The 143,830-nt window shown below is 43.8% G+C and overlaps 4 protein-coding genes and 1 non-coding gene across 9 annotated transcripts in view; 3 read left to right on the top strand and 2 right to left on the bottom strand.

Annotated features, from left to right (window-relative positions):
• TMEM217B (transmembrane protein 217B) overlaps positions 1–351 on the bottom strand; it is a 1,233-nt gene extending 882 nt beyond the window's left edge. Inside the window, exon 1 of the mRNA XM_027127111.1 lies at positions 1–351. This exon is cut by the window's left edge and continues 882 nt beyond it. Coding sequence (XP_026982912.1) covers positions 1–351 — 351 coding nt within the window.
• A 10,071-nt stretch (positions 352–10,422) lies between these two features.
• TMEM217 (transmembrane protein 217) lies at positions 10,423–12,476 on the bottom strand. The gene has a single exon (XM_027127110.1). It carries the CDS (start codon positions 11,124–11,126, stop codon positions 10,524–10,526), a length of 603 nt encoding a protein of 200 aa, XP_026982911.1. The 5' UTR covers positions 11,127–12,476; the 3' UTR covers positions 10,423–10,523.
• Positions 12,477–28,803: 16,327 nt separating this feature from the next.
• On the top strand, positions 28,804–94,230 carry TBC1D22B (TBC1 domain family member 22B). The gene is made up of 13 exons (XM_027127113.1): positions 28,804–29,218; positions 41,516–41,572; positions 49,658–49,965; positions 52,205–52,384; positions 52,920–52,990; positions 54,396–54,524; positions 55,780–55,845; positions 59,828–59,942; positions 78,198–78,304; positions 78,769–78,844; positions 81,141–81,268; positions 81,534–81,629; positions 92,230–94,230. The coding sequence occupies exons 1-13, from the start codon at positions 29,163–29,165 to the stop codon at positions 92,356–92,358; spliced, it is 1,518 nt and encodes a 505-aa protein (XP_026982914.1). The 5' UTR covers positions 28,804–29,162; the 3' UTR covers positions 92,359–94,230.
• LOC113631217 (5S ribosomal RNA) lies at positions 64,483–64,601 on the top strand. Its single transcript, XR_003437225.1, has one exon. It is a non-coding gene; the product is annotated as a 5S ribosomal RNA (ribosomal RNA).
• Positions 94,231–109,448: 15,218 nt separating the features above from the next.
• Positions 109,449–143,830, top strand: part of RNF8 (ring finger protein 8) — a 70,158-nt gene continuing 35,776 nt past the window's right edge. For 3 of the 5 annotated variants that reach the window (XR_003437171.1, XR_003437170.1, XM_027127123.1), the window contains exons 1-6: positions 109,465–109,696; positions 115,283–115,411; positions 128,005–128,745; positions 131,908–131,970; positions 136,791–136,880; positions 138,939–139,046. Coding sequence is in view for 3 of the 5 variants with exons in the window: in XM_027127123.1 (XP_026982924.1) it covers positions 109,586–109,696; positions 115,283–115,411; positions 128,005–128,745; positions 131,908–131,970; positions 136,791–136,880; positions 138,939–139,046 (1,242 nt within the window). In the remaining 2 variants the exon portion in view is untranslated. Of the gene's footprint in view, positions 109,697–115,282; positions 115,412–128,004; positions 128,746–131,907; positions 131,971–136,790; positions 136,881–138,938; positions 139,047–141,263; positions 141,469–143,830 lie in introns of all 5 variants that reach the window. The other 2 variants (XM_027127120.1, XM_027127122.1) reach the window with 2 other exon arrangements.

The raw sequence follows: 143,830 nt of genomic DNA on the forward strand, positions 1-143,830 counted from the left end.
CTCCTTGAACTGCTCTTTGATGATCCCGTTGGTGAGCAGGACCACGGAGAAGCTGAGGAGCTCATAGGTGATGATCCACATGGTGTAACACAGCAGCCCCACGTAGTTGCTGATGTGGATGCAATAGAGGAACAAGGAGCTGACCATGAGGGTGATGGTGGATAGGCAGATGTTGATGTGCTTCTTGTAGGTCGTGACCCAAGAGACTAGCTCAGACTTTGTCTCCTTGTAGATGCTGAAGTTGTCCTCGTAGCCGATGTATGCAACCTCGTTCACTTCAAAGATGAGGAACTGGATGGTGTTGAGGATACAGAAGATGCCCATCATGAAGGAGAACTTCTTGTCATTCATTTTATACTTGTTTTACCGGAGCATCGGCTGCAGAAAAAAAAAAAATTGTGGAGATACCTGACAAGAGGGCAGTGGCTAGCCCAGGACAAATCCTCAAGCCACTAGATGTAAATGGAAGAGCTAAGAGTAATAAGGGTATATAGACAGACAATGGGCTGGAAGTCAAGGGACACGGGCTCTGACGCTGCTCTGGCCTCACTAGCTACAGGTGAGCACATCACTGGGAAGTGAGGGCATCACTGGCTTGGAATAATCTTCAGGTAGCTCTGCTCTTCCAGCAGCAGCCATGCTTTAAGGTGGCACAAAGGGTACTCCTGTTGGTGTCAGGCTTGTGGGAATTAGGAAGTTCCTGTATCTGGAATAATGGTAGAGTCAGTTCTGGGCTCCTACTGGGATATTCGTTTCTCCGAAGAAACACATTTTCTCAGAAAACTAGCATGGCTTCTCAAGGACCTAGAATCATCCCTGACCTTCCCCTTGGCCCCCTTTTCTTCCCTTCCAAGCCCTTAAAAATGTAATTTCCCTGAGTTACTCCCTGGGTCTGACCCAGAATTGTCCCAAGTCACAGGATTCAGCCAGCAGTGAATGGAATGGGAGAAGGTTTACGGATCCAAGGCTGACTATCTCGTTTGCCCAGGATGAAGGTGCCACAACGATAAGCCAGGTCATTCAGGCGAAAATCTAGCAGGCCGACCCCCAGCTGCAACCTAGGTTAGACCTGAACTCTAGCGGCTAGCTCCAGCCAGGGTGGAGCTGCCTAGCTCCCGCGTAGACCTGTTGAAGGTATTTATGGCGGAGGGCCCAAGGCTGTGGTAGGGCAGGCCCTGGAGCAATCGTCCCTCCCAGATCCTATCGCCTTCTTACTGGCTCCCAGTTGGGAGAACTCCAGAGCAAAGCTGCCTCCTCTTCATTCCCCACACTGGCCAGCTACCACTGTGAGGGCAGAGAGAGGGGCAAGAGTCACACACGAGGGGAACGCGTGCAGGCCTCTGGCTGATGTGTTTCCGATGAGGGACAATCAGTTGGAAGCTCGGCATGGTTTCCTTCTAAGGTCGCTGGACAGGGCTCCTCTTCAGTCCTGTCAGAGCACAGACAGGCTGCCATCCACCTCCCTCCAGCCTTCTCCTCGCTCACTCTATCAATCCCAAATATTCTTTTTTTTTTTGTCAGTAGCAATTGTTTTATTGCTATGATAAAATATACATAACATAAATCTTACCATTTTAACCCTTTTTCAGTGTCCCATTCAGCGGCGTTAAGTACATTCATACTGTTGTGCGAGCATCACCACCCCCACCTCAACTTTTTCATATTCTCCAAGAAAGAACTCTGTACTCATCAGACACTAATTCTTCCTCCCTCATCTCCCGTCAGCCCCTGTTAATTCTACTTTCTGTCTGTATAAATCTGACTACCTCTAAGTACCCCATATAAATTGAATCATACAGTATTTGTCTTTTTGTGTCTGGCTTACTTCACAGCATAATATTTTCTTTTCTTTTTTTAGGTTTAAAAAAATTTTTATTGGAGTATAGTTGACTTACAATGTTGTGTTAGTTTCTGCTGTACAGAAAAGTACATCATTTAGACATATATCCACTCTTTTTTAGATTCTGTTCCCATATAGATCATTACAGAGTATTGAGTAGAGTTCCCTGTGCTATACAGTAGGTCCTTATTAGTTATCTATTTTATGTATAGTAGCATGTATATGTCAATCCCAATCTCCCAGTTTATCCTTTCCCCCACCAGCACAGTATTTTCAAGGTTCAGCCCAAATAGTTTTACACCTTATTCCCCACCAACCTCCCAACTGTGTGTGACTCCACAGTTCAGTCCTTGAGACACAGACCTCTCACTGCACCCCAGGCCCTGAAGGGTCCCATGTGGGGTGGGAGAGGCAGTGTGCTGGCCGGTGGATAGCTGTGCTGATTCTTCCCTGTCCGCATCAACTAAACCTCATCCCTACTCACAGAGCAGCTTCCAGAGCATTTAAGAAAAATCTTTCTTGCTCCTGTGGGGGCCATGCGTCAGAAAGGGGGCAAACGTGGATGCAAGCAGAGAAGTTGAGAGGCTGTTGAAAGAAATGGGGTGAAGAGGGATGTGGGGTTGTGTGTTTGGGGCCTGGGGCTATGCGAGAAGGAGTCTGGAATGAGCACCTGGGTGGAGGGTGGCCCATGCACTGAGCTGGAGAGCATGGAGGAAGGAATTATTTTTCCTTATTATGGGGATGGGGACGATGATGAGGACATTTTGGGAAATGGTGGGTTTGAATTCCCCTGGGACATCCAAATAGACATGTCGACCATGAAGTCACCTCCATCAACCTGGAACTCAGAGGGAGTCTGAGCATTTGTTTTTGAAATATAACTTGGCTGGATATAGGATTTTTGATTAACAGTGGTTCAGGGGGAGCACTTTGAATATGCTATTCTCCCACTACCCTCTGGCTTCCATTGTTTCTGCTGAGAAATCAGCTGTTAATCTTATTGGGATTCCCTTACTAAGTGACGAGTGACTTATTTCCCATGCTGTTTTCAAGGTTTTCTTCTTGATGTTGACTTGAGCATTTTTACTGTGCAGTGTCTGCTTGTGGATCTCTTTGATTTATCCTAATTGAAATTCATTGAGTTTCCTGGATGTGTATGTTTATCTTTTTCAATAAACTTGGGAAGTTTTCAGCCATTTGTTTTCTTAAAATATTTTTTCAGTTCCTTTCTCTCTCTCCTCTTCTTCCAATACTCCCATTATGCATATGTTGGTTGGTATGCTTAATAATGTCCCACATTTCTGTGAGGCTCTGTTTATTTTTCTTCACCTCTTTTTCTCTCTGTTCAGAAAAACAGATTGCATAATCTCTACCACTTATCTTCACTAATTATTCCCTCTGCCACTTCACACCTACTGCTGAGCTTCTCTAGTGAGTTTTTCATTTCAGTTATTGTACTTTTAAACTCCAGAATTTCCATTTGGTTCTTTTTTTATAACTTCTATCTCTTTATTGATATTCTCTATTTGATGTGAAATTGCCATTGTATTTTCCTTTACTTTTTAAAATTATGGTGGGACTTCCCTGGTGGCTCAGTGGTTAAGAATCTGCCTGCCAATACAGGGGACACAGGTTCGATCCCTGGTCCAGGAAGATCCCACATGCCGTGGAGCAACTCAGCCCGTGTGCCACAACTACTGAGCCTGTGCTCTAGAGCCCATAAGCCACAACTACTGAGCTTGTGTGCCACAACTACTGAAGCCCACGCACCCTAGAGCCCACACACCACAACTACTGAGACCACGAGCCACAACTACTGAAGCCCAAGCTCTCTAGGGCCCATGTGCCACAACTACTGAGCCTGCATGCTGCAACTACTGAAGCCCACATGCCTAGAGCCCGTGCTCTGCAACAAGAGAAGCCACCACAATGAGAAGCCCATGCACCACAATGAAGAGTAGCCCCCACTCACTGCAACTAGAGAAAGCCCACATGCAGCAATGAAGACCCAATGCAGCCAAAAATAAATTAAAAATTAATTTGTATTCTGTACCCTGGTGCCAAATAGTAATACAGAGACAGAATTTCAGAGGAAAGAGAAAGAGTAGCTTTATTTCTTTGCCAGGCAAAGAGGGAACACAGTAGGCTAGGCCTCAAAAACTGTGCCCCTTCCCTGGGGAATAGGGAGAGGTCTTATAGACAGGGCTTGTGGTGGGGGGTAGGTGATAAGGATCAAGGCAGTGACGGGCTTGCATTCTTCTGATGGGTTGATGGTGAGGTAAGTAGGGGTCAGCATCATCAACCTTCAGTTTTCAACTCCTCTGGGGTCCACATGCTTGTGGGCAGCATACCATCATTAATCGTTACCTTCTCCCACCTGGAGGGGGTTTCAGTATCTGAAAAACAGCTCAAAGATATCTTTGTGTGACCTTATCCCAAGGCTGCACTATTGTTTCTCTTGACTGTTTGTTTCTCCCTTGTCTGGCATCCCCTCCCTTTCCTAAATAACAACTGCTTGAATCTGTCCGTTGGAAGTCGGGGAAGGTAATGGAGGTTGAATGAAGGCTATTTCCAGTAATCAAAGAAATGGGGGACACAGAAAGGCTTTGTGCCCAGGAGCCCCACAGGGCCCTGCTCAGTGTCACTGGCTGGATTATTTTAGTAAATTACATTCTTCCCCCCACCCCACCCCCTCACCACCCAACACCCACATGTGAAGCCTCTGATGTTGCTTCTCATAGAGGTGCAGCTTAGGATATGCCCACAGTGATTCTAGGATAACAGTGGTTTTGCCAGAACTCTTCCCCCTCTTTCTTTGACCACACTCAGCTGTTAAGGCCTACTAATTGCCCTATTGTTTTCAGTACTGACATGGGGCATAAATTGCGCTATAGACCATCCAATCAAATTCAGTCTCCTCTGAAGTAATATTTCCAGAAGTCAGTGTTTGATGTTTGTTCTGACCCCAGGAGGGCTTCTTCCAATTGTTTCTTTCCCCACTTCTCTCTTGAAAACTAGCTAGCCTACAGTTTAGCCTGAATCTTCCTGTGTGATCTACACATCTCTCAGTTGCCTTTTGCCACAACTGTCACTATTTAGAACACCTTTAGGCTTGAACTTCTTGCTCTGTTGTAAAGAAAACCAGTTCCTTTGGGGGAGAGATTGCAAATATCTGTTTTATGGCTTACTTCTCCCCTGCCTCAGCCAAAACCTCTGGTCCACGGCTCTGGCATTGGGGGAGGGGACAACTGTATGCTTCTGTCTTAGTGATACTCCTGCTTTAGGAGCTGAGTGCTCTGTGGGAAAGGGAAGACCGTAGTCTGGGGTCTTCCTGGCTTGCCTCTCCTGTCATTGGAACCACTACCTTACAACCTGGGGCAAGGGCAATTGGGGCCCCAATATTCTCAGTGGTGCCACACCTAAGGTAATGCCTCCATCCCATGAGTAGGGACTAGGCATCAGAATGGAGCCCCCACCTCTTAGCCTCAGCAACAGGTACCTGGGACACAAGGTGAGAAATGCCAATGTCTGGCTCCTCCTGGGAAGAAAACCCTGACTGGGGGGTTAAGGGAAAGGGAGCCCTGTGTTCTTGGCTGCACCAGTCTGGAGTAGAGTTTCTACCTGGCTGAGCTGGGAGAGGGGCAGAAAGAAGTGGTTTTGAAACCGTGTAACTCAGATTGGGACTTGAACCCATGGCCTTTTTTTTTTTTTTTTTTTTGCTTTACACGGGCCTCTCACTGTTGTGGCCTCTCCCGCTGCGGAGCACAGGCTCCAGACGCGCAGGTCCAGCGGCCATGGCTCACGGGCCCAGCCTCTCCGCGGCATGTGGGATCTTCCCGAACCGGGGCACGAACCTGTGTCCCCTGCATCGGCAGGCGGACTCCCAACCACTGCGCCACCAGGGAAGCCCCCATGGTCTTTTAACTGAGATCACACCTGGTCTCAAGACATAATGAAGTTCAGGGACCTCCCTGGTAGAGCAGTGGTTAAGAAACCACCTGCCAATGCAGGGTACATGGGTTCGAGCCCTGGTCCACGAAGATCCCACATGCCTTGGAGCAACTAAGCCTATGCGCCACAACTACTGAGCCTGCGCTCTAGAGCCTGTGAGCCACAACTACTGAAGCCTGTGCACCTAGAGTTCCGCAACAAGAGAAGCCACTGCAATGAAAAGCCCACCCACCGCAACAAAGAGTAGCCCCTGCCCACTGCAATTAGACAAAGCCCACACACAGCAATGAAAACCCAACACAGCCAAAAATAAATAAATAAAATAAAATAAATAAATTTATATATTAAAAAAAAGATGACAATATTGGGCTTCCCTGGTGGCGCAGTGGTTAAGAATCCGCCTGTCAGTGCAGGGGACACAGGTTCGTTCCCTGGTGCAGGAAGATCCCACATGCTGCAGAGCAACTAGGCCCGTGTGCCACAACTACTGAGCCTGCGCTCTAGAGCCTGTGAGCCACAACTACTGAAGCCCACGTGCCTAAAGCCCATACTCTGCAGCAAGAGAAGCCACCGCAATGAGAAACCCGCACACCACAACAAAGAGTAGCCCGCACTCGCCGCAACTAGAGAAAGACTGTGCGCAGCAACGAAGACTGAACGCAGCCAAAAATAAATAAAATAAAATAAATACATTTATTAAAAAAAAAAAGATGACAATACTACCTAAAGCGATCTACAGATTCAATGTAATCCCTATCAAAGTCCCAACAGGATTTTTTTTAAGAAATAGAAAAATCCATCCTAAAATTCATATAAGATCTCAAGGGACCCCCAATGACCAAAACAATCTCAAAAAAGATGAACAAAGTTGAGGGTCTCACACTTCCTGGTTTCAAAATGTGTCACAAAGCTATATTAATCAAACAGTGTGAATGTCTGGCATAAAGGATAGAATAGAGAGCCCATAAATAAACTGTTGTATATATGGTGTTATGGACAAAATTATGTCCCCCACCCCAAAATCGATATGTCGAAGCCCTAACCCCCAATGTGACTGTATTTGAAGAGACGGCCTTTAGGGAGGTCATAAAACTTAAATGTTGTCATAAGGGTGGGGTTCTAACCCAGTAAGATTGGTATCCTTATAAAAGACGAAGAGATACCAGAGAGCTCACTCTGTCTCCCAACCTGTGTACAGAAGAAAGACCATACGATGACACAGAGAGAAGGTGGATATCTTCAAGCCAGGAAGAGAACTCTCACCAGAAACTGAATTTGCTGGCACCTTGATCATGTATCTCTAGCCTCTGTTTTTTAAGCCACCCAGTCTATGGCATTTTGTTATGGTAGCTTGAGCAGACTAATACATATGGTCAAATGATTTTCAGCAGGGTGACTAGACCATTCAATGGGGAAAAGGACAGTCCTTCCAACAAATGGTATTGGGAAAACTGGATATCCACACACAAAAGAAGGAAGTTAGACCCTTACCTTACACCATATACAAAAATTAACTGAAAATGAGTCAAAGGCCTAAATCTAAGAGTTAAAACTATGAAACTAAGGGGAAAGCTTCATGAAATTGGATTTGGCAATGATATCTTGAATATGACACCAAAAGCATAGGGGAAAAAAGGAAAAAAAAATAAATTGGACCACACGAAAATGAAAAACTTCCATGCATAAAAGGACACATCAAGGGACTTCCCTGGTGGTCTAGTGGGTAAGACTCTGCGCTCCCAATGCAGGGGGCCTGGGTTCGATGCCTGGTCGGGGAACTAGATCTCGCATGCATGCTGCAACTAAGAGTTCACATGCCACAACTAAGAAGCCCACATGCCGCAACTAAGAGCCCACATGCTCCAACCAAAGATCCTGCATGCCGCAATGAAGATCCAGCATCCTGCAACTAAGACCCTTTGCAGCCAAAATAAATAAATAAATAAAATTTAAAAAAGGACACATCAATAGAGTGGAAAGGCAACCCATAGAACAGGAGAAATTATTTGCTAATCAAATATGTGATAAATAAGAATGTATAAAGAACTTCTATAACCCAACAACAGCAACACAAATAACCTGATTAAACATGGGCAAAGGACTTCAGTGGACATTTCTCCAAAGAAGATATACAAGGACCAATAAACACATGAAAAGATGCTCAACATCACTAAACATTAGGGAAATGCAAATTAAAAACAGAGTGAGATACCACCTCATACCCATTAGGATGGTTACTATCAAAAAACCAAAATAATAAGTGCTGGGGAGGTTGTGGAGAAATTAGATTCTTTGTGCACTGTTGGTGGAATGTAAAATAGTACCTCTGTGGAGGAAAACAGTATGACAGTTCCTCTAAAAATTAAAAATAGAATTATCATATTATCCAGCAACTCCACTTCTGAGTATATACCCACCAGAAGAATAGAAAGCAGAGATTCAAACAGATACTTGTACACCAATGTTCACAGCAGCACTAGTCACAATAGCCAAAAGTTGGAATCTACCCAAATGCCCGTCAATGAATGAATGGATAAATAAAATGTGGTGTATTCATATAATGGAGTATTACCCAATCTTAAAAAGGAAGAAAATTCTGACCCATGCTACAACATGGATGAAACTTGAGGACAACCATAGTCACAGCAGCATTGTTCACAATACCCAAAAGGTAGAGGCAACCTAAATGTCCATCAACAGATGAATGGAATATATATTATATATATATTCCTATATATATATATTATATATATAATATGCATATTCATACATATATAATGGAATACTACTCGGCCATAAAAAATAATGAAATTTTGTCATTTGCAGCAACATGGATGGAACTGGAGGGTATTATGCTTAGTGAAATCAGACAGAGAAAGACAAATACTGTATGTTTTCACTTATATATGGAATCTAAAAAATAAGACAAACTAGTGAATAAAACAAAAAAATGGGCGAAAGATTTGAACAGACACCTCACCAAAAAAGATATAAGAATGCTAAATAAGCACATGAAAAGATGCTCAACATCATTTGTTATTAAAGAAATGAAAGTTAAAACCACAATGAGATGCCACTATATACTCTCTCTCTCTCTCTATGTGTGTGTGTATATATATATATATATATATATGTATATATGTATATATATATAAATATATATATATTAGAATGGCTAAAATGAAAAATGTATTGTCTATACGAAGTACTGGCAAGGATGTGAAGGAACTGGAATTCTCATACACTGGGAGTATAAAATGGTACATCCCCTCTGGAAAAAAGTTTGCTAGTATCTTAAAAAGTAAAAATGGTATTTACTCAAGATAAATGAAATCATAAATCCACACAAAGCCTTGTACACAATTGCTTATAGTGTTCTTATTCATAATTGCCCCAAACTACAAACCACTGTATGTCTTTCAGTGGGCAAATGGATGAACAATCTGTGGTACATTCATGCCATGGCATACTACTCAGCAATAAAGAATGAACTATCAATATACATAATGACATGGGTGAATCTTTAAGGTCTTAGGCTGAGCAAAAGAAGCCAGGCCAAAAAAAAAAAAGTAAAGATTATATACTGTATGATGCCATTTATGTAAAATTCTAGAAAATGCAAACTAATATATAGGGACAGCAAATCAGTGCCTTGTGATGGCGGGGGTGTGTGATGCAAGAAGGGGCAGGAGACAGGGATTAGGAGGAAACTTTTGGGGGTGATACATGTGTTCACCAATTCAATTACAGTGATGGTTTCACTGGGATATACTAGTGTCAAAACTCATCAAATTATATTCTTTAAACATGTGCTGTTTACTGTATGTCAATTATACCTCAAGAAAGCTATTAAGTAAACAGACACTTAACATAATGTCTAATGTTTGAAGTAGAGGTTTGCTTGGTTTGTCTTCCATTCTGGTTTAAACTGCTTCTGACAATTTCTGAACCTGAATTCAAAGTGAAGTTTGTTGTTATGTGATAGTGTGTAATCTTGTACTGTCTTATGTGGTTGGCTAATTGATTCATAAACATGATTTCGTTTCTCCCACTAAACTGAAAAGTCCTCAAGGCCAGGCCTCATATTTTATACTTTTCTGTATCCTCCTGCAGTGTCCAGCACAGTGACAGAAAAGTTTAACAAATACCTTTTGATTAACCACAAGTGTCTTTTGTGCTCCTTGAAAAATGTGGGGGGTGGGGAGTCAAGACAGAAAATGAAGTATGATTTTTCTCTATTTTTATTCTTTCACTTATCTGGAATATAGTATAGAGGACATGGGGGGAAAACCATAACACAAAGCGACCTCAAGGCCCCAACACTATTCTTTGCGCTACGACACTCAGATATAAATACAGGTTTGCCTGTCGCTGGGTTAAATCAGAGAGCTGTGGGTTGAAGGCTGATGAAGATATACCAAGATGAAAGGATTGCCAGACTGCAATTCAGTTTGATTTCATTCCTCACCCTCTTCGTTTTGACCAATAAGGAGGTAATGACAAGACAAGGAAAGAGGAACTCACAGAGTGCTTGATAATAACAGTGTCCTTTAACTAAACATCCTTAATGAGCAGCGTGTTCCAGTTGTGACTATAATCACTTTTCTCTCCGTATCCCCCCAAAAGAGTGGCAGTAGAGTCTCTGCTTGCTGAAAAGTGAAAGAGATGGAAACTGAACTACCATGAGAACCTGGGAGATCTGCCTATCACGGAAAAGGGCCAACGTCGTTCACTATAGTGGCCGGTGGGTAAAGTGTATTATCTTTGATTTCCGCCGTGGGAATTCACTGCCTGTAGAAATACGTCTGTTGTAGGAAATGATATTGCCCTGGCTTTGGTTTTCGTAGATCATGTAGGCATAGGTGATGACAAAGTACATCCAAAAACAGTGCACCAATATACGGGACACCAAACCAAACCAGCGCATGATTCTGACCTCTCCAATGTTAGAATCATCATTGGTAAGCGTTTGTACTACAATGTTTACAGTTTCATAGAAAAAGATCCAGATGATGTAGATCACCAGGCCCTTGTACATACGGGCATATACTGAGTATAGGAGCAAGAAGCAGATGATGATGGTGATGAAAGATAGGAAGAAGACGATAGTCAAACTCCAGCAGATCATGAACTGTTTTATCAGGATACTTGTACTCTTGGTCTGTGGGGTAAGCTCAGTGCAATTGCTTCTCCTTAAGTACTTCTGTTCGAAGATGAGGTACAAGTCGATGGCCATGATGGTAAAGACCCCTGATAACATGGAGCCCATTTTGGCAGTCATCCCACACCAGTGCTGCCGTCTCATGCTGAGACCTCCTGTGAAGACAAATAACATGGGGGAGAATTCTGATTCCTGCCAATGTGGTAAATTACCAGGGTTTCTGCCTCCTTCCCCAAATTCACTTGGAGAAACAATAGAGAGAAACACGGAAACCAGGCAATAACAGCTTTGAGAAAGGCAGAAGACTGTTTAAAATTAATTGGGAGTGTGAGTGGGGAGGAGGGAGATGAAGTCTGGGCCTTGGTGGCAGTGAGCAGATAAATTGGAGAAGTGGCTCTCAATGCCAGCTTCACATTACAGTCACTGAAAGTCAGCACCCCACACCAATTAGAACATTCTCTGGGTAGGACCCAGGTATCAGTATTTTTAAAAACCTCCCTGTGATTTTCATATGTAGGCAGTATTGAAAAACACTGAATAGAAAAACTTAGTTTACATATTTTTAAAATTTATTTATTTATTTTTGGCTGTAGGCTTCTCTAGTTGAGGCACGTGGGCTTAGCTGCAGTACGTGGGATCTTAGTTCCCAGACCTGGGCCCCCTGCATTGGGAGCGTGGAGTCTTAACCACTGGACTGCCAGGGAAGTCCCAGAAAAAGTTAGTTTAAATTATGCTCTTATCTCTTCCAGCATTGCTTTGGGCAACCATTGCTGCCCCCTGATGGGGAAAATTGGCCGCATTATCCAGACATTGAGTACAGGTATCACAGGAAAAAAATCAGGGTAGCGCAATAGCCCTGCTGGGGTGAGTTGATGAAGACAATTAGGCTTTGAGCAATCACTCCTCCACTACATACCAAAACTTAAGGAATACAATGAAAGGCGTACTTTAAGGGAAATTTAGAAACTTAGAATAGAATAGCCTTATCATGGAAAAAGAAAAGGCAATAATGAACTAAGCATTCAACCCAAGAAGTAAGGGGGAAAAAAAAAACAACCAAGGATAAGAACAAAAAACAAAGGAGGGAGAAAATATATAAAAGAACAGAAATCAATAAAAAGGAAGAAAAGATAAAGCAGAGGGTCTTCTGATTGCTAAGGTTATTGGGGCCAACTTGCTGCCAAAAAAAAAAACCCCAACAACTAAAAACTGCTGTATAAAATAGTTTAAAAATATTCTTGAAAGCACAGAAGAGATGACAAGATAAGAGGTAGGAGACCAAAGACTATAGGAATTCAGGAATTGGGACAGGTAAGCAAACATGAAAGTCAAATTTGCTCTGAGGGTATTTGCCAATCTGGGCAAACTTGAATTTCATTATGAGAACTCTGTAGGGTAAGGAGGAATGAAATTAAAGCTCAGCGTCCACCAAGGTGGGGAGTCTATTTTTTTAAATTAATTAATTAATTAATTTAGGCTGTGTTGTGTCTTCATTGCCGTGTGTGGGCTTTCTCTAGTTGCGGCAAGTGGGGGCCGCTCTTCGTTGCGGTGCACAGGCTTCTCATTGTGGTGGCTTCCCTTGTTGCGGAGCACAGGCTCTAGAGTGCAGGCTCAGTAGTTGTGGTTCACGGGCTTAGTTGCTCCACAGCATGTGGGATCTTCCTGGACCAGGGATTGAACCCATATCCCCTGCGTTGGCAGGCAGATTCCCAACCACTGAGCCATCAGGGAAGTCCTGGTGGGGAGTCTATTAGAAGGCCTTCCCTGTATTAGTCATGGCCACAAGGTCTATGATTAGAGTAAAGGGGAATCAGAAGTAAACTTACCCCCACATCTTGTCCCAAGAGACTCCAAGGAAAGTGAACTTAGTACTACACTGAACATATGCAGGGGCTGCGGGGGGCAGGGGGAACTCTCCTTGAGACTTTGTAACCATAACTAACATTTTTATAGATTTGTAGCCCAAATTACATGAAGTATTCAAAAAAACTTTTTTTTTTTTTTTTTTGCGGTACGCAGGCCTCTCACTGCTGTGGCCTCTCCCGTTGCAGAGCACAGGCTCTGGACGCGCAGGCTCAGCAGCCATGGCTCACGGGCCTAGCCGCTCTGCAGCATGTGGGATCTTCCCAGACCCGGGGCACGAACCCGTGTCCCCTGCATCGGCAGGCGGATTCTCAACCACTGCGCCACCAGGGAAGCCCCCCAAAAAAACTTTTAAGTCTAGTTTAAAGTAGTCCTAAACTGAAGTGTCTCTAAGTGCCTGGCAGAAGCAAACTCAGGCCTTCTCTGGAAGGATACATCTTTGTGCTGGTCCTCAAAGTATCACCATCAGTAATTTTTCAGGGACAATGACTAGTACATAGTGAAAAATAACTGAGCATACAAGGAACAAGGCACTGTGAGAACCAGCAGAAATAACAGAACTGCAAAAATACCACATTATTAAACAATTATGATTAGGACATTTTTTTGAATTATTTAAAATTTTTATTTTATTTTTAATTTTGGTAAAATACATGTAAAAAAACCTACCATCTTACCCATTTTAAAGTATAAAATTTTATACTTACAATAGTCATCCTAGTGGCTAACAATGAGGACATTAGAATTACAGAAGTTAGTTAATTTATTTTGTCTAAAGCTGTACATCTGGTCAGTAGCAAAATCAGGATTTGAACTCACACCTGCCTGGCTCTAAAACCAGTCTTAACACTCAACCCACTTGTGCCTTATCTGCCTCAGAGATTTGTGAGCTCAGAGACTCTATTTATCCCACAGCTCCTAACAGAGGGCCTTGACTAGAAAAGAGCCTTGATTAGAGCAGACCCTTTACTAGCTTCCTTCTCCTTATTCTTTTTTTTTTTAATATTTATTTATTTATTTGGCTGCATTGGGTCTTTGTCGCTGCATGCAGGTTTTCTCTAGTTGCGGCAAGTGGGGGCTACTCTTCGTTGCAGTGCGCAGGCTCCTCATTGCGGTGGCTTCTCTTGTTGCAGAGCACGGGCTCTAAGCGCACGGGCTTCAGTAGCTGTGGCGCACAGGCTCAGTAGTTGTGGCTCATGGGCTCTAGAGCACAGGCCCAGCAGTTGTGGCACATGGGCCTAGTTGCTCCACGGCATGTGGGATCTTCCCGGACCAGGGCTCGAACCCGTGTGCCCTGCGTTGGCAGGCGGATTTCCAACCACTGCTCCACCAGGGAAGTCCCTCCTTCTGCTTATTCTTAAATGTTCCTCCTCAGTGCACAAACCAAGATGCTCTTCTTACTTTATACTCTCTTCCTAGGTAACGTCACTTATTCCCGTGGTTCAGTTGCCATCTACACACTGACGACTCCCAAGTCCAGTCCAGTCTTCTACTTGGAGATCCAAACCGGCACACTAAACTCTTCTGCCTCCATTTGGGAACTGTCTTTGGACTGCTCAAGCTCAATATGTTCCAAACTGAGCTTACGATTTCTCCCACCCCACCCTCACCTACTGCTACGACCTTCTGATATTTCAGTAAATATCAGCGTCCACCTGCCCATTTCCCCATGTACCTGCCTTTCTGTCATCCCCTACATTGAAAAACACTATGTTCCATTTACCCTCCCTCCCACATATCTCTCGAATCAGTTATTGTTTTTCCCATCTCCACTGCCACCACCATAGCCCAATCACCACCATGTCTCCTCTGTGATTAACACTACTTATGCGGTTGTAGTCTTGATATAATCATGCATGGTGACCCAACCATGTTGGGAGTTTGTGAGGAAAGGCAGTGCTTATGTGTGTATGGGATAAGAAGTCCTCACTATCATGATGGGAAGTCAATAGATAATGACTAAAAATGATTAATCAAGAAATAGCAGTATAAGTATATAATTTAGAGATATAATTTAGAGATAAAGAGGTACATAGGAGGGGAAATAGAAGAATTGATGTGGTTGCCTGTGGGAAGTATGACTAGGGGTGAGGGGAGTACAGAGGACTGAAGTTTTTATTATAAGCCTTTAAGTATTATTACTACACTTATATAATTTTTTTTTTTTTGCGGTACGCGGCCCTCTCACTGTCGTGGCCTCTCCCGTTGCGGAGCACAGGCTCCGGACGCGCAGGCTCAGCGGCCATGGCTCACGGGCCCAGCCGCTCCGCGGCGTGTGGGATCTTCCCGGACCGGGGCACGAACCCGCGTACCCTGCATCGGCAGGCGGACTCTCAACCACTGCGCCACCAGGGAAGCCCTTATATAATTTTAATAAAAATAAATTTATGAAGATATAGTTGTTCCATGAATTCCTAATAAATCCAGATCATTAAATAAATCCCACTGGCTCCCTTTTGGCTGGTGTAACTTTAATACAATATGTTCGTAGCCCCAGAAATGGTTTGCTGGCCTCATGGGAGCAAGGTTTGCTGGATAACTCTGTGGTAGTCTGAACCAAGAGCTAAAAATGTTACCATGGAAAGTAGTTGGTGATAGTGCAAAGTCTTTTCTGTTTAATTAATTAATTAATTAATTAATTTTTGGCTGTGTTGGGTCTTTGCTGCTGCGCGTGAGCTTTCTCTAGTTGCAGCAAGAGGGAGCTACACTTCGTTGAAGTGCGCGGGCTTCTCATTGCGGTGGCTTCTCTTGTTGCGGAGCATGGGCTCTAGGCATGTAGGCTTCAGTAGTTGCGGCACGTGGGCTCCGTAGTTGTGGCACGTGGGCTCCGTAGTTGTGGCACATGGGCTTAGTTGCTCTGAGGCACGTGGGATCTTCCCGGACCAGGGATTGAGCCCGTGTCCCCTGAATTGGCAGGCAGATTCTTAACCACTGCACCACCAGGGAAGTCTGTCTTTTCTGTTTATGAAATTTTCTGAAAATGATACATCATTTCAACTACTATACAACTAGAAGAGATTCTGATTCTATCTTTGAATAGTTACAACATTTTAAATGGTTTTTAAGTTAAAGATATCTCTACGTAGATTTTTAAATAAACTATACTAGAAAAATAAAAAAATTAATATAACAATATTGTAAAAGAAAGAGTTGATTTTTATCCTTCCACTTCACTTTAACATCATACTTTTTGAACTCAGTAGAAGTGTGTAATGTTTATTATTTATTTATTTATTTTGTTTGTTTGTTTGTTTGTTTTTGCAGTACACGGGCCTCTCACTGTTGTGGCCTCTCCCATTGCGGAGCACAGGCTCCGGACGCGCAGGCTCAGCGGCCACGGCTCACGGGCCTAGCCGCTCCAAGGCACGTGGGATCTTCCCAGACCGGGGCATGAACCCGTGTCGCCTGCATCGGCAGGCGGACTCTCAACCACTGCGCCACCAGGGAAGCCCTTTGTTTTGGTTTTTTGACCACGCTGCGCGGGCTTGTGAGATCTTAGTTCCCCACCGACCAGGAATTGAACCCAGCCCCTCAGCAGTGAAAGCGCAGAGTCCTAACCGCTGGACTGTCAGGGAATTCCCTGTTTTGTTTTTTTGGAAGCTCTGCCCTACCAGGTTCAACCTCAGGGGTAGGGAGGTTCAACCCTGGGGGAGTGAGTTAATTAGTCATGTTCTGAGCCATCCACGGTATCCTGAAAAGGCAAGGGAAGAAATAGATCGTAGACAATGTAAGGGAGGCATCAATATTAAAACAGCTTCAAATCACATGAAGCTATTAGCAAACCTGGATGTGACAAAGTTAGTCCAGTTAATAACCAGAAAAAAAATGTAATAGGTACTTTTACACTGAGAATATAATAGGTACTTCAGTAAAGAATGGTTTGAGGATGAATAAACTGCTACATATTCACACAATGGGATGTTAAACGGTCATCAAAATGAATGACTGTAGCAACACACAATTGGAATGAATCTTAGCAATGTAATAGTAAGTAAAAAAAGTACCAAAAGAAGATATAGAGTTAAAAACAACTATAGATATATATTATACACACACACACAATTTTTGGACTGTATATATAGAAGCGATAAAACCATATAAGGAAAGCAAAGGAATGATGAACTTAGGACTCTAAATTACGATCACCTTGGGCCAGGGGAAGGAAGTGAAATGGGTTGGGCAGCTCATATACTCAGATCTGAATTACTGACAAGATCCTAATTTTATTTTAGGTAGAGGATTTGAGGGTACATATTACTTTATTAAAAATAACTAGTATTTTAAAAGTAATTAAAAGAGCTATGCATGGATCAGTGAGGAATATGTCATGCACCGAGGATTATGATGTCTAATTGTGAGCATATGAAGAACAATAAAAAACACTAAAACAAAACACGGATAATAACAGCATTTACCTTGTAAAGTTGCTGTGAGGATTAAACAAGTTAATATATTTAAAACACTCAGAACAATGCTTGGAACATGGTAAGCACTGTACTATGTAGGAGTTTTTGCTATCATCATTTTTGCTTTATGCCAAGGGGTAACCACTATTTATTATGCATATAAAACTACTATTGCGAATTCCTTGGCAGTCCAGTAGTTATGAAACAGGAGAGAAGGGGGCAGGGCACAACCTTTAAAAGAATGACATAGCCCAAGGGTTCGAAGTAAACTGATTAGAACCAAATAGGTCCAAGATGACAAGTTGAATTCCACTAGACCTTAAGCCTCAATATACGCTCATTGTAACACATCAGCAAGCTAAATGACACACCCACAGGTGCCATGACAGTTCCAAGGCCAACCATAAAGGTCAAAAAGTGGGCAGTGACCCAATTTATGGAAATCCCCACCTCTTCCCCAAAATAGCTGGAATACCCCTCCCACTCATTAGCCTATGAAATTACCCACCCCTATAAAAACTGACAACCCCACATCCTGGGTCAGCTTTCGCCTTCTGAGCTGGCCCACACTCTGTCTGTGGAGTGTGTTTCTCTCTAAATAAATCCGCTTCTAACCTGTCACTTTGTCTCTCACTGAATTCTTTTGGCGATGAGACATCAAGAACCTGAATTTCATTAAGTCCTAAAACCAAGTGTGTGATCTCAGTTAGAAGACTGTGGAGGGCTTCCCTGGTGGCGCAGTGGTTAAGAAGCTGCCTGCCAATGCAGGGGACATGGGTTCAAGCCCCGGTCCGGGAGATCCCACATGCCACAGAGCAACTAATCCTGTGCACCACAAGTACTGAGCCTGTGCTCTAGAGCCCGCGAGCCACAACTACTGAAGCCTGCGCACCTAAAGCCTGTGCTCCGCAACAAGAGAAGCCACCGCAATGAGAAGCCCACGCACCGCAACAAAGAGTAGCCCCTGCTCGCCACAACTAGAGAAAGCCTGCATGCAGCAACGAAGACCCAATGCAGGCCAAGATAAATAAATTTATTTTAAAAAAATGAAAATGAATACTTTGCATATATGAGCTCTTAGAGACACATCTTCTACAGTCTCTTGTAAAAAAATCTATCGACTTAAATAAAAAAGCTACTGAGATAATTTATAACCTCTTCTTACTCCCTTTCCTTTGGCTTTGTATACCACAGAATCAGTTCGTACCATAATTGGACACTCTAATGCAAGAAAGCAGTATTTCATTTTATTTTATTTCATTTCATTTTATTTTATTTTATTTTATATTTCCACATGTCTTGTGGGATCTTAGTTCCCCAGCCAGGGATTGAAACTGTAACCCCTGCAGTGGAAGCACAGAGTCCTAACCACTGGACCGCCAGGGAGGAATTCCCTTTATTTTTTAAAAATAATATCAATTCGGACTCCGTTTTCTTCCTCAAGGAGTTAGGGAGAAACTCTATCTCAATCAGTTTTTTTGTTGTTTGTTTCCACTCCCCTCTCTCCTTGCTGGAGTCGCATAGAACTCCCAAGTTCATCCAATCCTCAAGGAAGGGCTCTAGACTTCAGGTGGGTGTGGCTGCCCACTGTGAGAGGCTTGATGTCCTAGCCTCAGTGGTCCCACTGTCCACAGCCCCGAAGGTTGTGGCTCACAGCTCAGTCCCCAGCCTGGGGTCCACACAGACATCCTGTCACTCTGGGGTCTGGGAGGGAGTCAAACACAGGCCCCAAGGTGGTCAGAGCCAGGCACCTCTCCATTCCCCAAGGGCAGGGAAATCCCACTTGCTGTAGGGGTTGGGAATGATTCCCTTCTCCCTCATCTTTTCAAATCTACACCCACTACCCACCCACATCATCTAAATCTCTGCCTCTGAGAGCCTAGATTTTCCAAAACAAAAGTATTTTAACTCTCCAACGGGGGAAGAGATGCTCAGTCATCTTAAACCTACAAAGGAAAAATGCCTGTCATGCTTTGGTGGTGTATCAGCCAAGAAGCAGGAAACCAGCCCCGACTCTGAATGAGGCAATTCTGACAATAAATCGCACTGCTGCATACAAAGTCCTCACGATGTGACCCCAGTGCAACTTTCCAGGAACATCTCTGAGCATCCCTTCTCATGTTTATAATACTCTTACTTTCTCAAATATCTTTTCTCCCTTCCTGCACCTGGCTCACTCACACTCATCCCTCAAGGTCACTGGAATCCTCAAGAAGGTGCCAGGGCTCTAGTTTGGCATTTGTAATTCTCTTGGCCTTTCTTTTATGGTTATAAGCCTCACACCAGTATCACAAACAGGAGTGCGACAGTCAGCTCTCTTTGTCTCTTCCATGGGAAGGAAACCACTTCCCCGAACCCCCCCAGCAGCCTTCCCTTCGTGGCTCACTGGCCAGAACTGGGTCACATGGTCATCCACAGCTTCAGGGGAGGTTGGGGAAACCAGTTCCTGACAAAGCTGAGTAGAATTGCCATCATTAGTTTAGACATATCATGAGTTATGCCCAGACTGGGAACACAGTTGCCTCACCTCTCCAAAAGATGGGTCCCCTTAATGGGGAAGAAGGAAGGAAATGGCTAATAAAGTCTACCACAGAGATCCTGTTCCATTAATTATCCCTTCTTCCCCAATGACATGGCAAGAACTCTTACTATCTGCCCCTTCTTCCACAGAAGCAGAGTTTTTAGATATACACATGATTGGCCAGAATAAGGTTTGCCTTTTCTGGCCTCCCTTGCAGTTGGGCGTAACTGTGTGACCAATCTCTGAGAGTGGGTTGGAAGGGGGAGAAATGAATGTGACCACCAGGTGTTCAGGAGAAAGTCATGTCGTCCCTTTCCCTCTTCCCAATGGCTGAAATGTGGATGGAGTAGGGAGTCATCTCAGACCAACTGGGCAAGGACGTGATAAACACAGAGAGAAGGATCTAGGCTTCTGAAGATTCCCAGAGCAGGGCTGCCCACTTACTTAGGCTCTTACATGAGAGAGGGAAATGATAAACTCCTATAATGTTTAAAGCACTGTTATTTTGCAGCCAAACTTATATCCTAATAAACACAATTGCCTCCAATCCTCTGCCTGTAAGCATGCCAAAGTCTTTCCCAGCTCAGACAATCTCTCCTTTGACCCTGTGTCTCTCTCTGATTTACATTCAGGCTTTGTGTTAGGGCAAGCAACAGATACTGGCTCTTGGCTGATTTAAGCAAAAAAGGCATAGCTCATAGATGTGTGGAAAGGACCAGTTATCTATTGCCACAATGATGCTACATAAGCAACCACAAAACCTCAGTGGCATGTAACAATGAACAGTACTTAGTTCACAAGTCTGTGGGGTTCAGCTTATCTGGGGCTGGGCTGAGCTGGGCCGATTTCAGCTGGACTCACTCGAGTGTCTGGGGTCAACTGTTGGTTGGCTAGACAATTTTGTTGATTTTGGCCGAGCTCATTCATATGCCTGAGGGTCAACTGGCTGTTGGCTGATCTAAGATGGCCTCAGCTGGGATAACTCAGGGAGACTTGGCCGAGGGCCACATGTTTCTCATCATCCAACAGGCTAGCCTAGACATGTTGTAATGGCAATGGCAGAGGACAACAGTGAGAGTGCTACAGATTGAATGCTTTTGTCCTCCCCAAATTCATGCGTTGAAAATCTAATGCCCAATGGGATGGTATTAGAAGGAAGGGCCTTTGGGAGGTGATTAGGTCATGATGGTGGAGCCCTCCTGAATGAAGAGATCCCAGAGAAATCCCTTGCTCCTTCCACTATGCGAGGACATGGCAAGAAGTTGGCAGTCTGAAACTCGGAAGAGAGCCTTGGCCAGAATCCGGCCACGCTGGCACCCTGATCTTGGACTTCAGAACTGTGAGAAATAAGTTTCTGTTGTTTACAAGACACTCAGTCTGTAATATTTTGTTATAGAATCACAAACAGACTAAGACAGAGAGCAAGTGCAGCCACCCAAGTGCTTTTCAAGCTTCTGCTTGTGTAACGTTTGCGAACATCCATTGATCACAGCAAGTCACAATCGTCAGTCCAGAGTCAGAATGAGAAGGTCCCATGGGACTTCCCTGGTGGTCCAGTGGTTAAGACTCTGTGCTCCCAATGCAGGGGGCCTGGGTTCGATCCCTGGTCAGGGAACTAAATCCCGCATGCTGCAACTAAGACCGAGTGCAGCCAAATAAATAAATAAATATTAAAAAAAAAAAAAAAGAATGAGAAGGTCTCACAAGATAATACGGATGCAGGGAGAGGTGAAGAATTGGGGCATGAATGCCATCAGTCTACCACACCACATTCAGAGGTTTTGCTTACAGGATGGTAGCCAATATCACACCACAGGGCTGGGCCACTGAAGACACTGCTGCTGCCAGCAATGAGCATTTGATACCATAGTTACACTGAGAGAGAGGCCTTCTAGCACCAGACTCTAGATGTTGCTGTTGCCAGAGCTATTCCCCCAAACTGGGTGTTGCTGTCACAGCTGGCACTGCCCACCAAGAATGGATTTTCTTGTTCTCTTTTTTCTTTGCCTCATAAGCTCCTCCTGATTCAAAGTCTAGTTTGGGAACATTTTATTAGCAGAGCCTATGACATGTGCATATGACTTAGTTCATAAGGAAGGATGGAAAACTAAGTAGCTGCCATTTTTAGCTGCAATACTAGTAGGTGAGCTCTGCTTCTCACAAAGTTTCATAGAGTGAAAAATTCTCCGTACATGGGAAAGGGGTTTATATTACAGGCAACTAAAGAACTAAAACAGAACAACAGTGATGAGGGGGAGGAAGAGGAGGAAACTAGCCTCTCAATCTCTTCACAGCTAAGCTTCTTCTTTCTCTCTCTCTCTCTCTCTCTCTCTCTTTTTATTTTTAGGCTGCGCCATGTGTCTTGTGGTATCTTAGTTCCCCAACCAGGGATTGAACCCACGCCCTTTGTAGTGAAAGTGCAGAGTCCTAACCACTGGACTGCCAGGGAATTCCCCTACAGCTAAGCTTCTTGAAAGAGTACACCTAGCTGACTTTTCTCTTCTACTTTTCTTCCATTCCACTTCTATAATAATCAGTTATGGCCACACTAATTATGCAAAACCCAGTGGTTTACAACCACAAGCATCTATTTTTCTCACTCTTGCTTCAGGCTGCAGATCAGACTGAAACAACTGAATGCTCACCAGTAGTAACATAGATAAACTGTGCTATTTATAAAATGGAATGTTATACAGCAGTGGAAAATGAGGGTAAATCTCAAAACCATCCTGTTGTCTAAAGAATCAAGCAACAGGAGAATGGATACCATACAATATCATTAATATAAACAATACTTTACTTAAGGTTACAAACGTAGGTTGAAAAATATAAATACACAGAGGATGATTAATACAAAATTCTGCACAGTGGTAACACCTGAAGTGGGGAGAAAGGGGAATGCCCAGAGCAAGGGACCTCCAAGAGGCATCTAAGGTACTGGTGATGTCCTGTTGTTGCATAGTGTGGGGAGTGGGTACATGCAGGCAAATGCTATTATCATTCATCAAACTATACATATTAATTTTTAAAAAATTAATTAATTAATTAATTTTATTTTTGGCTGCTTTGGGTCTTCGTTGCTGCGCAGACTTTCTCTGGTTGTGGCTAGCGGGGGCTACTCTCCGTTGTGGTGTGCAGGCTTCTCACTGCGGTGGTTTCTCTTGTTATGGAGCATGGGCTCTAGGCACGCGGACTTCAGCAGTTCGCGGGCTCAGTAGTTGTGGCTCGCGGGCTTAGTTGCTCCGCGGCATGTGGGATCTTCCCATACCAGGGCTCGAACACGTGTCCCCTGCATTGGCAGGCGGATACACATTAGTTTTATACATTCTTTCGTGTATGTGGTATATTTAACATCCCATGAGAAAAACCTACTACAGGTGAGGATGTGAAGCAATGGAAACTCATTGCGGTGAGGACCAATATAAATTGGAAAAACCATTTCAGAGAGCATTTTGCAGAGTCTAGTTAAGTGGAAACTGTGCATATTCTGTGATCCTGCAATATTTTTCTTGGGTGTCCCTAGGTGCCTTAAAGCAATGGGTTTTTCAAACTTTGTGACAACCGCTTACTAAGAAATACATTTTACATTACAATCAAGTACACATAAACACACACAAACACACGTATGTATAAGTGCGTATAAAGTTGAAATTAAAATTTTGCACCACAATGCCTTTTCCTATTACATGTAACATGATCTGACCTTTTCTAATCCTGTCTACTCCTTTTTTTTAACTGAGATATAATTGACACATTATGTAACTTTAAGATATAAATGTTCCTATTTGATTTCATTAAAGGTCACAACCTTTAATGTCAACTCACTAATAGTTGACAAACTGTACTTTGAAAAACACCATAGTAGAGAAAATTTTGCACACGGTAAATGTGTTAAAGAATGTTAATTGAACACTGTTCAAAATAAAAATAACTGGCGATGACAACTGAGGAATATTTACGTAGTGGAACACAATAGGGCAGTTAAGATGAACAAACAAGAGCTCCTTGTGTCAACAGAATGCAGCGTGAAAAAACCCAGTTGCTGAAGCATATGTACAGTGTGTTGCTATTTATAGTTTCAAAACATGAAAAACATGTTTATAGATTCCCACATATATAGTAAAAGTCGACAACATGGATGAGAGTGGATCCTGGTTTCCACTGGAGAAGGAGGGGAATGGGATCAAGGAGGGGCAAAATGGGGACTTATAAGGTTTTTTGTTTCTTAATCTTGTTATTTCTTCTTTTTTTTTTTTGCCACTTGGCTTGCAGGATCTTTCTTTTTTTGGCTGCGTTAGGTCTGTTGCTGCGCACGGGCTTTCTCTAGTTGAGGCGAGCAGGGGCTACTCTTCGTTGTGGTGCGCGGGCTTCTCATTGCAGTGGCTTCTCTTGTTGCGGAGCACGGGCTCTAGGAGTGTGGGCTTCAGTAGTTGTGGCACGCAGGCTCAGTAGTTGTGGCTCGCAGGCTCTAGAGTGCAGGCTCAGTAGTTGTGGCGTTCGGGCTTAGTTGCTCTGCGGCACGTGGGATCTTCCCGGACCAGGGATTGAACCCATGTCCCCTGCATTGGCAGGCAGATTCTTAACCACTGCGCCACTAGGGAAGTCCCGCGGCTTGCAGGATCTTAGTCCCCGACCCGGGACTGGACCTGGGCCCTCGGCAGTGAAAGTGTGGAGTCCTAACCGCTGGACAGCCAGGGAATTCCCTATTCTTTAGTCTTCACTGCAGGGTTGGCAAACTACTACCCGTGAGCCAAATCTGGTGCACTGTTTTTGTATGGTCTGTGAACTAAGAATGGTTTTTACATATTTTAATATTTGGGGAAAAAACTGAAAGAAGAATAATTTGTGATGTGAAAATCATATAGAATCCCAATTTTTGTAGCTACAAATGAAATTTTATTGGAACACAGCCTTGCTAGTTTTACAAAGCCAAAAATTATTTACAGCCTGGACCTTTATAGAAAAATGTTTGCCACCCCCTAATTTATTATGTGACATGTATTTCATAATAATAAAAAATATGGTAGCATTAGAGAAGAATTCTGGAAATAAAATGATGTATAATTCTACTATCTAACAAAATTTTCTAAATTTCTCCATGTTTTCTTCTACTCTGACAAAACCCATATATTTTTATTGAAATCGGGCAAAGACATTTTGCATTCTGCTTTTTCCCTGCTGTACCTCACTTCATAAACCTTTTTGACGCACAATGTAGCATTCAAATTTGCACCATTTAATGACCTAGCATGCTTCAAGTTTACAAACCACACGCCGTAATTTGTGTAACTGCCTTCTCATGTTTAAACCTTTATATTCTTTTGATTTGTCCCGTTTATTATTGGTTACTAGGCAAAGAATACCTTTGTACACGGAGCTTTTCTCCTCCTCCTTTTGACTTACTTTCTTAGAATAAGTTCCTAGGGAAGAAATTCTTAACCTTCCCTCCACTCCTTCAAACTCTAACTACTCTCTCTTCCTTTCTTTACTCCTATAACCTTGCTTCTTCAGTCTTTTTGCTTAGCCCTTTGCCTTCCCTAACATAACTGATCTCTCTCACTTGGCTCTGTCTAGTGGTTGTTTAGGTACCGCAAAAGCTCTCTTGCTTTTAGATCCCAGCTTGACCTCACCGTCCCTTTGGTGGTCCAACATTCTGCAGTGCATTGTGAGGGCTGCCGCTTGCTCTCATTTCTTAACCCTTCCTCTTAGCACAGGGTCCACTCCACTCCTACACTGAGGTTAAAGTCAGCCAGTGATCTCTTTGTAACTTAGTCCAAAGGCTTTTTTCTTGATTTTTATCTCCCCCTGGAGCTGCTACTCTGAAAGGTCCTTCAGGTCTTTCTCTTTCTTTGCCTGCATGTGTCTCCACGCACAGTTTATCTCTTCCATAGAACTTTCTCTAAGGATTGGGATAGCCCACTCTTTTGAGTGCGCATTCAACCCAGACATAGCTCATTCCCTTTGCTCCAAAGAGCTTGCAGGCAGACAATATTGAGAGTCTTCTACTTAGAGTTTCAAAATAATCAAACCTTTGTGATAAATTTAAGGATCATAGGCCATATTGTGCCAAGTAACAGAAGATCTACAAAGTGAGGCCCGCAAATTGGCAGCATCAGTGTCACCTGGGAACTTGTTAGAAATGCATAACTGTAAGCTCCATCCAGGCCTACTAAATCAGAATCTAGACATTTAACGTGATCCCCAGGTGATTCACATGTACATTAACGTATAAGAAGCACCAGTATAGTGGACCAGTGAGTGCCTATCACTAAGAGTCTCCATCAAAAGTACTCCAAGGACCCCTTGGGAACCTCAAACCAATGATTTTCACCTTTAGTTGGGCAAAGTTTGGTGTGACGGTGATCTTGCTGTCACAGCTATCACCCTTTGATGGACAGGTGGCTAGGTGTGTGGCCTCCCTCCTTCATCATTTTAGGTACAGGTTCATCCCTCTGAAGATGCAAAACGGTTTGAAGAGGACAAACTTTCCCAAGCAAGGAAGACTGTTCTTCAACCAAGAGCATAGGTAAGCTTATAGACTCTTTGGTAAAGTGGACACATCCTGCTAGGGGTGAGAAAAATGGTTCCTATCATCTTTTCCAACAAAAAATGTGTGTGAACAACATAGAACCAAAAGACAAGAATAGTTTATACTCTTCATTCTCTCATTCAGTAAATATTAAGCACCTACTGTGTGCCAAGCACTATTCTAGGTGGGAATAGCAGAGAAGAGCAGAGAACAAAGCAGACAAAATCCTTGCCTTAGTGGAATTTACATTCTAGGGGGTGGAGATGGACAAGAAACAGGTATATAGTACGGAAGGTAGGGAGAGTACTTTAAAGAAAAATAGAGTGGTGGAGCCCCTATTTAAGGTGGGTGGTAGGGGCGGGTATCCCCAAGATGAAGACACTTGGGAATATGGAATGTGGAGCAAGCCATCCTGATATTTGGGGGAAGAGAATTCCAAGCAGAGGAAATGGCTAATACAAAGACCTTGAGGTAGGAACATGCTTGGAGTGTTCAAGGAATAGCAAAAAGGCAATAAGTGTGGTTGGAGCAGATTAAGCAAGGAAGAGAGTGGAACCAAATCATATAGGGTCTTTAAGGAGCTTGAATTTTATGCCAAGTGTGATGGAGCCATTGCAAGATATTGATCAGAGTAGTGACATAATCTGACATTCTAAAAGGCTCTCTCTCTGCTGTGTGGGGAACAGACTCTAAGGGGGCAAGAGTGGAAGCAAGAGGCCTAATAGCAGGCTGCTGTAAAGCTGTGGGTGGTTTCGATTTGGGTGGTCATGGTGGTGGTGAAAAAAGGCCCAACAATCTCAACTTCCCTAACAAAGAGTATTTTTAAAGTTATCGCTAGACAAGTAAACTTTTTTTTTTTATCTTGGATGGGAAAATGGCTTAGATGTAAAAAATAAAGAGTAAGAATATTAAGGGCTTCTCTGGGTTGAACAATGTTAAGGCATCTCCTGGAAATCAGTGTTATTTAACATTTCATAAATGATCAAGAAAAAGGAATACTTTGAGACATTTCTAGGTACACAAATTATACTCTGCTTTCCACATAGGAAAATATCAAGTCAACAGGGGGCATCTCCTGGAACATTTCTAAAGCTATGTGAATTGGCTGGAAAGTGGCAGGTCACTTGCCAGGTGGACAAGTGTAAGGCAGCTCACATAGGGGGAGACAATTCAGGTGACATCTTTAAGATAATGAACTCTGAACTGCCAGCTGCCACCGAGGAAAGGGATCAGAAGTTGCTGTAGATTAGCCCTTCAAGACATCAGCTCTTGTAAAATCCAAAATGCCAGTAAAAGTTCTGGTGGTCCAGAGTAAAGACAAAGCATCAGTTTCAACAAAAACCTCAGGAAATCCCTTTTGGATCTCAGTATGCAGTGCTAGCCACCGCATCCTAAGAAAAAGAGCCAAAGAAGGGCAGCTTAAAGGATTAAAAGGATAGAGCAGTTTTTGTTTGATGGAGCAAATGCCCATAAAGGTGACCATCTGAGACAAGATAAGATGAAAGTCTATAAAAAGATGAGAAATTCAGAGAAAATTAAAATAGCCCTTTTCATACAATCTCATGATTGTAAAATCAGGGGACAAAAGAAGCTTGAAAATGGAGGTATTTCTGTGTAGAAAGGGGCCATCAGAGGGCATATAAAAGAAGGTCCTTTAGACCTTCCAGTATGTGGAAGGACTGTGCTAGCAGTAACCAGGAGTGGGGTTGGAGAACGATCAGCCTATCTCATCAGTCCTTCGTTGGGACAAAAACTACTCTGGACTAGGGTGTGCTCCCTGCACCACCCCCACCCCCCGCCCGGCCCCACCTCAGTCACTGTGGTATACAACCACAGAAACTCAAAAAGAGCAAAAAACTCCGACAAGACATTAAAAGGATTCAAAATGCTAATATTAAATCTCATTCTGAGTCAAAACTAGGTTGAAAATAAATTCAAGGGCGAAGGATATATAATTGATTAATAAGGGACATTAAGGGTGTTTGAGGGTACATCCTTAATCTTTGTGATTCATGCCTCGGAGATGCGCTATGTCCTCTCAAGAAATGTTACTTTGTAGTCTGAACTGGATAGATAAAATAAGAAGTTTGTCAGCATCTGGGTTCTCATAGTCAGAAAGTGACAGTTATTGGCTGAAACAGAGATCTGATCATTTGACTTTCATCTACAGCACAAGTCCTTTAATAGTGATCAATTACCTGAGGAGAGCGAGGCTCTTGTGAACCAACCGTTACTCACGTGTTGAACAGTTAGCAACTCTGGGCCATCGGGTCAGTATCGATCTTCCTCCACAGATTAAAATATATCAGGGTCCGAACGGAACGGGGGAGGGGAGAAGGTAATAACGAGTGTCGTTGAGTTGGGAGATGTTAAAAATGGGCTGCAACCAACAACACATGGGCCTTTATTTTTAGGTCAAAGATTTATGTATATAAATATATATGCTCTCTCTTTCCAAAAAGTATTAGACTCAGGAACCTCATTACCCCCCAAAGAAAACAGCACCCTCTCCTCCTTCCCATAGGTCCCTTTCTTTACCTGCTGCTTCTCCTGCCTGGGTTAAGGAACTTTCAGCCCCGCCTCCCGGCTCGTCCAAGCTCCGCCTGACCGGTTCACCTGTGTGCCCAGCCCCTGACGTTACCGTTCGGCTTCAGCGGCCTGCAGGATTCCAGCTCCCGATTGGTCTGTCTGACCACAGCCTGCGCAACCCACCAATGGCAGCGGCGCTGGGTGGGAGGGTGCCCACATCCAAGATGGCGCCCCCGGGAGCTGGGAGAGGGTGACCGGCAGCGGGGAAGCGGCCTGGGCTGGCCCTGCGATTGCGGGGTCCTGGGGGCATCTCGCTGGGTACCCCCCTGGCCAGCCTACAGGGCCTTCCCCGGGCCGGAGCAATGGCCGCCGAGAACAGCAAGCAGTTTTGGAAGAGGAGCGCCAAGCTACCGGGGAGGTGAGCCTAGGACGCTGAGAAGAGGGGATTGGACCAAACCCTTCCAGATCCTAAACCCTAAATCCCGCGGGCCTGGGGCGTCAGCGACCCAAGAAGGCTGGTTTGGGGAACCTGGGCGGGGGGAGCTGGGGCTGCCTGGTGGCGGGAGGACAGCTGTCAGGCAAAGGAGCGGGCACCGAGCTTTGGAGGTGGCTGGGTGTGGGAGCAGACCCGGGACTGGGGGCGTAGGGCTCTGGAGGGGCTGCCCTCGGCCGGGAGGTGGCCGGAGTTCGAGAATAGGGGACAGTGGAATTGGGTGAATAATCAGTGTCGGTCCTGGGTTTGGAAGGCCATCCCCAGAGCTGCTTTTCACTTTAAACAGAACTCCTTCGTGGGGGGAGGGGGGTCTCCACCGCGCACAGGTAGTTGTTTGCACGAGGATGGCCCCTTCCGTCGCTCCCCCAGCTCTGCACGTACGAATTTTTCTCCTGGACTCCCAAAAAAGTTCTGGTGGGAGCGTCTGCGGGGGGACAAGAAAAGTGAGGAAAATTCTTAAGCTCGACCTCACTTTATCTTGAGTTGGCCCTTTCCCGTTAGGAATTATTACAGGGTGACCTAGAATTGAGAATATTTCTTTAGCGTTTTCTAAGGATTTGTTCAACCCCAAGTGACCTCTTCCCCTCTGCCTGGTAATGTACTTCTTGCATTAAATTGTTTAGTAGGAGAACGGACTTTCTAAGTTACTCTCCACTCCCACCATCACCCCCTTTTTGGTATATGTTGAGTCTCTTAGCAATTGTACATTCGTCAGTCTACTGTTGGTTTATAGTTTAAATCTGTTTGGGGGTAGTCCTAAGGAGTAAAAGGAGTGTATATTACAGTCTTAAATTTAAGATTTCTGACAGCCACAGTCTACTTGATAATGAAATTCATGTTTGGTTGTGCCCCACGTGCTACCCTTCCTTATTGATTGATTCAGGGATAATCCTTTAAACCTGTGGGTTTTTTTTTTTTTTTTAAATAGCAAGAGAGAAATGAGGGTCAGTGGTTGTTATGCAGCAGTCTTATTTTATTTAGGATCCTGTTAGACATCTGGGGATCAGCTTTAAGTAATACAAGGTAACGCAGAAATAGCTTCAGGTTAAAGTGCTGTGGAATCCCAGTGTTAATATTAATGCTAAAGACTTCTATGTTTTTAGATAGGCACCACTTCCTGCCAACTGATTCTTTTTCCTTCCTGGTCTAGGGAGCTCTCCAGTCTCGCTAACTGCTGTTCTCTGGGGATTTCCATGGTGAGATCATTAAATTTTGACATCTGAAGGTTATAATCAGAACCTATGGGAAAACTGTTAAATCAGGAAGCAGTGTTTGAGATGTGGGACATGGCAAAGTATTTTGTGCCTACTGACTGCTGGTCGTTATTAACAATTTTTGTTTTCATATTTCCTCTTTTGGATTGTAGAAACAGTCATCTGTTTTGCAAAGCACTACTTTTGTGAGATAGGAAGAGCAGTCTTTTCAGTTTCTTCAAGTTTCTGGCTTCCTTTTTCATTTTGAAGAGGAATATACAGGAATAGAAGAGAGAACATCTGAGTTCTGAAAGACTTGGATTATTATGGGGCTGTTATCTGTGTGATCAAGGGCAAATGATTTACTTAATCTCTTTAGGCCTCAGTTTCCTTATCTGTGAAATGAGGATAAAAATACTTTCTTAAAGGTTCCTGTGAGGACTGAATTAAACACCGTATTTGTAAAGAACCTAGGACAGTGTTTATTTAGCGCATTATAGTTGCTTGATAAATAGTAGTTATTAGTATTACTGTTATTATTAGAGAAAGTAAACATTTAAAAGAATTGTTTCTCTGATCCTTACTCCAGTGCTAGGTATTTATTTTCATTGTTTATCTTAAGGCATTAAAATGTTGCCAAAATTCATAATAGTACCTTGCTTGTTGAAGAGAAACATTGTTCAGCTGTGTGCTTTTAGCAGGGAAGCTCCAGGAGCCCCTGGTTATGGGAGAAAACTAAAGGTCTTTTAGATAGAACGTGCTTTGATTTAAGGAAAATATTAGGACATTTTCTCAAGAACAGAACTTTTGCATTTGTGCTCTTTCAGTCATACTGAAGAAAAACTTTCTCTGGTTGGGGAAATGACACAGATAACTGTGTCTAGGTCCATGGCAACCTAGAAGTGAAACTAGTTTACTCTTTGCAAATTGAAAGGTAAAAATTCAAAGAGATGGCAGATTACTTTCAGTTTCTTTGATCATGATCCAGCAACCTTAATTACAACAAATAAGAATTTTATGTAGTAAAATAGCCTCAAGTTCAAAATGATTTAAACATCCTTTTGGGGCTTCCCTGGTGGCGCAGTGGTTGAGAGTCCGCCTGCCGATGCAGGGGACGTGGGTTCGTGCTCTGGCCCAGGAAGATCCCACATGCCGCGGAGCGGCTGGGCCCGTGAACCACGGCTGCTGACCCTGCGCGTCCGGAGCCTGTGCTCCTCAACAGGAGAGGCCACAACAGTGAGAGGCCCGCGTACCGCAAAAACAACAACAACAACATCCTTTTGTAAAATAATAGCTTTATTGAGATAATTCACATATCATAAAAATTCACCCTTTTAAAGTGTATAATTCAGTGGTATTCAGTATATTCATCTAGAGTATAAATGGTTTTGTGCAGCCATCACCACTAATTTCAGAACATTTTCATCACCCCGAAAAGAAACCTCATAGCCATTAGTCACTCCCCATCCCTTCCTCCCTCTGGCCCCTGGCAACCACTAATCTTTCTGTTTCTATGGATTTACCTATTCTGAACTTTTCCTATAAATGGAATAATGTGATATGAGGCCTTTTGTGCCTGGTTTCTTTCATTAAGTGTAATGTTTTCAAGGCTCATTCATGTTGTGGCATGTATCAGTATTTCATTCCTTTAATGGCTAACTAATATTCCTTGTATGGAAGTACCTCATTTTGTTTATCCATTCATTAATTGATGGACATTAGGGTTGTTTCTACTTTTTGGCTATTATGAATAATGCTATGAAATTCACGTGCAGGTTTTTGTGTGAAAGTATGTTTTCTATTCTTTTGAGTATATGTAGGAGTGGAATTGCTGGGTCATATGGTAATTTGATGGAATTAAACATCTTTTTTAAGTTCTTTCAGTTATTCATAAGAGCCCCATGTACTTAATACATCAAATGGTCCTTGTGTGGATGCCTAGGAAGACAGGACGTAGTATGTACCATGTGGTTAAGAATACAGACTCTGGAAACTTGAAACTAGTAGATAAATAAGTTCTGGAGAGTTAATGGACAGCATAGTGATTATGGTCAACAACACTGTATTATAAACTTCAAAGTAGCTAAGAGACTAGATCTTAATTGTTCTAACCACAAAGAAGAAATGATAATTATGTGACATGATAGAGGTGTTAGCCAATGCGACAGTGGTAATCATATTGCAGTACAGTCAGCCCTCAGTGTCGGGGGGGATTGGTTCCAGGACCCCCTCAGATACCAAAATCTGCAGATGCTCAAGTCCTTTATATGAAATGGCAGTATGGTTGGCCCTCAATATCCGTGGGTTCCACATCCATCCGCAGATTCAACCAACCGTGGATCAAACTTCGGAGGGCGACTGTAAGTGTACTGAACCAACAGAATGTACATCTTAAACTTACACAATGTTATATGTCAATTATATCTCCAAAAAAGGAGAAAAAACAAAAAAGAATGCAAGCTCTGGAACCTGACTGCCTGGTTTCAAATCCCAGCTCTGCCACTTTCTAACTGTGTGACCTTGGGCAGTTACTTAACCTCTTTGTGCCTTAGTTTCCTCATCTGTAAAATGGGGACAGACTACCTTATAAGGCTGTTATGAGGATTAAATGAGATAATGCATAGAAAGTACATAGAAGGTACTCACTAATATTAGCCATTATGAAAATGATAGTTGTGATTACAGTAGCTCCTATTTTTATTTGTTTCTCCTAGTTGCTCTAGTTTCTGAAACTGGAATTGAAAAACTTTGATCAGTGGTGTGTCTGGAGCCCCCAGTGAGTCCTGGGTGGAAAAAAATACCACCTATTGTTAAATAGACAGAGGGTTTACGGAGGCACAAAGAAGCCTAATGCAGGGTCTCTGTGGCTGTCAGGTGTTCGTTAGCGATGAAAAGTATGATTTTGAGCAGTGGTTCTCAAACTGTAATGAGTCACCTGGAAGGCTCGTTAAAACACAGATTGCCAGGCCCCACTTCTAGAGTTTCTTTTTTTTAAAATTAATTAATTAATTAATTTTTGGCTGAATTGCGTGTTTGTTCATTGTGGTGCGCGGGCTTCTCATTGCAGTGGCTTCTCTTGTTGCAGAGCACAGGCTCTAGGGATGCGGGCTTCAGTAGCCATGGCTCAAAGGCTCTAGAGCACAGGCTCAGTAGCTGTGGCTCACGGGCTTAGTTGCTCTGCAGCATGTGGGATCTTCCCAGACCAGTCCTCGAACCCATGTCTCCTGCATTGGCAGACAGATTCTTAACCACTGCGCCACCAGGGAAGCCCACTTCCAGAGTTTCTAATTCAGTAGGTCTGAGGTGGAACCTGAGAAGTTGAGCTTCTAAGAAGTGCCCAAAGGATACCGCTACTGCTAATCTGGGAGCTGCACTTTGAGAACCACTGAGAAAAATAACCCTGAATTAGACTGAAAGAAACCTGATTTCTAGTGCTGGATGCTTTTGCCATATGGATACTGAACAATTTTTTTTTTGGCCACACCACGAGGCATGTGGGATCTTAGTTCCCCGACTAGGGTTTGAACCTGTGGCCCCTGCAGTAGAAGTGCGGAGTCTTAACCACTGGACTGCCAGGGAAGTCCCTGGATACTGTACAGTTAATGCATCTCTGTTTTGCTGTCTAATAGCATCTCTCATGTAACACATCCAAGCAGAACTCTTGATTTCCACATCTGCCCACTCCTGCAAAGGTCTTCTGTCCATCTCACTTAATGGCCCATTGACCAAGTTCCTCAGACCAAAAATCCTAATGTCTTTCATCCTTCTCTTTATCTTCCTGCCACATCCAATTCATTAGCAAGTCCTGTATTGGCTTGTCACAATATAGCCTGAATATGAGCTGTTCTCACCACTTCTCCCCCTACTACCAGGATCAGACTGAGTCCTCTCTTGCCTGGACCACTGCTATACCTTCCTAACTGGTCTCCCTGCTGTGAGTGGAGTCAGTGACCCTAATCCCCGTTGTTCAAGTCAGCTATAGTTAGGAGGCTACTGCAGTTAGTAGAGGGAGAGGTTAAGAGGGCTTGGACTAGGGCAATGGCAATAAAGGACATGTTTGGGAATATCTACAGGACTTGGTAAATCATTGGATTTGGGGAGTAAGGGAGAAGGAGGTGCCAAAGAGATGTCACCTTCAGGTTTCTGGCTTGGGTGGTCAGGTAAGATTGTGGTGTCCTATCCTCAGAAAAAGCCACATTTTTGGACAACGTACTAACTACTCCATGCTCAGTTTTCTTATCTATGAAATGAGAAGTCTGGATTAAGTGAGCTCTGAGGCTCTTACCAGTTCTGACGTTGAATGTTAAACTTGCCAACTCCAACTCGTGTCACTGGATATTTCTCTTTTGCTCTGTCACTCACAAAAGCATGATCTACAGGTAAGAGTAGGTTTGGGGGGGGCACGCCAGAAGTGGGCTTTTCTGTCTTGTGCTTTTGAAAGCAGTGAATCACTGGCCCCACTGAACATCTGAGTGTCACGAAATTGTAGAATGTTAGAATTCCACCCTAAGAGCACTGCCAGTGAGGAAACTGAGGCCAGAGGGGGAAAGTGACTTGCCCGAAAGGACACTGTAAATTTCTTGACTTCTGATCCACACTCTGCTACTGCTTCCCCCTTCCCTCAATCTCTGCGAAGATTTAGACACCGTCTGGCCAAGCACCTCATCCAGTCCAAGGGTGTGGACGCTGCCATTGAAAAGATGCGGATGAGACTTGGAGTAGGAGAGACATACGTGAGCCAAAGCCTGGCTCATTTCCCACGTTCTTATTTCCAACCCTTCTGGGGAGGGCTTCTCCCTCTTTTTAAGCAAAAGTGTTTATTGTGAAAGTCAAGGAGCTCTTTGAACGTTCAGTGAAGTTGAGAAAAGTGTCTAATCACTCGAATTACTTAGGAGCCCGTGGATTTTTAACTGAAACCGTCTCTGTCATTTGGTCATTTTTCATAACACTAATGAATCTGATAGTAGACTCAGTGTAATGGTCCCAGCCTATCTGGGCAGGTACATTACCACCTATTCTTAGCTTGGAAATGCTTTATTGATAAAGTCAGTGACTAGGAGATACTGAATTATCCCTGAAACAGCCAGTTCTGGAAGACTTCCATCAAGTGAGTGTGTGACCCTGCATTGATTGCCAGCATGTTTGGCTTTGAATTGGATAGCTCTGTTCCCATGTTTGCTTTAGCTCCTCTGTCAGTGCTGAACAAACACCTGTTGATTTTTTCCTGCCAAGCTTTACGCACCGTTCCGACTACGTGAACCAGCTATGCCAATACATCCTTTGGCGTTGGTTTATTGAAGAGAACAACGGAGATTGACCGAGATTTTTGCTTCATTTTGTCTTTGTTGTAGCACAGCCCGTGGCATTCTTTTCTCTGTGTGTGCAGTGTGATTGCCTCTTGTTTTTAGGTCTAGCTAGACAGGAGTCAGCTTAAACAGAGGCCTGGGTTTTGTATAGTTCCAGCCTTGACTCACTAAGGATTGTTAAGTGCCTGCTGGTGTGTGTCATGCTCTGCCAGGTGGTGAGGGGACTCCAGAAAAAGACATGGTGCCACCACTGCTCAGTAGAAGCTGAAAAACTCCTTGGCAGCACAGCTTCCCCTGGTGAGGATGCTGCATATTACTGCCTTTCCAGTTTTTCCACTTAACATATGTTACTTCTGTAATCAGAAAAACTTAAAAGCAGAGCTGGGTAAAAACACATTGTTGAGTGAGAAAAGCAAGATGTAGACCGATATGTACATGCAGTCTTTTATGTAAAGTTTTAAAACATAAAAAAGATATTATATGTTGTTTATGGATACATGAATATATGTAAAAGTATAAAAGCAGACGGGAAGGAGTTTGTACCCACTTCAGGATAGTGGTTATCTCTTGGGGAGGCAGGGGAATGGGGCTGGGGACTGCAACTGGGACTTCAGAAGTCTCTCTAATGCTTTATTTTCTTAAAAACAGAAATGTGACAAGTGCTAATATTTGTTAAGTCAGAGTGATGGGTACATGGATGTTATATCTTTCTCTGGACTTTTCTTTGTTTTTGAAAATGTGAATTAAATGCCTTTTACATTTGTGGTAGAGCAAATGTTTCTTAAATTTGTGTTGGAGAAATCAGCCAGCCAGCCATGAAATTAAGTAGTATTTAAAGTAGCATTTATGATTTAGCGTCAAAGTAAGTCATAAATACAGTATGATGTCATTTATATAAAGTCTTTAAAACATGCAAAGCAACACTATATATTGTTTAGGGATACATACATAGAAAATGTAAAAACAAAAATGAGGGTGAAAAATGCCAGATTCGATAAAATGGTTTCCTAGGAAGGAAGGAAGGGTTGTGCTGGGGTTTCAACTCCATAGTGTCTTATTCCTTTTCTTTTTTTTGGCTGTGCCACGCAGCATGTGGGACCTTAGTTCCCTGACCAGGGATCAAACCCATGTCCCCTGCATTGGAAGCGCAGAGTCTTAACCACTGAACCGCCAGGGAAGTCCAATAAGGTCTTATTTCTTATGTAGGTGTTAAGCATCTACCTGGGTGTACCCTATATTATGGTCTAAATCTAGTTTATTTAAAAAAATAGCTTTTTTTTTTTTTAAGCAATATAAGCCCTGATGTCTGCATTTTAGGGAATCAGAGAAGGAATGGGTTAGTGGATGCTCAGAGAAGGTCTTATGGGGCAGTGGGTGTAGAATTTGAAGGAATTTTTTAGGACAGATAAGATTTTGAAAATGGAGTAGGCAGAAGAGCCCAGTTTAGTATTTAAGGTGTTTTTGGAAGGTGGAGTGGAGACCAGCCTGCTCTAGAGTTGAGTTTGGGTTTGGGAGGAGTAGATGGTGCAGGTTGATAGGTGAATTATACATGCCAGGAAATTGAGCACCTTAATCACCAGGATCTTTCTGTCTGTCTTCATTTAGTCTTTGGATGGTAATTGATGCCTTTGGCCTTTAAACCTGCACAATTAGGATTGTTTTTTTTCTGCATGGATTACTGGCAGGTGGTAATACTCATTTATGGAGAGAACCTAAGGATTCTCTCATATTTTTCTACTCAGTCACCCAACCCAACTTACCCATTGAAATCTTCCTGCAAAGTTTATTCTCTGATATTTGTATTTTACTAACATAGAAGCTTATGGACTTGGAGAGTTCAGGTGTACTCAGAGTATTTGCAAACATTAAAGTAGAAATCAATGTCCCTTTGGGTTTTCTAGTTTGTTTGTGCTTTTTGTTTTGTCTAAGCTTTCTCTCTCTAAGCCAAACTTTCCTGTATTCTTTAATCCCTCGTATTTTCTCTCTTCTTTTCCTCTGCCTAGGATACTCTATAAATACAGTCAAGTAGTACTGTTTGTATTTCTGTGGTCCTACATGTGATGGTTAATTTACAAATTACTTAATCTTCCAGAGAAGTTCAGGGAGTAGGGATTCTTACAACTAAAAAAGTCAGGGACATAGTCATAACTAAAGATTGTACACAAGAATATTCCCTTTGGGGAACCTCTTGCACTGTTGGTGGGAATGTAAATTGATACAGCCACTGTGGAGAACAGTATGGAGGTTCCTTAAAAAACTAAAAATAGAACTACCATACAACCCAGCAATCCCACTACTGGGCATATACCCTGAGAAAACCATAATTCAAAAAGAGTTGTGTACCACAATGTTCATTGCAGCTCTATTTACAATAGTCAGGACGTGGAAGTAACGTAAGTGTCCATCGACAGATGAATGGATAAAAAAGATGTTGCACATATATACAATGGAATATTACTGAGCCATAAAAGGGAACGAAATTGAGTTATTTGTACTGAGGTGGATGGACCTAGAGTCTGTCATACAGAGTAAAGTTAGTCAGAAAGAGAAAAACAAATACCGCGTGCTAACACAATAAAGACGAAGACATAGGGTATGGACTTGAGGACAAGGGGAGGGGGAAGGGTAAGCTGGGAGGAAGTGAGAGAGTGGCATGGATTTATATATACTACCAAATGTAAAATAGATAGCTAGTGGGAAGCAGCCGCATAGCACAGGGAGATCAACTCCATGCTGTGTGACCACCTAGAGGGGTGGGACAGGGAGGGTGGGAGGAAGACGCAAGAGGGAGGAGATATGGGGTTATATGTATATGTATAGCTGATTCACTTTGTTATACAGCAGAAACTAACACACCATTGTAAAGCAATTATACTCCAATGAAGATGTTTAAAAAAAAAGAATATTCCCTTTGGAATCTTAGTAGAAATCAATGTGAATTGGCTACATTTTTATTTAAAAGCAACTTTAGGATCACATCTGTTATGTCAAAGTAGGTACTTGGTAAACTTGTTCTATTTTCTAAATGTTAGGTAAGGAATAAATTACAAAAATTGGAAGGAGGAAGAAAACCAACATTTCTTAAGCACTGAGTGTGTGCCAGGCAGCGTTCACCTCACTACTTGCTAGTGTTACTATCTGCAGAAATTGTGCTGAAGGGCTTTTTACACATTATCCCGTTTAAACCTCCCAACCCTCTTAAGATTGCTTAATTTATTTCTTAAAAAGGTGATAATGTACACAATACTAATTCAGAAAGGTACAAAAAGGTTTGCACTGAAAACTAAGTCTCTGTCACAGGGCCCTCCAGTCATCAGTTCCACTTCCATACCACTGCTACTGGTGTCTTATGTGTTCTTTCAGAGATACACTATAAATACATAGACATGATCATATATAATTATGTGGATATATTTTATTTTAAAGATTTTTACAAAAATGGAGGTATTATTGTGCATATAATGCTGCATCTTTTTTCTTTAAAATAAATTTATTTATTTATGGCTGTATTGAGTCTTCGTTGCTGCATGCGGGCTTTCTCTAGCTGCGGAGAGCGAGGGCTACTCTTCATTGTGGTGCGCGGGCTTCTCATTGCAGTGTCTTCTCTTGTTGTGGAGCACAGGCTCTAGGGTGCATGGGCTTCAGTAGTTGTGGCACATGGGCTCAGTAGTTGTGGCTCATGGGCTCAGTAGTTGTGGCTCACAGGCTCTAGAGCACAGGCTCAGTAGTTGTGGTGCCCGGGCTTAGTTGCTCTGCGGCATGTGGGATCTTCCTGGACCAGGGTTCCGACCCATGTCCGCCGCATAGGCAGGCAGATTCTCAACCACTGCACCACCGGGGAAGAGCCCTCTGCATCTTTTTTCAATGAATGTTTCATGTCAGTGGATGTAGAACTGCCTAATTCTTTTTAACAGATGTACTGTAATTTATTTAACCAGCCCCATTGACAATAATACTTTTTCTTTTAATAGGAAAGTTCAGCCCATTTATATTTATTGGAAAGACTGATATATTTGGTTTTAGTTCTATTTTTAATATTTTCTTTTAAAAAAATCTTTCACTATCAGGACAGTACTTGCTTTGGGAGGTGGGTGTGCGTGTATATATTCTGATGATTTGAAAGGTTTCTTTTTATTCTAGTGATTGCGTATAACTTTTTACCATATTTCTTCAGACAGTATCTATTGACTCCCTGCCATGAGTAATGATAAAATTAGTAGTTATATTTCCTGCCTCCTCCTCACTTGCTTTTAGTTGATTATATTATTTTTCTTAGTTTTATTTTATATCTTGAAACATACTTACACCTATATTACTTGAGCTATCAGCTTTAAATATCTTTTGAGCCTTGTCAGTAAAAGATGAGGAAATCAGTCTACTTATTTCAATCTACTTTTTCCTCCATCCCACTTTAACATTTGCCAATTACATTATTTTTACATTCTCTTCTGCAACCATAAAGCCTCAAATTTAAGACTCAGGCTTAAGGTAAAATCAATTAAATGCTCTCCATCAGTCCTTTTGCTATAGTTTCTCCATTTATTTCATTATTAATAGAAGTTTTTCCTCTAGTAGTTTCTTCAGGAAGGAGTCAGGTAGACCATATTCCCTGAGTTCTTACATATTGAAACATGTTTTTCTGTCACCTTTGTACTTAACAGTTTGGATTGATAAACAATTATTTTCAGGTCACTCTTTTTTTCTTTTTTTTTTAAAAAACTGTGAACTACTACAGAAAAGTACATGAAACAATTGTTTGGTATAATACTTGATAAATAATCTCAAAGTGAACACCCCAGAATCCCCCTGTGTCTGTTGTCTCTCACACCTCCTTCCTTCCCCTCAGTGATAACCACGTCCTTTTATGTTAATCAGTCCTTGCTTTCTTTATAGTGTTACTACTATGGATGCATCCCTAAACAATAGAAATCATTTTTGTCAGTTTCTGAAGTGTATATATATATATAGAATTATATAGTATCTACTCTTTTATTCTTTGCTTTTTTGCTCAACATGACATTTGTAAGATCCATTCACATTACTTTCAGCCTTACTCCATTTATTTACGTTGCTGTAAAGTATTCTATTATGTGAACACATGACAGTTTATTTCTCTGTTGATAGACACTTGGGTTGTTTCTAGTTTGGGGCTAAAAGGATCCATAATGCTATGGACACTTTTATATGTATCTCTTGATACACATATCTATATATTTCTCTAAAGATATATATTTGGGAATGAAAATACTGGGTCTTAGGGTATGCATATTTTGTTCGTCCTAGATACAGCCAAACATTTTTGAAGTGGTCGTATCTCTTTATATCCCTACCAGCAGTGTGGTCCTTTGGGGTAGGTGATATTCCAATTTTATAGATGAGAAAGCATATTCAAAGTGGTCAGGTAATTTAATGCAAGTTTATAGAGGTAGTAGATGCCACAACTGGCATTTGAACTCTGTTCTCTCCAACTCTAAAGCCTTTCCATGCTGCCTTCTTTACAGATAGAACTTCCTGACAGTCAGTTACGTAGGGCACTGAAACCTCACCAGGGAAGATGAACATTTTTTTTTAAAGAGTAGGGTGCTATCCTTTGGCTTGGGTATAGTTGTTCTTGGAGGCAACCTGCTTCTCAAAGTCCCTTCCAGTGTTGTGATTCAGGTGGTACTCACCCAACATAGTTACTTTCCTGACAACTTGCTTCTTCCTTTTTTCCTTGCTTTTAGCATCCAGCCCGTGTATGGAGCACAGCACCCTCCTTTGGACCCCCGGCTCACCAAAAAGTAAGTCAAGATATTTTTCCTTTCATGCATGTACTTCTCCTAAAACCCTGAAACCCTCCCCTACTTTGTTGAAATGACAGTTTCCACTTGGACCTTTTCTAGTGTCTCCTCTGCTCTGTTTTGGATCAGAAGATGAGCAATCTTCTTACCTCTAAGCAGTCCATTACTAAGTGGAAAATTAACTTACATCAGAGATTTTTTTCTTATATTGGAAGGTGGTATATGTAGGGGTTTGGTGTTGGATTCTCTGTTCTGTGAGAAGGTCTTTATTGATTAAATATTGTCCTGAAATTGAATGATTGATGACCTTCTTCTGGTTTCTGGGGCCCATTGCTTCTGAATATATATATAGGTCTGCCCTCTTCCTTATTCTCTGAGAATTGAGGCAAATAGAACATAACTGTGGGACTGACAGTTTTCAGGTCCTCTTTCTCTTTGACACACTCAAGGAAACGCAGCCAGACAATGGAGTTAAAAGCTCCCAGGAGACTATTTCTTTTTTTTCTTTTTTTTTTTAATCCCGCCCCACCCCCTGTCCTGAAGGCTATTTCTTCTAGTACAATTCTAGTAAATTATTTTCTAACACAGCAGAGACCCTAGTTAAATCCAAGATGTGTGGATGTGTATTTGTATCCCCAATTATCGCTTTATCACATCTTTCTCTCATAGGCCAGCGTTCAGCCACAATAAATTTAAATGAGGAGGTGGGTCGTCTTCTCGCATGTTCTGAGAACTTTTGCCTCTATCTTTGAGCAGGCTTAATCTTAGAGACTTATTTCTAGGAAAGTTGTTGCTTGTAATGAAAGCTGAATGGTTTGAGAGGTACAGGAGACCTAGGTTCTCATCCTTCAGGGGCCTGTGTGATAATATCTACCCTTTCTTTCTTCATAGTCAACAGGGAAGTAAAGATAATGTACATTAAAATATTTTGAATACCTAGAAAAATACCTTATCAAATATGCATCATCAATATTTTAATATTCTTTTAATAACTTAATGTGTGGTGAACTTTCTATAATTCTACAAACTCATTCTTTTTGCAGTTTGGCCAATGTGTAGAAGGTACAGTCTTCTGAATTACTATAGAGGCATGACTACTGTTCATTTCTGTAAAATGCACAATTTTTATATCAGGAACCGCTAGAGTGTAAGCTCTTTGTTCACCACTGTACCCTTAGCACCTAGACCAGCAGGTTGCACATGGTAGGCACTGAGTAAATATTTATGGAATGAAGGAATGAAGTCCCTGCATTTACTTAGACAATGGGTTTTTCTTTAACGTTTCTTAGTATGTACCTTGTATTAGATCTTCTTAAGGGGAAACATGTTTTCTGTGGTAGTTTTGTGATATTTTCATTAAGTATAATGAATTTTATTTCCTCGTTTTACCATCCGTGGACTCTCTGGTCTGTTGGCCAGTGTAACAGGCACTGTTAATTACCTTCCCAACAGTCTTCCCTGCACCTGCTTCTTCCTTGCTCAGGAACCACAGTTCTATTCAGTTCTTGAGCCGGTGACAGTGTACTTAGAGTAGGTATCTGGGTTAGTTTAAGCCTTTTATAATAATTCCTTGGTAATACCAGTGACTGGTCTATGATGGGCTCATCTCATTGGTTCTGGCCAATGAGATGTAAAAGAAAGTCTCCTGAAGGAGGGTTCTTGGAAGGATTTTCTTTTTTTGACCAGGGAGAGAACATTTTGTGAAGAAAGCTGCATTTTGCCTCCACTCACATTTCCTGCTTTTCAATGCGTTAGTGTGAAAATGAGTTGTGAAGGGCTTCCCTGGTGGCGCAGTGATTAAGAATCCGCCTGCCAATGCAGGGGACACAGGTTCGAGCCCTGGTCTGGGAAGATCCCACATGCCGCGGAGCAACTAAGCCTGTGCGCCACAACTACTGAGCCTGCGCTCTAGAGCCCACGAGTCACACTGCTGAGCCTGCATGCCACAACTACTGAAGCCCGTGCGCCTAGAGCCCGTGCTCCTCAACAAGAGAAGCCACCACAATGAGAAGCCCGCACGCTGCAACGAAGAGTAGCCCTGCTTGCCACAACTAGAGAAAGCCCACGCACAGCAATGAAAACCAAATGCAGCCAAAAATAAATAAATTAATTAAAAAAAAAAAAGAAAAGAAAATGAGATGTGAAGAACTGTAACAGTTAACTTGTACCCTGAGGGAAAGACAAGAGAATTGCAGAGACACCAGCTCAGTGCCCTGACATCGTGGTCTTTACAACTTAAGCATCATAGTTGAGTATTCTGTTCCTTGTAGCCAGTTCTGTTCGCAGCCAGGATTTGTTGATTGGTAATAGATCCATTACAGCATAATTTATAATGGCCTTTGATAAACACATGGCTAACGTAAAATCTGCCATCCACCTGTATATAAGGCAGTGGGATGTACTATCCTATTTTATGTTTGGGTCAGAGTCACCATACCTTCTCTGCATCTGTCATCAACTGAGTTTTCCCTGATTCTGTATTTAAGGCAGGTCTTGAGGAATATCACCATATCCCAGACTGCCAAGGCAAACTTTATATACTCTTGTTTTTCCCACCTATTTTTAATTTATTTTTATGTTCATTTTTTGGCTGCACCGCAGCATGCGGGATCTTAGTTCCCCGATCAGGGATCAAACCCGCGCCCCCTGCAGTGGAAGCGCGGAGTCTTAACCACTGGACCGCCAGGGAAGTCCCCTTTTCCCACCTATTAATGATATAAAACCATGAATGTTTCCACTGGTCATTCAGCAGAGTTACATTCATACTTTCAGTAGAAGTAGTTATTTAGCTCTGCAATTTGGGAGGAATATAATTGTCACTGAATAAATTGCATCCCTTTTTTGTGCATGTGGTGGTTTGGTATTACCACTCTACAATCTGGGACAACATCTAGGTCTGCACTGGACCATTTTACAATTCCAGATTGTTACAATAAAACATTTATTGCCCTTATTTGAGTACCTTTGTTGGGACATTTTTATTACTTTCTCCGCTACCTGATTACCGTTCCACTTCAAGCTACCATTAATTACTGTGTGGTTAATCCTCATTACAGTAGAAGCCTTTACATTGGGTCTTCAATCATCTAAACTGCACGAGCACAGCAAGTCATTACCTGTCTGTGTATTTTGACTTCCACTTGCCAAATTATTACCATTAGTGATAATATTGCCTGCAATAATTTTTATAGCTCAGATAAAACTAGTCTCACCGCAGAGCGGCCCCATTGGCCACTTGATGGTATGATAAACTTCTAAACTTATTGTTTTCTGAATTGATATCCTAGTTCTGAGTTATAAATCTAGTTCATGTGAAGCCACACTAGTCATTGATATGACTGGATTTAGCAAATTCCCCACTTGCTTCACACCCCTTTACCAGTGTCAAGCGTTATTTTTCTAAATAAATTTGTGTTGTATTTCTATTAAGTGAACAGCCGTCTCAGTAAAACAACGTAGTATTCATCAAATCACAGAATGATTGATCTTTTGTTTCCTAACCCATATAACAAACAAACTATAATTTGGCATACAGATGTAAGGAGGTATGGTGAAGGTGTCTATGCGAGGCCAGGTTGGTTGTAACTTTGATATAGTTCTGTTTAAGTAATTTTGGTTAAACTTCAAGCCACACTGTGGCATTATTGTGCCTCAGGTTAGTTATAGATTAGTTGGGACCATGTTAAAATTAGGCAGCCTATAAGCCAAAGGCACCCCCAGCTAGAATTACCTGGATTAATATTTTACTGACACTCACCATGGCCCATCTCTTGGTGCGGTATTTTTTTGTTTGTTTGTTTTTTAAATTTATTTATTATTATTTTCGGCTGCATTGGGTCTTCGTTGCTGCGCACAGACTTTCTCCAGTTGCAGCGAGGGGGGCTACTCTTCGTTGCGGTGCACGGGCTTCTCATTGCCGTGGCTTCTCTTGCTGCGGAGCACGGACTCTAGAGCGCAGGCTCAGTAGTTGTAGCTCGCGGGCTTAGTTGCTCCGCGGCATGTGGGATCTTCCCGGACCAGGGCTTGAACCCAGGTTCCCTGCACTGGCAGGCAGATCCTTAACCACTGTGCCACCAGGGAAGTCCCTGGTGCAGTGTTTTGATCCACTCCAGGGTGTGCATATGCTTCACCCAATGTTAGACTAATAGCATCTAGTCAATTCCTTGACCTGAGTTAAAATTCAGCTTCTTGATTCGTGGTTTATTTAAAGAATTCTTAAGACATCAAGAGGGTATTTAAGAAACATCAACCAAGGAAAAAAAAAATAACCTTGGCGTCCAAAGTACTCTTTATCACTCCATTGGAATCGTCCTGTGCAATCTTGAGGTACACGTGGTCTCTAAGGAGGAAAACAATAACAATAGCCGCATACTCCTATGCAGCATGTTTTTGATGGCAGATCTTTCTTACACATCCACCTATTTGTTCTTGACAGTGAACCCACTGAGGTGAGTACTGCAGGTTGTGGATCCTGGATCTCCTTTCACAGAGGAGAAGCATAGTGATGACTCCAGAACATACAGCCTCAAGAGGTCTGCAGAGAAGTAATTTGCCTCTGGCTCATGGATGATTTTTTTTTTTTTTTTTTTTTTGGGTGCAGTACGCGGGCCTCTCACTGTTGTGGCCTCTCCCGTTGCGGAGCACAGGCTCCGGACGCACAGGCTCAGCAGCCATGGCTCAGGGGCCCAGTCACTCCGCGGCATGTGGCATCCTCCCAGACTGGGGCACGAACCCGTGTCCCCTGCATCGGCAGGCAGACTCTCAACCACTGCGCCACCAGGGAAGCCCGATTTTTTTTTTTTTAATATTTCCAGATGCTTTTTTTTAAAAAAGAATCTTTATTGGGGTATAATTGCTTTACTGGCTCATAGATTTTTGACGTGTAGATTTTTGCGTTGCATTGCCTCAGTTTTGTTTTCTTTGATTTGGGCTCTTGTTTTTTTTGTTTGTTTGTTTTGCGGTACGCGGGCCTCTCACTGTTGTGGTCTCTCCTGTGGCGGAGCACAGGCTCCGGACGCGCAGGCTCAGCGGCCATGGCTCACAGGCCTAGCCGCTCCGCGGCATGTGGGGTCTTCCCGGACCGGGGCACGAACCCGTGTCCCCTGCATCGGCAGGCGGACTCTCAACCACTGCGCCACCAGGGAAGCCCTCTTGTTCATTTTTGATTGTTCATTCAGTACTTTTACTTTGGGGATTGACAAAAGCCAACAAAACAACCTTTTCCAGTGATTAATAAAAATAATATGCTCATTGTAGAAAACATGAATAATTCAGAGAATTATAAAAATTAAATTTATCACCTATAATTCCATAGCCCAGAGATAAGCAATGTTAACATTTTGATGCATTTTATTCCTGGTCTTTTCTGTGCATATACTTTCTAAGAAATATAGAGATCATAAAAAATATATAATTTTGGTTCAATTTTCACTTTATTGAGATCATTTTCTAGTGTTATTAAATAGCCTTCAAGATGTGATTTTCGTTAAGCAGTATAGCATTCCATCTGGTGGCTGAAACATAATATATCTCATCATTTGCAATTTCTAGATGTTTATATTGTTTGTAGTTTTTTTTTTTTTTTTTTGCGGTACGTGGGCCCCTCACTGTCGTGGCCTCTACCGCTGCGGAGCACAGGCTCTGGACACGCAAGCTTCACGGCCATGTCTCACAGGCCCAGCTGCTCCGCGGCATGTGGGATCCTCCCACACCGGGGCACGAACCCACGTCCCCTGCATCAGCAGGCGGACTCTCAACCACTGCGCCACCAGGGAAGCCCTTGTTTGTAGTTTTTAACCAAAATAAATAATACTATTATAAACTGTTTTAGATCACCTTTGTTTGATTCAATGATTATTTTCTTATGGTCAGAAATTATGAATCATTTTCAGGCTCATGGTGTGTATGTTGCCAGATTGTTTTCCAGAAGGTGGTACAACATACACCCCCACCTGCAGTATTAGAGAGCTGGTCTCACTACACCTTAGTTAGCACCAAAGAGGATGCATCTTTAAATCTTTACTGATTTAGTGGGTGGAGAATGGTATCTTGTTTCCTTCATGTTTTTTTTTTTTTGCGGTACGTGGGCCTCTCACTGTTGTGGCCTCTCCTGTTGCGGAGCACAGGCTCCGGACGCGCAGGCTCAGTGGCCATGGCTCATGGGCCTAGCCGCTCCACGGCATGTGGGATCTTCCCGGACCGGGGCACGAACCCGTGTCCCCTGCATCGGCAGGCGGACTCTCAACCACTGCGCCACCAGGGAAGCCCTCCTTTACGTTTGAACTGTTACTTCTTGTAATCTTATGTTATCTCCTGCATCCTCAGTGATAGTGTGATATATTTTCCTTTCCTTTGTGCGAGACTAGTGTTTGAAAATATGCCTCAGTGATACCTTTTTTGGTGTTAATAATAGGGACTTTCCGATGAGCTGTATGAGTTACGAGTCTGTATTTATCAATGTTAGGAACAATTATCTTTCAGAATAACTATTGGACATATCTAGGGAGATGGGATGGGTATTAGACCACCCACCTCTACCCAAAGGGAAGAAACATCTCTCGGAAATGGGGGAACTTCAGCTCTTCCAGCAGAGCCTTGTTTTTAGTCTAGAGTTGCCCTGCCTTGCTGAGGGAAACAGGCATTTTAATGATGTTTTTACACCTCGCATTCCAGTCCTCAGGGATGCTAATTAAGACTGAATTAGAAATGTCCCAACTACCTAGTCCCCTGGAACCAGAATAAGGGCCCCCAGCCCTTAAGGAGTTCACAGAGAGGAAAAGTTCAGGGGGATTTCCCTGGCGGTACAGTGGTTAAGACTCCACACTTCCACTGCAGGGGGCACGGGCTCGATCCCTGGTCAGGGAACTAAGATCCCGCAATCCACATGGTGCAGCCAAAAAAAAAAAAAAGAAGAGGAAAAGTGCAGGAAAGTAGGAAAGGTCTACATCAGTGGTCCCCAGCCTTTTTGGCACCAGGGACTGGTTTCATGGAAGACAGTTTTTCCATTGACTGGGGGGCGGCGTGGGGAGATGGTTTCGGGATGATTCAAGTGCATTACATTTATTGTGCACTTTATTTCTATTATTCAGTCACGTACTGTCTCCACGATTTTTTTGCTGTATTCTATGCTATTATTTATTAAATACATTTGAAAAAATAAACTTGTATATACTCAGTTAATTTATTTTTAAAATAAACCTTATTAGTTCCCTAAGTGGAAAACCAGTATCATTTGCCAAAAATAGAAAGTAACCTTAAAAATAAATACAGTGAAACACAAAACAATCTTATTAATTAAATTCTAAGCCAGATTCTGTTCTTACAAAATGTTGATCCTGAGACTGCCCTCACTTTGTTAAAAAATAGTTGTAAAGACAGAGTGGCAGCGAACTCAGATCTCTCCTCAAGGGCAGCAGGACTTCAACAGAATAAAAAGGGAACAACTTGTTCATTTTGGAACTCAGTGTTTCATAATACATGTGGGCTACCTAAAATTGTCTCTTGTTCTACCAGTAGCTGATGTCCTGCTTTAAAAAATAGTTTAGGTCATGTTGTCATAACAGATTAACTGTGAAATCTCAGTGGACTGACACAACAAAGGCTTATTTCTCACTCACACCACCTATCCAGAGTAGAGTCAGGTGCGTGTGGTGGGCAGGTTCTGCTCCACGTGGTCACTCTGTTATCCAGGCTGAGGGAGGCGCCACCATCTGGAGTTGTCATGATGGAAGAAAGCTTACAGAGAACTCACACCTGTTCTTTTATACTTTGGCTCCGAAGGGACTGCCTCACTTCTCTCCTTAGCCCATTGGCCAGAACTAGCGTCACCTAAGTGCAGGGGGGCTGGAAAGTATAGAGGAGCACATGGAATATTTGGAGAGTGTTGCTGTCCTTGTTTTGTCTGGCTCTGCAGAATAGAGGTGGTCTGAATGCATCAGATGAGGAATGGAAATGGATATTTTTTGTTTGAAGAAGGTAATGATTGTGCGTGAGATAGTTTATAATACTGTTAATATTATATTAAGCAAGTGAAGATGGTCAGATGTTTCAGACCATTCCTTCGTAACGGTGTCTCCTTTCTTAAAGCTTCATTAAAGAGCGGTCAAAAGTCAGCACGGTTCCTCTGAAGAATAAGAAGGCCTCCAGTTTTCATGAGTTTGCCCGGAACACCAGTGATGCTTGGGACATTGGCGATGACGAGGAAGAGGACTTTTCCTCCCCTTCTTTCCAAACTCTGAACTCAAAAGTTGCTTTGGCAACTGCTGCCCAAGTGCTAGAAAACCACAGCAAGCTGAGAGTGAGACCAGAACGGTCCCAGTCCACGACATCCGAAGTTCCTGCCAGCCACAAGGTTATAAAGTCCAGCAGTGACGCCCAGCTGTCCAGAAATTCCAGTAAGTCTGTCCAGCTCCTCTCCTTAGGCTCAGCCTCTTCAGCAGAGTGCATTTTAAATAAAAACAGGTTTTTTTAGGGCCTCCCTCAGATCTTCCACTGGGTGATAAATAGGCGAGCTCAAGCCTGAGGGACATCAGTGAGCCTAACTGGTCCTGAGCTGTACTTACTCCTCCCACCTGGATGGCTGCCTGGCCCTGGGACCCGGGGTTTCACTTCCTGACACCTGAGTGTTGCCTGCCATTCTCTTCTTCCTTTACCTGTGGTGGGGTCCAAAACTTCTGTGGTTTGGTTGCTTCACATTGCTTTAGGCCTGCTCAGGTTGAAGACTATTGACTATATGTAGTTACAGTTGTTAGTGGCCGAATTTCACAAATGTTTGGCACTGTTGGTTGACTTCCTCAGCTGTGGGGAACAGCACTAGCATAGGTTGTCTTTTTCCTGTTCCTGAGGGACGGAGTCCCTGTGTCACGGCTCCCTGCCCACCAGGTTGGGTGGGGCGGGAGGAGATACCCTTTCTTTTCAGGAAACTGGCAGCAGTAACTGGTTGAGATGATGGTGACTTTATCAGATGTTTGGGGATGCCCGGTGTACTCTTTTAAATATCCATTGCTGTATTTAATGTTGCCCTGAAGGGTTTTATGGAAGCCAGTTATTCTGAGCTGGAGGGGGAAGTACCCTCAGGATAGTGAAAGTTAAAACAGCTGACTGGTAAAGGATGAAAAGAAAGTAGAATGCCAGAGCCCTGGCGCGTGTCCTGGCTCATGTTCTAAGAGAACTTCTTTTACAGTTTCAGACTAAGGTTGTGGTCAGGAAATTAGGCTGAAAGGCCTTTAAAATCATTCCATAGTCACTTTCCGTGGCTGATTCGGGCCCCAGCTTGAACCTTCAATGACGTGCCCAGGACAGGCATTCAGTGTCCACTGACCGGGTGGCCACAGCTACAGGCTGTGGCAGTGTCTTCACACATGATTGAGGGTCTCCACAGGGTCCCAGTGTGAGGGAAGGCCCCACCACCATCCCTAATGAGCTGCCCTTGTGCAGCCAGGACTGCCCAGACCATTCCTGTTACGAGGTTCCCTCCTGGGAGCATCTGTCTGTCAGTCACTGATTCCGAAAGTGCGCGCTGGTCTGAGCTCTGCAGTGTGTGGTCTGCGTTTCCTAGGCCCCGTGTTACACTAGGCATCCAAGCCAAGTACTCCGTGGCACTTGTTTCTGTAAACCTTCTTGTCATGCCGGTTGATGAGTATTTACTGTTTTATTCTTGTTGTGACTACTACTTTTTAAGGCCCTAATATGTAAAGAATATGAAACAGTCATGAAAGGACAGTCAGAACTTAAAACTGAGTTTCATTTGGGGTAGTAAAATAAATAAGGGTTTTGGAGTCAGGCAGACCTAAGGTGGTATCTCAGCTCTCTCTTGCAAATTACTTCACCTCTCTGAGCTACAGTTTCCTAATCTCTAAAATAGCGATAAATTCCTACCATATGTTGTAAGCATCAAATGAGAGGTCATATGTAACTGTGACGAGCATAATGCCTTAATAAGCATTCAATAAATATTAGTCCTATACTGCTCATTTCTCCTACCTACCATCTAGTTTAGAAGTGTCTGGAACTGGACACAGAGTTCAGCTTGAGTCTGTGTTCCTGTTATTTCAATTAGAGAAATGTGATTGGCTGGTGAGAAATATGCGAGCACAGAGGAACCTGCCTTAGGCCAGAGGTATTGACCCTCTCAGCCCTTGGGGCAGCTGGCTAGGGCTGGGGCTTCGGGAGAGCAGCCACCTCCTTTCATTGCGGTGTGCTTTACAGTGTCATTTTCTCTGTGCTCTGTGACGTGGAGAAGGAAGGCAAGCACTGCCTTTGACTGCGTTGCCCCAAAACTTGCTATTAGGCGCCAAGAAAAGTTCCAGGTTGGGGTACAAAGAAAACAATTGATTTTCCTCTGAAGTCACAAAAAAATGTTGTCAAATTTGCTACCGCAGCTGGAGTCTCTGTTTGCACATAAGGTGCCTTGGTATGTATGATAAAAACGCAGCCCTTCCTCTGGGCGGATGAATGGAGCACAGCTGGGTTTCCATCCCCTGGCCGCTCCACACCGAGCACCTTCAGGCAGCGCACAAACCATGAAGCCGCAGCTCTGGTGGAGGAGACCAGTGCTCAACAGTCAGGTTTAAGGTTTCTCAGAATCTGTGCTCTTCACACAGCTTGTTCTCTTTCTCTTTCAAATTATCTCAGGTGATACATGCCTGAGGAACCCACTTCACAAACAGCAGTCACTCCCTCTCCGACCCATCATCCCCCTTGTTGCCCGGATCTCGGACCAGAACGCTTCTGGGGCACCCCCGATGACTGTCCGGGAGAAAACCCGCCTAGAAAAATTCCGTCAGCTTCTCTCCAGCCACAACACCGACTTAGGTGAGTCCCCGTGAGCCCTGGGCCAAAGCTAGGACCTCTTGGTGACTGGAATTCTCAGAGACCTGGAAGCTATTGCTCTTTATTCTTCCTTCTTTTACTTTTCCAGCATCTCCTGGTCTGGTGCCCATTGAAGTGACATGCAGGTATTAAGTCAGAAATATGTTACTAGGAATTAGGGACCAAATTAGGTGGGACTGGATTCTGTGGCCTGTAGCTATTCTGGCTTTGGTCTCCCCTACCTCCAGGTGATTCTTACTGAAATCCACACCTACTGGCCTTTCTCTTCCCCTCTAACTCTAATCTCTGAGCTGACTGGATCACTGCTGCAGAGCACTTTGCTGCTCAGGGCTGTGTTTTGGGCTTTTTCCCTGTGCTTGTCGGTAGCTGGTGGCGGTGGTGGCAGCGGCAGTGGTGGCGGTGGCGATGGCAATCGTCCTACTGGAACGGTGGGAGGCACCAGGCAGCGCTGGCCGAGGCTTGGCTTAGGGCATCTGTGGGAAGGGCTAAACCCAACAAAGCCTTTATCTATTTGCAGATGAACTGAGGAAGTGTAGCTGGCCAGGGGTTCCCAGGGAGGTTCGGCCTGTAACCTGGAGACTCCTGTCGGTGAGTTCTACCCACTGTGTAGAGAAGCGTGAGCCTCACACAGCCCTTCTTACCTGCTGAGGTTAGTCTGGTCACATAAGTCTTGCACCGTAGACTTCTCTAGTCCTACCGGATGTGACAGACCTGTGGGACCGTAGTCCTATTGCTTTGCATAAAGAAACACATTCTTGAGAGTTTATTCCCACACATGTAGAAGAGCACACGTTTGTGCCTATAGTCCTGATCTCGCCTTCTCAGCACCAAGGAGGAAGAATACAGTGAGGCTGGGTGAGCCAGTACTTGTTTGAACAGGCTCCCACATTCCCTGGGCTTCCCTCCTTTTTCAGTAGGAATAATCAAGGTGGTTAAACCCACTTTGCAACTGGAGAGTTGATAAACGGGCCTCCCTCAGAAGCCTGCCCTAGTCCCACTTTCACTAAGTAACGGAGCACTGTGCCTGTCACTGTGATACGAACACTTTGACTTCCTGAGCCTGTAAAATTCATTCATTCGTTCAATAAATCCTATAAGGATTTATTGAGGGCCTGCTGTTCGCCAGGCATGGTGCCAGGTGCTGTGAGGATATAGGGAAGTGAAGACGGCACAGCCCCTGCTCTCCAGGCGCTTGCTCGCTCGCTCGCTATGGAATGTATCCCTTAGCTGCCTGCAAGAGGATGGCTCTCTCCTGACTGCCCCCACCCCCAGTCTTGCAGCCGTGTAATCATTGCCCCAGCTTCTTCTAAGTTTGAATGCTATCAGAAGTAGATGTGGTGAGAATGGAAGGGGAACAGGAGATGTAAGAATTGAGAGTGGGATCTAGACCAGGGATAAGAATGTAAGTTGGCCTGGAGCTGGGGCCAGGAGGGGGGCTGCTGCCAGCAGTTCTGTGTCTGGACGTTGCAGCTGCTGTGTCGCAGATTCCATTCAGGTTCCTAAGCTGGTAATTCTGAATGTTACCGTAGAAAAGAATGTGTAACCGGCACCGACTCACGTGGCACACCACTGAGATATGCCACAGAGGTGGCCACCTCCCCGTGACCCTGGGAAGGTTTGCCTCGTGCACACGCAGCCCCAGGAGGTCCTGACTCAGGTCCAGTTCCCTCCTACTGACCTACATTCGCTTCTCTCCTGTGCCAGCTCCGGAGCTCCGCAGTGCTCCAGTAGTACCTGCTCCTAGCGCAGTGCAGGGGGTGCAGGGGTAAATAACCCTGGCTGGCCGTGCTTCATCTGCCCACATGTGCATCTCATTGAATGAGGAGAGGGCAAACACTGGGTGGCCAGAACCAAGATGGGATTTACGCTTGTGTCTTGGCAGCTTTCTTTTGGTTCCTTTGATAGTTTCCAAGCCACTGCTCAGGCTATAATAAAAAGTAAGGATTCATCCAACCAGTGCCTGTCCCCATCTGACTAGCAGTCCTGTCTACAGGGCTATCTCCCAGCAAACACCGAGAGGAGGAAGTTGACCTTGCAGCGGAAGCGGGAGGAGTATTTTGGCTTCATTGAACAGTATTATGACTCTCGAAATGAGGAACATCACCAGGATACCTACAGACAGGTACAGTCATTGCCTGCTGCCCTTTTGCTCACTAGTCATAATCTTAAGGTGTGGCTCCTGGAAGTGCTCTTGGGGTGCGAGTTTTCCAAGTCTTCAGGCTACAGTGTGCTGGTTAGGAATTAAATTTATTCCCAGAACTACTTCCCCTCTTTATAATTCAGTAGCTCTTATCTTAGCCATTTAAATAGATAGATTCTGGGGGGTTCTGGTCAGTGGCAGTGCTTCTCTGACTTTAATGTGCGTACACATCATCTAGGATTATGATAAAATCCCAACTAGGGATTATGGTAAAATGCAGATTCTAATTCAGGAGGCCTGGGGTGAGACCTTCACTTCTAATGAGCTCCCAGGTGATGCCACCTGCTGCTGGTCCACAGACCACACAGAGAGTAGTAAGGGTTATGGGACACAAGCTGAAAGATGAGTTCACTCTGTGGTCCATCCCTCTGGACTGTGACATCAGTGTGTCCTTCTGGCAGCTGCAGTGCCTCTTTAGCAACCATGTTTGTCTGTCTGCAGGAGCCATAGCCCTCAGCAGCCTTAGCAGGGGGTGTTCTATCGTTGCGCATAGTGGTCCCCACAGCCTGCAGAAAGGTGGAGGGTGTGAAGGGGAGTCTCGTGGTTGCAGAGGGGAAAATACTGGGGGAGGCAACTGTCTACAACAAGCTCCAAGAATTGAAGTAGCCTCTGCGGCTATTGACACAGTCCTTAGGATTGTTAGACATTTGGGAAATCCCGAAGCCAAAACCAATCATCATGACTTCTTTGGTAACAGAAGTCAGAACTTTCAGTGCCAGTTATTAAAGGCCAGCTCCGTCTAGTTCTCTATCCTGGCATGTTTTTGCAGCTTTCAGAGCTCTTTTACTTCTTGGGAACTGTTGAGTAAGAATCTGAAAGAGACATACACATTTTGATCATACCTGTTAAATAAGTACCAGCCCAGAGTAAAACAGATTCCAGACAATAGGAAAAAAGCGGGTGATTCTCTTAAGTTGTGAAGCCTATTGCTGTTTGGTGTAAGTGGTTTATTTGGGAAGGTTTCCTCACTGTTCAAAAAGCTATTGCTGTCATGGGAATGTATTCCAGATGCACAGGTAGGTAGGTTTAACTAGACTATTTTTGTATGTCAGTCAATTCTTTCTAAAGGTAAATTGTGCTCTCACTCTTACTCCCTTGATTTCCGGTTCCTAAGAAAATAACTTCTCAAAAGAACAAACTGGCATTTGTGTTTTTGGATACGGCTTCTCTTTTTCAGATTCACATCGACATTCCAAGGACGAATCCTCTCATTCCATTGTTCCAGCAACCACTTGTACAGGAGGTGAGGGAAGTGCTCAACATTCTCAGTCCTCCTCCCCCCATCCTTCTGTGGCACCGTCTGTGTGGATGTGTGCCTAGCCCTCCCTCTAGGCTTGGGCAGGTTTAAGGCTAATCGTGATCGTACCTTGTGTTCCCAAAGGAGCTTTGGTCCTTTCAGAGCACTTTCTTATGCATTCTCATTCAATCCTCATAACAAACCTGTGGGCTGAGTAGCACTTTGAGAGGCTAAGGGACTTGCCTAGCATCTTGAGTCTACCTGGTGACAGAATGAAGACAGAAACTACACTCTAGAATTCCTTGTCCTGTGTTTGCTCTGCTTTACCTAGCTGGTAGTGGTGTGTATGTGTGTGTGTGTAGAAAACATACGTAACAAAATTTACCATTTTAACCATTTTTAAGTGTACAGTTCAGTGACATTAAGTACATTCATATTGTTGTTCAACCATTACCACAATCCATCTCTACAACTTTTTTTCATCTTCCCAAACTGAAGCTCTGTACACATGAAACAATAACTTTCCATCCCCCAGCAACTGTCATTCTACTTTCTGTGTCTATGAATTTGACTATTCCAGGTACCTCAAATAAGTGGGATCATACAGTATTTGTCCTTTTGTGACTGGCTTGTTTCACTTAGCATAATATCTTCAAGGTTCATCCATGTTGTAGCATGTGTCAGAATTTCCTTCCTTTTTATTTTTATTTATTTATTTTCTTGACCGCACCGCGCAGCATGTGGGATCCTAGTTCCCCAACCAGGGATCGAACCTGTGCCCCCTGCATAGGAAGCACAGAGTCTTAACCACTGGACCACCAGGGAAGTCCCCTTCCTTCCTTTTTTTTTTTTTTTTTTTGTGGTATGCGGGCCTCACACTGTTGTGGCCTCTCCCCTTGCGGAGCACAGGTTCCGGACGCGCAGACTCAGCGGCCATGGCTCACGGGCCCAGCCGCTCCGCGGCATGTGGGATCTTCCCGGACCGGGGCACGAACCCGTGTCCCCTGCATCGACAGGCGGACTCTCAACCACTGCGCCACCAGGGAAGCCCCCCTTCCTTCCTTTTTAAGACTGAATGATATTCCATTATATTTGTATAAGACGTATTGTTGATCTGCCATCTGTCAGTGGACACTTGAGTTGCTTCCACCTTTGGGGTATTGTGAGTAATGCTGCTGTGAACGTGGGTGTGCAAATATCTGAGTCCCTGTTTTAAATTCTTTCGGATACCTACCCAGAAGTCAATTAGTAGTGATATGTTGAGACCTAACAAGTTGGCAAAGCACATGAAAGGTTTCAGTGGGACTGTTAATCTTTTGACCAAGCAGTAAGTATTGATATAAACTCCTGAAGATTAGGGATTTCCTTTGCAGCTTCATAGTAGCTAGGATACTGGATGTAAGTGCTCTTTGAATTATATTTTCACTCATCCTCATAATAGAGAAAACGTGATAAAAAATGCTCAAAATAATTTCTGTTTGACTTTAGATTATACTCATAATTCCGTTTAAATATAGATGTGTCTACTGATGGGATCCCTCATAACTTACCACTAGCATAAAGAAGATTTTGAGGGTGACACCATTATTTTACCTGTAAGAGTCAGCTCAAAGGAAGCTGAAAGCCGCCCGGGATCCCTTTGTGTCTCCCGTTCAGTTTCCCATGGCTCAGCCCTGTTTATTCCTCATTTTAACTTGAAGATGTTCCGATTCTTCTCTCTTGCCTGTGCATGGTTACTTTAAATTTGGAGAGAGGGAAAGTAGTTTATTTAAAAGGCTTCTCCTAGTAGTGGAACCTGCCTACAGAGAAAGAAATTCAAACTGTAGTCTTCCCAATTTTTCTTGAATCACCTTTCCATCTAGCAGACTGTAGTTATCATAAACAGAATAAATTAAGTAACATTGAGTATTGAAAAACTCGTTTTATAAACCTAAAGATACTTGAGAATTGACTATAGTAAGTGAGAATTACCCACACTAGTAGAAGAGGTGTCTCAGAGGTAGACAAGATTGTCCCAGGCTTTTTCTGTAGGGAAGATTCCATGGTCTCCCCTGGTAACCAGGCTTGGTGCTCATCTATTTCCATCTCTTTGGCATTTTCACTTGTTCAGTGTGAGTACAGTGTCTGCACTGTCCCATCCTTACTAGAGAGGGATTATTGCAGGTCTCCTGATTCTGAATGGCTAGCTTCCCTGCGCTTGGCCATTGTTTAAGCCAGTCACCAGGGATTTGTGTATTCACAAGGAGCTGACAGTGTGAAGTAGAAGCCGTGATAAGTCCTTCAGAAGGATTGATCTGGAAGAGCTTTTAACAGAGACATCCAGACAGACACAGGCCACAGGAGGTGTAAGGAGACAGAGTGGAGCAGGGAACTCTTGAGATCTTCCTGGTGGGTCTAGCTTGAGCCACAGTTTCAAGGGAGGGAGGAGGGTATTTAGCAGCAAGGAATGTAAGAGGGGTCCCATTGGAGTGTCGGGCCTAACACAAATGAGGACGCCGCACCCTTCGCTCAGCCCCGGGGAGCAAGTGGGCCCATCTAGTGGAGGCAGGGGCCAACTCCTTCCAGGCTGGGCTTTGCTCTCACTGCCTGCGAGGGCAGGGGTGTTGACGGTGGGAGTATTTCTTGGCTGTCTCTGCCAGCTGGAAGGCAGACTCAACACAAGGGCTGGGAAACATCCTTTATTGTGTCTAGATTCTCCACGTCTCTCCTACACTGGCTAACCAACTCCAAAACCATACGACCACTTCCTTTTTACTTTTCCCCATGGGAGGTTTTTTTTCCCTTGCACCTGACCTCCGAGAGGGCCTCTTCAATTTGCCTGCAGAGCTGACTGACTCTGGGCTCTGCAGAGCCAGGTGCTGTGGAGGCCCCAAATCTCCTGTCCCTCCACATGTAGTCATTACCACCTCTGTCATCCCTCTGGTGTGGTTCAGAGACCTGAGGCAGCCCAGTCAAAGCCTGTCTAAGGAATGTATTGGGCCCAGGAGTTGTGGTCAGCAGGATGAAGCCAGGGGATGAGTGTCAGCAAGCTGAGAGAAGACAGGGGAAAAGCTCCAAGGGCATAGTGAAAACAGAGAGGAGTGTAACAGAGTGCGACAGGGCCGGACTCTGTAAAAGGACCATAAAGATCTTTTTAGGGACATCCCTGGTGGTCCAGTGGTTAGGACTCCGTGCTTCCACTTCAGGGGGCACGGATTCGATCCCTGGTTGGGGAATTAAGATCCTGCATGCTGTGCAGTGCGGCCAAAAAAAGATTTTTTCTTTCTCCCCAGTCTAGTCCTCTGGCCTCTTGTGGCTAATGTACTTAACCCCAGAGGCTTTCCCCATGGAGGCCCTGGCTGACATCTCTGTTCTCAAGTTCCTGGCTGGAGGAGTCCCTAGGATTTGATTTATTTGACTTCCTGTCCCCAGTAAACGTCTGGGTTGCATCCTGATGTGTGAAATGACTTCCTGCATTTAGAGTCTGTCACTGGTTCCTAGTCAAGCTGGGTTAGAACTAAATCCAGATCTAGATCTCCTTCCGTCTCAGCAGGGAGAAAGGGGAGTGTGGTAAAGAAGGCATTTCCTCTTTAAATCCTGTAATGACCGAAAGAGATTTAGAAAATGTATCAGAACTTAGATATTCTGATATCTTGCTCCTGGAAATAGAGAAACAGCATCTACAAATGAGCATGGTGGCCTGAATTAATGACATCCACAGCAAACCTTTTTCTAAGCCATTTGTGTCACTCTCCTTTACGTTTCCCAATTTTATATCACGTTGGCTAAATACTGAAAAGAGAAAGGGCAAGAAGCACCTACCCCTGTTTAAAAACAGTTAGTGTCTTAGAAACTTTATATTTGTAGACTGCCTTTGTCCACAATATTTTAAAATTTTTTCTACAAATTCTGTAGCAACGCTGAGTTAAATTGTGAGGTAGGTAAATGGAGGGAGGGAGAGTATCCCCGTGATTTAACATCATGTTGTCTTTTTTTCTCATTTTCCTAGATCTTCGAAAGAATTCTATTTATTTGGGCCATCCGACACCCTGCCAGTGGGTATGTCCAAGGAATTAATGACCTGGTCACTCCGTTCTTTGTCGTCTTCCTCTCAGAATATGTCGGTAAGAAGCATGAGTACCAAGTTGAACAAGCTATTGCTCTTTCTTATCTGTGGTCTGTTTGTTTTTCCCAAGAGTGCAGCCAGTGGGCACGTCTTGCTGAAAAAAAAGATAGTGGCTTTAGAATACACAGCTAAACCTCTTTTAACAGCAGCTGCAGCAGCAGCCAGGAATTTCTCTCTCGAGATGGTCGCAGATCTCACCTAAGAAGACCTTTGCCAAAGAATGACCAAATTGATAGATTTATGTTCTGCCATAAACAGATGGTTTGATGGTTTGACTGAGGTTCCTTTTGGATTATTTTGAACTCGTCTCAAATGCAGGCCCTCATCTGTGAAAGCTGGAATTTTAGATTATACATTAGGCCTTCACACTTCAGTTCACATGCTGTATCTTAGGAGCAGGATGTGGACGTATAGAGCAGCAAAGGTGCCAGAATCCAGCTCACACTGGAGGTAATGGAATGGGCCAAGGAGAGCTCTGGGACCTTGGTTTCTCCTCCTCTTTCTTCACCTCTTACCCCACTGGGTTCTTGTCACTTTGAATAGAGTGATTCGCTGTCACGGCAGCAGTTAGGTTTTCTTACAGCTCCAGCCACCTGCTCCGGCCAGGCCTAAATCAGGCAGAGTCTTAAAAGGCATCGAGGATCCTCCACTTTTTTGGTTTCCTCAGTCACTTGTGCTTCAAGACTCATAGGAAAACCTATCTGTCATGGCCTGGTGCTTTGTTCTCTTAGTCAAAGAGAAGTTCAGGTGGGAACAAGAACATTGAAAAGGATTTTAGAAAACTATCCGTCTACTCCCCTCATTTCACGGATGGATTGTGAGATTCCCTGCCTCCTTATTAGTGGCAGGGCTAGGACCAGAACCCTCTTCTTCAGACTCTGAGGGCGGTGGGTTATTCTTTTCATAGAAAGCCATTGCAGGGGGTAGGATGGTAATGAGAAGGGGACTGGAGTGGAGCCCCTTGGAGGGGGAGGGCATAAGAAATGTCTCACTTGATCCTTCCCATTCAGGTTTTCTGGTGGGACTCAAAGGCGTGGTGTTTTGGTCTTTCATGTGGCAGCCTTTTTAATTTTTCATTACTCAAAACGTAAGGCAACCTAATGATGCCATTCCTTGTTCCCCTTAAGTGACAGCAGCCAGGGCAGAACTGGGAGTAAGGGTGGAAGGTCACACTCTTGTCCACTCTGTCCAGTGACCCTAAGCAAAAGCATATAAATAAAGCTTTTGCTGGAGAACTTTCATTTTCCCCTCACATCAATAGGTCAGTTTTCAGAGGCACCTTAATTCTGTGTGGTTTAACTTTATTAAAGAGTGGTGCAGCTGGTCTGTTGGGATTTGGGGGTTGATTCTTGCAGTAGTACTTTTCTGAAATGGTATTCAAGGATGAGCCTAGGAAGGTATTAATCCATTCATTAATCTACATTTGAGGTCTGAACACTGGCATTGCCAGTTTTTATGCCAATTAAGGGAAATCCTCAGCAGCTGCAGTTCTAATTGGATATTAACTATCTTGTTAGCTGTCATTTATATTTTGTACCAAATTTTCCTTTACCTTCTATAGGCGCCCATCCCATTGCTACCATCAGCCGCACCAAGCACTGTGCCTTTCTCTTTTGTTTTTTAATAAATTTATTTATTTATTTTTGGCTGCATTGGGTCTTTGTTGCTGTGCACGGGCTTTTTCTAGTTGCAATGAGCAGGGGCTACTTTTCGTTGTGGTGCGTGGGCTTCTCATTGTGGTGGCTTCTCTTGTGGCGGAGCACGGGCTCTAGGCCTGTGGGCTTCAGTAGTTGTGGCTCATGGGCTCAGTAGTCGTGGTTCGAGGGCTCTAGAGCGCAGGCTCAGTAGTTGTGGCGCACGGGCTTAGTTGCTCTGCGACATGTGGGAGCTTCCCAGACCAGGGCTCAAACCTGTGTCCCCTGCATTGGCAGGCAGATTCTTAACCACTGCACCACCAGGGAAGTCCACTCTGCCTTTCTTTGATAGATATGACTGCATTCTGATCTGGGTGTTTGGTTTGTCAGTCTCACCTGCTGACCAGTGAAACCATTGCTGACCCACAGCGTTTACACAGTGAAGCATGGGCTTCTCTGCCCCTCCTCAGCAAGGAAGCCTTTCTCGGCAAGGCTGTACTCAGTTTCACCTCTGCAGCAGACTTCAGATGGGTATTTGGTACCTCCTCCTAGAACTAGGAAGGCGGGGCCCATTCTTTTTTTACAAAAACTTTTCAGTTTCAAGCATATGTACAAGTAGAAAAAATAATACCATAAATCCTTATATACCTGTCATGCAACTTCATAACTCTGTCCATTCTTCACCCACTCATCTTTGTGAGTAAGCAAATCTCACTGTCAAGCACCATATAATTTCATCCATAAATATTTCCATATGTACCTTTCGAAGATAATGATTAAAGAAACTCACAGCTGTAATGCAATTATTACATCTAAAAAGTTATAATAGGTCCTTAATATAATCTAATATATAACACTATTCAAATTTTCTTGATTCCCGTAAATATATTTAACAGTTTGTTTGAATCAGGGTTCAAATCAGGTCCACACATTCTACTAATTGGTTGATATGTCTCTTAAGTCTCTCTTAATCTATCAGTTCCCATCCATGTCTCTTTTCCTTAGGCGTTTGTACCTTTAACCCTTATTTTTCCAGTTTTCAAACTAGGACTTGCCAGGCCAACCAGTAATATAACCCTGATTTTTTAAAGCACTTTACCATTTGCAAAGTACTTTGACTTACCTGATTTCATTTAGTAGCCCCCAATATCTCTTTAAGGTAGATGTATCAACCTTATTTTAAATGAGCTTTCCAAACTCAAACCTAGGTCTTTTGATATGACTGCATTCTGATCTGGGTGTTTGGTTTGTCAGTCTCACTTGCTGACCAGTGAAACCATTGCTGATTTCATTTAGTAGCCCCCAATATCTCTTTAAGGTAGATGTATCAACCTTTTTGTGTGTGTGTGTGTGTGTGTGTGTGTGTGTGTGTGTGTGTGTGTGGTATGCAGGCCTCTCACTGTCGTGGCCTCTCCCGTTGCGGAGCACAGGCTCTGGATGCGCAGGCTCAGCGGCCATGGCTCACGGGCCTAGCCGCTCTGCAGCATGTGGGATCTTCCCGGACCGGGGCACGAACCCGTGTCCCCTGCATCAGCAGGCGGACTCTCAACCACTTGCACCACCAGGGAAGCCCTGTATCAATCTATTTTAAATGAGCTTCCCAAACTCAAACCTAGGTCTTTGACCTAAATACTTGTGCTTTTTATAAGAATTGGTGGTATCTCAACTTAGAGGTAGCACCAACTTAGAGATTGGTGGTACCTCAACTTAGTGGCTCCCTCTTCTCCATTCCCTGCTCCAAAGCAGGCAGCACATTTCTTATTGCTCCTTTTCTTAAAAAAGAAAAAAAAAATACAGTAGAGGTACATACTCATTTTAAAAAATCAAGGACTTCCCCGGTGGCGCAGTGGTTAAGAATCCACCCGCCAATGCAGGGGACACGGGTTCGAGCCCTGGTCTGGGAAGATTCCACATGCTGCGGAGCAGCTAAGCCTGTGTGCCACAACTACTGAGCCTGCGCTCTAGAGCCCGTGAGCCACAACTACTGAACCCGCATGCCACAAATACTGAAGCCCGCGTGCCTAGAGCCTGTGCTCCGCAACGAAGAGAAGCCACTGCACTGAGAAGCCCGCACACCACAACAAAGAGCAGCCCTCGCTCGCCGCAACTAGAGAAAGCCCGCGCACAGCAACGAAGACCCAACACAGCCAAAAATAAACAAATAATTAAATAAATTTATTAAAAAAAATAAAAACAATATAGAATTTTTATTACCTCACTGCTACCCGCCCCATCACCAGAGATAACTACTGTTGACCTCTTGGTGTGTATTTTTCCAGTCCTTTTCCTGTGTGCGGATAGAGCTGCATATATTATTTTTCTTTGTTGTATCCAGAAAACTGGGATCAAACTTATCCATACTTTTCTCCATCTTGCTTGTTTTCATTTACAAATATCTGGCCAGCTTTCCAAATTTGGACATGTGGATCTACCTCATCACTTTCAGCAATTACTTTCATCAAATTTTACTATAGTAAACAATTCTTTTATAATAGGACATTTAAATAATCTACAATTTTTAGCTATTATAAAGAACATTTCAATGAGTATCCTTGTACATATTTTCTTATGCATTCGTGTTAAAATACATGTTTCCCTGAAAGAGAGCCCATAGAACGGAAATTACTAGTCCTAAAAGCATGCCAAATAGGTACCACTCCAAAATTACACTGTGAAAAGGTTTACAGCAGTTTATACTCCAACCACTAATGTTTGGGTGCACTCTTCACATCCTTAGCAAAACTGGGTATTTTAGTCTAACTGTGTTTCACCAATTTGGCAAATAAACCATGGTTTGTCTTTCAATTTTTATTTCCACTTGCTCTTCAGTGAGGTGGTTTATCTTTTCTTTTGTGTATTAGCATTTGTTTCTTTTGTCATCTGCTTGTTCAGATCTTTCATCCAGTCTATGGCCATACCACCCTGAATGTGTCCGATCTCGTCTGATCTCGGAAGCTAAGCAGGGTTGGGCCTGGTTAGTACCTGGATGGGAGACCGCCTGGGAATACCGGGTGCTGTAGGCTTAAAAGAAAAAAAATTCTTTTATCCAGTTTTATCGTTTTTTTAAAAATAACTTTATTTATTTATTTATTTATTTTTGGCTTCGTTGGGTCTTTGTTGCTGCATGCGGGCTTTCTCTAGTTGTGGCGATCGGGGGCTACTCTTCGTTGCGGTGTGTGGGCTTCTCATTGCGGTGGCTTCTCTTGTTGAGGAGCACGGGTTCTAGGTGCACAGGCTTCAGTAGTTGCAGCACATGGGCTCAGCAGTTGCCACGCCTGGACTCTAGGGCGTGTGGGCTTTGGTAGTTGTGGCACGTGGGCTCAGTAATTGTAGTTCGTGGGCTCTAGAGTGCAGGCTCAGTAGTTGTGGTGCACGGGCTTAGTCGCTCTGTGGCATGTGGGGTCTTCCCAGACCAAATCAAACCCATGTCCCCTGCATTGGCAGGCGGAGTTTTAACCATTGCACCACCAGGGAAGTCCTATCCAGTTTTTTCTATTGGACTGTTGGTCTTGTTTTGTAAGAGCTTTGTGTGGATTAGATATATTCATTTTTCATCTGCTATGTGTTAAAAATATTAGGTCAAACCACATGAAATTGCTAATATTCAACGATTTTTGCCGCATCCCTCCATGGGAATTTTATATAGTTCAAGCTAATTCTTTTTTTTCCCTCCCAGACCATCATTTGTCTTTTCAAATTTGTTTATTGTGTCTCCTAATGTAGCACTTCCTAATTTTTATGTGGTCAAATCTGTCCGTTCGACAGGTATTTATTGAGCTCCTCCTATGTGCCAGAGGATAGAGTGACTAAGATAACAGATGTGGGCCCTGCCCTTACGGAGCCTCCCATCTAGTGCAGGGGTTAAGGGGCTCACAAAAAATTAAACAAGTCATTGCAAAGTGTGAGAAGGACATGAAGGAAATACCTCCTCCTTTATGGTTTTTGGATTCGGTATATTGCTTAGGAAGTCTTTCCCCACCCCAATATTATAAGAATATTCTTCCATGTGTTCTTCTAATATGTTTGTGGTTTTGATTTTACATTTAGCTTTTTAAATTCCATTAGTAATTTATTTTCCTGTACAGTGGGGGCTGAGATTTAAAGTTACTGTTCCAACTGGATAGTTCATTTTTTCAACACTATTTATAAATAGTACATCCTTTCTTCACTCATGTGAAATCCCTTTTCATAATATAATATAAATTTCTTTATTTATATGGTTTACTTATTTCTGTTCCATTTATCTCCATTTCTATGCATGTACCAACAGCTTGGATTTTTGACCTTTGTAGTGTGTTTTATTATTATTTCAGGGCCAGTCTCTTTCATCATCCTTTGGTAAAAATTGTCTTGGCTCTTCTTCCAGGTCAACTTTAGAATCAACTTGCCAAATTCAGGATGTAGGGAACCCTTCTGAATTTTTATTGGAGGTGCAGTAAATTTACAAATTAGTTTGTTGGGGTATTTTTTTCTTTTTTTGATAGCAGCTTTGTTGAGATGGCATTCATATACCATACAATTCACCCATTTAAAGTGTACAATTCAGTGGTTTTCAGTATATTTATAGAATTGTGTAACCATCAGCACAGTCAATTTTAGAATATTTTCATCAGCCCAAAAAGAAACCCTGTACCCCTTAGCCATCACTCCCAAGCCCTTGCACCCCCCCCTGTTCCTAGGCAACCATTAATCTACTCTCTGTCTCTATGGATTTGCCTTTTCTGGACATTTCATAAAAATGGTCATTCCTTTTCATGGTCAAATAAATATTCCATTGTATGAATATACCACATTTTATTTGTCTGTTCATCGGTTGCTGGGTATAAATTAAGCTTCAAAGAAACAAGGCATACAGACTTCCCTCCAGCCTCAAGGCCTTTCCTGAACATAGATTCAACATTGTTTGTGGCCTTCAAGAATAGTTCTCTTGTCTGAGTAATAATGCTGCTTTTCTTCCCTTCTCTAATAGTGCCATATCCTAGTAAGGCAGCTACTGTGAGAGGTGTGTTGTCATGACCTCTCTGATATGACTCTGCCTACCACAGGAGGCCTCAGGTATCCTTCACCCATGGAACAGGCCAGGCAGTTGCCCTCATCATCCCAGGCAGGTATCATCAGGCAGCCTTAGCCCACCGCCCCATCTTACTGAGCTGTAGCATGGAGGATGTGTCCTAGTAGAGCTGTGGGATCCACATGCCACCAGAACACTGTTTGGCCTCTTTCCTATCTCCTCCCCTGTCTCTTCTTTATTACTTTTATAAATTGGTACCTGAGCTGGCTTCATGCTTTGTGTCATGTTTGTTGTAAAATAGTTGAAAACGGGGGGAACCAGTGACTCTCCTCTGAGTTGCTAGAGGATTTTTCTGTAGCTGGCTTAGCCCCCCAGTAGCCTGTTTATCTGCTGAAACCAGCTGCTCACATAGAAGTGGGTCCTCTGTGGATAAGCCAGCTATGTCTGGGTCCAGAGGTGACAATGCTGGAGGGTCACCCCTGGGGAGATACAGTCTCTGGACTGTGACCCCTGAGATGGTGGAATGCCTTTAGACTCTCATCTCCAAAACCTTTTGGACTTAGATGACATTATTGATCTAGCTTGGAACATATTAAGGTCAAATGTAATCGATGATGTGGCCATCACCAAATTAAGCTGCGTAACAGCAACTGTTTAAGTGATGCAAATGAGGAAATTGTATAGAAAAGTGGGGCTCATGACATGTCCTGTTTTCAGAAGAAGAGTGGTGCCTGGTGATTTCTTTCGTTACAAAATGAAACACTGTCAAATAACTCTCCCTCTTCTCCTCTGCATGAAGTAGTACAGCAGGATTTTCATTTCAGGTTTTACTTAGAAGCATGACAGCAGTAGAACTCCCAGAAGGGAAGTCTTTCCCATACCTCTGACTCATGTTCCCTGCGTGACATTTACACTTAGATATGTCATAAATGACCAGTTAGGATTAGCTTGTCTGCACTGACAGGGAACCAATACCTTAAGCAGGAGAGAAAAGCTTACTTCTCTCACATTAAAAGTCAGGAGGTAAGTAGTCTGGGGCTCCATGGTATCAGGGATCCAGCCTCCTCTCTCTGTCGTCCTGCCATTCTCAGCGTGTGTTTTTGTACTCATGATCCAAGATAGCTGCTTGTGCTCTAGCCATCACATCTATATTCCAGCCAGTGTGGAGGGGGAAAGGAAGAAAGGCATACTCCTTCTGTTGAAGGACACTTCCCAAGTACATGACACTTGGTTTTGAATCTCTCTTGTCTGAACTTAGTCTTATGGCCATTCCCATCTGCAAGTGAGCCTGGAAAACACAGTCTGTATCCCAGGTGGCCAGTACCCTTATGGGTCCTTTCACCAAGGAGGAGTGGGTTATAGTTATTTATGTATAGTGACAATCTTTGCTATCCCTAGGCTCCTCAGACTCAGTGTTTGACTAACTCCTCTCCATACCCAGCCACCCTTTTCTCTCAGTTGCCAGCATTTCCGGTCACTTAAGTCAGAAATGCTAAGACTTGTTTGTAATTCTTTTTTCTCATTCTTTTTTTTTTTTAAAGGAGATGTTGGGAGTAGGAGTTTATTAATTAATTAATTTATTTTTGCTGTGTTGGGTCTTCGTTTCTGTGCGAGGGCTTTCTCTAGTTGCGGCAAGCGGGAGCCACTCCTCATTGCAGTGTGCGGGCCTCTCACTATCCCAGCCTCTCCTGTTGCGGAGCACAGGCTCCAGACGCGCAGGCTCAGTAGTTGTGGCTCACGGGCCCAGTTGCTCCGCGGCATGTGGGATCCTCCCAGACCAGGGCTCAAACCCGTGTCCCCCGCATTAGCAGGCAGACTCTCAACCACTGCGTCACCAGGGAAGCCCTTTTTTCTCATTCTTGCATATCCAATCAGTTACAGAGCTCTGATGATTTCATGTCCTAAATATTTCTTGAATCTGCTTCCCCCTCTATTCCTCCTGTGACTACCCTAGCTTAGCCCTGGATTGCTGAAATGGCCAAGTGTGTTTTCCCATCTCTGGTTTTTGTTCCGTTCTTCCCATCTTTCACACCATTTAAACACAGACTTGTCAGTGCAGCTCCTTTGCTTAAAACCCTTCACTAGCGTCCTATCACCTACAGTTAAAATGTCCACATTCTCAGGAGTTCCCTGGTGCCCTAGTGGTTAGGATTCTGGGCTTTCACTGCCATGGCCCGGGTTCAATCCCTGGTCGGGGAACTGAGATCCTGCAAGCCACACAGCACAGCCAAAAAAAAAGTCCAGATTCTCTAGCTTGTGCAAGGCCCTGTGTGCTCTTCCTCCTGCCTCACCTCTTAAACTCAGAAATCCAAAATTGACAGTTTTAATCTAAAGCCTTGTCCTGTACCACCTCTTTATCCCCTGGGCTAGTCCTTTTGCATCCTTTAAGACACCCCTACTTCCTGGAAGCCTGCCCTGAGACTTCTTCCCTACCCCCACCACCCCAGTGGTACTCTTTCCATAACCCTGTGCATTTCCCCTTTGTAGGACTTTACCACACCAATTATTGTGTTTCCCTCCTACCCTCTCCCACCAGACTGTATGGTTCTTTGAGGCCAGAGACTATTTTAAACATATTTATATTCCCAGTGCTTTTATTTTGGTGTCCAAAATAGGCATTCCATACATGTCTAGATGAATGAAAGAATGAAAATTTCATAACGTTGCTAGATATTCAGGAAATAGTGCAGCTTTGCTGGGCTTGGCCACTGGAGGGCAGTGAATTACAGTATTCTGCTACTATGCTGAGATAGTCAAAAGTTCTCTCTCGTAAGGGATGGAGATGGAGTTCCATCACTCATTCAGCAAATACTTATTGAGGAACTACACTGTGCCAGGCGCTGCTCTAGGCACTGGGGATACGACCATAAACAAAGTGGACGAAAATCCCTGCCTTTCACTTCTAGGTATTTATACAAGGAAAATGAAAGCGTATAGTACCCCAAAGCCTGCATAGGAATATTCATAACAACTGTATTAATATAGACAAAAATTGGAAACAACCCAAATATCTGTTAATAGGAGAATGGATAGTCACACAATGGAATATTACTCAGCCATAAAAAAGAATGAACTACTGATAAAAGCAAGAACATGGAAGAAATCATCTCAAAAACCATTATGTTGAACAAAAGAAGCCAGATACCGAAAAAGTACACATTGTATGTATGATTCCATTTAAATGGAGTTCATAAATAATCTACAGTGATAGAAATCAGAACGATGGTCGACTCTTGGTGGGACATTGATTAGGAAGAGGCAAGAAGAGACTTTATAGGGTGTTGGAAATATTCTCTCTTTGGACTGGGGCACTTTTTTTTTTTTTTTTTGCTGTACGCGGGCCTCTCACTGTTGTGGCCTCTCCCATTGTGGAGCACAGGCTCCGGTCGTGCAGGCTCAGCAGCCATGGCTCACAGGCCCAGCCGCTCCATGGCATGTGGGATCTTCCCGGACCGGGGCACGAACCCGTGTCCCCTGCATCGGCAGGCGGACTCTCAACCACTGCTCCACCAGGGAAGCCCTGGGGCACTTTTCTACACGGATGTATACATGTGTCAAAACAGAACCGTGAGCTTATGTGTAGTCTAATGTATGTAAATTATATGTAAAACTAAATCTCTTCCACTGAGTGTAAATTCTGATGAGCAGAAACTGACAATAAATAGAAAAATCAGTAAGGTATTTGTCACCTCGACCGAGCTAAGTGCTACGCAGGAGAACAGAGGAGGAAAGAAGGACACAGTTGTGCCCTGTTGGCAAGAGTGGGAACAGGAGCAGGTTTTAATCAGGGTAGTGAGCTGGGGTCACACTGAGAAGACGATGTTTGAGCAAAGTCCTGAAGGAGGAGAGGGGGTGAACCATGCAGTTAATTTTTGGTAGTTAACACTCAGATTTTCAGAGGAAAGGAGTTGTTGTTAATAACTCCCCACATGCCCAGGTACCGTGGCCCCTGTTGCCGTGTCTTGCTCCTGGGCTGCTGTGGATTATACTCCAGCTCCGTGCTCTTAGATCCTGGGAGGCTTCATTGTCCATCTCACACCCGACTCTGCCCTGCCGATCCTGTTCCTCCCCACCTGGCAAGGTGTGGAGGCCAAAGATGAATCTGGACAGACTTCCGTAGTCTTTCATTGTCTTAAGAGGACGTTCCTTTTATTCCTTTTAAAATGTAAATTTCGTATTGAAGTATAACATACACTTTTTAAAGTACATATGTCATTACATGCACAGCTCAATAAATTTCCCCTAAATAACCAGCACCCAAGTGGAACATTTCCAGCACTGCAGAAGTTCCCTTGTGTTCCCTTCCAGGCCCTCCCCTCGCCCCCACAAGGGTTACTATTTTACTGACTTCTAACACCTCGATTAGTTTTGCCTGTCTCTAAACTTTATATAAATTGAATCATAGAGTAAGGATATCCCTTTGCATTTTCATGCTACTGGTTTGGAGGGAACTGGGAGTGAGACCGATGCTGAATTTTTAGCGCTCACCCTGTTTGGAACTTTACCCCTTTCTTCAAGGTGCCTCCTGGCCCCGTCTTCATAGTTGCAGCAGCCTCATATGTGATAGTTGAGACATATGAGACTCTTTCCAGCAACAGACATGTATGTGGAGACGCCCAGTCAGAGTGCTGAGCTGAGCTGCTTTCAGCGGACAGTTGAGAGCAATGTGAGCATTTGGTGGGATGTCCAGTGCTGGATTTTCTCCCCTGTAGGAGGTAAGCTCTCCAAGGGCGAGTTGTAGCTTGTCATCTCCGGCACTGTAGGGCCCGGCCTGCTCTCTCCCTGGTGGTAAACCAAGTGACACATGCATGCTCACTTGCTCTCTCTCTCATCTGACCCCCCCAAAAATGAGAAATTATAACAGAGGAGAAATTGAGGTAGCCAACATAGTCAAGATGTTTGAGCCTAGATGAGGAGCCTCTGGCACAGGGGACCTTGGACTCCTTACAGCCTGTTGACATACACAGTGTCTTGGTGACATGCTGCCTGGCTCTGTGGGTAGTCTTTGGACAGGTCCTAGAAGGTGAAGTGTGTGCTGTACCTGGCCCCTCCCTTGCCCCATAACCTGAATACTCATATAGTTCAGGTTCATGTAATCTGAGGTCATAGCCAGCAGTCACTTGTGTTTGTTAAATAAAAGTAAAAGTAATCCAGGAACCTCAGGAAAGTAGAGACAGTTTAGTGATATGGTTTTTTTTTTTGCGGTACGCAGGCCTCTCACTGCCGTGGCCTCTCCTGTTGCGGAGCACAGGCTCCGGACGCGTCGGCTCAGCGGCCATGGCTCACGGGCCCAGCCGCTCCGCGGCATGTGGGATCTTCCCGGACCGGGGCACGAACCCGTGTCCCCTGCATCAGCAGGCGGACTCTCAACCACTGCGCCACCAGGGAAGCCCCTATGTTGGTTTTTAAAATTAATTTTAGCCAGGCTGCCCCACGCTGAGTAGTGGACAGCCAGAGATCATTTTGAGTTAATATTTACCTTTTAGTCACTGCCCTGATTGACAGGCACAGCGTCGGGAAGGGCTCCATGGTCAGCTGCTTCTCTGTGTCTTGGAAACAGCACGTCTCCTCTCACTCAGTCTGGAATACGGTCCTCATGAAGCAGAAAAGCCCGGCATGGGTCTCTGCTCTTTAGGAACCTCAGAAGAAGTCTTTCCTCTAACCTCCTCCCTGTCCTCAATGCCCTTTCTTTGTTAGGTGGTTTGACTTTTCTGGGTTTAACCAAGGGGCCCCTCTGCTTTTTTTTTTTTTTTTAAATATTTATTTATTTATTTGGCTGCGTTGGGTCTTCGCTGCTGCGCGGGCTTTCTCTAGTTGGCGACGAGCGGGGGCTACTCTTCTTTGCGGTGCGCGGGCTTCTTATTGCGGTGGCTTCTCGTTGCGGAGCACGGGCTCTAGGCATGTGGGCCTCAGTAGTTGTGGCACGTGGGCTCAGTAGTTGTGGCTTGCAGGCTCTAGAGTGCAGGCTCAGTAGTAGTGGTGCATGGGCTTAGTTGCTCCACGGCATGTGGGATCTTCCTGGACCAGCGATCAAACCCACGTCCCCTGCATTGGCAGGCGGATTCTTAACCACTGCACCACCAGGGAAGTCCCGGGGCCCCTCTACTTTGTACATGCTCAGCTGTGGTGGCCTTGTCTCAGCTGCTGCTATCAAATACTTGACTGAAAATACCAGATGAGTAACACCCAACAATAAGTTTCTATAGCACTTGAACCACTTAAAAATTATTACATACAGGTGACCAGATGAATTCCTTGACACTTTTCTTAAAACTGTGTTTCTTTTTCTTTTTTTTAATATATATATATTTTTAACTTTTTATTTTTGGCTGCGTTGGGTCTTCGCTGCTGCACAGGCTTTCTTCTAGTTGCGGTGAGTGGGGGCTACTCTTCGTGGCGGTGCGCGGGCTTCTCGTTGCGGTGGCTTCTCCTGTTGCAGAGCACGGGCTCTAGGCGCACGGGCTTCAGTAGTTGTGGCGTGCAGGCTCAGTAGTTGTGGCTCACGGGCTCTAGAACACAGGCTCAGTAGCTGTGGCGCACGGGCTTAATTGCTCCACGGCATGTGGGATCTTCCCGGACCAGGGCTCAAACCCATGTCCCATGGATTGGCAGGCAGATTCTTAATCACTGCGCCACCAGGGAAGCCCCAAACTGTGTTTTTCTGGATGAAATGTTTAACTTTTATTTTATGAAGTTCTTTAGATGTATAGCTGAAAAGATTTTTTTTTTCTTTTCTCAATCAGTTTACTTTTGTGATCAGAAAATATTATGTAAGGTATTCTTGTGAGTCCAGTTTAAAAAAAAAAAAAGAGAGGCATCAGGTAAGCCAGAGGCTTTGGAAAATAGAAGGGCCGTCTGTAGTCTGATGCCTTGAATCCTCTCATGCCTGCCAGTCAGGCTGATTAATTCTGACCCAACAGATGACAAAATCTAGAAATTGCCTTGCGATCACAGATGGTTCCTGGGAAATGCCTAAAGCAGTTAATGGACAAGTTAACTCTTGTCAGTTTAAGCAAAAGCCGTTCTTCCCGAAGCCGTAGGGGAGTGTTTGAGGCATAGGTGAGGCTGATTTTAGGCCTGAGATCTGGAGTTCTCAGAAAAATAAATACTTGACTGGGGCTACCACTCAGGTGGGACATTTTATCAGCTAATAATGCTGGGCTTGACAGCATGTTCTTGTCAAGCCCGGAATGGGCAATTTGATTTTTATAAAGAACTTTTGGGTTTCCTCTTTTTGGATGCTTTGCGTCTTAAAACAGCCATAAAATATCCCTTAAAATCTCATTCCCTCCCGTCTGAGTCCTGGCGGCTGAACGCTGCATAATGACAACCAGAGACGCTGCCCTCATTGGAGACTGTGTTGCTGGCATGGTTTCCCGTTCCTCTTCAATTATATGTTGAATTTTCTCAAGTGGGACGTTTAATGATCCTTCTGAACAGACTGTTTATGCTGAATGAAGCCCTTCAGAGAGCATTTGGGCCTCCCTTTCTCTGCTGCTTTTTGATGGTGCACTCAGCTCACAGTTTTTGACTGAATGTGTGAATTTTATCCTCTCAGCAGCCAGAACTAAACTCTCCTCCCACTCTCTGAAATGCTGGTGAGCTCTCCCGCTGACTGTGAAAGCCACGGGCTAACGCGCAGGCCAGGCGTAAGGGCAGAACATGGGGAAACAACAACCCCCAACTCGAGGCCCCAAGAGAGGGTTCAGCATCCTGTCTGGTCCCTTTTCCCCCTGGACAGCTAAAGGTTTGGAACTGGCACAGTTACTGAGAGCTGTATCTTACCACCTTAAACCTCATGTTCAGTTTTCTTCCTTGAGACCAGAAGGTGGAAATGGAAAGCTTTGAAAATTGAATTTTATTTTTTAGGTACGTTTGGAATTAGGTTAGGTTTGGCTGCGAATAACAGAGATCTAAAATAACAGTGGCTTAAACAAGGTAGAAGTTTATTTGTTCCTCATATAATAGCAATAATACTAGCTAACATTTGCATAATGCTTATTTTATGACAGGCATTGTTAGCACTTTTCGTGTATTGACTTGTTTAATCCTTACAATGTGCATTGACATTGGTAGGATGTTACCACCTTAACAGATGAGGCGTTGAGGCACGGAAGGTAAAGTCACTAGCTTAAAGCCACATAGCTCGTGAGTGACAGAGCCAGGATTTGAGCCACATAGTCTGGCTCCAGTCTGTGCTCTTAGCCACGTGCTCTTCTGTCTTACAGAAAAGCCACAGGTCACCAGGGCTGATGTGGCAGCTGTGCTCCCCAGTCTACTTGGGGACCCAGGCTCTTTCTCCCTTGTTACTCTGCTGTGTGTGGTTTCCATTCCCAGTGACATTCCCGCTGCAATGTTCTGGAATGGTAGAATGCCCAGGTAGGAAAAGACCCTTCAAATTATTGTGGCACTCTGGATTTTCTTTTGGGAAACGTGTATGAATAGTGGGGGTGGTTTTGTCTTGAGCCTTCCTTGTGGGTTTCATTTTTTTCTTACAACCCTATTTTCTTTTTCTTTAATAAATTTATTTATTTATTTTTATTTTTGGCTGTGTTGGGTCTTCATTGCTGCACACGGGCTTTCTCTAGTTGTGGCGAGCGGGGGCTACTCTTCATGGCGGCGTGCGGACTTCTCATTGCAGTGGCTTCTCTTGTTGCGGAGCACGGGCTCTAGGCACGCGGGCTTCAGTAGTTGTGGCATGCGGGCTCAGTAGTTGTGGCTCATGGGCTCAGTAGTTGTGGCTCACAGGCTCTAGAGCGCAGCCTCAGTAGTTGTGGCGCATGGGCTTAGTTGCTCCACAGCATGTGGAATCTTCCCGGACCAAGGATTGAACCCTGACCCCTGCATTGGCAGGCGGATTCTTAACCACTGCACCACCAGGGAAGTTCCACAACCCTATTTTCATAAAGAGGGAACTACTGCCTTGGACGGTTGGTGTGATCAGTCTCACTCACTAAAAAGGAAAACACACACTTCCCTAGTGCACTGCTGGGCGTCTGGTCCTGGAGAGTGGTCTGGTGGTACCAGAGGTTAGGTCACTTGAACCTGTGGCCCAGAGTGGTTCTCATATGGTTCCTCTGGCCATTGTTCGCGGTAGTGGGAGTTGGAGGCACCTGGGTATCCATCCATGGGGGGAACGGATATATAAAGGGGTGGTGCTCTGTGTGGGGCAGTGAACTAGAGGTCTGTACAGCAACACGGAAGGATCTTAGAAATGTAAGATGAAGCAACAAGAAAAAGGAAGTTTCTGAGCTGGGTCTTAGAGCCCAGTATCACTTAAATAAATTAATAGTATATACATGGCCACCCCCCCCCCACACACAAGCCCCCACTATACAATAAGTGTTTAAGTTAGAAAAATAGAAAGATGGTATTTTTGGAAGGATTTTTTTTGCGTGGTTTCTTAAACGGACCTTTATATATTATCTGAAGTCTTCATTTCTTCAGGCTTAGTGTTGTTTTACAATATCTTGTTTGTTCTTTTTTGATGGTGAAAGGCAAATATAGTCAATGGTAGCCCCTTTTTTCTAAAATCATGTGCATTTTTTCCTGACTATAAAAATTATGCTTATTGTAGAAATTTTGAATAGTAAGGCTTAAAGAAAATAAAAATTCTTTATCCCTACCACCTTGGGAATAAGCACTGTAAACCTTTGTGATATACTTTATCTTTCCTCTGTGATTATACAAACACATAAATATTGTATGTGCAGTAGTTGAGAGTAAACCATAAATAATTTTGTACTTTACTCCTTTCCCTCAATGCTGTGACATGCTTTCCCATGTCATTACAAATTCCTAGTAAACTTCATCTAAAATAAACTATATTGTGCCTACTGTGTGCCAGGCACTGTTGTTGACACTTTACTTGTATTAACTATGGACTTTTACAGTGTTCCCAGGGTCATAGCTTTTCTGACAAAGCACCCCGCCCTCCCCAAAAGGGTTTTTACAGCCCTTGATGTCCATTAGAAAAACACTGTTTATACAGGATGAGAATCTGAGAGTTGTTAAACATTTCCCCAAGAAGGTCCAGATGTAGGTCTAAATAGAGTAATAATTCTCATAAATGAAAGAGAATACATTTCATCATATGCCTGTGTCTCTCTGCAGCACCAGGGACTGCAGTGAACACCCTGTTTTCAAAACAGGGCTCCAAGGACATAAGCTGCGTTTGGCACAGAACTCAAGGGCCTGAACATTTCCATGTGTGGCCTCTGACAGGCATGCAGGGACCTGAAGGTTGAGGTGGCCTGTCTTGTCCACCTCTCTCTGGCAGGAAGGAAACATCACATGGCCTCTTCCTTCTTCTGGAAGACTCTTATGTTCTCCCCGCTTGTATCTCAGACCAGATAGACAACCTCTCACTCTTGTCATTTAGTGTGGGATTTCCATGAGAAGCTAATAGGCGATCCTCTTTCAAAGAGGTCCCATGGCTAAAGAAGCTGGGGAAATGCTGGGTGAGCAAGGTTAAGGAGATTCACTTAATGCAGAATGTCTAATAACTTCTCAAATCCTTTTGTATGCTATGATCTTCGTGAACCTCCAAGACGAGGTTATATAATGCAGCATTTCTCAACCATATTTGTCTGTGGAACCTTTTTTCTTGAATATCCTATAGGATTGAGGTTTTGCAGAGCCCATCTTGATAACTTCCAGATTGGTGAGATTAAATCCTGGGAGCTTTCACGGGTTTGGGCCATCTTCCTTCACACACTCATCTTCACTTCTGAGTGGTGAGACCATGGGTCTGCCTTGTCAGGACTGGGGGATCCCATCTTTAAAATGAACTATTGGGGCTACCTGATCCCACCTTTTTCCACTACCTGTAAGTGTGAGTGTGCTAGACAGTTCAGTGAATTTCTGAAATCAAAGAATTTTTCCAGACCATCTCCAGGGGGCTGGATATAGCTCTTTTAAAAAATTCATTTATTTTTATTTTATTTATTTTATTTTTGGCTGTGTTGGGTCTTCGTTGCTGCGCATGGCCTTTTCTCTGGTTGCGGTGAGCGGGGGCTACTCTTCGTTGTGGTGCGCGGGCTTCTCATTGCGGTGGCTTCTCTTGTTGCGGAGCACAGGCTCTAGGTGCATGGGCTTCAGTAGTTGTGGCACGCGGGCTCAGTAGTTGTGGCCCATGGGCTCTAGAGCACAGGCTCAGCAGTTGTGGTGCACGGGCTTAGTTGCTCCGCGGCATGTGGGATCTTCCCAGACCAGGGCTCGAACCCGTGTCCCCTGCATTGGCAGGTGAATTCTTAGCCACTGCACCACCAGGGAAGCCCCTGGATATAGCTCTTTGAACAGGAGGCCTGAAGTATTTTTTTTCCTCAAACTAAATGAACAAATGCAGTGGAAGAGGAAGATGTGTTGGACCCAGCAAAACTGGTGTGAGAAATGGCCTGTTCAGCGTTGTAAGGAGATCCTCAAGAGCCTTCCTGGGACATGTTTGCCCACCTGACAAGGGGACGGGGAGGGCAGGCCCCTGTTCCTTGGCATCGTGTTAGCCTGGCTCTCCTGGCCTTAAGGACCCCGTTGAAGATACTAGACTCTGTCTTTCTCTCTCCATTTTTTGGAGAAGACCTCTGGACTTTCTTCACCTCTTGTTTTACAGAAGAGGACGTGGAGAACTTTGACGTGACCAATTTGTCTCAGGACATGCTGCGAAGCATAGAAGCCGACAGCTTTTGGTGCATGAGCAAACTGCTGGATGGGATACAGGTGAGTGGTTCTGCCCTTGTGGGACACCTGGGTTGGGGCTCCCTGCAGCCCTTTGGGTTCCTTGTTGCTCTTCTGCATCAGACAGGGCCCCCCACCCAGCATGGCTCCTCCCCTTTTTGGTCCATCCATCTTTACCTCGTTCATTAGCTTTACAGCTTTCAAAAGGCAATGGTCTAGTGTCCCCTGGAGCCTAAGGAGGTCTCCGTGTTGCCCTGCCCTTGTCATCAGACTGTGCCCCTCCTTTCCTCTGTGCTCCCGGGCCGTGCTGTTTGCCTCCACAGCACAGGGCTCTTTTAGGCTTTCCTCACACTCTGCTGTTCTATGAGATTCCTTTGTTCCCCAAAACACTGGCACCAGCTTCGGAAAAACAGCTTGTGTTTTATAAATGTATTTCAGTGAATTTGAGGGATGGTGGCACGACTGTTTGGTATCCCTGTTCATCCTGAGTCCTATGTTGTTTGCAGGATAACTACACCTTTGCACAACCAGGGATCCAGAAGAAGGTCAAGGCACTAGAAGAGCTTGTCAGTCGGATTGATGGTAGGTTCAGAGGAAGAATTCTCTAGCGATAGCACAGTGGGATTCTGACACAAGCCAGTTATGCTTGTGGGCATAACTCAGCCCCCTTCCTAGCCACGACCCTTTTCAATTCGCTCTGTGCTGTTGGCGGCGCTGGCATCCTTCCACATCTCAACCAGAAGGTGAGGTGAGAACTCTGCTGTTATGTCAAGCTCTTTTCTCTCCTTAGTTTTCTACCACTGAGGTCTGTCAGTCCTCCTTCAGCATCTCTCCTCAAATTCCCTCTTTCTTCTCGATGTCCATAGCCACAGCTCTGGTCCAGCCTTGCTTGGGTTTTTGCAACTTCCTCCTAGAAGGACTTGCCTTCTCCATACTCTTTGCTCTTCCACACCATCTATCACACACCTGCATCTTTCCAAAGCACTGTTCTGGTCATGTCCCTCTTTTGCTGTGAAACCTCCTGTGCTCTCCATTGCTTTTAGCATCAAGTCAGAGGTAGTCTGACCTTGTCCTTCATGCTGCAATGTGACTCAGGACTCCTGGGCTCCATGCCGGGTCCCCAGGTCTGGCTGATACCCCAACAGGACGTCCCATAGCTCCCTATGACCTGTCTGGGTGGGGAATATGAGTCGTGGCTTCCTGATGCAGAATGTCTTTGAGAAACAGGAGCCCGACAGTAAGTCCTCGGCTCTGGCATGCAGTCATGGAGTGTTAGAACTGAAGGCAACTCGGAAAGCCCTGCTGTTGACCGATGAGGAAACTGAGGCCCAGGGAGAGAAGTCGGAATTACTGTCACGTAGAGGTCTGACAGCGAGGTCTTCTGTTAAGAGGAATCTCTAGCACCAATTAATTCCACCAATTACTACACAACTGTTAAGTCCCATTGTCTGGTTTTCTATCATGGATTTTTCTGCTTCACCAAAGCATTCCCTTCCCCAGTATAGAGATTGTGTATCTTTCTCCTTTCCCAGGTTCTCTTTCCATGAAAACCTTCTGTGATTTGTTCCACTCACTCCAGCTTCCTTTTATGACTTGGGATTTCAGTCTTCCCAGCATGTTTGATAATTTACTATTTTTATCCTGTGCATCGTATGTGGGATACTTTTAGCCTCTTTGCATTATTGCCCTGGCCCAGCTGTTAGCTCCATGATGGGGCCCACATCCAGCTCTCTTGCATCCCTCACTTGGATCCTGGTACAGGGCCTGTGCTAAGCTGTCTGACAAGGGCCAGGTTCCAGAGGGTCGGAGCTCTGGTTTTTGCCACTTCCTGGCCTGTCCTTTTTTTTTTTTTTTTTCCTTTTTCCAGCCCTCAAAAATACCTGAAAAATACAGGCACAGTACTTTAGGATGGTGGATTTTTAAATGTATATATCTTTATGCTTTGAATTATAGAAGTAATACTTACTCATTACAAAAATTTAGACACTTGAGAAAAACACAGAATAAAAAGTAAAAATCCTCCCCCTTCCTTAAATTCTACTCCCCAGAAATAACCATCGTTGATAGTTACTCTTTCAAAAATTGTATTAAGTACTTGCCCCATGCAGGTGCTATTGTAAGCACTTTCATTTTCTCATTTTATTCTCCCCCAAGCTTTGAGGTCTGGATGATTATCTCCATTTATAGATTAGGAAACTGAGGAGGATAGTGATTTTTTTTTAATGCTGTCAAGCAGCATCCGAGGGGCTGTCATGTAGAACGGGTCAGGCTTGTCTGGGTCGCTCCAGAATACTACACCAACACCAAGGGGCGGGAGTGGGGAGGGAGCTAGTGTCTGCTGGTGTCGACGAGATACTTCCTGGTGAATCACTTAATCATCAGTGGGCGAGGCTGCCCTTGAGTGGAGTCGGTGAACATCTTTCACTGGCGGTTTAAGTCCCTGCTGGCTGCCATCTGTCAGGGATGCTGAAGAGGAATCCTCACTGGTGGGAGGATGGCCAAGGTGACCCGCACCGTTCTTTTCCATTCTGGGTTCTTCTCTGATGAGTACCAAGGTCAAGCAGCCAAGTGAGCCTTACGTCTCCTGCTCTATGGCTCGAGCAGCCGTGCGAAGGAAGAAAGGTCCCTAGAATATCACTATGGGGTGTTCAAATAGTTCTACTACATGCAGGGCTGAGTCGTAACCATGCAGAGTTGCTGTGAGGTGGTGGAATCAAACGTAAAGGATGGTCAGATGCCCGTCTGGCCCCTCTGTGTCTGGCTTCTCCAGGGAGAGTGGCTGAAAAGAAATGGAAACCACCTTTTTGGCTCATGTGACTCTTTCAGGGTCCAGTCCCCTAGGGTACTCTCAGGGGGCCAATGACACTTTCTGTTTCAGAGCAGGTACATAATCACTTCAGGAGGTACGAGGTCGAATACCTACAGTTTGCCTTTCGTTGGATGAACAACCTGCTTATGCGGGAGCTTCCCCTTCGCTGCACCATCCGCCTGTGGGACACATACCAGGTATGAGGAGACCCCTGCCCTCTCCATGCCAGGCTGTCCCTGAGGCACCCAGCTCCCTGCCGGGTGTGCAGTATAGCTGCTCGGAAGTTCCCGCCACCTCTTTTCTACCTCTGTGTCTGCCTTAGCCTCATGGGCAGGGCCTCTGCTAAATCTTTTCAGGCCTCTGCTCACCCAGCCATTAAAGGGGTGCTGTTCTGCTTTCCCACCTTGCAGAAGGAGTGGCTCTGAGAGGGCTTGGAGACCTAACTGTTTTTTCCCTTCCCAGTCTGAACCCGAAGGGTTCTCGCACTTTCATCTCTACGTGTGTGCGGCCTTCTTGATCAAGTGGAGGAAAGAGATCTTGGATGAGGAGGACTTTCAGGTGAGTGGCCTGGAGCTCAGGCCGCATGGGGAATGAGCGTCAGAATGGGAGTCATCCCGCTAGGGGGGCTGTGTGCATAGAAGCTACCACAGCAGGTACCTGGCTGGAAAGAGCAAAGGAGAAAGGATGCTCACAAGAGGGTGCCCTTCCCAGTCGGCAGGAAGGCACTGGGGCCCAGAGTTCTTCAGTGTGAAAGGGTCTTAGTGCCAGAAAGGCTGCAGAGCAGCTGGGCGGGTCTAAGAGACCTTTCAGTCATTTGCTGACCAGCACTGGTTGAATGCCTGCAACATACTAGGCACCACTGAGGGAGTAGGACATAGAGAAAGTTGAACAGAGAACTCTGCTCTTGTAGAGCTTGGGGAGAGAAAGTGAACAAAAGCCTAGTACATAGTAAATTAAAATGAATGTTAGAAGGAGATAAGAAATATAATTTTTTTAAAGGTAGAGTAGGATAAAGGGATTATTAGGTGGTAGGGGAGGGACAGGTTGCAATTTCAAAGTAGTCAGGATAGGCTCACTGAGAAGGTGACATTTGAGCAAAGGCTGGGAGAAGGTGAGGGAGCGAGCCATGTGGACATCTGGGGATCTGCGGGGAGAGCGTCCAGGCAGGAGGAACAGGCTTGCAGAGGCCATGGGGTCACAATGTGCCTGGGCTGTTGGTGGAACCATGATGGTGGCCAGTGTGGCCTGGAGCAGAGTGGCCCAAGGGAAGAGTAGGAAGAAGTGAGGCCAGAGAAGTCACAAGGGACCCAGATCATGGAGAACTTCGTAGCCAGAGTAAGGACTTGGCTTTTACTCTGAGTGGAAGAGGGTCTTGAGCAGAGGAGGGACATGATCTGACTTACGGTTTCAGAGGTTCACTCTGGTGTGGACTGCACGTGCGGGCAAGGCTGGAAGCAGGGAGACCACCCAGGAGGCTAGTGTAAGTCCTCCAGGTAACACACGAGAGTGGCTTGGACCTGGATGGTGGAGTGGAGGTGTGACAAGCGGCCTGAGCTTGGATATAGAGCCAACAGGAGTAGAGCCAATGGGAATTCCTGAGGAATTGTGTGTCGAGTATGACAAAGGGATGAGTCAGGGTGGCTTTACAGTTTGTGAGAAGCTGTAGGAGGAGCACGTTTACGGAGGAAGATCAGGAGTCCGGCTTTGGGTGTGTCGGATTCTTAATGCCGTTAGACATCCGAATGGAGAGGTAGAATAGGGAGATAAACCTTAGGGGTCTGGAGTCGAAAGAGAGAGCAATCTGGCTGGACGTGTATGTTTAGGAGCCTTTGGCTAGATGGTCTTTAAAGCCAGCGCCTTGCATGAGATCCGAAGGAGGTGGGAGTGGACAGAGGAGAGGAGAGGAGAGGGCCAGGCCTGAGCCCTGCACCCTCCTACACAAGAGGTCAGGGAGGCGAGGCAGACAGGCCAGGAGGCAGGGAGGTGACCAGTGGGAGCCCAGCGTCCTGGAACCCGAGGGGGGGATGTGAAGAAGACTGAAGAGGTGGCGGAAGCCAGGCAGCTGCTGCAGGGGGCCCAGGACAGGGGGACGGGGAGTGGGGATTGAGGAGACAGGTTGCCAGGCTCTGTCATCTGCAGAGAGAGAGGCCTGAGGGCAGTTCATGGTCGTAATCTCCGGGGGTGGCAGTGGGCTTTTGTTTTTCTGCTTTGTATGTTGCTGAACTGAGGGATTTGGGGGTTGTTTTTGTTTTTTTGTTTTTTTTTCGGTACGCGGGCCTCTCACTGTTGTGGCCTCTCCCGTTGCGGAGCACAGGCTCCGGACGTGCAGGCTCAGCGGCCATGGCTCACGGGCCCAGCCGCTCCACGGCATGTGGGATCTTCCCGGACCGGGGCACGAACCCATGTCCCCTGCATCGGCAGGCAGACTCTCAACCACTGCGCCACCAGGGAAGCCCGGTTGTTTTTGTTTTAATGGGTAGATATTCCTTTTAAAAATGGGAGGGGAAAAAGCCAGAGGAGGTTGAATGTTTTTCTAAGTTCTAACTGATACCATAGGTGTTCTCAAGAACAGCAGCATCTCCAAGTGACCCCCGGGGAAGTCCCACTCTATAATTGGTGTTAGGTGGTTAAAGCACAGAAGCCTGTTCAGCAGATAAATGGAAAGACAGGACCCAATTTGCCCAAGGAAGGGCTTTGGAAGAAAAAAGGAAAGAGTGGGCTTCTGTGAGTAGGTGGTAGCCATGGGGCCGAGGCTGCAGGCAGCGGATAAAGAGCCACAGCTTCTGCCAACCAGCAGCATGTGTGATGCCCTAGGATAAATGAGGACAAGGGCCCGGACTGGCCACGTGCTGGGCGAGCTGTCAGTTTTGGTAATGTGGTTGAGGTGGGGCAGGATATCGAGAGCACGAAGTCTAATTTGGTTATCATGAGCCAGGCTCAGAGGGCCTTGTCATATGTGATAAAAGTGCTTCCGAGATTAGCTCAGGGAGGTGGACATGATTCCTGGAATGCCTTTTAGCCATTCACAATATCGATAGAATACAGGACAATAGTCTGTGACTTTAAAACTCTGGTAGACATGGAAGTATTCTATGCTGGGTAGCATATTCGATTATCTGATGGACCTGAGGTCTTTCTGCACTAATCCACAGAATGACAGTGGACTTTTTGTCAGCTTATTAGCACCTCAGCTAGTCCTACTCATAGAGGAGTCTCCCCTCTTTCCTTTAGACAAAACAGAATGGGTGATTAAAGTTCCTCCCAACTCCGTAGTTCTATAATTCTATGAATAATAAAAGAAAAACTGCACCTGGCTGTGTTAGGATAGACGAGCGGTGTCCCTTAGGAGACAGAAGCATGGCACGGGTGTGAGGAACAAGGGCAGAAGAGCGTTGTGTGGGGTTGTGAGATGCTGTTCTGTGACCTCTGTAGAGAAAGAAGGCCCATACATCCTAACTGCTAAAGGGCTGCCTGCAATTAAATCACTGCAGAGGAAGCTCTGTCAGTGAATACAGGTATCCCAGAGAGCCAGACAGGCCTAGCCTGGGGGACAGAAGTTTTTAGGGCTAAAAGCTGAGTGACTCGAAGAAAAACCAGGTGAAGTAGCCGCACATATAAAAGAGTTGTGGCAGTTCCAGCAGACCGGCGATGTATCACCCTTAAAGAGCAGAGAAGGGGAGCCAGCTGAGGGTGTAGGGTGAAGCAGGAACCCTCCTTCTAAAGTTGGGGACTATGCAGAATAGTACAGTGGTTAAGCCACCGTCTCTGGGGCCAGTCTGCTTGGGGTCAAATCCTAGCTCTGCCATTTTTCTAGGTGTGCAACCTTAAGCAAGTAAATTGGCCCTCTATGCCTCAGTTTTCTTCCCTGTAAAATGGGGATGAGAGTACTTACCTCCTAGGACTATTATGAGGATTATACAAATCATTACATGTGAAGCTGTTGGTGTACTTTGCATATGGCCCTCAAAACAGTGAGCTTATTAGCACTAATATTACTTCCTGCAATGTACTCTGAGTCCAGGGAGCAGTGAAGAGAAGACAGCTTTAGAAACCCAAGTCTCTGAGTAAACCGTGCTAGGCTAATCCTGGGTGAAACCAAGCTGGATGACCAAACGGGGCTGGAGAGGATGTGTTCAGAGGGTGCAGGGGCAAAGGGCGGTGCCCCAGCTGTGGTGAGAGTTCCCAGAAGAAAGGCATCTGCCTCTCCCTAGCTGGGCGATTGTCTGGGGTCTGCCTGGGAGAGGGGACCAAAAACTGACACAGGAGGCTCACTTTAAGAGGCTTCTGGGACTTCCCTGGTGGTCCAGCGGTTGGGACTCTGCACTTCCACTGCAGGGAGCACGGGTTTGATCCCTGGTCAGGGAACTAGGATCCCACATCGCAGCACGGCCAACAACAACAAAAAAAGAAGTTTCCTTCCTGAGACCTCTGAGCAAGGGAACCTCAGGCGTGTCTGTGCACAGGTGCTGTAGGGGTAGAATGGCCCCGTCCTCTGGGCCATAGGCTGCTTCAAATGAGAGCTTCCAGCAGAGCTGCACCAAGGCTCTTTCATGGTAGAGGGGACCTCCGCAATTCTGGCCCTCAGCCTGGGCTGGCATAATAGAATAATGGTGATAATGTTAGGTTGCATCTTATGAAATTATTTTTATAGGTCAAAATAATCAAGTATTGGCAATTTAATAAGGTTCAATCTAATAATAACTAATTCTTAGTACTTTTAATGCACCAGGCACTATCCTAAATGTCTCTCTATGTTAATTCATTGCAACAGTCCCACTTACAAGATAAGTTGTAATTACTACCCCCATTTCACAAATGGGGAAACTGAGTCACGGAGAGATTGACTAGGCCAAGATCACCCAGGGAGTAAGTGTAGAAACCTGGAACCTGTGCTCCAGGCATGGATTATGCTCTGATGCCTCTCCCTCAGGGCCTGGACAGGCACTTCCTGGGGCACGTGAGCTTGGTTTACGTGGTACCTGCTCATGGGCAAGGTTCTTCCTCCCCCTCCCCCTCCTCCATTATTATGGAGGTAATAATTTCCTAGATACATTATTTTATGTAAGTCAGAGAGAACAGGCACTTGAGCAAATGCCTGGTCACCTGCAGCCTAAAGCGTCCCCTCAGGAAAAGCAGCATCTTTGAGAGTCTAGGAGAGCATGGGACCCCACAGATGGCTCAGAAGTGATGTTGAGAAGCCCCGCGCAGGGAACTCTAAGACTAATAACCACAGTTCCTTTAAATACATAAAAAGGGAACTGGCAGAGGAGTTGTGGGACAGCTGATGACTCTAAACCAGAGTAGCAGCTGGTCTCAGAATCCTTTGCTTTCATCTTATGGAAGAAAAGCTTGGAGAGATTCCCACTCTGAAAGTGACTTTTGTAGGAGATAGGTCAGAGTTATTAAATGAAATAGTGCTAAGCCCGTGGGATGTTCCAGGCCTAAATAACAAACTAAATGTAAATAAATCCCTTGAACCAGATGGCGTCCACCCACCACTTCTGCCGGAACTTAAGGGTAGGATTGTGAAACGTTGCCCAAATGCAGGCCCCATCTTCACAGATATCCAGTAAATTGCCAATTTGAATCCTGCCCAGAAGAAGGGTTCAGAGACAACCCTGGGACCTAAAGATCTTCCACCAAGAACAAGCTGGTGTGAGAAAGGGCACGATTCCTCAACATGTAAACAAAACAAACATTGGAGGGGGACACGGCTTTCTCTGGTGGGGGAACTTGCTAAAAATACCAGGTGCTTTGACATCAGGGAAGCCTATGAATACGTTTGACTGAAAAAGTTTACATACAAGGACATGTTTTTGAAAGTTTTTATTGAGACCAAGGGAATTGTTTTGCTACCTCACTGATTCTCAAAACAAGAGGGATTTGTTTCAAAATACTTATTTGACTAGGAAAGTATTTTTACATGCCTGAATACACTTAACGTTTGCAAAGAATATTCTAGTATTGCTAGGTGATTCTGTACACAGTGTCATATTTAATAGTATATATTTAATGTGACCTGTATGTTCTTTGCTGTTAATTATTACTCATCCTCTTTGGTTGTCCTTGGCCCTTATTACCGAGTAAAATTAATCAGCTCTTCCAGATTTCCTTCAAACAGCCTCTTCTATGACTTCTTTTCATTCCTTCTCCATCATGTCCCACTTTTCTTACTCCAGGCATGCAGCATATAGTATAGTGGTTATGAGCACAAGCTCTAGAACCAGGTTGGCTGGGTTCAAATCCCAGCCTCGCATTACACTCTGACCCCAGGCAACTTCCTTAACTTCTGTGCCTCAGTTTCCTCATCAGTAAGATGGAGGTAATAATATGTGCCTCATAGAGTTGATATGAGAATTAAATGTGATAGTAGAGTATGTGTGAAGAACCCCATCTGGTGAATAGTAAGTGCTCAGTAAATGATAATTACCATTATGAAGACTATTATCTTTCATGGTGCCCCTCTTCCTCATCAGTTCTTCCATCTGTTGGACATTCTCTAGTGACTTTCCCCTGCATTTTTTTCTTACCAAGGCCTCTTTGCTTGTTACCTACTATCCCTTCTACTTTGGCCCCCTTGTCTAATCGTTGTCTTCCCCCCACCCCCTCACACATGGCTCAGATTCTTCCTCTGCAATATTCCGTTTCCTTTGGAATCTGTGGATTCTCAGAAGGTACCTTTTTCAGCCATTTCGAGCTTTTCTTTTCTGAAAGCCATTGCCCCCTTCTGTTAACGTGGAAACACTCTCTGCTGTTTGCCCCACAAGTTGTCTTCTCACGACTGTAGTGTTTCACCTGACTGCATGTTATGTTTAGTGCTCCCATGAGCTGGCTTTGTAACGTATGTTCAGTTGTTCCCCACCCTAGCAGTGTCTCTTCTCTACCCCTTGATTAAAGCACCTGATTTGTGATTAACACCTTCTTTCCCCACACGTGATAATTTGGTTTCTACTTCTTTATCCCTAATTTATCAATGCATGGGCAGGGTTCCCATTGTTACAGCATTGTGTGGGCGGTGCAGTTCCTAGGCATGGCCACCAGGTGGCAGAATGGTTCCTCCACCTAAGCCTCCCTGCCCTTGGGAGAGGTGGGAGGTTGACTTTGGTCAGGGAAAGAAATATTTCAAGGCTTCTGGGAGGTTTCTAGCAAGACTAGAAGAATTGGAAATTACAGGTAGAGCTTCTCCTATCAAAGAATATTCTCTTCTAGGGAGGTCACCCCTTTGTTGGTTATTTTTGCTTGTCAGTTATGCAAGTGTGTGTAACCATTATAGAAAAATAAGAAATACCAATAAGCAAAAAGAAAAAAAAAAAGTTACCTGAAATCTTACCACACAAAGGTGATATATCTCCTTCCAGACATTTTGCCATGCAGATCCATATGAATAAAAACATACTGTATGTACATAACTGCTAATGGAAACATTTTGTATGCGTTGTTTTTGTAACCTCTTTTTATCACTGTACAAAATATAGTGGGTGTTCTATAATGTCAGAAAGCATAGATCTATATGATTTTCCCCATTTTTGTATTTTTTTCACATTACATGAGTACATGCTTGTACAAAAATTGTGAAAACATTAAAATAATAACTTGAGTGCAGGGTTTTCCAATTTACAGATTTATCTTTTTTCTTTTCGCTGCGCCACACAGGCCCTCGGCGGTGAAAGTGGCAGTGAAAGCACGGAGTCCTAACCACTGGACCACCAGGGAATTCCCTTGACTTATGGCTTTGAGTTCTGTTCTCAGACTTGGAAATCTCAGGGACAGGAGTTACAACTAACAAAGTTTGTTGAATGAGAGTATTCAGTGCTGGTAGAGATCTAGGGAAATAAGCATTTTTCTGGATGAGCTTTAAGTACCTTTAAAATGTTCATGCCCTTTGATACAGTAATTGCATTCCTAGGAATTTAGCCCAAGGAAATCATCTAAAATATGGCTTTTTGCACAAGGCTGTTCATTATAATTTCATTATAGTGAAAAACCAGAAATGATTAAACGCTCAAAGCAGGAAGATGTAAATTATGGTACATTTGCATCATGGAAAATTCTTTGGCCATTGAAAATGTCTAAAAGGAGTTTTTAATATTAGAGGAAATGCTTATGATAAATGCTAAACAGATTCAAAATTATTTAGAGAAAGTATTTCAACTGTGTAAAATGTGCAGAAAAAGGACTAGAAGGAAATATGCCAAAACGTTTAAACGTGGCTTCCTCTTGATTATAAAGTTAAGGGTAATTTATTTTCTGATTTTTTACTTTTTACAAAGTAAACAAAACTTTATACTTCCAGAGAATGTGTATTACTCGAAAAAATAGTTTATAAGTAGGTAATATACACAGACTTTATTGTAATAATTGAAAACAAGGGGACGTATGATGAGAAAAAGTGAAAGTCTCCCATCCCCAAAGGTAACCACTGTTAACAGTTTACCACCTAGCCTTCTAAAAATTTTATATACCTGTGTACATATACAAACATATAGTTGTGTTTTTTCTTTTACCTCAGTGGGATCGTACTATGAGTATTTTTCTGCAACTTGCTTGCTCCCCCGCCCCCCTAAAATGTCTTTGATATCTTTGCACCTTGGCATATGTAGGCCTGCTTCATTTTACAGGTGATGCCTTGTATTTCATGATTTGGATAACTGGTTTATCTAAGTGTCCCATACTGACAGACACTTCCCTCGTGTCCTTTTCCCCACTATTTGAAGCGATGATGCAGTGCAGACCCTTGTACAGGAGTGCGAATATTTCCTAAGGAGAGGTACATAGAAGTTGAGTTGCTGGATCAGAGACCATGTGCATTTCTGGTTTTTTGTTTTGTTTTGTTTTTGTTTTGTTTGTTTGTTTTGGCCGCACTGCCACAACTTGCGGGATCTTAGTTCCCTGACCAGGGATCGAAACCGGGCCCTGGCAGTGAAAGCTCCAAGTCCTAACCACTGGGCCAGCAGGGAATTACCTGCATTTCTGATTTTGATAGATGTGGCCTGTGTTTGTTAAGATGATATAAACTTGTCTCCTGAAACCAAGACCAGAGAATAACAGTGGTGTAAAACAAGGTAGTTTGTCTACTTCTCTTCAACTAACAGTCTGAGTGTAAGAGTCCAGGGCTAACAGGGCTCCAGAGTAGCAGGGACTCGGATTTCTTCTCTCATGTCGCCCTGCCATCTTCAACACGTAGCTTTATTCTTACGGTCTAAGGTGACCACTTCCACTCCTCCATTCATAGCCATTTTCTAGGAAGGAGAGAAGGGTAAGCTTAGGGCAGAACCCAGGAGTTACACTGTCTCCAAAATTGGCCAGAACTGAATCATGCTGGCCATACACAGCCTTGATGTGCTGAGGCAGCTTTGTGCCCCGCTAAATTTCTATTACTAAAGGAAGAAATTTTATAAAAGATATGCAGGACCTCTACGCTGAAAACTACAAAGCATTGCTGGATGGTGCAAGTCAGCCAAAGGCAGGGTTCTAGCATGTTCTAGCATGTTGGTGGGCCATTGATATTTTGTGTATATCTATTCGCATCCGTTTTTTCCATTTGGTGGTTTTCCTTTTTTTCTTACTGATTTGTAGGTACTCCTTTTTTTATTGTGGATATTAACCTTTTGTCTTTTATAAGTGTTCTATTTTCTTACAGTCAGTTTCTTCTATTTTAACCTTGTTTTTGTGCCTCCACATATTGAGGTTTCAAAATTGTATCACATCTGTCAGTCTCCTTCTGTCTCTGGGTTTTGTCTTGCTACTATTTCTTTAATAATCAGAAAAATAAGAATATCCAGTTCAGAAAGAAGACAGAGAAAGAATACAAAGTCGCAGCAGAAGCATGGGTAGCTAAATTACAGAGATAACCTAAAGTCTCACATTCATTTTTTTTAAAATTTAATTAATTTATTATAAATTTATTTATTTAATTTATTTATTTTTGCCTGCGTTGGGTCTTTGTTGCTGTGCGCGGTCTGTCTCTAATTGCGGCGAGTGGGGGCTACTCTTCGTTGCAGCAGGTGGGTTTTTCATTGAGGTGGCTTCTCATTGACGGAGCACAGGCTCTAGGCACGCGGGCTTCAGTAGTTGTGGCACGTGGGCTCAGTAGTTGTGGCTTGCGGGCTCTAGAGCGCAGGCTTAGTAGCTGTGACGCACGGGCTTAGTTGCTCCGCGGCATGTGGGATCTTCCCGGACCAGGGCTCGAACCCGTGTCCCCTGCATTGGCAGGCGGATTCTTAACCACTGCGCCACCAGGGAAATCTTCACATTCATCTTTTACTCTAATATCCTCTTTAATAGGCTATCTCCATGGAGCTGTTTGAGGGACCTGGGCTTTGAAAACTGAATAAGATTTAGATAGGGAGAGGAGAAAAGAGGAGGTGTTCCAAGCGAAAGGGACAACCTAAATTAAACCCTGGAGGCACAGATAAATGTGGCTGAAGTGGACTTGGCTGGATGAGGCTCATATGTTGGGAACAGTGGGAAATCAGCTGGATAGGTAGGTTGAGGAGAGTCTTTGGAGAACAGGGCAGAGGATAAAGTGGTTACAAGTGAACATTGGGATTCAGAGAAAGATGTCAAATGCAAAAGGGTACATAGCAGCCTTATCAATAAAGGTTTTGTTTTGTTTTGTTTCCTTAAAGGAAACAAATTAAGTATCTAATAAAAGGGAAAAAGGGAAACGGTTGAGTCAATTAGGGTATAGCCACGTGCTAGAATACTGACATTGAGAATAATCATTTTTGAAGGCTGCATGGGAAAACACAAAAATTATAGTAAAAAAGGATGGTTAAAAAGCATGTAAAATCATAATTATGATTACAACTATTTAAAGAAATATGCATGTGAAAAAAGACTAAAAAGGAATACTTTGAAACTAAGAGAGGTATATTTGGATGATGAGTGATTATTTTTCTCTTTTAAAGATCCTTATTTATTGTTGTCATTCTCTATTTATAATATTATTAAAGAAGCAGGTGTTAGTGGATCAGAGACTCAGCAGAGGCTATTCAAGGCTTCCTGAAGGTGAACTAGGGGCCAAGGGCTGTGTGCCGCCTGGGAGGAGGGAGATCAGACCCTTGGGATGCATGACCCGGGAGAAGGGGCTCCATTCCAGGGCCTGCCGGTCCCTTGGTCAGTGATAAAATGATGAAAGTCCTTTCTTGCATTCCAGGGTCTCCTCATGCTGCTACAAAACCTACCTACGATACACTGGGGCAACGAAGAGATTGGGCTGCTCCTCGCTGAGGCGTATAGACTCAAGTACATGTTTGCCGACGCCCCCAATCACTACCGCCGATAGGTGCTGTCTCCCCGCGGGGACCCAGACTGCCCCCATCTCTGATGGCAATCTGATCACTGTGGCCACTGTGCGAGCCGTGGACCCCGGCCAGGAACCACTCCTGCTGTAAAAAGCTCACATCCGCCACCCAGGTCTTAACTTTTTGGCGTGCCTGTCCACCACTCCATGTCTCCAGATGGCTCTCCTGGACCACTATCAGTATTCCATGACATGTGGATGGGCCCAGCTCTGGGAGAGGACAGAAAAGGAGGTACAGGGTTGTCTGCCCCTTTAAAAGAAACTGGACAGAAGAAGGGGAAGGCTCAGGGTCTCCAGTCACATTGCCCTACATGGACTGGCTGTCTCTTGCCTCCCAGCTCCAACTGATACTGTTGCTTTTTTGTGACATAGTTTGATTTGCTCACAGGTCAAAAACGCCTTATGTTTTCAAAAGACTCCTGGCCCCTCCCCTCTACCCCCAATTCCTAGCCTTTCCCCTTCTGCCCAAGTCTGAGCCAGTGAGGGGCAGCTTTTTAAGACCATTGTTCTCAGATGGAGGAGGCACTGATGCTTATAACTCTGGGAAGAGGCCTACACCCAAGGGCTAGGAATTTCATTTTTCCTTTTCTCACCAGACATCTGTATGTGTGCCTGCGTCTGTGTGTGTATGTGGGTATACACACCCATCAGCATTTAGTTACACGTCTGAATGTCTGTGTCCAGACTATCCCCATTGCAACCAGCTGGGAAGGGCCCCAGTGACCACATACACAAGCATCCCTTGAGAAGGATCAGGGTGGGGGAGGGAGAAGGGGCTTTTTACCTCTCCAGACGCTTTTTCCATGATGACCCACTCCAAGATATTGTGTGTAAGTTGTGTTATTATGTATATGGGTAAAGATGTATAAATATATGTCTTCTTTGTAGCAGATATGATTTTATATTTATAATGTGCATCAACATGTGAAAGCAATCTAGGTCACTAGCACAAATGAAGTTGCCGGGCAGGTGGCTTCAGCACCTCCAGGTTGGCTTCTGGGTGCCCTCCTGTGAGGGGAGTGAACGGGAGTCTGCTAGAGTGAGCACAGCCAAGCAGATGGAGCTGCTTTGAAGACCGGGTGGCAGCCAACCCAAGCATCCGTGTCTCAGAGTTTTCTCTCCCTGCCCCCCACCCCTCAATCCCTGCCCCAGGCCTTTGTGGAGCATCTGCCGTGCTCCTTACACATCTTCAGCGGTCAGAGCTCCCCACCCTTCTCCCCTAGCAGCCTCCCAGAGAGAGGACTACAGAGGCAGAAGCCCTTCTGCATGTTTTAGCCCCTGCCTTTCCCCTGGAAGCTGGGGAGGGCTTTTGTTTTTACATTTTTAAGTCAGCATTGTATTCAAGACAGAAGCTGTGACTGACTGTCAGTGCCAAGGAGAGGGGTTCCTGTGTGTCCCTGGGGTTTTGGGCTCTTCCCAGAGAGAGGTGTTCGGTGTCCCCCACTGTCACCATCACACCCCACACAGCTCATGAGATGTGTGACCTGTGTTGGATGTTGGGTGTTTGGTAGTGAAGAGGTGGCAGACAGCCGGCACCCTCTTGGAAAGCCAGGCAGTTTTCCCCTGTGGGTGAGGCCCTGAGCCTGCCAGTGAAGCCCACCACGCTGGCATGTTACATTTCTCATCGGGAGCTGTTTCTCAGGCATTCTTTCTAGCCCTTTCCTTTTCCCCTTCAGTGTGCCTCAATAGTCTCCTTCACAGAGTGAGAGGGCTGTGACCCTCCCTCGATGGACTAATTAAAGAAAGACACTTGTGTTCCCAAGTGGTGGTTTTATTTTTTTAGTTTTTATGTTTGTATGGGAAATTGTGGATAAAGTGAAAGAATTGTAAATAAACAGTGTATTTCCTCCTCCACTGCTGATTTTTCTGCCATGGATTTGTGTAACCTGGAACCTAACGTCTCCTTTTCTCAGGTTCTTCGTGCTGACGCCAGTAAGTACGGGGGAGAAGCTTTCTGTAGGGCAGGCAGGGGACCAACAGAAGATAAGGCAGCCTCGGAGGATGCAGCAGACACTTGCTGAGCACATCCTCTGTGCAGGACACTGTGGAAACTACAACAATGAGTAACGTGGTCCCTCCTAGCTGACGTTTATAGGGGTGCCCTTGCCGTGTGCCAAGCACTGTGAAAAACACTTGAGGATTATTTAATTTATCCAAAAAGGAGTATATAATGTAATGGAAGTTAGAAAATGGACTAGAATTTCAGTGCTGTATGAAAGCCTAGAGATATCTAGTTCAACAACCCTCACTGTTCACAGAGGAAAACCCAACCCAAGGCCAAGGAAGGGAGCATCAGAATGAGAACTAAGAGGACAGGCCTTCCAGCTTACCTGCACTGTGTTTTTCCCACCAAATCATGCAGAACTAAAATGTTTTCAAAGACTGGCTCTCCATTTAGGGTTTTCATTAAGGTTTTGGTTTTGGGGTTGTTGGTTGTTTTTGTGTGTTTGTGTTTGTGTTTTGTTTTGTTTCGTTGGTTGGTTGGTTTTTCTCTTGGTAACCTTACTGTGAAATGTCTCAAGAAAGGCAGTTGACCGCACTTTTCTTCTACAAAGAATAGACTGGAATGGTGGTTTCTCCACCTAGAACGTCTTCCTGGGAATCCCTGGAGAGTGTTTCTTGGTTTCAGTCATTAGGAGCTATATTAGGATTAGATTCAGCTACAGGTAACACAAACCAAAAATAACAGCAGGGTTTACACAACATGGGAATTTACTTCTCCCTAACATGAAAGTCCAAAAGTAGGCAACCCAGGGCTGGTGTGATGAGTCTGTTTCACAAAGTCTTTAGGACCCTGGACTCCTCCAGGTCTTCATGGTCAAGGTGGCAGCTAGCACTCCAGCTACTACATCCACTTTCCAAGCAACTAGATGGATTAAAGAAAGGAGACAGAAAAGAGTGCAGGAAATGTGTGAGCAGTGTTCTATAGAAGTTTCCTGAAGGCTGCTCCATAATATCTCCTCTTACAACTCACAGGCTAGGACTTAGTCCCATGGTAGGTCACACCTAGTTGCAAGGGAGGTTGGGGGATTAGTCTATTCCAGGCCACCATTTGCCTGGCTCAGAATCAGGATTCTATACCATGGAGGAAGGGGAGAACAGATACTAGGATTCAGGTAGCAATCTGTACAATAAGAACTTAGGAAAATAAGTTGAAAATGGAGACCAGACTTTCCCATAAGCATATGGGGGTGGGGGGTAGATCTGACTGAAATTCAAGTGATTGTTCACGATTAACCTTAGAATTTAACCTTTTTCATAAAACATGGACAGTCAGGACTTCCCGGGTGGTACAGTGGTTAAGAATCCGCCTACCAATGCAGGGGACACGGGTTCGAGCCCTGGTCCGGGAAGATCCCACATGCCGCAGAGCAGCTAAGCCCATGGGCCACAACTACTGAGCCCGTGCTCCTAGAGGTCGTGCTTTGCAACAAGAGAAGCCACAGCAATGAGAAGCCCACGCACCGCAACGAAGAGCAGCCCCCGCTCGCCGCAACTAGAGAAAGCCCGTGCGCAGCAATGAAGACCCAATACAGCCAATAAATAAATAAAAAAATAAAAATTAACAAAATGAAACAAAACATGGACAGTATTTCTACTTGGTGTTTTTTGGACCAAGACCATTAATTGTTCCTGAGGCTGGTAGAGAAAATAACTGACCTGGACTAGCCTTCATTCAAAAATTCTGTTTTTCATTTATGCAGGAAGTTAATCATTTTCTGAAATATGTTTGATTATGATTAGGAAATTGGTGAAAACTTTCAAACTAATCCTGGCATACTTTGACCTGTAGTTTATCTGTTCTTTCTGCGATCAAAACCTCTACGGTTCTACTTAAGTAGGCCTTACCTCTGTTTTTATTCATCTGTGAGGGGACAGTGGCACAGATTCTTCGAATAGTGACTGCATTTGCTCCTAGAGGCATGAATCTCATTTTAAGCTTTTGGCTTGTCTTGGATTGGACTTTCCATGTCAAGCAGCTTTGTAAAGCTTCAAGGATTGGAGTCAGAACCTAAGGCCCAGTAACTGAGCTCTTCATTCGTCTCCTCAGGACTTCCAATATTCCCTTACCAGTTGGAGACACTTTTGATTTCTTAGACTCACGATGGAAAAGATGAGATTCACAGAGGATCAGAGAACATAAAGCACATTGTACAAGACCAGACTCTTTGGAGCCTGTGCCAGCTTGCCAGGATAGCCACAGCTACAGCCGATCAGAGCATGCCCTTATTTTGGCAAAAGCTGAGTTAGAATTATTGGAAGCAAGGAGAATCCCTGTTGAGTTTGATTCAGCAGGTGGTTTGTGAACTCTGGCTTCTGGATGATGAATGTGAAAGTCCCTGCTTGAACTGATAGCTGAGGTGGGGAGTCTGGGAGCCAGACTCTGGGGACTCAACTGCTTTTGCTGTTGGGATACCACGCTTGTCTCTGTAGTGACCGAAACACACCTGTCCTATCCCACCCAGCTATCCGAGAGAGGAAAACCCAGACCTTCTCTTCAAGCCACTGGTCTCCAAAATTTTTCTCCATCCCTTTAACCTATGTCTTTATATTTAATGTGGGATTCTTAAGACAGGATATAGTTGGGTCTTATTCTCCAATCCAGTCTGATAATCTCTCTTTTTTTTTGATTTTTGCATTTAGACCATTTACAGGGAATTCCCTGGCAGTCCAGTGGTTAGGACTCCGCACTTCCACTGCAGGGGGCACAGGTTCCATCCCTGGTTGGGGAACTTAAGGTCCTGCATGCCACAGGGTGTGGCCAAAGAAATTTAAAAATAGACTTTTTACGAATGATATGGGTATGGTTGGATTTAGGTTACTGTTTTATTTGTTTTCTGTTCCTGTCTGTCCCATTTCCTGCCACTTTTTGGATTATTTGAATATTTTTTAGTATTTCATTTTAATATATCTATTGACTTTTGGTTATATCTCTATACTTTTTAAGAGGTTGCTCTCAGGATTATAATATACATATCTAACTACTTGCAGTTATTATTTTATCACTTCAAGTAAAATGCAGATGCCTCACAGCTATATAGACCCTTTTACCCTCCCCCTTTTATGTTATACTGTAGTTGTTGTATAAATTATGTCAAGGTACATTGAAAACCTTACCAGATACTGTTATAATTTTTGCTCTCAATAGTTATACATAATTTAAAGAACTTGAGACACTTACAATGTATGTTCTTCCTTAATTCCTTAAGTTCCAAGTTTCCCTCTGCTATTATTTCCCTTCAGCCTGAGCACTTCTCTTAGAGCAAGTATGCTAATTAATTCTCTTAGTTTTCCTTCATCTGAGAATTGTCTTCATTTTGCCTTCATTCCTGAATTTATTCTCTCTGGATATAGTTATTTTCTTTCAGCACTTTAAAGATGTCCCACTGTCTTCTTGCTTCCACAGTTTCTAATGAGAAATCCACAGCCATGGAAATCATTGTTCTATATCTAATTAATCATTTTTATCAGACTGCTTTTAAAAAAAAATTGTAACAATATGTACATGTACATAATATAAAATTTGCCATCTTGAGCATTTTTGGAAGGGTTACCTGGCAGTCTAGTGGTTAGGGCTCGGTGCTTTCACTGCCAGGGCCCAGGTTCAATCCCTGGTCGGGGAACTAAGATCCTGCAAGCTGCAAATTTTATATATAAAATTTGCCATCTTAATCGTTTTTGAGAGTACAGTTCAGTAGTGTTAAGTACATTCACATTGTTGTACAGCCATCACCACCATCTATCTCGAGAACTCTTTTCATCTTGCAAAACTGAAATTCTGTACCCATTAATAGCTCCATATTTTCCCCTCCCCCCAGCCCCTAGCAACGACCATTCTCTTATAGTTTCTGTCTCTATGAATTTGCCACTCGAGGTGCCTCATATAAGTGGAATCACACAGTATTTGTCTTTGTGTGACTGGCTTATTTCACTTAGCATAATGTCCTCAAGGTTCATCTATGTTGTAGCATATGTCAGACTTTCTTTTTTAAGGCTAAGTAGTCCATTGTATGTATATACCATATTTTGTTTTCCCATTCATCTGTCAGTTGGCTTGCTTCCAGTTTTTGGCTATCGTGAACATTCCGCTATGAGCATGAGTATATAAATATCTCTCTGAGACCCTGCTTTCAGTTCTTTGGGGCATATACCCAGAAGCAGAATTGCCAGATCATATGGTAATTCTATTTTTAATTTTCTGAGGAACCACCATATTGTTTCTCAGAGTCCTTTTAAGATTTGTTTTCTTTTTCTTTGGGTTTATGCGTCTGAGTGTAAGTTGTTTTGTTTCTTTGGTTTTTGGAAGGTTGGTTTGTTTTGGCATTTATCCTGTTTGGGGTTCACTGAATTTCTTGAATCTGTAATTTTATGTCTTTCACCAAAATTGAGACTCTTTCAGCTATGTCTTCAAATTTGTTTTTTTTCCTGCACCAATCTCTCACTCCTCCTGTGAGACTCTGCTTATAGGAATGTTGGAGCCACAGTCTCTAAGACTCTTGTTCATTTGTTTGTTTAATCTTTTTTTCTTCTTTCTGTTCTTCAGATCTGTCTTCATCTATCTTCAAGTTCATTGACTCCTTTTCTGTCATCTCCATTCTGCTATTAAACCCATACAGTGAATTTTAATTTCAGATATTGTGGTTTTCGGTTCTAACATTTCCTAAGTCGTCTATGTTGAGCAATTTTGGATTGTATCCTGGACATTTTGAATACTGTGTGTGAGACTCTGGGTCTTATTGAAATCCAGCTCTCTTCCTGTTGTTTTGTTTTGTTTTGTTTTAGCCACACTGCATGGCTTGCAGGATCTTAGTTCCCTGATCAGGGATTGAACCCAGGCCCTCGGCAGTGAAAGCACAGAGTTCTAACCACTGGACTGCCAGGGAATTCCCTCCTGTTTTTTTTTTTTTTTTTTTTTTTTTCCCCCTCCTGTTTTTATAAGTAAAGTTTTGTTGGAACACAGCCCTGCCTCTTTGTTTACATATTGTCTATGGCTGCTTTGGCATTACAACAGCAGAGTTGAATAGTTGTGATAGACTGTATGGCCCACAAAGCCCAAACTATGTAAGATCTGTTCCCTTATGGAAAAAGTTTGCTGACCCCTGCTGTAGAGAGCGTTGATTTTGTTTTGTTTTATCAGGCAATCCAGTTAGGTTCAAACTGCAAGTTCTGTCTCATCTTCTATGGGCTGTAGTTCTGATGTCATTTCAGTTTTTCAGAGGCTTTGCTATGCTGCTTAGGGTTTGTAAAACTTGTGCTAGTTCATACACAGAATTAGGGGATTCCCTTTCTAGCTGGCTCCTCGCTGGGATTCTCCCTATGCTCTCTGGTTCACCAGGGCTCCATTTCCTAGTCAATGAACCAGAATGACAGTGTTTCTCTTGAAATTTTAGCTGCCTATACTGCTACCACCACTGCCCCACAATTGAGGGCTGCCCTTGGGACAGGTCTGGGAGAGAGAGAAAACATTTTTAATGAGAATTCTGACTTGGAAGAACCCTTTTCCCAAGTCCTCTGGTCAGAGAGATGGGGTTTGTGACATAATAAGAAATATATATTTGGTCTCTGTCTCCAGTTCCTGTCACAGAGCTCCTAAAACCCTTGTAATTTTTTGAGGGATAGGGGTGTTAGGAGTATCTTTTTTTCTAGCATTTGGTCTTTCCCCGCCCCCTCCCCCTTGCCCCCCGGTTTCTGACACAGATCTCCTAAGTCCCTTGGAATTTCCTGAGTGGTAGGAGCATCTTTTGTTCTAATGAGGTGACTCTTGGTGGGCTCCTGGGTGGCTTCAGAATGGGGGGGCTGGTCACCAGAAAGACCAAGCCATGATTAGAAGCTTTGAATTTTCAGCCCCACCTCCCATCCTCTGGGGAGGGGAGGAAGGTTGGGGATTGAATTAATAATCAATTATGCCTACATGATGAAGCCTTCATAAAAAACCCTTACCGAAGATTCAGAGAGATTCCAGTTGGTGAACACATCCATGTGCCAGGAGAGTGGTGCTCCCCAACTTCACAGGGACCCTTCCAGACCTCCCCTAATGTACCTCTTCATCTTCCTTTATAATAAACTGGTAAATGTAAGTAAGTGTTTCCTTGAGTTCTGTGAGCTGATATCGCAAATTATCGAACCTGAGGAAGAGGTAGGGTATGGGAACCCCCAATTTGTAGCTAGTTGGTCAGAATATAGGTGACAACCTGGGACTTGTGACTGGCATCTGAAACGGGCAATCTTGTGGGACTGAGCCCTTAACCTTTTTGTTTTTTTAATAAATTTTATATTTTTGGCTGCATTGGGTCTTCATTGCTGTGCACGGAGCTTTCTCTAGTTTTGGAGATCGGCGGTTACTCTTTTTTTTTTTTTTTTTTTTTTGCGGTACATGGGCCTCTCACTGTTGTGTTGTGGCCTCTCCCGTTGCGGAGCACAGGCTCCGGACGCGCAGGCTCAACGGCCATGGCTCACGGGCCCAGCCGCTCCGCGGCATGTGGGATCTTCCCGGATCGGGGCACGAACCCGTGTCCCCTGCATCGGCAGGCGGCCTCTCAACCACTGCGCCACCAGGAAAGCCAGGCGGTTACTCTTCGTTGCGGTGCACTGGCTTCTCATTGCGGTGGCTTCTCTTGTTGCAGAGCACAGGCTCTAGCGCGCGGGCTTCAGTAGTTGCGGCACGCGGGCTGAGTTGCTCCGCGGCATGTGGGATCTTCCTAGACCAGGGCTCAAACCCGCGTCCCCTGCATTAGCAGGCAGGGTCTTAACCACTGCGCCACCAGGGAAGCCTGCCCTTAACCTTCGAGGTCTGCACTAACTCCAGGTAGTTAACGTCAGAATTGAGCTGTAGGACACACAGTCGGTGTCTGAAGAGTGAAGAGAATTGGTTGGTGTGGAAAAAACCCCCACACTTTCGGTGTCAGAAGTAGAGTTGTGAGTAGAGTAGAAGAAACAAGAGTTGTTTTCTTTTAGGTTTCTCTCAGTTTTTGCTGACTTTGCTACTGTGAAGCTTCCCATTGGGGCCTACTCTCCGGTCAAAGCTGAGAGGAAAAAAAGGAAAAAAATTTGAGAAACTTATCCAATACAGATAGCTTCTCCAAGCTCCCTAATTTACCTGCTTGTTTACTTTGCAGAGTTCTCAGGTAGTTGTATTTTGTCGAGAATATTTAGTTGTAACTGTTGGCAGAGAGACTGCAATGGGCTTATTTCATCTTGTCCGGAACCAAAAACCCTTCAAACGTTTTGATCACAACGTACAGTAAAAACACACATTTTACACTGAGACCCAGTACAGACACACACACAAATATGAACAACGTCTCACAAACAGTGCCCAGCCTCCCTATGCGTGATGGCCTCTGACCTGTTCTATTGTATTCCATTTTTCAAAAATGCTGGTCAAGACTCTTTACCGTTAACCTGAGTTTGAAAAACACAGCTCCAGACATTACTACGGAAGTGAGAGAGAGAAGGCTTCTACTAGCTGTAAAAAATGTAAGCACATTTCAACAAGTCCTGAATAATAAATACTAAAGCTGATAGTGCAATGAATTTATGAGTCAAAAAAATGTGATGAAAATTGCATTATTACCTTGGATTGTAGAACTCAAGGTTCTCCAAATGAGAAATAGCCCCACTCTCTCCCCTTTCCCCAACCCCGGATGAAAGTGAATTGAGTTAGGGATCTTTGTGATTTTTGTAGTCCCAAAGTAGCCAATTCAGAGTGATATGATCCAACTGTAAGTCACCCCAAGCCTGATTTTATATTAGGTGCTTTGTACCATGTATTACTTGCAAAATAAACAGTCTGAAGCCAACTCTGCAATGAGAGGAAAACAAGGCAGTAATTATTGATATCTGATTCCCACGGCCTTCTTTCCCTCCCTCTTGCCTACTCCTCACCCCGCACCCCCTTTAATAAAATCAGATGGGTAATAAATATTTAAACCGGATACTGATCCTTGGCAAGTTAAAGGATATAGATGCTTAAAGAAACAGCCAGGTGCAGCCGCGTAGCACAGGGAGATCAGCTCGGTGGTTTGTGACCACCTAGAGGGGTGGGATAAGGAGGGTGGAAGGGAGGGAGACGCAAGAGGGAAGAGATATGGGAACATATGTATATGTATAACTGATTCACTTTGTTATAAAGCAGAAACTAACACACCATTGTAAAGCAATTATACTCTAATAAAGATGTTTAAAAACATCTTTGCCAGGGCCCCAACAAAAAAGGAAGAAGGTAGTTTCCTCCAGTACTATTTCAAGTACCTCCAAATCATCCACCTTAATTAGTGATTACAGATAACTCCAGAATATAATAAATTCGATGACTTATAAGTACTTCCAAAATATAATAAACTTAATTAAAGGTATCAGAAATATCTTACGACTCTATACTTGAAACCCTATGTTTACATAAAATAGCACTTAATAAACAAGCTGTTCAAAGCAGTTAGCCCCTTTTTTCCTCCTCACCTACTTCCTGTTTTCTAAAACAGTTCTCTTTCAAAAATAAAAGACATCTTTCCTTGATTCTTTCAGCATAGAGTCTTCCATTTTGGAGATGGGCAGAGGAGAGAAGGTGGGAGGATAAATGAGTAAGAAAGAGGGTAGAATGAACAAGAATGTGGAGCGTCAGCCTCAACTCTCCACCTCTGACCCCCACCCCCAGACGCAAAGGCTGGATCACCCCTTCTGGGATTTTACCTCCCTTCAGTTACCCTGAATTCCTCCAAGTCTAAGAGACCCATCTGTGCACTCACTGCCCACCCCAGCCCCAATTGTAGCAGTCTATTGAAAAACTGGCCTGTGATCTCAGGGTTAGAGAGTACTTAAGGAGAAACACAGGACCTCACCTGAGATGCTACATCAAGACCCCTTTCTTCTCTGCTCTATCTTTCAAAAAAAAACAATGAAAAAGTCCCACCTCACCTTTACTGTACCTCACAAAGAGGAACCATGCTTCAAATCAATGGGCAGAGATGTGCCCCAGATTGAATCAACCCTTGCTCACAGAGGGAGCTCTCTCGTTTAGACATTTTAAAAACCCATCTTGCTTGGAGACGGGTAATAAAAGTTTAAAATTGATTGAAGGGATTTCTACTTTATAACTTCACCAATTTAAAGAGAAGAAAACACCTTGTTTTCATGCCTGGACAAGGGAGCATAGAAGAGGCATAGGGAGATAGAGTTTATACCTGCAGGAGGTAGCTTCTGCAGAAGCTGACACTCCATTCTTCAACAGTAGCTAGCAATTATTGGGTACTTACTATGTACCAAGCATAACTATCTTACAGGAATTAACCAAATCAATTTTCACAACAATCCTGTAAGTTAAATGCTATCCTTATCATTACCCTTATCTTATAAATGGGGAAACAGGCTTGGAGAGGTCAAGTAATTTGCTCATGATCTCATAAGTAGCAGAGCTGGGATTTGAACCCAGGCAACTTAGCTCCAACTCCACACACCTCACTACCATGCTGCAGTAGCCTCTGGTTTACCACTGAATTGAGTAAGGGCTGGTCCCACAAAAACCACAGAGTGAGCAAAATGTGATCACTTGTACTCCATCCCTTTATGCCACCTCTATTCCAGGGAGATAAAAAGAAAGGAAATGGGAGAGAGGGAAAGAGAAAGCTTTGTCATGATCATCATTTTAGTTCATTAACTTCAGTTCTAAAGTCTGCAGAGACAGCTATCTAACAAAATCCATGCTCCCCTTTCCATAGTATACAACTGTTTCTGGGAATTGGCTGATGAACCGGGGACTACATTTCCCAAACTTCCTTGGATCTAGGTGGTGTCGTGTGACTAGTTCTCTCCAATAAAATATATATCACTTTTGAGACAAGACAGTTAAGAAGAAGGTGTGCCTTCTCCATTCTCTCATCCCCTGTTTTGCTTTCTGGATGCAGAGGACTCCAAGCCCTGGGGAATAGAGAAGCCACAGAATGATAGTAGTTGGAGTTCCTGAGTGACTTAATGGAAGGCTGTCCACCAACCAGGAACACTGCTCTGAATAATTATGTGAGTAAGAAATAAACTTCTATTGTGTTAAGCCACTGAAATTTAGTGTTTGTATGTTACAGCAGCTAGCACTACCCTAACTAGTATATAAAGCAGACAACCAACAACTCTCCAAGGGTCCCCCCCACACACCCTTCCTGTTCCAGTTCTTAATCACTGTGTAACAAACATCCTCAAACCAAATGGCTTAACATAACCATTGTATAATGGTTACAAACTGTATGGGTAAGGAACTCAAATGGGGCGCAGCAGGAATGTTTTAGATCTACTCCACGATGTCTGGGGCCTCAGCAGAATGACTCAAAGGCTGGTATCCCCTAGGGGTACCTTCATTCATAAGTCTGCCATGTTATTTGGGACCTCAGACTATTGGCCAGAACATGTACATGTGGCCTCTTCATGTGACCTCTCCACTTCGTCATGGTTGACTGGGCTCTAAGAGCATCCCAAAAAAGCCATGTGGAAGCTGTATCACCTTTTATGGCACAGCATCACTTCTGCTGGAGTCATATACACACCCAGATTCAAGGGAAGGAAATACAGATGCCATCTTGCAATATGAGGAATGTCAGTGTCACACTGTGAGAGCATGTGGCATGGGCGATCTTGTTGCAGTCATCTTGGAAAACGATCTGCTGCACTTTCCCCATATTGTTCTTCTCCTTTTCCCTTTCTTCTTCCTGCCCTGTTCTTCCTTTTCTGCTTGCCATTTTCCTTTCTCATTCCCCAAGCCTCTCCTTTGCCAACTCCTCGGCTCTTTTCAATGAACATTAATTGGGCATATGTAATGAGACAGATGTTAGATCTACAGATATAGATAACAACCTACTTCCTTTTCTGCATCCTGCTCTTTCTTGTGCCTCCATTTTTCCCTCTTGAGATGGGTATAAGGCAAAATTTCTCAACCTTACCACTACTGACATTTGGGACTGGATAATTCTCGCTGTGCGGGCTGTCTTGTGATTTGTAGGATGTTTTGCAGCATCCCTGGCTTTTACTCACTAAATGCCAGTAGCATACCTGTCCCTGTCATGACAATCAAAAATGTCCCCAGACTTTGCCAAATGTCCTCTGGGGCTCAAAAATCACCCCTGGTTGGGAATCACTGTTATAAGGGAAGATATAGGGGAGGTGGAGTTAATAAAATCCCCAAATCTTAGAAGGCAGTAACTCCAAACTGTTTTCATCATGCACTCTTGGCGTCAAAATAAAGTCTGAGCATACAGCCTGATATATGAATATTTATTTATTCATAAAAAGTCTATACATATTCTCTATGTTCTTTTATGTAAGTAAAAAATATTCACAAAACTGGACATTTTTAAAAGAACAGGATAAAATCCTAATTAGACATCCTGATATATTCTTTCCACAAGCAAATGGGCCACCTTGTATACTCCCTGGGATATGGCCATTCCACCTTAGAGACCACTGCCAGACAGTAATGAATGCAACTTTGGGGCTAGAAAGATCCAGTCTCCAGCCCTGGCTTCAGTTCCCTGTGCTGCCATTTACTATAGAGTTTCATTCATTCATTCAATAAAAGTGCCAGGAATGCAATGGAAAACAAGACATAACCTTCAAGAAGCTCATGGTAATGAGACCTTGGGCAACACAGTAGTCTCAGGTTCCTCACAGGTAAATGGATGCAGGATGGTGTGAGAATCAAGTAAGATAATATAAAAAATTTTGTAATAGGTACTAAAAAGTTGTACCTACTAATTCATTGCAGGGCTATTTGTGATCTCGAAAGACTGAAAAGAACACAACCATGTATCAATAAGGGACTGGTTCAATAAACAATGGTACATCAGCACAATGGAGTAATATACCTCTGAAAAGAGGAAGGAGGACTATATGTTTATACTGCTATGGAGTGATGTCCATGATATATTGTTAAATAAAACAAGCAAGGTGCAGGTGTGGGGGAGGGTTGAATAGGTAAAGAATGGGGCATTTGTTCAGGGTGATGAAACTATTTTCTGTGATACTGTGCATGACATTATGCATTTGCCAAAACCCATAGAACTTTACATTCAAAAGAATGAACCTTAATGTATATAATTCAAAAAAATCATTTAGGAAGTCAGGGGATTTCAGATAGAATGCAGATGGTGGCAAAAGAATATAACTGTATGAAACAATCTCTTTGAAGGGGGTGGGGAAAAACGGTGCTGACCTAAGTAAGTCTGGAAATAATCTATATGACTAAAGGCAAAAGACCTGTGTATAAGTTGTGTACTCTAACTGATAAAGTTGTTTTCCATGGGTGTATGGGTTAACAATACTATAACCACCATACATGTATACTGGAAATGATGATTAAGTAAATGGATGGCAAATGGTGGGAGCCAGGTTTCTCACTTTTGGAGTGGTGGAAGGTCACAGGTAAGCAAGAATGATCCAGCAATAATGCATTAGAGTTGTAAGACATCAGTATGCACATGTTTAGTTTACAGGTGGAGATATATATGTATGTTTATGTATATATGTTTATGTATATACACATGTTATTACATAAGACATACAATATACATGCATGCATACCTACATAAATATTCATCTATGTATGGATATAAAGGGGTTAGTGTTCACACATGTATTCACTGCTCTGCCTGTTGAGAGAACCAGTAACATCCCAGTAGCGATGAGCACACCCAGTGGCTAGATCTTTTTTTTTTTTTTTTTTTTTTTTTTTTGCGGTACGCGGGCCTCTCAGTGTTGTGGCCTCTCCCGTTGCAGAGCACAGGCTCCGGACGCTCTGGAGGCGCAGGCTCAGCGGCCATGGCTCACGGGCCTAGTTACGCTCCACTTCCTTAAGGGCATGGTAACCACAGAAATTATTTGGAATTCTTCTGCATGGGAAATTTGTCTCTTCGTCCCCATTTATTTACCAAGTCATTTATTACATCAGTATGAACTCATGGATGATTATTTTATACTTTGTGCTATAATCCAATACCACTTTATTTTGTTACTCAAATTGTACCTACTTTGGCTGTTGAGAGCTCTTTCAATTGGCTACATTGTCCCTTTGGCATATTCCATCATTGTGTTTTACTGAGCACTTCCTTACTTTCTAGACCTGGTATGAGCCATTTCTCCAAAGAGCCCTGCTTCCTTTTATTGGAAAATGGTATTAGAAACCAAGATCTAGCCACTGGGGCTTCCCTGGTGGCGCAGTGGTTGAGAGTCCGCCTGCCGATGCAGGGGACACGGCTTCGTGCCCCGGTCCGGGAAGATCCCACATGCCGCGGAGCGGCTGGGCCCGTGAGCCGTGGCCGCTGAGCCTGCGCGTCCGGAGCCTGTGCTCCGCAACAGGAGAGGCCACAACAGTGAGAGGCCCGCGTACCGCAAAAAAAAACCCCAAAAAACAAAACCAGAAACAGACTCACAGGCTTAGAAAACAAACTTATGGTTACCAAAGGGGAAGGGGGGAGAGGGATAAATTAGGAGTTTGGGATTCACATATACACACCACTATGTATAAAATAAACAACACGGTCCTACAGTATAGCCCTGGGAACTATATTTAATATCCTGTGATAAACCATAATGGAAAAGAATATGAAGAAGAACATATAGGGACTTCCCTGGTGGTCCAGTGGTTAAGACAGTGCTCCCAATGCAGGTGGCCCAAGTTGGATTCCTGGTCAGGGAGCTAGATCCTGCATGCAGCAATGAAGATCCCGCATGCCGCAACTAAAAGTGGGCGCAAATAATTAAATACGTCAATAAATATTTTTTTAAAAAGAATATATATATGTATAACTGAGTCACTTTGCTCTACAGCAGAAATTAACACAACATTGTAAATCAACTACACGTCAATAAAATTTTTAAAAATTCATCCATTGGAAGTGTATGCTTCAAGGACTTTTTAGTAAATTTATACAGTTGTGCAATCATCACCACAATCTAGTTTCATTTTCACTTATTTATTTATTTATTTTAAAAACTATTTAATTTATTTATTTATTTTGGCTGCGTTGGGTCTTCGTTGCTGCGCGTGGGCTTTCTCTAGTTGCAGCGAGCAGGGGCTACTCTTTATTGTGGTGCGCGGGCTTCTCAATGCGGTGGCTTCTCTTGTTGCGGAGCACGGGCTCTAGGTGCGTGGGCTTCAGTAGTTGTGGCTCACAGGCTCTAGAGATCAGGCTCAGTAGTTGTGGTGCACAGGTTTAGTTGTTCCATGGCATGTGGGATCTTCCCGGACCAGGGCTCGAGCCCGTGTCCCCTGCATTGGCAGGCGGATTCTTAACCACTGCACCATCAGGGAAGCCCTATTTGTTTATTTTAATTCACTACAGTTGATGTACAATATTATGTGCCGGTGTATACCACAATTCAGTTTTAGAACATTTCTATCACCTCCTTAAATTCCAAGTCCATTGCATTCAACCCCCTGGCTTCCACACCTAGCAGCAGGTAACTGTGCTTTCTGCCTGGATAGATTTGCCTAGTACAGTCTAAGTTTTTTTTTTTTTTTTTTTGTTCTCTCTCTCTCTCTCTCTCTCTCTCTATATATATTTTGGCCGCGCCTTACGGCTTTCAGCTTGCTGGATCTTAGTTCCCCCACCAGGGATGGAATCCTGCGCAGGCAACAAAAGCGCACTGTCCGAACCACTGGACAGCCAGGGAATTCTTTTTTTTTTTAATAATTTTTTTTCAGTCTGAGTTTTTAAAAATGCGGTAGTAAAAGAAGATCGTGCAAAAGAGGTACTGTTTAGAAACAGGTTTAACAGATTTTAAATTTATCATAAGTTAAAAGTTGGTTATAATTTTAAATAACATGGAAGTCATTACAAAGTAAAATTTTTAAAAAGAGAGAGGAAAAGCGAGAAGAGGCTCCAGTGTGGGGAGGCTAGAATTGGGGTGGGGGCGCTATAAAGGGTGAGAGAGGTGTGTCGGGAGCATCAGGGCGCGTCGGGCAACAAGTGCCGGCCCTGGGGCTAGACCGCCCTCACCTGGTTTACAGGGTCCCAAGAGCCCTCCTCTCGCGCAGGCGCAGTGACTCCGGCGTACCGGCCTTTGGCGGGCTGGGGGCGGAGCCCAAGCGAGCTTTCGCCTAGATCGTGAATGCTTAGCGATTGCTTCTGTCTGTAGTGTAGGTATGGCTCCCGCTAGGAAACCGAGAGGCGGCGGTAACCCGGGTCGGGGTCTCGCTCTGTGCTGACCGCGACCCAGGGCCGAGTGGGCTATGGGGGATCCTGGCTCCCTGGTCACGGAAGGCCGCGCTGATGACCGGAGCTGGTGCTTGCGGCGTGTGGGGATGAACGCCGAGTGGCTGCTGCTGGAGGATGGAAACGAGGTGAGGGGGAGGGGGTCTTCCTAAGGTGAGGGAAGGGAGTTGGAGGAGGCACGGGCCGGAGGGAGGCTCAACGGGCCGGAGGGAGGCCCGACGTCCCGGCGGGAGGGATGAATGGAAAAGTGGAGGTGGGAGAGGAAGTGAAGAGAGCGGTGAAGGGTGGGCCCTGGGGGGGGGGGGGACGGAAAAGGGGGGGGGGGGGGGGGGGGGTGGGGGGGGGGTCTGAGGTGGGCGGTGTCCGGGGGAGGTGCTACAGTGTGGGAGAAAAGATGGCCCTGTGGAGAGCGGCCTAGGCCCGAGGGCCGAGCTGGGGCCGGTGTCAGGGTTGCGGGAAGGAGCCTGGTAGAGGGGCAGAGCGAGAGGCGGGCGTAGAGGATGTGAGGACTGCTGGGGTTTCGCGGGGGAAGGAGGCGACTGTGTTGATGGGTTGGGGGGCTGGCACGGCACCTATTGGGGTCGCACCCGGCTGCTCCCTGCCGGTGCGGAGGAACTGGCAGGCGGAGCTGCCCCAACTTCCGAGAGTCACGGAACCGTCCGGGGTCTGGGGCGGAGCGGGGGGAACCTCGGAGGACTGCTGAGAGCGTGAACTTTCTCAAGTTTATTCTGAAAAAGATTGCGAGTTTGAGGTCGTGTCCCTTAAAATACTCAGACTTTTACGTAAAAATGCCCTTTTCCTTTCCGACTCTTGAGGGAAATTGGCGCTTTGGTATGGGCCACAATTATCCTGTGAGTCTCGGTACTGCCGACTGGCACCCCCTTAGATGGGTTGAGGTAGGGCTACAGAAATACAAGAATTCTCTCCAGAAGCTGCTTATGATGTTCTCTAATGCGGTTATAAATACAAAGAAAAGAATTTAAAGAGGACAGGTGAGGCACGGTTTCAGTTGGGGGCCGCGAGGACTCGGGAGGTGGTTCTAGAGAGGGTGATGGAAGAGAGGTGGGGGGAGAGTGCAATCAGCTTGGGAAGGAGGGCTGGATCAGGGACCAGCTTGTGGTGATTGGGAACCGTTTTGGTTTTGGAAATGATTTGTGTGAAGGATAAAGAAGTCTTTTGATAATTTTGTATGTTTAACTAGATTTTTTCCTGTAAGTTACATAGTCTCAATTCAGTCTCCCAGGTATTTACTGAGTACTTGCATTGTTTGCTGTAGTATGAGAGGGACACATAATAATGACTTTTGCTCTCAAAGAGTTTATTGCTTGAACGGGGAAAGAGGATTTTATGCAGTGAAGCAGTTTGAGAACATCCAGGCAGACTGTATGATCAAGTGCCAAGATGTGGTTTATTTAGTCCTATTCTAAGAACAGTCAGAGGAGGAATTCAGGTCCAGCCTTAAATGTTGCTAGATTTGGGGATTATAAAGGATTACTTGTATGCTGTGGATTGAAGAACACGAGGAAGATACCTCTGCCCCCAGTCTCTCTTCTATCCACGTTATCAGTGCCTAAAAGTCCATTTTAGGCATTCATTCTGTCAGCTCGAGCACTGGCCTTCCCGGCACGACCCTTTCCAAAAGCATATACCTTTAGGAAGTTTAACAAATGAAGATACTAATACCTGAATAATAGTAACTATACCTTATTTTGTATAGGACTGGGCTTTCACATACATCACTTAATCTGAGCCCTGCACATATACCACACTCACACACAACCCTGTAACGAATTTAGTGGTCATGTTAATTGTTCTTTAAGATTCAGTTATGGTGGATTAATTCATTACTTCTGAATAGCTTGGTAGCACTGAGAGTGTTGGGGAGGGGGCAGGCAGAAAGGTTAAAGCCCCTGCAGCAAGGACAAGAGGACTATAAAGTACTCCTACACATATTTTAAACTATCAGATAATTTTGTGTGAGACCACTGCTATGAGGGGAGAGCCATACAAGCCAGAATGAATGGTGAAGATATAGCAAGAAGACTGGCTTGCCTTGGGACCTGTGTGGAGGAGATGCCTCCCAGGCCTGGCTGTCTGCAAGGTCGGACCTTAGGAAGTAGTTGGAGCATAGCCTGCAGTGTGTATGGACAGAGGCCTGAGTCAAAGCCAAGAGATGAAGTCTTGCTTATATTATAATGGTCCCCAAACCATAGCACAGGCCTGTGTGCACAAGATTTTAGGAGGTGTGCTGATATTACTTAGTTATAATGAGAGTAAAGTCAGTTTCTTGCCTTCCCAGTACCCCTCAGATTCTCAGCTACAGTAATAAAACAAGGTTCCTCTCATTTCATTGAAGGGAATACTGTAGTAAATTGTCTGCCTGAATGGGTGTCTTTAAACTTCTTAAACCAATCCAGAGAGTTTGGTAGAAAAACAAATTAGATAGAGATTTATTGCAAATTAGCTAGTTCCCAGGCCCTGTAAGTGCTTAGGGCTTTGGGGGAAATCATAGTGTCTTCATTTTTCTCTTTTCTTCTCCTGTATTTGGTTTTCATGAAGCTCTTTGCCCTAAGAGGGTTGGAAAAAGGAAAAGGATGGTCCTAGAGGAGTTGTTGGTCATTTGGGAAACAGTAGGAGTCATGCCTAGGAGGGAAGCATTAGCGAAGGTGGGAAAGGACAAGATGAACTTGTAGACCAATACTGTCAATAAGCTCAAAGGCTTGCAAAACTGTTGTAAATGGTAACAGTCCCCAGCAACGAGTTGGCAGTTTGTTGGCACTCAGTTCCCATGGGGAATTTAGTTTTATGTTATGCATGGTGCTGGGATATTCAAATAAGCTCATGCAGACTCTAACCATGGTGTGGATGAATTATCAATATATCAAGGTCAATTCTAGGACCAAACAGTGAAGGGAAAGACAAAAAAGAGTGTTTCCTTCCTTTCCTGGATTCAGAGTTCATAGGAGGTGATTTCAGAGAAAGGTGCTCATCTCCCTTTTTTGTATTACTTTCTCCAGGCTACCCATAATGGCAATCTGACTGTCTCCCCTCAGGTATTAAAATGGAATATTTAATACTTTATTTATTAGAAATAAAGCTACCTAAATGGAAATTCTTACTGAATATGGATGACAGATAAATCCTTAAACGTTCCATTTTTAAAGGGTATGTATATTAATTCAGAGGAACTTCTGTAATTAATGGAATGTCTGGCAAACTGTCAAAGCATTGAAAAACTTCAGATTCAGAGTTTTGGTGGAGGTGATCACCACAACATTTTAGAGGGGAACAAGTCAGACTGTAAGGTTCTTGGCTGCTGCTCCATAGTTTCCAGTGGTAATAACCCATTTTCCAACTTCTGACCTAAAAAAGTGCCCATCTCCTGGAATCTGGGAGGACTCATAAGCAAGATCTCTTTATTCTTCCATTTATTCACAGATATTTACTGAGCAGAAAGGGGCTCTGAGGAGTACAGGGTGCTGTGGTATACAAGACAGATAAGGTCCCTGCTCATGAAATTTAAATTCTAAATATAAATTTAGAAAAGTAAATAAAAGTAGACAAAAATAAATGAAACAAGCAGGATAATTTTGGATGTGGTAAGTGCATGCTAATAATGTGAAGGCATGCAATGGCCAGGGAGGGATTAGGCAGCAACTTTAGATCAGGTAATCAAGGTAGGCCTCTGAGGAGCTGAAACTTGAAAGATAAGGAGCCCATGCAAATGGATGAGAGAAGGATGTTCTAATCAGAGGGGACAGGTGAAAGTACCCTCAGGTAGTGTTTCTGACCATAATGTGAGATAACACTAAACAGGTAGAGGGGGTTAGGACATTGAGGGCCTTAAAGGCTGTGAAAGGAAGTTTGGATTATTAGAGAATTTTAAGAAGGGAAAAGATCTGGTTTAAAGTTTTTACATTACCACCCCAGCTACTGTGTGAAGAATGGGGGCTGGCACAGGAGCAAAAACAGCATAACTGGAGGAAACAGTGCTGTTTGGATTAAGGTAGTGGCCACCGAGAGAGAGAGAAGTGAATAGATTAGGGCATATTTGAATTAACAGCCAGTAGATTTTGCTGATGATTTGAATGTGGAGATGAGGGATGTAGAGTGAATCAAAGATGGCTTCTGGGTTTGGGGCTAAGCAGTGGGTTGGGTGGTAGTGTCAGTTGCTGAGATGAGAGTTTGTGGGGAGGAATAGATTGGGACAAAGCATCGTGGTGGTCTTTGAGGGACTCAGGAGGACAGGCATGATTTTGAAAGAATTCAACAGGAACAAAAAGTGCAGCTTTTAGAAAACCACAGACTATTTGGCTTAATGTTCCCAGGTTAGGTTGGGGTATGGGTCATTAAAGAGGTGGCGTGTGCACCAAGAAGAATAAGCAGGGAATTCTACGACCTGGATCCTAGAAGAATTTTATTTCCTTCCTTGACAGGGTTATTATGAACTTGACTAGTCTTTCAGGAAAATATGATAGATGTGAACTGGGACATCTTTGCAACCTTTTCTAGAGGCTCTCATGCTGTACTTGTGGATAAGATGGAAAACAAGGACTTTTCCATCTTTTGGTTGAATTATAACTGGTTCAGGTTGTTCCTAGATTGTGTGGTGGAATGTTTACTAGGCTTTCCTGAGAGCTTTGCCTTTGGTTACAACCTGTTTTAATCTTTTTATCTGTCTTGAATGAAGGTACAGAGGGCATCATATCAATTTGGTGGGTGACTCCAAGCTGGAAGGGATATTGAGTATGTCTGATGGCAGATGAAAAATTCAGAAAGGTCTTGACAAGCTCATGATAGGCTGAACTAACAAGATGAAATTTAATAGGAATCAATGTAAGGTCCTGCCCTTGAATTCAAATTTACCAACTAGTCAAGTATAGGACAGAAGAGACATAACTTAGCATAAAAATTCTTAGGGGAGGGTTAGACCAAGAAATTTAATCATTCCTAAGCCTAAGGATACGTTGGCGGTATGATAGATCTGCTGTGAAAGCTAATGCAATTTATATGCTCCAGTGATAAAATCTAGAACTAGGAAAGTGATACTTGCATTGACTATGTAATAAAAATTAGGTTTATTTTTCTTAATGTGGCATCCAGGAATAAAAATAAACCAGGAGTCTCTTCACAGACCTATTAGGATGGCAAAAAGACTCAAACCTATGCCGTGGAGTTACGTTGAAGTAACTGGGAACGTAGGGCCGAGAAAAGGGAAGATTCAGTAGACACTTTATAGTTGTCATGTGAAGGGGGATTGGAGATTTTCTGGTGGTGCCCAGGGCAGAGCCTGGGCTGATGGATGGAATTTATAGGAAGAAAGATGCCAAGTCAGAGCCATTAAAAAATTGGAAGGACTGTCTTATGTAGAAGCTATAGTTCTTGGCAGTGTTTAAGACTAGTTGATGGGGTTGTGTAGAAGGAATTCCTCCATCCCATGAGTGGCTGAACCAGGTGACCTTTCAGAGTCCTACCAACCCTGACATTCCATGATTAATGTTCAGCTGTCTCTTGTCACAACTTTTTACCTTTCTCTAGCCAGTGGCTCCCATGGCAGCTGAAGGAGGAGATGGCCAGTGAGCTGTTTGGGTTTCATGGGAGTCTGGTTTCATAAGTCAGGACTTGTGGATACTGCTGGTTGACAAGATTGTAAAGGACCTCTCTTTTCAGTACGGTGGCTGATTGTGTCTCTTACATTGTTGTTGTCTTCCTAGGTGACTGTAGGGCGAGGATTTGGTGTCACATACCAGTTGGTATCAAAAATCTGCCCTCTGATGATTTCCCGAAACCACTGTATTTTGAAGCAGAACGCCGAGGGCCAATGGACAATTATGGACAACAAGGTACAGTAATCCATGGAAGCCTAGTTACTTTTATTGAATTTTTGTTTATTTTTAAGTTAGGGTTCCCCCCCCCCGCTGAGGTAATACATGATACAAAATTGAAAGGTTCAAAATTAAAAGAAGATATCTTCTCCCCTAGCTACCCACTTGTCTTTCCCAGAGACAACTACTTCTCTATGTTGCCAGAGATTAGATTATGCCACAATAAAGTCTAATGACTTGAAGTTAGTTACTTTGTAGGGAACACCTGAATTGGGGCAATGGGTCCTATTCCAGAAACTAGATTAAGTTACCAGGGGACTTCGTCTCTTGTGAGTTGGAGGTCCAGAGATCTCGGGAATCTGTCAAAGATTCTGGAGTACAACTGTGATTCAGGACATGGTGGGGGCGGGGAGGAACTGAGCTGACTGCACTTAGCTCCTTTTCTTTCCCACTTCTTTCCATCAGAGCAAACCCCTCCTCTCACTTTTCACCTGTTTCATGTATTAGTGCTCTAAGGAAGATTTCCTTTGAATATAGGGGTTTTTGTTGCTTGAAACAAATTTGAAAACGACAGATCAAATGTGAATACTAAGGGAGGTGAAATAGTGTATAAAACCCAGCAATTAGGAAATACCTAAAGTGCAGATATACAAGCACCTGCAAATAGTGAAAATATAGAGTGTGAAGTGAGAGAAATTCTGATGTCAACAGTTAAGGATTAGGAAGTGTGAAAAGTCTTTGGACACCATTTTGCACTGCTCTGGTTGAAAGGATTTTAAAGATACCTGTTAGAAGGAAGGGTATTGAAATGATTCTGAGACCAATTCCAACGGGTGTGGGGATGTCCCCCCACCCATCTGTCAACCCGAGATAGCATCAGATTCCACCGGTAAAGGGCTCAGTCCCACAAGACCACCCTCCACTTCAGATGCCAGTCACAACCCAGGTTAAAATGCCACGTTAACATCTGTGCTTCTGACCAACTGGCTATAGGTTGGAAGTTCCAAGGACCCTATCCTTGAACTTCAGGTGCCAGTTGCCAAGTCCAGGTTTTCACCTGTACTTCTGGCTGACTGGCTATAAATCAGAGGTCCCCATTGCCACCTCCCACTTTGGATTTAATTAATTAATTAGCTTCAGGAATACATTTACTTAGATTTATCAGTTTATTATAAAAGGATATGGTCTGGGTTACAGGTGAACATCCAAATGAAAGAGACTCATAGGGCAAGGTATATGGGAAGGGGCATGGAGCGTCCATGCCCTGCCCCTCTCCTAGCACTTCCAGGTGTTTACCAACCAGGAAGCTCTCCAAACCCCATCCTTTTGGGTGTCTATGGGGGCTTCATTACATTTGTGTACTTGATTGAATCATTAGCCAGTGGTGATCAACCACTAGCCCCTCTCCCTTCCCAGGGGGTTGAGGGGTGAGACTGAAAGTTCCAACTCTCCAATCACAGGATTGGTTCCCCTGGCACCCAGCCCTCATAGGTCACCCTCCAAAAGTCACCTCATTAACATAGCAAAAGTTACCTTGATCTCTTACCACTTAGGAAATTTCAAGGGTTTTAGAAGCTCTGTGCTAGAAATGGGGATGAATACCAAGTATATATTTCTTATTATAATTCATAGTATCGCAGGTATTCTGTAGGCCTGCCCAGCGGCCTCATTTTGCATGCATAAACCTGCTAGATTTAAGCTGTTGGAGAAAGTACCTTCCTGCACTAGGATTAAGTTGAGTTGGCAGGTGTTGAAAGAGAGCATAAATGCTAAGTAAATTGGTTCAGCACTCTTGGCAAGGCACTGTGAGCAAAATATAAATTGGCACCGAAAAGGGGACCTTAGAGATGATCTATTTTAACCCCTTCTGTGCACAGTTGAGTCTGAACAAACCTTGCTGCTTGGGACAATTCAACTTCTGGTCTCCCAGCAGCTAGAGCAGTGGTCCTCAGCCCTGTTTCCAATTTTGCCCATACATGGGAGACTTTTAAAAAATACTGGAGATAGCACATTAAAATTAAGAATTTCCATTCATCAAAAGATATCATTAAGAGAGTGAAAGCTCAGAGTGGAAGATACTTGCTACACATATAATCAGTGAAGGGCTTATACTCGGATGTACATAGAACTCCAAATCAATGAGAAAAAGAAAGATAACCCAGTATTAAAAATGGGCAGGGGCTTCCCTGGTGGCGCAGTGGTTAAGAATCCGCCTGCCAATGCAGGGGACGTGGGTTTGACCTCTGGTCCGGGAAGATCCCACATGCCACGGAGCAACTAATCCCGTGCGCCGCAACTGCTGAGCCTGCTCTCTAGAGCCCGCGAGCCACAACTACTGAGCCTACGCACCACAACTGCTGAAGCCCACGTGCCTAGAGCTTGTACTCCACAGCAAGAGAAGTCACCGCAATGAGAAGCCTGTGCACCGCAACGAAGAGTAGCCCCCACTCTCCGCAACTAGAGAAAGCCCATGCACAGCAATGAAGACCCAACGCAGCCAAAAATAAATAAACTAAAATAAATAAATTAGAAAAAATAAAAATGGGCAAGAGGCAGGCACTTCACAAAAGATTCTTTCCAAATGTTCAGTAGCCATGAAACATTGTTCAACTTCATTAATGATCAGATTATTTATTTGATCAATAAATAATACAAATACAAATTATTTATTTATTTTTGGCTGCGTTGGGTCTTCGTTGCTGTGCGCGGGCTTTCTCTAGTTGTGGTGAGCGGGGACTACTTTTCGTTGCAGTGCGTGGGCTTCTCATTGTGGTGGCTTCTCTTGTTGCAGAGCACGGGCTCTAGGTGCACCATCTTCAGTAGTTGTGGCACGTGGGCTCAGTGGTTGTGGTTCGCGGGCTCTAGAGCACAGGCTCAGTAGTTGTGGCGCACGGGCTTAGTTGCTCTGTGGCATGTGGGATCCTCCTGGACCAGGGCTCAAACCCGTGTCCGCTGAATTAGCAGGCGAATTCTCAACCACTGTGCCACCGGGGAAGTCCCTGGGAAATACAAATTAAAAGCATGATGGAATACCACAACACACCTTGTAGTCAGAGAGTAACTATAATTAAATTTTGATGATGCCAGACATTAGTACGGGTATGGAGCAAGTAGTCTTTTGGTAGAAGTGTAAATTGGTACAACTATTTTGGAAAATTATTTGGCATTATTTATTAAAGTTGTGTATGTATGTATGTGTATATACATACATACATACATACACACACACAGTATTTTCACTCCTAGGGAAACAAGCCAAATGTCTTTCAACAGTAGAATGGATAAATAAACTGTGGGATATTCTTACAATGAAACACTATACTGTAATGAATTTGAATGAATTACTGCTATATCCAACAACATGGATAAATCTCGCAAACGTAATATTGAGTGAAAGAAAACAGACACAAAAAAATACTTTTTTTTTTTGGCTGTGCCACCTGGCATGCGGGGTCTTAGTTCCCCAGCTGGGGATCAAACCCACGCCCCTTGCAGTGGAAGTGTGGATTCTTAACCACTGGACCGGCAGGGAAGTCCTAAGAATACATATTATTTCATGCCATTTGTATAATGTTCAAAACCAGGCAAAACTAACGTGTGATGTTAAGCCAGGCTAGTAGTCACTTTATGGGGTGGTGGGGGGGACTTAGTGGCTAGAAGGAGGCATAAGGATGTTTCTGGGATGCTGATAATGTGGGGATTTTTTTTTTTTTTTTAAACCTTGTGGTAGTTATACTGAGTGTTCATTTTGTGATATTCACCTAGTTGTGCATTTATGATTTGTATGTTTTTATGTTTGTATGTTATGTTTTAGTAAAGAATTTTTTAAAATATTGACTGATACACCTATTAGAATAGCTAAAATAAAACACTACCAAGTGCTGGTGAGCATGCAGAGTAACTGGAACTCTTAAACACTGCAACTGAGGAAACAAAATAGTACTGCCACTTTGAAAAACAGTTTGGCAGTTTCTTACAGTTAAACATACACTTACCCAGCGATTCCATTTTTAGGTATTTACCCCAAATTAATGGAAACTTATGTTCTCACAGAAACTTGTACCTGAATGTTTATAGTGGTTTTATTCATAATCACCAAAAACTGGAAGAAAACAACTAGGGAACAGAAAAACAAGCTGATATACCCATACCCTGGAGTACTACTCAGCAATAAAAATACCAAGCTACTGTAATGCAACCAAGTGGACACATCTCAGCGCCATCATGCTAAGCGAAAGCAGCCAAACTCAAAAGGGTACATACAGTGTATGATTCCATTTATACAACATTATGGAAAAGGCAGACCTTTGTAGAGACCAGATAAGTAGCTGCCTGGATGTGGGTGAAGGGTTGACTGCAAAGGGGCCCTGTGTCTTAATATGATTATACACAGTGTTTGTGTCTAAACCTGGCTTTAAAAATTCTGATGCCTAGGTCCCACCTCTGACCAATTAATTCAGTCTAAGGATGAGACTCAGGCACTGCTATTTGTTCTAAACGTTTCCAGGTGATTTCACTCTACAGTTAGGGCTGAGAACCACTGAGCTACATAAGTCATCTAGAGAACTGCAAGGAAACATTGGCTTTTGGCTTTGGGTTTCCACTGTTCTCAACAACCAATTAAAAATGCTGGACAGAGATTGAGCATTAAGTGAAGTAATTAGTATTTAAGGGGGTGAGGGTTATTCCACCTTTTCCTCATTGATTACTGAGACATTGGGCAGGCTTTTCTTTGGTTATCACTTTGCTGCTGCTGACATTGTTCAGACTGGTGATTATGAAAACCAGCATCAAGAAAGTATTGAACAGAGTTTGATTTGTTTAAACCATTGTATTTGAAATCATATCCTGGGCAGTACTTGACTGTTCCTGTATAGCCATGGTATTTTCATCTTTTCTACAGTCACTGTGTGAACAGAATCATTTTGGGCCTTTGGTCCGAATTATACTACGAGGTGTCACCGAAGAGTGATTAATGGGTAAACAGAGGCATCCAAGGATAAAATGTGATGGAAAAATTTTGAGAGCTTATTTTTCAGACCTAAAGGGCTCTGAAGGAAGGCAGGTTAATACAGAGGATCTAGTGGAGGGCTGCCATATGTCTCAAGTGTTTGCCCCAGCTTTTTAGGGAATCCTTGTTCTCTCTCGTCTTGGGCTGCTTCTATAACCTTTATTTGTTTAACATTATCTTTGCCTTTGAGTTTTTCTTAAACGTCTGTATCTTGGCATTAGGTGGCCTCCTGTGTCATATTACTTTCCCTGAGACTGTTTTCCTATGTATATTTTAAAATTGACTCTTCTGGTCTCCATCCGCCTCCTTTGTTAATTCCTCGTGTGTTGTTTCAGAAGTCTGCAGAACCGATCACTTCCTATAATTTCTCAGGCTGAATATGAATGGAAAGTTTAGGAGAAGGTTGACAGATAAGCCAGGTTAGGCCCAAGGCAGTGAGGTAAAAGCCAGTCTTTCTGTGTGTTTCTGTGCTCGTCTTTCTCTCCCTCTCCCTGCTTGAGCCAAATAATATAGAACCAGAAACCAGGGCCTAATACCAAACCAGAGCTGAGATCCAGTCTCTACTACCCTGGATCCTCTGTGCCTTGTGGTCCAGCCCCCTGTCTTTCATATTTGGGTTGACCAGGTATTTTTTCTTCGTGAGTGTAGGTAGCTATTTTTACCAACATAGGCATAAGCCTTAGTCCCTGTTCAGATGTGAGCTCCATCTCTGTCCTGTCCCCCAAAGTTAAGTCCTGGATATGGGTTAAAATGCCCACTTGTCTCTTTAAACTTTAAATGCTGCATTTGCTTCAGGTCTATTTTAGGACGTATCATCTCCATTTAGCATCTCTTAGCTAACCCAGCTCTACATGATATTCCTTTACATTTATAGGCTGTGCTATGTAATCCCACATTTGCTTAAATATGCCCTTGTGTTTTGCTTTCCATGGTCAGCTGCTAAAAGATGTTTTCATATCTTCTGCTTTTGTACTAGGTATATTTACTTTGCAAGATGCTGAGCACAGAGTTGACGTGATTGTTAATAAATCAGTTGAGCTAGAACAAAATAATGGTAGTGAACACTTACATATACACTTATATAATGCTTACCATGTGCCAGGTACTTTCCTAAGTACAGTACATACTTTACCTCATTAAATCCACACAAACACCATGAGGGAGATACTATTATTATCTTCCATTTTATAGATGTGGCAGTTGGGGCGTAGAGAGGTTAAGAAACTTGCCTAAGTCACACAGCTGTTAAGTAATGGAGCCAAATTACAAACCCAGGCAGTCTGACTTCAGGTTCATGCTGTTAATCCCCACACTGTGATTTAATTTAAACCACAAAAGTAAATATCGAGCATTTGTTCTATGTGGGTCACTGTGCTAAGTGTTTTGTATGTATAACCTCAGTCATTCCTCACAGGAGCAGTATGAGATAGGAACTGTACTATTTTACAGACAAAACTGAGGTACAAAGAGGTTAAGTAAATTGGTGAAGGCCATGCAACTAATAAGCTGAGTCCACAGCTCCAGCTCTTAACCACGTGTTCTGTTGCCCATGGACCATTGGTGCTGTTATTTGGATCAGATCCCACCTACGATTTGACCCCAGTACAAGGTATTGGTACTTTCTTTTTTGGTTTATGTGTACTGGGAAGTGTTTTTTCATTCACCAATGTGTTCAGGGGCCACACACATCCAGAGACAGTGCCTGCATGATTTTCTTGGCCAAGCATACCTTCGGAACCTCATCATTAGATGCTACTTCCTTCACTCTTAGCAGTTTTTCCAGTCTTGGGCCATTGCCCCCAGTTTACATCAATAGGAGCTATTCGATTTCAGTTTCTTTTAATGCTAATGCATTTATTTGAGTAATTCATCCACCAGTAACAAGGTGATTCCTGCCTGTTACACAGGCACTTCTCTGGAGAAATGAACATCATATAGGTAAAAAGCCAAAGTGCTGTTTGAAGAGTGCTGTTTCTAAGGATGGCAGTTTATGAACCCTTCTTTTCTATTTGTTCTCAAGGGTTTTCTTTCTTTCTTTCTTTCTTTTTTTTTTTTTTTTTCCGGTACGCGGGCCTCTCACTGTTGTGGCCTCTCCCGTTGTGGAGCACAGGCTCCGGACGCGCAGGCTCAGCAGCCATGGCTCACAGGCCCAGCCGCTCTGCGGCATGTGGGATCTTCCCGGACCGGGGCACAAACCCGTGTCCCCTGCATCGGCAGGCGGACTCTCAACCACTGCGCCACCAGGGAAGCCCCTTCTAAGAGTTTTATAGTGTCTGGTCTTACATTTAAGTCTTTAATCCATTTGGAGTTTATTTTTGTGTATGGTGTTAGGTAGTGTCCTTTCTTTTTTTTTTTTTTGCGGTACGCAGGCCTCTCACCATTGTGGCCTCTCCCGTTGAGGAGCACAGGCTCTGGACATGCAGGCTCAGCGGCCATGGCTCACGGTCCACAGCATGTGGGATCTTCCCGGACCGGGGCACGAACCCATGTCCCCTGCATCAGCAGGCAGACTCTCAACCACTGCGCCACCAGGGAAGCCTGGTAGTGTTCTAATTTCATTCTTTTACATGTAGCTGTCCAGTTTTCCCAGCACCACTTATTGAAGAGGCTGTCTTTTCTCCATTGTAAATCCTTGCCTCCTTTGTCGTAAATTAGGTGCCCATATGTGCATGGGTTTATCTCTGAGCATTCTGTCCTGTACCATTGATCTATATTTCTGTTTTTGTGTCAGTACCAGCCTGTCTTGATTACTGTAGCTTTGTGGTATAGTTTGAAGTCAGGGATCCTGATTCCTCCAGCTCCGTTTTTCTTTCTCAAGATTGCCTATTCGGGGTTTTTTGTGTTTCCCTACGAATTGTAAAATTTTTTGTTCTGACTCTGTGAAGAATGCCATTGGTAGTTTGATAGGGATTGAATCTGTAGATTGCTTTGGGTAGTATAGTCATTTTCACAATATTGATTCTTCCAATCCAAGAACATGGTATATTTCTCCATCTGTTTATGTCATCTTTGATTTCTTTCATCAGTGTTAGTTTTCTGAATACAAGTCTTTCACCTCCTTAGGCAGGTTTACTCCTAAGTATTTCATTCTTTTTGTTGCAATGGTAAATGGGAGTGTTTCCTTAATTTCTGTTTCTGATTTTTTGTTGTCAGTATATAGGAATGCCAGAGATTTCTGTGCATTAATTTTGTATCCTGCAACCTTACCAAATTCATTGATTAGTTCTAATAGTTTTCTGGTGGCATCTTTAGGATTTTCTATGCATAGTATCATGTCATCAGCAAACAGTGACCGTTTTACTTCTTCTTTTCCAATTTGTATTCCTTTTCTTTTTCTTCTCTGATTGCTGTGGCTAGGACTTCCAACACTATGTTGAATAAGAATGGCGAGAGCGGACATCCTTGTCTTGTTCATGATCTTAGTGGAAATGCTTTCAGTTTTTCACCTTTGAGTATGATGCTTGCTGTGGGTTTGTCATATATGGTCTCTATTATGTTGAGGTAGGTTCCCTCTGTGCCTATTTTCTGGAGAGTTTTTATCATAAATGGGTGTTGAATTTTGTCAAAAGCTTTTTCTGCATCTATTGAGATGATCATATCGTTTTTATTCCTTAATTTGTTATTGTGGTGTATCACATTGATTGATTTGCGTATATTGAAGAATCCTTGCATCCTGGGATAAATCCCACTTGATCATGGTGTATGATCCTTTTAATGTGCTGTTGGATTCTGTTTGCTAGTAGTTTGTTCAGGACTTTTGCAACTATGTTCATCAGTGATATTAGTCTATAATTTACTTTTTTTGTGATATCTTTTTCTGGTTTTGGTATCAGGGTGATGGTGGCTTCATAGAATGAATTTGGGAGTGTTTCTCCCTCTGCAATTTTTTGGAAGAGTTTGAGAAGGATCTGTGTTAGCTCTTCTCTAAATGTTTGATAGAATTCACCTGTGAAGCCATCTGGTCCTGGACTTTTGTTTGTTGGAAGATTTTTAATTACGGCTTCAATTTTGTTACTTGTGATAGGTCTGTTTATATTTTCTAATTCTTCCTGGTTCAGTCTTGGAAAATTGTACCTTTCCAAGAATTTGTCCATTTCTTTGTGGTTGTCCTTTTTTTTTTTTTTTTTTTTTTTTTGCAGTATGCAGGCCTCTCACTGTTGTGGCCTCTCCCATTGCGGAGCACAGACTCTGGACGCACAGGCTCAGCGGCCATGGCTCACGGGCCCAGCTGCTCTGCGGCATGTGGGATCTTCCCAGCCCGGGGCACGAACCCATGTCCCCTGCATTGGCAGGCGGACTCTCAACCACTGCGCCACCAGGGAAGCCCCTGTGGTTGTCCATTTTATTGGCATATAGTTGTTTTTAGTAGTCTCTTATAATCCTTTGTATTTCTGCAATGTCAGTTGTGATTTCTCCTTTTTCATTTCTAATTTTGTTGATTTGCGTTCTCTCCCTTTTTTTCTTGATGAGTCTGGCTAAGGGTTTATCAATTCTGTTTATCTTCTCAAAGAACCAGCTTTTAGTTTTATTGATCTTTGCTATTGTTTTCTTTGTTTCTATTTCATTTATTTCTGCTCTGATCTTTATGATTTCTTTCCTTCTACTGACTTTGGGTTTTCTTTGTTCTTCTTTCTCTAGTTGTTTTAAGTGTAGGATTAGATTGTTTATTTGAGATTTTTCTTGTTTCTTGAGGTGAGCTTGAATTGCTATAAGCTTCCCTCTTAGAACTGCTTTTGCTGCATCCCATAGGTTTTGGGTCATCATGTTTTCATTGTCATTTGTTTCTATGTATTTTTAAATTTCTTCTTTGATTTCTTCAGTGATCTCTTAGTTATTTAGTAGCACACTGTTTAGCCTCCAGGTATTTGTGTTTTTTACAGTTTTTTTCCTGTAATTGGTTTCCAGTCTCCATAGTGTTGTGGTCAGAAAAGGTGCTTGATACGATTTCAATTTTCTTAAATTTTCTGAGGCTTGATTTGTGACCCAAGATGTGATCTATCCTGGATAATGTTCTGTATGCACTTGAGAAGAAAGTGTATTCTGCCACTTTTGGGTGGAATGTTCTATAAATATCAATTAAATCTATCTGGTCTCTTGTGTCATTTAAAGCTTGTGTTTCCTTATTTATTTTCTGTTTGGATGATCTGTCCATTGGTGTAAGTGGAGTGTTAAAGTCCCCTACTATTATTGTGTTACTATCGATTTCTTCTTTCCTGGTTGTTAGCATTTGCCTTATGTATTGAGGTGCTCCTATGTTGGGCGCATAAACATTTATAATTGTTACATCTTCTTCTTGGATTGATCCTTTGATCATTATGTAGTGTCCCTCCTTATCTTTGTAACAGTCTTTACTTTAAAGTCTATTTTATCTGATACAAGTATTGCTACTCCAGCTTTCTTTTGATTTCCATTTGCATGGAATATCTTTTTCCATCCCTTCACTTTCAGTCTGTATGTATCCCTAGGTCTGAAGTGGGTCTCTTGTAGACAGCATATGTATGGGTCTTGTTTTTGTATCCATTCAGCCAGTCTGTGTCTTTTAGTTGGGGTATTTAATCCATTTACATTCAAGGTTATTATCGATATATATGTTCCTATTACCATTTTCTTAACTGTTTTGGGTTTGTTTTTGTGGGTCTTTTTCTTCTCTTGTTTCCCGCTTAGAGAGGTTTCTTTAGCATTTGTTGTAAAGCTGGTTTGGTGGTGCTGAATTCTCTTAGCTTTTACTTGTCTGAAAAGCTTTTGACTTCTCCATTGAATCTGAATGAGATCCTTGCTGGGTAGGATAATCTTGGTTGTAGGTTTTTCTTTTTCATCACTTTAAGTATATCCTGCCACTCCCTTCTGTCCTGCAGAGTTTCTGCTGAAAAATCACTGATAACCTTATGGGGATTCCTTTTTTGTATGTTATTTTTTGTTTTTCCCTTGCTGCTTTTAATACTTTTTCTTTGAATTTAATTTTTGTTAGTTTGGTTAATATGTGTCTTGGTGTGTTTTTCCTAGGGTTTATCCTGTATGGGACTCTCTGTGCTTCCTGGACTTGGGTGACTATTTCCTTTCCCATGTTAGGGCAGTTTTAAACTATAATCTCTTCAAATATTTTCTCAGACTCTTTTCTCTTCTACTTCTGGGACCCCTATAATTCGAATGTTGGTGCATTCAGTGTTGTCCCATAAGTCTCTGAGATTGTCTTCAATTCTTTTCATTCATTTTTCTTTATTCTGCTCCTCAGCAGTTATTTCCACTATTTTGTCTTCCACCTCACTTATTCGTTCTTCTGCCTCAGTTATTCTGTTATTGATTCCTTCTAGTTTATTTTTCATTTCAGTTATTGTGTTGTTCATCTCTGTTTGTTTGTTCTTTAGTTCTTCTAGATCTTTGTTAAACATTTCTTATATTTTCTCAATCTGTGCCTCCATTCTATTTCCAAGATTCTGGATCATCTTTACTGTCATTACTTTGAATTCTTTTTCAGGTAGATTGCCTATTTCCTCTTCATTTACTTGGTCTTGTAGGTTTTTACCTTGCTCCTTCACCTGTGACGTATTTTTTTGCCATCTCTCTTTTTTCTTTTTTATGATTGGGATTGTGTTCCTGTCTTACTGGTTGTTTGGCCTGAGGTTTCCAACACTGGAGTTTGTAGGCTATTGGGCAGAGCTGGGTCTTGGTGCTAAGACGATGAACTCCGTGAGACGTCACTCTGATGAATATTCCCTGGGGTCTGAGGTTCTCTGTTAGTCCAGTAGTTTGGACTCGGAGCTCCCACCACAGGAGCTTCAGCCCAACCCTGAGCTCGTGAACCAAGATCCCGTAAGCCATGTGGGGTAAAAAAAAAAAAAAAACAGTAACAGAGTAAAAAATAAAATTAGACTAGGAAACGAACAGATATGTTAGAAAGAATATAAAAATAAAAATATAGATGAATCAACAACTGGAAGGTACATCACAATAGGAAAAAAGAGGAAGAGGGAAAAGAAAAGAAAAAAAGGGCGGGGTGGGGGGAAGGCCTTGGCTGTGGAAGGTGGGGCCTAATCAAGGGTGAGGTTTGGGTGGTGGGTGGAGCCAATGCGCAGGACCCACAGGGCTGGAAAAGGCCCTGGGGGCTGTGGGGGGTGGGGCTTAGGCTCAAGGAACAGAAGGGGCCCAGGCGTGCCCCCCACCCCCAGTCTCAGAGGGCAGGGGACCTCACCTGGGAGCCCAGCAGGCTTCCTGGGCTCGAGTGGGTGGGGCAGTCATGCTCCCCATCTCTCTCGCTCCTTCTGGAGGGCCCCTCCCGCCTGCCTCTCCTGATCTCCCTGGCCTCAGGGGTGCCAATCCTAACTGGCCTCCACTTCTCCTCCCCCCTCAGTCCCCCTATGTCCTACCCGTTCACTTTGGGGTTCTTCCCATCTCCCTGGGCATCAGAGTCCCCCACCAGTGGTGGCAGGCACCCTAGTTGCGGGGAGACACTAATTCCGTGTCTTCCCACACCGCCATCTTGACTCTGCCTCCAAGGATTTTCTTTCTGAAAAGACAGAAGGTTTTGCAGCAGCAGGAGGGAAATTCCATTAAGAGGAGAGAAATCATGAAACTTATTTTGTCTTTCTTTCCCTTTCCCCAGAGTCTGAATGGTGTTTGGCTGAACAGAGAACGTCTAGAACCTTTAAAGGTCTATTCTATCCATAATGGAGATCACATCCAGCTTGGGGTGCCTCTGGAAAATAAGGAGAATGCAGAGTATGAATATGAAGTTACTGAAGAAGACTGGGAGAGGATTTATCCTTGTCTTTCCCCAAAAAGTGACCAGATGATGGAAAAAAATAAGGGCTTGAGAGCTAAAAGGAAATTTAGTTTGAATGAATTAGAGGGTTCTGGAGCTGAAGGCCCCTCAAATTTGAAATCCAAAATAAGTAAAGTGTCTTGTGAACCTGGTCAGCCAGTGAAGTCACATGGGAAAGGTGAAGTGGCTAGTCAACCCTCTGAATATTTGGATCCTAAGTTGACTTCTCTTCAGCTAAGTGGGAAGACCACAGGGGCTCATGTTGACCCAGGCCCTGCAAAAGTTGTAGAGCTTCATTATAAGAAGCAGAAAGCCTCAAATCCTTCAGCATCTCAGAGCCGCTTAGAGCTGTTTAAGGTAACGATGTCCAGGATTCTAAAGCTGAAAACACAGTTGCAGGAAAAGCAGGTAGCTGTTCTGAATGTGAAAAAGCAGACCCAAAAAGGGAACTCAAAGAAAATTGTGAAAATGGAGCAGGAACTGCAGGATTTGCAGTCCCAGCTGTGTGAAGAGCAGGCCCAACAGCAGGCCAGAGTGGAGCAGCTGGAGAAGACTTTCCAGGAAGAGCAGCAGCATCTCCAGGTACCACACAGGAGGGAAGGACAAGAGTGCCCCTTGGGATGGGCAGGCCCTTCGTGAGCCTCTGGCCAGAACTCTCTGTTTCTGGATCAGGGACCAAGTGCTGAGTGCCAGGGACAGGAGATGTAATGGGAACAGAAAACTTTGAGGTTCAGCATGATGATCAGATCAAGAGCCAGAGTTGGGATGTCAAGATGGGGAAAGGTGACTGGCAGAACCAGCCAAGATATAACAGGATGCAAAGGTGAGGCATCTCAGAACTGAGGTAAATTCAGAGAGAGGTTGGATGAAGGTGAAGATGCCCCAAAATTACAGCACACCCCAATTAACACGGTAGTTGTCTTCATGAGTAATCTTTCTCTGTTCTGAGGTCAAAGCCAAATTTCTGTACCCAAGGCAGGTGTAGGTCACCTGATTACTCTGCCCTTGATTTACCTGGCAACTTGTTAGCTCTGTAGCTAACCTAGGAAGTGGGAGGCTAGAAAGGCAGAAAATGTTTGTGTCTGACCTGAGTAGCCAGCATGGGAGGGGACAGGTACACCATGACTCAGTTGTTGGGTTGAGTGATAAGCCACCTCCCACAGGGCCTTTAGTAGATAAAATAATGACTGTCTTAGCTGTGTCAAGGTGAGGGCAAATGTGTCTGCATGCCCAAGTCATTTGGGATTAGATGACAAGCACTTGCACAAAGCTTCTAGGCTATGGCTGATCCTGGTTCTGCTCAAAATGTCAGTTCCCATCTGGCAAGAGCCACAGGTTTTACTCTCACCTACTTGCTCAGGTAATACTGAATGTCAAGAATTCCCCATTGTTGACTTAGAACTAAGAGGGGCCAATCAGGATTGAAGTGAATAAGCTTTTCTCTTTCATGTACTTTACTCAGGGTAAGAAACAACCAGTTGTGTTGGCTTATTTCTGAACAATTTGTAGATTTCATTCTAATCTCAGCTATCCCCCGTAAACTGCTGGTCTTAGCCAAGGCCATGGATTAAATAGGTCTTTCTAAGGGTATACACTGCTTGCTTATGTGTACCTTTTTGCTGCCCTTTTCCAGCCTGGACTAGTTCTTGAAATTAATAGATGGAGGTTTATCTTCACATATTTAGTATATGACACCTTCACCAGAGTAGAGCTCTCTTTAAAGGCTTATGTGCTCAGGAACAAGAGTTACTGTTAATATTTGTGGCTCCTTTCAGCATGCTTCAAGATATAGCTGTGAAATCTTTTTCCTTATCAAAATGGTAAAGAAAGGCAAAAAGGACTGGTTTAGAGAATTTCTCCAGGAATGAGAGGGCCATATATAAATCGCTCCTAGTGACGTATATCTAGTCCTTTGTTTATTAGTTGCATTCCCCTCTCCCACCAAGCCCTAAGAATTTATCCTACCCCTACTGCTTGCTCAGAAACTCATTTAACCCTTGCTACTTCACACAGAATTTTTTTTTTTTTTGGCTGCGCTGTGTGGCTTGTGGGATTTTATTTCGCCAACCAGGGATTAAACCCGGGCCCTCAACATTGAGCGTATGGAGTCCTAACAACTGGACTGCCAGGGAATTCCCACAGACTTTTTTTTTTTTTTTTTTTTTTGCAATATAAGGAATTTATTTAAACAACATTAGTTGCTGGGGGACTGGGAAAACAAGGCTGGAAACTACACAGTCAGGAATGAGACAGACCTAGTCCAAGGAAGATGCTATGCTGTTGTCACTGGGCACAAACATCTCACCTGCAGGGCCAGCAGTGCTAATGCTGGGGTCTCAACACAAGCCTGGAATCACTTCTGCTGCTCCTCTGGAAATTAAATGTTATTGTATGATACTTCCACCACTACCCCATGGGGTGGAATCTTGCACTCCCTGTAACCTCAAGTAACCAGTTTCTGAGGGTGTCTGGTTGTTCCAGGATAGCACTTTGGGTTCAGAGGACATCATGAAAGCAAGGATGTAGCATTTTCAACTACTATAATGGAAGGAGGACCCTGTATGTTACCGAATTCTCCACGTCATTCTTTTTTTTTTTTAGTTATCTATTTTATACATATTAGCCACACAGATTTTTTTTTTGAGTACCCACATTACCTGGCACTATACTTGAGTTTGGGTAGTTATAAAGATACTTAATAAATGGTTTTTGCCATTAAGGAATATATCTGGTTGAGGAGACAAAGATGTATTATACACACAAAATAATCAGAACAGTTTCAAGTCAATATATTTAAATTAGAGAACCATTACCAGTTGGCATATTAAATGGGTAGGTAATTCTTTCTTTTTAAATATTTTATTTATTTATTTATTTTGGCTCTGCCAGGTCTTTGTTGCGGCACATGGGATCTTTTAGTTGCAGCGTGTGGGCTTCTTAGTTGTGGCATATGGACTTCTTAGTTGCAGCATGCAGACTCTTAGTTGTGGCATGCAGACTTCTTAGTTGTGGCATGCAGACTTCTTAGTTGCAGCATGCGGACTTCTTAGTTGTGGCATGCATGTGGGATCTAGTTCCCCAACCAGGGATCGAGCCTGGACCCCCTGCCTTGGGAGTGCAGAGTCTTACGTGGGAAGTCCCGGGTAGGTAATTCTTAAGGAGGGAAGGGCCCAGAGGTTCTTCTGGAAGATGCTGGATGTAGGGGAGTGATGATGTAGGAGGCATCTACATTCAAGGGGGCGGATGGAGGAGACATAGCATAAGCTCAGGCAAGGCAGGAGGAGGAGCAGTTTATGGGCTAGAAGTGGTAAAGACTCAGAGTGAGAGACAGAGTGGCCAGAATTGAGGAAAGAAACATGGTGGAGCTTGTGAGTGCCAGCTCAGGGGATTGTGTTTCAGTTTAGATACTTGGTGACTCAGAAGCTCTCAGTTTACATCCTTTTGGGAGTCACAGCATTAGCCAGTGAAGGGGACTTGGAGTATTAATCCAGAGTTTCTCCAGAACACCCTGAGTGGTGGCTTGAAGGTGACAGCCCTGAGGTGTGCAGTATTTGAGCAGTTTAATTCTGCTTAAGTCCCTTACTGCCAACAGCTTGAAGTAAAATGGGAGATTTTCCACCCACTCCCTGCCCCCTGTCGTTTCCAGATGCTCACGCTAGCAGGTCTGCTCTGCTTGTTACTGGATTTTGTCCCTTTTTCCCCCTTCCTGCAGGGTAACCTTACATTTTGTTTTTGGCTTTGCAGCGTTTGGAGAAAGAACAAGGAGAAGAGGACCTGAAGCAACAGCTGGCCCAGACTCTGCAGGAGGTAAATCTCTTGCCATTGTCCTGAGCTTATAGTGGGTGGTGGAGTGGGGGGCAACCAGGCTTCTTGTGGCCACCGGCTGCCTCTGCTGCTTAGTGCACACCTCTGTGGCATCTCCAGTCTGTAGACAGAGCAGGTGGCAGCTGCTCATGCCATCAGGTCGGAGACTTGGAGCCTCACAGACATGCCAGACCTCAGCATGAAAGCTTACATCTTCATTTGAGCACGAGTTGCTTTGGTGAAGATGAAATGAGCCTGTAGCAATTCGGAGGCTCTCTAGGAGAGTGGCTGCGCTTCCAGAAAGGTGAGAGCAGCAGAGGGAAATTGAGAGCTGTGACTTGGCCACCAGGGCCTGCAAGGGCCTCCATTACCTCACCATTCCTGAGCTGAAGCCATCCTGAAACCATCTGAGAATGTTCCAATTAAGCATTTTAGGTTAGGTTGAGAATGTGCAGTTTAACCTTCAGCAAAACGTATCAATTTACTGAAGGGGGCAAGGCTCACAGGAATAAAATTATCCTAAAAGATTGCCTGTAATTTATTTAGTTTAACTTGACTACCTCTCTCTTCTGTTTATTTTTTTATGAGTTCTTCTGCATCTTTAAAACCTGCTTTGTCTTCTTTATGTGTAATGATTAGTAGTTTGTTATAAGTCAGGAGGTAAGTGCATCTCCTTGAGAAAAATGAGTAATCGCATTAGAATTTGTTCAGGAGAATTTATCATTCGGTTCTTTTATTGCTTACCTACCTCCCAACCTTTTTACAGTGCTAACAATCACATATTACTTCATGCTTGGGAGGGTGCCTACCTTGGGTGCACAAACAGCCTTGGAAAGCATTAGGTGAAAAATTCAGTCTTTTTAGAATTTTATTTTCTAAGCTTGTGTATTTTCTAGGGTGGGGGGGTAGGCATGTTTCCCATTTAGAGGATTATTAAATTAATATTCAGATAATGTTTTGAAATTGACTGGAAAAGAGTAAGGTTCTGCTCTTGGAAATCCCTGAGGAATCATTAAGCACCCTGCACCCACAACACCTCACCCTCTACTGAGACAGACTGGAAAACACACTATCATTTAGCATGATGCATTTGGCCAGTCTCCATTCATTAATCTAAAATAGGATACTTTTAGGTCATGGTTCTATAACAGCATGCCTGGGGGACCTACCACTCTCAAATGAAACATGGTTATTGTTCGGTCCACCTGGTGGTCCTTCTGAAGCTGTTCTTTTTCATTTTCCAGGCCTATAATTATAATAACTTACATTTACATAGAGCTTTAAAAACTTTTCTGAGTGCTCTCATATATGTTATTTTTTTTCTTATTAACCCCAACGTAGGGGGGCACCTATTTTCCCATTTTATAAATGAGAAAATTAAGGCACATGCATCTAATTAGTGGCCAAGATGAATACTCAGGACTTCTGACATAACTGCTTTTTTTCTGCAGACCTCACATTTTATTGTTTTTTTATTTTTTAAAATTAGTTTATCTTTGGCTGCATTGGGTCTTTGTTGCTGTGCGCGGGCTTTCTCTAGTTTCGGTAAGCAGGGGTTACTCTTAATGCGGTGCGCGGGCTTCTCATTGCGGTGGCTTCTCTTGTGGAGCACGGGCTCTAGGCGCGCAGGCTTCAGTAGTTGTGGCACGCAGGCTCAGTAGTTGTGGCGCACAGGCTTAGTTGCTCCACAGCATGTGCGATCTTCCCGGACCAGGGCTCAAACCTGTGTTCCCTGCATTGGCAGGCGGATTCTTAACCACTGCACCACCAGGGAAGCCCCCAGACCACACATTTTAAAATGTGTGTCTTGAATAATATCTTTTCAGAAACACCACCTTCGGCACCTGCCAAGAGGAAGGCGGGGGAGAGCTGGGCTCCAAAAATGTCGCCATGGCGGTGGTGGAGATGTATAGGAGTTATCACAGGTGAATGTAGGTTGGGACCCTTCAAGTCCTAGTGGGTCGGAGGGCAGTGGCCCTTGGTAAATTGTTTTTTGAGGAGGGGAAGACAAGTCCGTTTCCTCGAAAAGGACCTGAACAGCCTCTTCAGGTCTGCAGCCAGGGATACCAGCTCAGAGACGAGGAGACTCTACCCAGCCCAGAAAGATCTAGCTCGCCCGGGTTAGAAACCTAGTCTTTCATTAGTTCAAGAACTTAGTGAGCAGCTCACTTTGCCAGGCATTGGTAGGGGGTGAGGACAGTCAAAGACAATTAAATTAGGTGTTTCCTGGCTTTAAGTTCAGCCACTATCATGGGGATTTACTATTTCCCCCTACTGTACGAGGAGATAATTTTAAAAAAAGGAAGAAGAAAGCAAGCGGCAGAAACTTGGGAAGTCAGACTTGAGTTGAAAACCCTGTTGCTTGCACTTGCCTTTTTCTGTGTCTGTTTATCTGTAAAATGAACGTACCTACAAATGGTAAACTGTGTGTAGCAGTTAACTTTTGGCCAGGCACTGTGCTAAATGCTCTATGTATAGTCTTTTCAAATCCTTAACAACAGCCCTGTGAGGTAACTGCTGTTGTTTTCCCCATTTTACTGATGATGAAATAATAATTGCATCAAACTCAAGAGTTTTTGTGAGAATTACACAATGTATGTAAACCACTTTGCACAATGCCTGGCACATTAAATATTTTTGTTATGACTGTGTCTCCTAAAAGAAGCCAGAAGTAGGTACTAGCCTAGAAAGGCTGCTGAGTTATAGACAGTGTAATAATTTATTACCTTCTATGTAGGTGCGCAGAAAATGGTTAAATTCTTATTCCAAAGTATTTCCTTATAAGCAAACAATGAGCATAAAAGGACTCCTGTGCAAAAGAAAATGTTTCTTCAAGTTTTAACTCTTCTAGCCAACATTTTAAACACAGCTATAAAAGGGTAAAAAAGCACAAACACAGTTTTAGAAACTACTCGTACTTATATAGCACTTTGCATTTTACAACGCACTCACCACAAATGCCATTTTGATGTTTGCATCTTATAAGTAACTATACTTTAACCGCAAGTAGTTAAGTGACTTGGTTAAGTGACTAGACTTTGTAAGTTACTGGGATTCTAAGTCCATTTCTGTTTTCAGAATGTCCGTTATATAGTGTGATTCTGGACATGTAGAAGGTGAATTGGAGTCAGCTGAGTTATCAGCCAAGCACACTTTCAGCTGCAAAGTGTAAATTAGCTAACTGACTTGGGGGATTTTCTTTCTTTTTTTTTTTTTTATATGTTGGTTCATTGGTTTGTTTATTTATTTATTTTTGGCTTGTTGGGTCTTCGTTTCTGTGCGAGGGCTTTCTCCAGTTGCGGCAAGCAGGGGCCACTCTTCATCGCGGTGCGCGGGCCTCTCACTGTCCTGGCGTCTCTTGTTGCGGGGCACAGGCTCCAGACGCGCAGGCTCAGTAGTTGTGGCTCACGGGCCTAGTTGCTCCACGGCATGTGGGATCTTCCCAGACCAGGGCTTGAACCCATGTCCCCTGCGTCGGCCGGCGGATTCTCAACCACTGTGTCACCAGGGAAGCCCTGTTTTTCTTATGTATATGAAATGTGGAGGTAGGCAGTTTCTGGTATTGGTTCAGCTACCAAGAGTTGCTTTACCATTTTCTCTCTTTCTCCATGTGTATATTTCTTTATGAATTATTTAAAAGTAATGGCATATATTATGTCCCTTTACCCCAAAGTACTTAAGTATTTAAAAGTAATTGCATGTTTTATGTCCCTTTACCCTAAAGTACTTCAGTATTTGTTTCCTCAAAACAAGGGCGTTCTCTTACATCATCCTAGCACTGTTATTAAATTCAGCAGATTTAACATAGATACAATATTATCATTTATTCTTTTTGGCCATGCCACATGGCTTGTGGGATCTGGGATCTTAGTTCCCCCACCAGGGATCGAACCAGTGCCCCCTGCAGTGGAAGCACAGAACCCTAAGAACTGGACCACCAGGGAATTCCCAACCCATGGACTTTTAAGTCAGCAGGTCTTCCTCAGTTTAGTTATGGGCAGAAAGAGTCCACCATTTGAAAATATAGTTCTCATTAAAACAGAAAAAAAAAGAAAAACACCAAATAAAAGAATTAAAATAATAGAAAAGAAAGATCACCTTCTTTAAAAAAGGATTTGAAATGAGATTTAAAATATAAGCTATACTTAAGTATGAGGGAGCTCAGAAATTATGTTTCATAGAAATGGAACCTCTTGACATTTGATGTAGGCAGTTAGTCACAATGAATGAGCTGCTAGCTCTTGGGCATGCCAGCTTCCAGAAGACAACAGCCAGAGTTCAGGCAGCATTACCTTATGAGCATGTAGTATGTGATTTATAGAATAAATAGTTAAAAGTCTTTTTCATTTCAAAGAAAATGATTATCTAGTTTTCCTGAATCCATATTTCCCTGATTATTTTTTAAAAGCTGCTCCCAGTGCTGGGTAACCTTAGAGTTACTTACTAGTTCTTGAGCATTTGATCTCAGGATCAGTTGCGTGGCTTTGTAAAAAATGTACATCCCTGGGCCCCAAGCCAAACCCACAGAATCAGACTCTCTGGAAGGCAGTGTAAATTCTTCAGTTGATTTGGATGGCCACAGAAGTTGGGTTATTTCCAGAGGGATTAATAGATTTGATGGCATCCGTCCCTACCTGCCCCTTTCCCTGAAAAAAGCAGTATGTAAGTGGGATGTCCTGATGGAACAAAAACATTATTTTGAAATTGCCAATCCATTGATCTCTTGAACCAAAGCTGTTGACAGAGGGAGAGACAGGCATGGTGGCTGAAAGGAACAATGCAGTGTAACGCATCTTGAGTATGTATCTGCTATGTTTCTGCAGCATCGGGCTCTGATGGAAGAGCTAAATCGCAGCAAGAAGGACTTTGAAGCAATCATTCAAGCCAAGAACAAAGAATTGGAGCAGACCAAGGTACTGGAAAGAAGGTGAAGGTTTAGAATTTGGTTAGCACATGCAACTCAGCATTTTCCACAGTGCAAAGGTTGGTATGGTGAATGAAGGGAGAGGTTATGGCTGTTTCCTTCCTCAAGGGAAATAATCTGTAAAATTAGTTAGGGCTGTAGAAGGTTCTGCCTGTAAGACAACATCTATTTCCTTCCTTTATCCAGAAGCAAAATGCTGGGAATAAGACACATCCTGGAGTCTAGTCCACTGTCTGTGGTAAATGCTCCTTCAGAGTGTTTCACTCACATAGGCTAAGGGGTGGTGTAGTCAAAATAAAAAATAGTTCATCTTGATGCATTTATGTCGTTATTCCCCATATCGAATCAGTGGAACTCTTAAATTAGGGGTTGTAAACTCAAGTGCCCACTGGGGTCAGACCGATAATAGGAGTAAAGTGGCCTCGGTGTAAGAACATAGTGGGGAGCTGTGAGGCAGAGGTGCACCCTCACCCCCACTCCCAGAGGCAGCTCTTCTCTGATGCAGCCAGTCATTGCCATCCAGATATGCAAGCCCAGTGTTGTCCGATCTGAGTTTTCCATGGAAGATGGAAATCCAAATGTTTATGTAAAGTATCCCAGTTTTCAAGTATTGGCAACAGTTCAGTGTTTTTTGATACCATGAATGCCAGACTAAATAAATCTGCAGGCTGGATCCAGTCCACAGGCCACCAGTTTGCATCCTCTGACCTGAAACTTATGCCTGAGTCTGACTGCATCTCTCAGCCCACCCCTCCTCATGTACATATCTGGAGCAGAATACAGAAAAGGAGGAGACTTTCTTGTTTGTTTGATATCCTTATCCTCTGTTTAAATCACATAGTTCCTTCTTCCCCAGCCTCCAAGAAACCACCACATCTTTTTAAATCCAGTAATTCAAAAGTTTTCAGGGAACTTGACTCTAGTTATAACTGGGTCCAGTCCCTCTTCACTGCCCTAAGCAGTCTGACAATCTTTGCTTTGATTAGAAGAGAAAGTAAAACATGAGAAATAAATGAACCCTAATATTTAGGGTATATCAAATATACCCTAAATGGCTTTTCCTCTCCGCCTCAGGGGCTCCTCATCCTTTCTGTTTCGGAGATGAGGTGCTAACTTAATAAATGTTGGCTTCAAGAGAGCACACCTGGGGTTCCCTGGTGGCGCAGTGGTTGAGAGTCCGCCTGCCGATGCAGGGGACGCAGGTTCGTGCCCCGGTCCGGGAAGATCCCACATGCCGCAGAGCGGCTGGGCCTGTGCGCCATGGCCGCTAAGCCTGCGCGTCCGGAGCCTGTGCTCCGCAATGGGAGAGGCCACAACAGTAAGAGGCCCGCGTACCGCCAAAAAAAAAAAAAAAAAAAAGAGTACACCTAGATCCTCCTTAAAAAGTGTGTCTACAAGCAGTCTGACCTGTTGGGGAAAGCACAGGGAAATTGCACTGCAGGAGTGGGAAGTGACAAGCATCACAGAGTGTGGGGCCTGAAGGTACTTCAAGAGGCCATCTCTCTAGCCTCCTGCCTCTAGGGAACATAGGTATTATGCTTATTTTATAGCAGAGGCAGCTGCAAAGAATGGAATGGACCTTACACACTAATTCAAGCTTCCTACCTTTATGGACTGTTCCTCATTTCTTTCTTATCCAGTGAGTTCTTGGTTGCTTGGGATGATTTTGTACCACCTCTGAACTGCAGTTTGCTATAGGATACTTAATGCCTCATTCTGGTCTTGGGTGGTTGCTGGAGTGGGTATGCTACCTTCAGTTTTTATCATTTGGTTAATTTTTGGGAAGGAGACAGAACCTGCAATGCGAATACATACTAAAGAAGTCGAGAGAGGGAAAAAAAGGAAGATAGTGTCCTATATTAGAAAGCAGTTCTGAGAAATAATAACCCTTGCGGAAAGAGTTTTATTCTCGTGTTGCTGTGCCAGGGTGAATTTTTAATTTAGATTCCTTCTGAATCCTATTGCAGACTAATAACCCTGCTTCCTGTCCTGTTTTGCATTCTTGTTGGTTCTCCCGAATGACAGGTGGGGTTGTGTGTTTTTGCAGGAAGAGAAGGCGAAGGTGCAAGCACAGAAGGAGGAAGTTCTTAGCCATGTGAATGACGTGCTAGAGAATGAGCTCCAGTGTATTATTTGTTCAGAATACTTCATTGAGGTAATTATGAATGGTGGCTCATGCCTTCTCACTCTCCCAGCCCTGAATGGAGCCTCGGCTACACAGACTGCTTCTGCTGTAGGGAAACATTCTGAAGAATGTTTTTCCTCCAGGAACTTACTGTAGCTATTTGACTTCAAAGTGACTGCTAGAGATGGTCACTTCTCATTTTTTTTTGTAGTCGTCTTTACCTCCACTGTCTTTTTTCTTATTTCATTTGTTCTTGAGTATCTGTTTGGCAGAATCAGTGTTTTGGGCTGTAATAAAGCCTTTATCTCTTTGGTGTTGGGGAGAAAACACTTTGGTTTCAAAGAACCACCTGAGAGCTGCCCCACCCTCCCACAGGTCAGAATGTCCTGTGCTTTCTACTTTTCTGACAACTATGTCCTGTTGGATTTTGTGCCTAGTGTTGAACTCCTACAGGTTTTTTACCTCCCGGGAACCACTTGATTCTGGCACAATCCAGAATTAGATGGCATTAGAAATTTGAAGTATCAGAATAAAGCTGCTCAATAAAACTATTCTTTCTTTGCTCTGAATGGGCACAGCGCTGAGAGTAGGTGTGCAGTGCAGCCTTTGAACAGGGGGGTAAATGCCATTGATGTGTGGTTGCTGGGAATTCAGTGGCCAAGTGGAACATATTTCAGGAACTCTGAGGCTCCTTATGAAAATGAAACATCTCTCCTAGGTTACCATCGGTTATCCTGTCTTTTTTTTTTTTTTTTTTTTGCCACACTGCGCGGCTCGTGAGATCTTATTTCCTTAACCAGGGATTGAACCTGTGCCCTCGGCAGTGAAAGCACAGAGTTCTAACCACTGGACAACCAGGGAATTCCCTGTTATCCTGTCTTGTTTTTGCACAGGCTCTCCTTTTTTTTTTTTTTCTTTTTATGGCCACACTGTGTAGCATGTGGGATCTTAGTTCCCCAGCTAGGGATGGAACCCACACCCCCTGCATTGGAAGCGTGGAGTCTTAACCACTGGACTGCCAGGGAAGTCCTGCACAGTCCTCTTTTATTTTCACACATTCTACTATCTGTGTCCAGTTCATCTTACACTACAGGTGTTAAACTCAATTTGTTAAATGACAGTGCTTTTCAGACTCCTTTAAAAAGAAAATGCATACACACACTGCTTCCTTTTTTCTGGTGGACTTTAGGGAGATTGGGTCTATTAGCCTCCTGAAAAATCTCTCCTGGGTAGACCTGTTTCTTTTGCTCTGGATCTACTTTGACTTAGGGTCATAATTTCCCCCATAGTTTCTAGTCATTTGATTCCCTACTTTGGAGAAACTCAGTTCGTGCTCTTTTGACGTGGCTTACAGACCCTAATAGAAGAAGACAAGGAAAGGGTGGTTGGAATGGGTGATGAGTTAGCCAACCCAGAGCATCTGTACGACATGTAAGAGACAAATAACTTGACTTTGTTTGGTTTACAGCATGTGCCTGACCTTTTCTGTGGGTCACCTCTTAAAATCAGTGTTGGGAAGAGGTTTCATTTTAATCAGACAGGTTTTTAGTCCCGTTTATGAGAATTTATCTCATTCGTTATCGAGAAGGTCTCCTAGTTGGCTTTCTGGTCTCAACTTGGCATTTGAAAAATACATGATTTCTGTGTTATTTTCCACTGCTATCCTAAAAACAGGAAGGAAGACTTTTGAGCCTCACGAAAGTTGTATCTTAGGAGATGTACATAAACAAGAGTAATGAGGAGAATGGTTTATGTTTTGGGGAGTGAAAAGTGTCCTGGCAGAAAGCTGACCATTGGAGTTACTCATAGGAGCCCCTCACATACAGGCTTCCTTCTGCTTTCTCTCTTCTCACAGGCTTGCTTACTTACTTAAGGCACTATCAGTTGAACCCACTACATTTCTTCCCAGCCTAAGTTCTCTTTTACATATACTTTTTTAGCTGCTTTTGAGTAAAGATGATGCCTCCTACCATTCTGTATACTGAGTATTCACTGTGTGTTCCCCTTCATATATTAAAATTGAGGTGCTAATTCACCATTAGGACATAAATTTGTTTTCATGAGAGAATTAGTGATGTATTTATACCAAACATTCACATGCTTACTAGTCCTACTTACGTCCAGTGACATTTGTTTGCAGGGTAGCTAACCCATGTTGGCAGTGTGATGAGTTGGTTCTGAGATCGCAACCGCCCTGGGGAAGTAAGCATCACAGTTCTGATCTGTATGTTCACATTCCCATTATAGGCTGTCACCTTGAACTGTGCACATAGTTTCTGCTCCTACTGTATCAGTGAGTGGATGAAGCGGAAGATAGAATGCCCCATTTGTCGGAAGGACATCAAGTCGAAAACCCACTCCCTGGTTCTAGACAATTGCATTAATAAGATGGTAGATAATCTGAGCTCGGAAGTGAAAGAACGACGAATTGTCCTCATCAGGGAACGAAAAGGTGAGTGGGTATGAACAAGAGGTAAGTCCCCTCAACAAAGGACTTACAAATGTAGGCAGAGTTTTTGGATAGGGAAGAGTAAGATAAATGATTCTTGAGCTAAGGAAGAGGTGGAAGAAATTGGGAAAAGTAAAGGGAGTTAAAGATAATGAACATGTAAGAAAGAGTTGAGGTAGAATTAACTTATTTGACCAGCAGGGAATGGGGAGGCTTAGGTGTATGTGTCTTGGTTTTGGGGATAAAAAAGGATGTGATTAGAAAAACACATGGTCACACAGCTTGCTCTGCTGGTCACTAGATGGTGCTGTTGTTCAAGACAGTTTAGTTGCTGTCCGGGTGTTACAGAAATCTTGGGTTGGGTATACAATAAATTATAAACAGGATGTGGTACAAACAGGTTTCCCAGCCAGAGAGAGTTTAAATAAAGAGATTAGGGAAGGGGTGGGTGAGTTTCCTCAAGGAACCATACTTCCATAGTGAATATCTGCTAATTTAAACAAGTGATCTCATCATACTTGGGGCCTGTTGTGTTGAAGGTTGCAGAGACACTCTGCTTGAGACTTGAATGTCCTGGTAGCAAAAGAATGTGTCCTGGGGCAAAGCACAAGGAAGCCAATGGATCGGAAGGATTGGTTATTGGGCAGAGATGAGAGTAAAGAGGAGCAGAGTGGATCTGATTATCATGTTCAGTCCCTTTAGAAATCTAGTACGGTACTACCCTCTGGGAAAGCTCAGAGCCAAAGTGCTGTGAGGTCAATTGGTTGCACATAAAGGCCAATCAGAGGAGAAGAACCAAAAGCTCACTGCCCTTCCAGTTGCTTTCCACCACCTGGCCATCGGGAACCCATGTTCATGTGTGTCTTTGGATATTCCCTTCTCTAAGTCCAGAGAAGCTGGAGGCTTAAAAGCCACACTGCTAAGAACAGGATCTTTTGTCTATCACTCTCTTTCTCCTAGCCCTTCAACAGATGTCAGCCTCTTTGAGTAGGGCCAGAAATCTGATGCTGATTTGCAAGCAACTATGGTATGGAATTGGCCCTCTGTTGGTCAGCCATTGTGAGGGCAGCAAGCCTGTCACAGGCCAGGTGTTGAGCCTGTTATGCCCAAGGAAGACATTCTGAGGGTGGGGTGGTCCTCAGGCAGTTCTTTGAAACCAGAGTGTTTTCTACTTTTCTGACAACTATGTACTATTGGACTTGGTGCCCAATTTTGAGTCCCCATAGGTTTTTTTACCTCCCAGGAGCCACTTGAATCCGGCAGAATTCATTGCTCTTCCTCTCCACCTCCCATCACTCCATAAGCATTTATAGGAACACTACACTATGCACTGGGATAAAGAGATAAACAGGGTATTATCTCAGCTCTCATAGTCTACGGAGGAGACAGAAAAGCAAGTAGGTAATGTGACAAGTTCCATAATAGGGTGCTGGAAAATTGCAGAGGAGATGACAGTCAATTTGGCCTGGACAGGTAGAGGTATGGGAGCAAGCTTCACAGAAGAAGTGCCATTTGAACTGAGTCCTAAAGGTTCCCTAGGGATGTAGCTTTCCAAGCAGAGGAATTAGCATAAGCACAGAGGCATGAGAAGCAGTGACCTGTTCTAGCAGTGCCGCCCTTGGTGGCCCAAACAAGACATGTCTACACAGTGCCAGAGGAGCATGAGGACAGCCAAGGCTTAGGAAGTGTCTACTGAGGTGTTGTGAATGCCTTCTGTTTTCTTTTCTCTTTCCTTTCTGAGAGGAACACTGACCTGGGAACCCAGATTTGACCGAGGTCAGCCTTTGAGCTTAAGTTTGCTGGGTCTCTGTGTGGGTGGGGACACCCATGTACTTTCTCTTTGTTTTTTGGGGGTTATTCTTGTTTTTATTTTTTTCTTTGAAGTATAATTGATTTACAGTGTTGTATTAGCTTTAGATGTACTACATAGTGACTTGGTATTTTTATGCATTATAGAATGATCACCATAATAAGTCTAGTTACCATCTTTCACCATACAAAGTGATTACAATATTACTGACTGTATTCCCTATGCTATACATTACATCCCCGTGACTTAATTTATTTTGTAAGTGGAAGTTTGTAAGTGGAAGTTAATTCACTTCCCCTGTTTCACACATTCCCCCATCCCTCTCCCTTCTGGCAACCACCATATTGTTCTTTGTATTTATGAGTCTATTTCTGTTTTGTTATGTTTGTTCATTTGTTTTGTTTTTTAGATTCCAGACTTAAGTGAAATCATATGGTATTTGTCTTTCTCTGCCTGACTTATTTCACTTAGCATAATACACTCGAGGTCCATCCATGTGTTGCAAATGGGAAGGTCTCATTCTTTTTTATAGCTGAGAAATAGTCCCTTGTATAT

The sequence above is a fragment of the Aethalodelphis obliquidens genome, unplaced genomic scaffold, assembly GCF_003676395.1.
Source record: "Aethalodelphis obliquidens isolate GAN/ISIS:26980383/991018 unplaced genomic scaffold, ASM367639v1 scaffold31, whole genome shotgun sequence".
Lineage (NCBI taxonomy): Eukaryota > Metazoa > Chordata > Mammalia > Artiodactyla > Delphinidae > Aethalodelphis > Aethalodelphis obliquidens.

Coding starts and splice junctions, on each gene's coding strand:
- TMEM217 (XM_027127110.1), bottom strand. CDS start 11,126: ATGTTATTTGTCTTCACAGGAGGTCTCAGCATGAGACGGCAGCACTGG.
- TBC1D22B (XM_027127113.1), top strand. CDS start 29,163: ATGGCCGCCGAGAACAGCAAGCAGTTTTGGAAGAGGAGCGCCAAGCTA. Junction 41,573..49,657: donor GACCCCCGGCTCACCAAAAA/GTAAGTCAAGAT, acceptor CCTTTCTTAAAG/CTTCATTAAAGAGCGGTCAA. Junction 81,630..92,229: donor TGGATGAGGAGGACTTTCAG/GTGAGTGGCCTG, acceptor CTTGCATTCCAG/GGTCTCCTCATGCTGCTACA.